This window comes from Cylas formicarius, unplaced genomic scaffold, assembly GCF_029955315.1.
Source record: "Cylas formicarius isolate icCylForm1 unplaced genomic scaffold, icCylForm1.1 PGA_scaffold_58__1_contigs__length_289150, whole genome shotgun sequence".
Lineage (NCBI taxonomy): Eukaryota > Metazoa > Arthropoda > Insecta > Coleoptera > Brentidae > Cylas > Cylas formicarius.
In genome coordinates, this window is record NW_026844339.1 from 1 (window position 1) to 144,179 (window position 144,179).

General features: G+C 32.7%; 2 protein-coding genes and 4 long non-coding RNA genes across 8 annotated transcripts; all 6 read left to right on the forward strand.

The window, feature by feature from the left end:
* Window positions 1-485: 485 nt before the first annotated feature.
* Window positions 486-106,162, forward strand: LOC132701657 (uncharacterized abhydrolase domain-containing protein DDB_G0269086-like). Its single transcript, XM_060669752.1, has 9 exons — window positions 486-801; window positions 52,731-52,943; window positions 73,585-73,806; window positions 74,391-74,506; window positions 80,539-80,669; window positions 86,487-86,654; window positions 102,074-102,296; window positions 103,571-103,736; window positions 105,150-106,162. The coding sequence occupies exons 2-9, from the start codon at window positions 52,734-52,736 to the stop codon at window positions 105,945-105,947; spliced, it is 2,034 nt and encodes a 677-aa protein (XP_060525735.1). The 5' UTR covers window positions 486-801; window positions 52,731-52,733; the 3' UTR covers window positions 105,948-106,162.
* LOC132701660 (uncharacterized) lies at window positions 873-5,982 on the forward strand. Its single transcript, XR_009618805.1, has 4 exons — window positions 873-887; window positions 3,320-3,481; window positions 3,547-3,768; window positions 5,810-5,982. It is a non-coding gene; the product is annotated as an uncharacterized LOC132701660 (long non-coding RNA).
* Window positions 17,827-19,945, forward strand: LOC132701653 (uncharacterized). The gene is made up of 3 exons (XR_009618800.1): window positions 17,827-17,950; window positions 18,006-18,220; window positions 19,785-19,945. It is a non-coding gene; the product is annotated as an uncharacterized LOC132701653 (long non-coding RNA).
* Window positions 23,907-25,948, forward strand: LOC132701652 (uncharacterized). The gene is made up of 3 exons (XR_009618799.1): window positions 23,907-24,064; window positions 25,470-25,677; window positions 25,761-25,948. It is a non-coding gene; the product is annotated as an uncharacterized LOC132701652 (long non-coding RNA).
* On the forward strand, window positions 30,575-35,833 carry LOC132701661 (uncharacterized). Of its 3 annotated transcripts, none has more exons than XR_009618808.1 (5): window positions 30,575-30,696; window positions 32,760-32,944; window positions 33,007-35,211; window positions 35,267-35,448; window positions 35,505-35,833. It is a non-coding gene; the product is annotated as an uncharacterized LOC132701661 (long non-coding RNA). The 3 variants fall into 3 exon arrangements; XR_009618807.1 differs by adding an exon at window positions 30,947-31,004 and having other exon boundaries at window positions 30,583-30,696; window positions 33,007-35,448; XR_009618806.1 differs by having other exon boundaries at window positions 33,007-35,448.
* A 5,570-nt stretch (window positions 106,163-111,732) lies between the features above and the next one.
* LOC132701656 (uncharacterized) lies at window positions 111,733-112,542 on the forward strand. Its single transcript, XM_060669751.1, has one exon. It carries the CDS (start codon window positions 111,733-111,735, stop codon window positions 112,540-112,542), a length of 810 nt encoding a protein of 269 aa, XP_060525734.1.
* The last annotated feature ends 31,637 nt before the right edge of the window (window positions 112,543-144,179 follow it).

The window sequence follows — 144,179 nt, forward strand, 5'->3', positions numbered from 1 at the left end:
AGGTAAGCAATTGCAATAGCGACACACATAGGAAGAATGATAGACTCGGAAAAATCTTTTTTAACCACTCCAAGTTTATTAAAATACTTGTTTACTGGAACAGACGCTACAACATATACACAAAGTATTAGTCCCTTCTTGGGAAGAAGAGACGAGAGGAAAGGGGGTTCCTTTTCACCTTTTTTCACTAACTTCATCGTATGAGACTAGATTACTTCTTCAAGTTACCACGCTTTCGTTTTGTTTTGTGTAAACGTAGAGTTGCTCCAACAATGAAATTGATCCGTTGATCTCCTGATCTACTGGAACACAATAGATGTTGCGAACTGCCCATATTGCACTGCTAACGAATTGACAGGCGATGCAAATAAGTTAAAAGCCACCATCATCTTTAACCGTCCGCTTTCATTTTAAAAATCACCCCCAACGCGCAGCAGAAAATAACCTTCGCCACGCATCAATGTTGTGTTTTATTTCCAGCGGATCTATTATCGGAGCTACCCTATAGGGTCCAGCTATTATACGACTGTTAGTCTGCCTAGCAGCTCCTATTATCCGAAGGCATATCGGTGGTACTACGATTGGCCGAGGACCTACTCCTATTACTGGCCCAGCCGTTATTATTACTGGCCGAGCAGCTATTCTTACAACCCTAGGAGTTGGTATTCCTACTGGCCCTATTATAGGTCATATCTGACCAGTTTTTTAAAGAACTATTACCTGAGCTATTACCCCTCCCTTTATTATCGATCACTGGACTACGATTTCAACGAACTCGAAAACAAAATCGATAACTTAAGCGTAAGTACTACAAGGAAAGCTATATTGTAAAGATGATGATGATGACCAAGGTTGACAGTTTTTTGCGACACGATCAAATTCCGTTGGTATCCTTTTTTATCCCTCCGAATAGTTGTTTACTAATAATTAGATGATAAATTGTTACTTCAATTGTCCTTATTCACCTAGTCGATAGGTTTTGATTTCTATACGAAAACGCTACAAGGTCACCAAAAATAAAATATATTTTTAGTTAACTTAGGCAAATTGTTGAAGAATAAGTAAGGATTTCTGAAAAACAAGTCAGAATGTCTGGGAAACAAGTCCGAATTTCTGACATAAATCTCTCGTAAGGGATATTGCAAATTCACAAAGAATGGGACAAAGTTTTTATAATGTAATAATATAAATTGTTAATTTGAGGTTTTTTGACATGAAATTTACGAATTTGAAATTTACGAATTTGAAATTTATTTGCATATTGATCCTAGAGGGCGCTAGTTTTTCCATATTATTAAGATAAATTGAATCATTTTTTTTTGGATGTCGAGTTATGGTTGAAACATGAAGAAAGAATTATCCATTTTTCATAGAAAGATTGCCGATTCTTTAGGAATTACTCTGATGTTTCGATTGGCAATGTCCCTTAAGATGCAATTAGAGAGAGAAAGAGAGAGAGAACGTGATATCAATGGCTTTTGCAAATTAATTTAGTTGATAAATATATATTGAAGTGTGTCAATGTTGTGTGTGAATGTGAAATGTTGAAATTGTAAATACGCAATTCTTTAATGGACACACATACACAAATGTACCATATATAGAATATAATTTTAAATCACGTCAACAATATCTGACAATTTAGAAAGGCAGGGAATAGCATGCGCGGAATTTTCCAAGCTTGGAAACTTTGGTGTGCATAACTTAATTTTTGGTCTTATTAATAGCGATTTAAGTCGTAGAACTCAATATGTCGCATCAGCCGAAAGTGTGCAGAGTACGGGTATTTCCCAGGGATCACATTTGGGTTCATTGATATTTAGTATTTTTCTGTCTGATATTGGAGAGTGCTTTTTACATACAGATTATGCGGCTTTAGCAGACGATCTAAACTTTTATGGTAATGTTAACACTTTTAGTGCTGAAACATTCCAAGATCATTCTGGTCTTGGGTATCACGTTACATATTAACGTATTATTTAAAGCACATATTGAAAACATTTTAGATACTACGCGCTAATTTATATTAAGAATTACGCAAGATTTTCAATGTTGTTTTAACCTTTTACCACTACGTTTAATTTAATAAATTTAAAATAATATTTTACTTAGTAGTAAGAAAGAGTTAATTGTTAGAGTAATTTTTAACCTCTTTTTTAGTTTTAAAGATAATTTCAGAATTATTCTGCTTAGAATTAGGAATTGTTTTGGTTAATTTGTGCCAACCTTTAAAAGGGCACGGTATGCTTGTTTGGATATCCTTTTGGAAATAACCAAATAAAAATAAAAAAAATTGCAATAGCGACGAGAACAATAAAATATTTCAAGTTACCTCATTTCATCATTTTGTTTCTCTTACTGTACACTGGGAGCAATGGCAATAGCTTTTGACTATTAATTTAGTTGATAAATATACCAGCTGGTTTGCTGCTCAAGTATTAAAATTGGGAATACGCAGTTCTTTTATGGAAATTATTACGATTTAATGCAAATACCATAAATAAGGGATATGAAACCGCTATGAGAAAAATAAAATACTTCAAATGATTTCGCTGATCATTTCACATGTTCTGCTTTACTAACATTTTTGTAATGTTTTTGGAATGGTAAAAGGGAGATATGAATTTGGTAGAACTCCAAATTTTTGAGTTCTAGATTTTCGCTCTCATTAGAAAGTCGGCTAAAACTAATTAAAAATGCAAGTTGAAATATTTTGTTTGCTAAAATATTATGGTTTGTATTGAAAAGAATAAATAAGCTTGGCTTGGAATTTCGTGATAATGTGCAATATTACAATAAATTACAATAAAAGGGATTTAATCATTTACATATTTCAATTATTCTAAATAACTTTTAGTCAGTCCTTCATAAATTTTGAAAATAATATTCCGGGTATATAAGAATAAAACTTTACACAGTGAGTACAAATCCTCTGCCTTTTCTCTTCCTACCCTCCTCTCCTTCTGATTTTATCCTACCCTATAACAGTTGATATTTTCTTTTTTGCATTGGGAAAAAGTTATGTTTAGCTCTCTTATTGAGAGACAATGTTTTTTGTCTATAAATAACGGAAAGAAAAACTATACAATTTTAACTACTTCAAAAGTCTAATTACCGGTTATTTAACGAATTACCTTTTTGAAAATCCCGGTCCCTTGGATAAATTTTATAAACAATAAAAAGCAAATTAGCACGTACTCAATGTTCATTTAGCGTTTAATAACAAAACCTGTGCCAAATATCGTCGGCATACAAAAAAAAAAACATTATGACAAATCCAAAAGGTGTTTGGAAGGTTTACCTTAGCGATGCACAAAAGTTCTATTTAAAGGCGTTAGTCATCGAATGAAAAATGGATAAAAAAATTTTGGAAGCTTTCCAGACCCCGGTCAAAATATTCTATTTCATATTAACTAAGGCAAAAGTCAAGTGGAGATCGCCGGAAAAGGTTGTTCGAAGCATAGGTGTCTGAAAAATTACGGTAAGTGAATGAAATGTTAATAAATAATTTGCCGTTTAAGTTTGCTATATTGGCGTTGCTTTTAGAAGATGCTGACTTATTTGAGGAATCCAATTTCGGGCTACGAATATTCTTTCTGGCCAGATGCGAAATTCTTTTATCACTACAAAATATATCGCCCACTGAGCTTCCATACAGATTGGCCCATAACCTCCAGGGAATGGTATCCGTACTACTGGCCTTCTCCGAGGTCTTATTGGTATTATTTGAGCGACAGTCCATCCGAACAAGCATTCAGGGATATTAGAGTAAGTGACAATTTGAAAATTTTTACAACCACCACATTTTGTAAAATGAAAGCGGTTAATTCAAATCTTACTTTAATACTTCTCTTAACTTAGAAACCACATATATACTGATTCACCCATTAATCTGGAGTAAATACGAGCTTTCTTATTTGAAATAGAACAGTCTGTATATTATTGCATTTTTTTAGTAGATATTTTCTATGTAAATTAATACGAGGTTAGCAAAAATGACGTCAATTGTTTGAATTAGAAACCCGATTTGGTATTAAAAATTAATACGACTTTGTAGAAGGCATTAGGTAACATCTATTTACTTGTCAGTTTGACACAAGTTCTGTATTATTGATTTACAAAACAACAAAAGTAATGCTTTAAAAAAGATCAGATAAAATATCCGTAAACGAGACTTCTCGGTACAACAATTTTTGGATGAACTCTTACATTTACGTGACCAAATTCTTATAAGACATACATGAAATATATCTAGAATTTCTCAGGGAATCAAAAAATGCAATAATCTACAAGGTATATAAAATTAAAAAAAAAAATGATTCAAGTTTAACGGAAACTTTATTTCGTACACCCTGTACATAAGTTGATATTGCTGGGAACTACAAGCAGACTGAAATAGTTTTACCGAATACTTAAAAAAACAAAATAAAGATTAATAACTTCCAGACTTTTCTAGGCTAATAAGTAACATTGATTTTAATTAAGTAATATATTTCTTGAAATAACTTCCTATGTCAAGGATCTCGGGGTAATGTTAGACCATTGTTTAATAAACATATTGAAATAATAGTTGATAAATCGTGTCGAATCTTGGGATTTATGATGTGAGTTTCTAGAAATTTCAATAATCCGAAAAATATGATTCTTTAATAAAACACATTTGTCAAGTCGCACCTAAATGGATTTTATATACATTAGCATATTGAAAACATCCAAAAAAAGCTTTTACGTTACCTTGTGTTGAAATTCAACCCAAATTTAAATTCGTTTCAAAATATTATCTAATAAAGTTGCATGTCCTCAAATATTATGTTGTATAAAGGTATTGGCAAATTCAAGATTTTTAAGAAAGTTAAATTTATTTTATTGAGCCTTTTTTAATACGAATTACACAAATGCAAAACAACTACAATCATTATTTAAGTCACATAGACATATTTCTTCTAAGGCTTAATTCTTCTACAAAACTAGCTATTGATAAGATTCATCTCACAGCATGTTCATAATATTTAATCATACTTTGATTCCTTGTTTTTTTTTCTTTTCTTGTTTGGTTAATTGGTGTATTACATTTTCATGTAAAATAGCATATAGCAATTAGTTAATACAGTGGCCCTACTACGGTTAAAATTGATGCGGCATTGATATTTAGAAAAGGTTAATGATTTTAAGAGCATGCCTCTATAATTCCCTGAGTAAAATTAAATGTTAAATCGCGTGCATGTGCATATTGAATGAATCTTTTGAAAAAAAATTTCATGCTTAATAAGTTCCTGTATTATCAGCATTAGCAGGCCCTCTATATCTTTAGTAGCTAAATAATAATAATAGACTAGAAATCCGAATCGAACTGATCGAGTTATGAAATATAGTTGCATCCCAGTAGGTTTTTTAACGGTAGTAGTAGAAACGTTGAGGTCGCCGACGTTTTATAAGTATTGATGTTTTTAGCAACTTAGAATAAAACTTTCACGTTTCGAGCAAAAAGTAAACCTATATTAAGTGGAGTTTACTCTACTCTACTCTACTCTATTATTATTACCTGCCATCTGCCGATATAAAATACAAATACAATACACTAACGAATACAAATGGCCATAACTGAAAATATGCCACATACAATTGAAATTCTCGGGTGTATTTATGAGAGATACTGTAATTTTTTCCTGCATTCAAATGGAGAATATTTGATTTTAATAGTCGATAATTTCCAGCAAAATCTTGTACACTTTTCTAGTGTCATTTGCTACTTTATTGCCAAACAAGGAAAAACTGCGCTTTTGTATTTATGAATGGACGTCCTTTGCAGCTAAGAAACGACTTGTACTTTGACCGATGATGATAACCCTTCCACCGAAATGTGACTGAAGAAATCTTGTCGATCGTCAGCAGCTGAAGAAAATAATTTTGCCAGTATCTGTAAATATTTGATACCTTATGTGTTAAATGGTTAAATAAATATATTTTGTAAATTTCTTCGTATTTTATATCTTCTTTATAAGAAAATGGTCTAAAAGTCAACTCAACAAAAAGTTATTGCAGTTTTTGTACGTACGACTTGTTCTGTTTTAATTTGAATACATAAAAATGCTAAAAATTAATAAAACCGCTACATATATCAGAACAAATATCATACATTGAAAAAATAAAACGAAAGTGCCAAAAAAACTTTAACTGATGTTAACAATAAATTATCTAATTATTAACTCTATTTATTTTTAATATTTATATATAATATAGTTATTTATAATATTGTTATGCATATAAGTATTAATACATAAAAATAGTTGTGTAAAAATATTTTTTGAGTAATAATCGATTCCGAAAAATATTTAACATGCATTAATTAGTGTTCGACAAAAAATACGATTTCAGGTAAGCGACTCTATAATTTTAAATTCCACAAATCTTCTGGATTCCTCCTCCGTCGGTGATGAATCGAACTTGCTGATGTTTCGCCAATCAACTTAACTCCAGTTAAGCTTTGAAGAAGCCAATATATGCAGAAGGAATTCAGAGGATTTTTAAATAGTAATATAATTTGATACAGTTTTTGCATCGGTTGTTGATAAATGGAATTTGCTGACGTTTCGTTAATCCTCCTGGAATTTTCAGTTACGTTTCCCTGAGTTAAGCTCTGAAGAAACCAACAATATTATTGGCGAAACGCCAGCAAGTTTGGTTCGACAATCGACGCAGGAGGAATCCAGAAGGTTTGTAAATAGTAAATAATAAATCCGATACAGATATAATTTTTAACATTTTAATATTTGGGACAATGTAGGTGCAGAATTTACCTAATTGCTTTTGATAAAGTGTATTAAAAAAAACAATAAAAGTTAATCCGACATTTTAATGGATATTTTAAAACCATATCCGTTCAAGAGAAAACCAAATACCACACTAAGAATCGTGCAATAAAACATTTCAGAAAATAAAATTCCTGTGACTATTTTTGTGATTTTTGCATCTTCTTTTTTCGATATTTTCGAGATCTCTGTGTAACCTCTTATCAGCATTACCGAGTGCTCTGTGGTCGCGAATTTTTGGGCTTAATTTCAAGAAAGTGTGTTTTTATAATTTCGTAATTTGTAATTTTTGCCAAAAGAACATTACGAAACGTTTTTTAATGATTCGCCTATTAATTCGACAACGAATTAAATTGAATTAGTCGGTTGATATACATTAAATCGTAAATTAAATACAAACTGTATCGGTATAGAAAAACATTAGGGAATAGGCGGCAATCGAGATTAATGAACGGGGACTTAATGGAAAATGACCAAAAATAATTAACAAATTGTTGATAGGTTGATACTACAGGATGTCTTAAAATTAGTGGACCAAACTATAAACTTGTAAAATCGGATCGGTGTGTTTTGTTACGCCTTGAATGTGACGCCTAGGGAGGATCGTTTGCGAGAAAAATGGATTTAAAAAACACGCTGTTTAGCATGCCTATCTTATGTATTCATCAAAAATTGAAAAGTAGGCATAGGAACCAGATCAATGGGATTATATTTGTTAATTTTCATTTAATGACTCACTAGTACGCTATTTTTATGAAAGACAAAATAATGGTAATCGGTAAGTTTAGTTCATAATTCCTTATAGAACATTAAAGTTTTCAAACACATTTCCATTATTTTCAATACATAGTCGTGATTCTATTCTAATATTTTGATATTTACTAAGAACCTCAAAGTGACTTATCCACTTTCAAAAATTTTCATTTTCTACCGTGCTCCATCTTCATACGAGTACATATGGGAATATTCTCTAACAATTCGGCAAGATCATTTGTAATAAAACTTAAGTAAGTATTAGCATTTAATCTAATTGTCAAAGTAACTATTAACTTATGTTGAAAGTTGGTTCTTTTCGATTTTATAAGAAAGAAGTCTAAAACTCAACCCACAAAAATGTTATTGCGGTTTCTGTTACCTACACTCCTTAAAAGTTACGTCCCTGAATAAAATTTGACATTTATAATTTTAGAATCAGATTCAGCATGCCAAAACTACTAAAACGCTAAAATTTCTCAACCGGTTTCGAAAATATTAATAAAAAAGTATTTTTATGTATGTTACATTCCTTTTATTGCATGTGGTTCCATTAGGGGCGTTTTTGAATATAAGTTTATGTACATAGAAAACTAGAACTTATTTTGAACATAAAATATGCTGTTATAATTTGGGACACTCTGTATACAAGACATAAATTTCACTTTAAATTTTCCCAATGCTTTTTAGTATTACAAATTTTCACTTTAAATTAACTTTTTGCGTATTATAGCGATCGCCATCCAATCCAATATTTAAGGATCGCATGACTTGGTCGGTTATGTTTAGCCAATATTTATAACGCGTCCCATCTATTTTTCTTCCATTACAAAAGCAAACGTGGGACACGACGTTTTGGCAGATATTCAGCTAGTAAAATTATAACACATTTATACTGCATCCAAATTACGTCCTCAAAAACTTGAGCAACGTTATCGCGGTCGCAGTTTTTTTTTAACGCAAGGTTAGGCATACCGATTGAGATAAAATGCTGCTCTTGAGATATGACAGAACGTACGGAAGCAAGATGAATTACTACAACGAACATAGGTATTATTTCGACAAATTTTTGGGATTGTATTGGCCGTTGAGGGTTAGAGACAGGTATCCTTACTTTTTGCCATACGATTTGTTGGATTTGTGGCCAACCGAACATCATCTGAGAAAAATTAGAGTAAGTAAACTGAATTCTGCGCTTTTATGGCGTTATATTTTACTATGTAAGAAGACCGCTGTGTGCTCCATTGTTTTTTTTCTATAAGAGTTACCAAAAAGATAATTTGAAACGAACTTTTTTGTTTTTAAAGATGACAAGGTGTAGGGTTAACAGCCAAGCGATGCTGTATATTTAATTATTAGTATTAAGTTATTCTGATTACAATTATATACTATGCTTTATATTTTACTCCATTTGTTTTCGAGAAATTGGAAAAAATGTAATGTTATTTTGACGAGTGCTGTGACTGATAATTAACGTCATCCTTATATTAAACATATTGCTAAGCCATATCGATTAAGACTGATTAGTTATTGACACAGTTATCAGTGATATAAGGCATAAGCTTGCAAAGAAGTTTGAAGAAACCGTTAATGTGTGTAATATTAGACATATATGATGGAAAAACTTATTTTGATTGAAGAAAACAAATATATTAGGGTTGTTTGAAGCACAGAAGACAGGCAGTTTAGTAGACTCAGTTTCGAAATATAATTTCACTACACTTAAATTTCGTGAAATTCATCAGCTCAGTGAAGAACAATGCGAACGGAGGACGTAGTTTTGTTTGGAATTTTTTAAAACATATAAAAATATATGTATATATATTTTGCAAGAGCTGTAACAGACAAAATATGAGATACTGCTTTAAAAACAATCCTAGAAAAATATACGAGTCCGATATTTTTAGATCAAAAATTAACTGGCAATCTGCATCTCTGAGATGCAATTTGGCACAATAACTAGAAGATCTACCCCTAAATCTATTAACACAATAATTATGACAGCAAGATGGTCAGACGGGTCAAAAAATTTTCTGAATACGAAATATCCAAGAGCCCGGACTTTACATTCACACGTAAAGCGCCCTGGTGGGTATTAGCGGGTCAACATTTTTGGCATCAAAATATTTCTGAGATACCATAGTGTGTGAATTATTGTGCTTCTGGCTTCGGTGGATAAAATTGACCCACTAAGTCAATGAAAAATATATAGAAAAGGATCAATCAATCAATCAATCTTTTGGCTGCATTTTAATCCTTTTGACCTGTATGTGGTGGACCTGTGTAATCCAGCATTACTCGAAAACCTTTTTGTTTAAGAAATAAAATAAAAATTATCATTACCCATAAAAAAGATACAAATAAATACGTGTTGGTGTGATTCACGTTTCGAATTGGCATTATGCCATTCAAAGAAACAATCTAAACATCGAAATTTTGAACATGTATTGCATCGATATTTAATTTCAGGTGCTTCATTTTTAGCAACCCAGTTGGGATCACATTTTTCTGATAGCAACCAGAGAATATGTTTCCCCAAGAGATGATGTTGTCTATCTTTTGATGATTAACCGTCGGGAAAATGTTTCTTTACCAAACGTAATAAAAAGCACAGAGAATGGTAATTGATTCACAGATTATGTCTGTTTATTTTACCTTTCAACCAACTCCATGGCTAACTTCAAACTAACAAAAAATAAACAACATCACAAGCGCACTAATGCTAGACTGCCAAAAAGAAAATAACGACTAGCAACAGGTCCGAAAGCGAACTAAATTGAATATAAACAGCAACGAAGTATTGGGCAGAGCTTGCCACCATGCCACTGAGGACCTTTATATGTATTTGTGGTCGAGGTGGGTCAAAGTGAGACATTAGGAAAAAAAACGTTATTTTATAAAAAAAAAAGTGCACATTTTTGTAAATCGACTATTTCTAACAACTACTACGTACTTAAGTAAAAAAATTTGAATTGATGATAATATCGTCGAACTTCGGCAAAGCATTATAATGGTAATCAATCAGTTAAGGGATCACTCGAAACTATTATTGAATTGCAAAAATCGGACAATTAAAGTTGAAACAAATGTGTTGAACCAAATGGTGGTCACATACAATAAATAGTAAAAGGATTTAATTTATTCTTATTTTAATTAATATGAAAATAGCTTTAAATAATTTTTAAATAAACATCGTCATTGTTTGTGCTATTTTTGTCAATATATCAAAAATAAGTAGAATAAAATATAAAGTGTGTTAAGTAATTGTAATTAGAATAATGCAGGGTGTTAAATACCTTAGAATTTTTTTTTTTCAGTTAACTTGTTATCAACAATTTTACAGCTAATCAAAATGTTATCGATATAAATCGATAAATACAAGTAAAAAGGTACAAAGAGTTAACAGAATTGTAGTATTTGTAGTATCAACGCTACGCAAACTTAAGCTTAATAATTAAATTTAAAAAAAAAAGCTCGTATGTATGTACTACTTTTCTGGCATTTTTCTTTTAGGTAAAGAATAACTTATACGGTTTGTAATAAGAAGAACCAGTGTAGAGATGGAGTTCTGAAATGAAGTGTTGGTTAAAATAAAAAGGTATTAAAAAAATATTTATATATATATATATATATATATATATATATATATATATATATATATATATATATATATATATATATATATATATATATATATATATATATATATATATATATATATATATATATATATATATGTCGGTCTAGAACGTTCTACGCCGTTTTCCGACACCTAACCTCCACTCTTCTCTATTTAACCATAGCTGGTCTGGTAATTCTCTTTCTATTAGTTCCTTTTCTATTCCCTCCTTCCAACTTTTTCTAGGCCTTCCCCTTTTATTTTTCCCTTGCGGTGTCCACAATAGTATTTGTTTCGGGATTCGGTTTTCGGGCATGCGCTGTACGTGTCCAAACCATATAAGTTGTTTTGTTTTTATGTCGTCTACTATTGTATGTTTTATTCCCATGATCTCTCTTATCTTTTTATTTGTTAATTTTTCTTTTTTTGATCTTCCAGCCGATCTCCTCCAGAAGTCCATTTCGGTTGCTAGTAACATATTTTCTGTTTTGTTCTTTAGCTGCCATACCTCACTTCCGTATGTGATGATACTTTTTATTATTGTATTATATATGGTTTTTTTATTAGTTTTGGATATACTTTGGTCCCACAAGATCCCATTCAGCATGGCTATTGCTTTTCTTCCTTGTATTATTCTTTCTTTTATTCCCTCATCTAGTCTTCCGTCCTGCGTTATTTTTAGTCCTAGATATTTATACTCCTGGCAGTCTTTTATTAGGCTTCCGTCTTCCAATGTTATATTTCCAGATGTTCCTCCTACAGTCATACTTTCAGTTTTTGTGATGTTAACTTCTAATCCCCATTTTCCATACTCTTCTACTAACTTTCGTGCCATATATTCTAGATCATCATGATCTTGTGCTAAGAGTATTTGATCATCCGCAAAGAAAAGGGTATATAATGTTGTTTCATTTAATAGTGGGATTCCCATTCCTCTGCATTTGTTCATCCATTTTTGTAAGGCTTGTTGTAGGTATATTTTGAATAATACAGGAGACAGGCAGCATCCTTGTTTGAGGCCCTTTGTAATTGGTATGGGCTCAGAAAAAGTGTCCTGTATTTTGACTTTAGCTGTTATATCTTTATATAGATTTTTGACCGCTTTTATCGCATTTGAATTAATGTTCGTTTTTTCTAAAGCCTCCCATAGTTTCTCTAGAGGTATGCTGTCATAAGCCTTTTGAAGGTCTATGTAGAGGAGATGTACCTCCTGATCTTTGGCTGTTTTTTTCTCTAAAACCTGTGTTACTGTATACAAATGGTCTACTGTTGATCTCCCAGCTCTAAATCCCGCTTGTTCCTCTATTTCTATCTCCTTATATTCAGCTTCAATTTTCTTTTTCAATATTTTACCATATACTCTACTTAGTGTGCTCGTTACTGCTAGTCCTCTATAGTTTGAGCAACTGTCCCTACTTCCTTTCTTAAAAATAGTTGTGATATAAGAGCCTTTCCAGTCACTTGGTATATCAGCCCCGTCTATGCACATCTGAAACAATTTTGTTAGATGGCGATATAAATTCTCCGTCCCGTATTTTATTAGTTCTCCTGGTATTTCTCCTGGACCAGCGGACTTTCGGTTTTTTAGGTTTTTACATATTTCTTTAACTTCTTTCGTCGTTATTCTTAACGGAGATGCTATTATTGTTACTTGTGATATTTCATTATTTGTTTTAAATTCTGTTCGGTTTTCTGTAAGTAATGTTTTGAAATGTGTTTCCCATTTGTCCATTGTTATTGTTGATATTATGTCCTTCTTTTGGTTTTGCCTTAATTGATTTATTAATCGCCAGCTCTCCGTACTTTTTGTGCCACCTAGATATGTATTTATTTTGGAGCAGTTTCTTTCCCAGGATTTATTTTTCTTCTCAGTTATCTTTCTTCGAACGCGAGCTTGAGCTTTCTTATATTCCGTTTTGTCGCCGTCATTTTTTTTGTTTAGGTATTTCTGATATTTCTCTCTTTTCTCTTTTATGTCGTTTTCTATATCTGGGTCCCACCAATACGGTTTTTTAGTTTTTGTAGTCTCATATGTTCCTAATGCTTCATATGCAGCCGAGTGGATGCACGTTTTGATATATTCATGATATTCTTCAGGAATTTGGAATCTCGTTTCTGTTAACTTCTGATCTAGACGTTTCCTATATAGTTCCCTTGTACCTTCATGGTCGAGCCCATCTAAATTATATCTTTTTGTAGTTGTTTGTATTTTCGGCTTTTCTACTTCGTGTTTGTCTCTTTTTGTGTTATGTACAATTGTGCTTCTGAGTAAGTGATGGTCGCTACCACATGTGACTCCCCTAAGGACCCTGACATCTTGTACGGTCAATTTCGTTTCTTGTCTCATAATTGTGTGATCAATAATTGATTTTAGGTTTCTTGTAGATTGTGTCCACGTGTATTTATGAATGTCCCGATGTTGGTAGAATCCATTCATTATTTTAAGATCATTTTGTTCACATAAAGTTATCAATCGATTTCCGTTATCATTTTTTGTCTCTTCTCCATATGGTCCTACTACTTGGCTGTCTCTATTTTTGCCCACTCTGCAGTTCAAGTCTCCAAGTATAATAATTTCTCTCGTTTTCCCTACTTTTGTTATTTCCTGGTTTAGGTCCTCGAAGAATTGGTCTTTTGTATTCACTAGAGAGTCGTCATTTACTCCATACACACCAAAAATAGTTACTCTGTACCCATATATAGTTAAATTCATCTTCATCATTCGTTCACTGATAGCTTCCCAAGAGTGTATGTACCTCCTCAGCTTTCTTTTTATCAGTATGGATATTCCTTGTTGTGCTCTCCGGTCTTTCGTAACTCCACTATAGAAGTGATCGTAATATCCCATGCTTTCCGATCCTTGTCCCTTTCTCTTCGTCTCTGTAATTACCGCAATATCTAATTTAAGAGTTTTTATTTCTGAGATTACTTCATTCATTTTCCGGGTTAGTCCTTGAACATTCCATGTCCCATAGTTCATTGTCCTTTTTCGTTGCTTAAGTCTTTTTTGGTTTTTCCGTCCGATTCCGAGGCTTTGGTTAGGTTTTTTAGCATTTTACAGGTTTTTAAGGGTGATAGGGAGCTGGCCTATCGCCCCAACCCTCCTCCTTTATCCGGGCTTGGGACCGGCAGTGGTCTCTTTAGAGTTACTCAATCCACCCCTTAGAGACCCCAGGCGGAGTTATGATATGATATTTATGATAACGTATTTTTTTTTAACCTTGCCTTTTTTGTGGGAACACCAAACAATATAACATCATTTAAACCAACAGTTCAAACATAAAAGTGATACTCCACTGCTCTTTTTCAAAATTTGATATGGCGTGAGACACTATCTGGAACATTAAGCATTTGTTGAATGTAGAAGGCACTATTTCAATGTTGAAAATGAAAGGATTTTGAACTTCCATTGACTGTATATTTTATTTTAATTTTATATATTTTTGACAGATGGATCACTGTCCATCTGTCAAAAATGCATGTCCACTTGATAATAGACTGGATAAAGGATAAACATTACGAAAATTGAGTCTTTTGACATATGTGTAACATCGGTTAAAAATAATAATAACTAACCAAAACTAACTTCTCTGAAAATGAAAAATTACATTAATTAATTAATAAATTAATTACATTAATAAAAAAAATACATTAAGAAATAAAAAAAATCTCAAGCTCACTTAGATGAAGTATACTTCTGTGCCTTTCTCAAACTTCTGCATTGATCAATTCAATTATTTATTATATATTTTTAAACAAGCACATACAACAATACAACATACAAAAAATATTAGAAATTAGGAAGTCATAAAAAAGGGCCATGAAACCATAACGACAGTAACACAAATATATTTTAATATTTGTATTATATTTCTTTATGTTTTTAGGAGAAAGAAATTGAATTGAATTTTTTTTTAGGCATACTCAACAACTAACTTTAAGTAATCAGCAAAAATTGCTGATTCTTTAAAATTATCATGATTATGAAGTTGAATACAGAAATTGTTTCTATGTCTTGTGGTGTATTTATGAATAATTCAATGCAATTCAATTCAATTCAATTCAAAATGTCTTTATTGGTACTGGAGGGATACGTTATACAATAAATAAAGACACTAAACTAACCACCCCGAAGAAAACATTATAATAATTATAATTAGAATCATACATAATATAAAAAAACAAAACATAATACAATATTAATATTTTCCAACGAAAAGTAAACAGATAGCTCAAAAGTGGCGCAGCCTAGCTTTAAATAGCTACTCTACTGAACCGCTAAAGAACTTTTTATATAATTAATAAATTTATTGAAATAAAAAAGTGGATGAACAACAAATAAAATATGGAAAATACCTGCAAAATCAGAAGAACAACAAAACTCTACTACACACTATAGAAAATGCAAATAAAGATAAAGAATTTGATAACTCAATATAATCCTTTGCTAATAACATAATTAACAACGCATTATTAGCAAAACTGTATTTGTAACAAATGATCTTTGTACATTTTTTTAAATGGATATAAATTTAAGTTACTGAATTCCTGTGACAAAGAATTATAAACACGAATTGGGTTGAATGTGAAAGATCTACGAAACAAGGCACTCTGATAATGTGGCATCGTTAGTCTGTAACTGTATCTTAATTCACAGAATGGATAGCACTCCTAGGAGTAAGTCGCTCTCTCAGCAAGGTGGGTGAATCGAGGTTATGAATAATTTTCATATGAATGAAATGAATAGCTCTTCTTTGTTCCATTTTAAGCCAATGAAGTTGACGATATGCAACAGATACATGGTCATTTCGAATACCTATCATAAAACGAACACAAGCATTCTGCAACCTTTGAATACGGCACTTACACTCATTATCAATAAAAAACCATTCACTACATCACCGTAGTTAAAATGTGATAGAACAAGTGACTCCCATGATTGTTTCCTTAGTCTAAAATTTAAAATATGCCTGTTACTATATAAGATTTTTAGTGAGAAATATGCCTTTTTTTAAATTTCACGAAATCTTAGATCACAATCTATGATCACCCCCAAATTTTTTGCTGAATCGACAACGGAACGTTTTAATATCTAACATTATATTAATATTTTGTTTAAGTAGCTTATCTTTATTTTTATTTCCAAATATCATTAAATGCGATTTTGATGGGCTTAGCTTTAAATTATGGGCCCGAGAAAGTTCACTAATCCTGTTAAGTTCTTGATTTATAAATACCTCTGCATCCATGCTACTATTAAAATCAAAACAGCAATACAATTGAGTATCGTCGTAACAAGCCTGAACTTTGCAAAAATTTAAAGATTTTAAAATGTCAAAAGTGTAAATAAAAAAAAATAACGTTGTGAGAATGTTCTTAATCATTTTCATTTTAAAAAATGATTTTTTTTATTAATGTTGCCATATGGTCTTCACACCTTAAATTAACATCCATCAGAATCCCAACTTTTTACAGACGTTCACAAGTCCACCTAACATTATTTAAAACTATATTAAAATTATAATTAAGAAGTAGCTTAGTCTTACTACTATTAAGAAGCAGGCTGTGAGCCCAAGGCAACCAAGATATTGTATGTAAATCTGTATTTATATAATGACTTGCATCATCTATGTTTTCTTTATAAAATGGATAATAAATCTGCATGTCATCAGCATATTGATGAGACATGCAATATTTGAGGTGAGACGAAAAGTCTGCCGTATAGACTGACAACGATAACGGTCCCAACACGCTTTCCTGTGGTATTCCTTTCTTGGTAGCAACAAAACTAGAAACTACCAGACTACCCAGACTACTCTCTGGCAACGGCACTTTAAATAACTTTTAAATAAATGCACAGCTGAATGACTCAGTTCAAAATACTAAAGCTTTTTGAGAAGTACACTCTGTTCTGGAATATCGAACGCCTTGTTGAAGTCCAAGAGAACCAAACACGTATTTTCAACTAATCTCAAACTTCCATTTATTTTTATCAACATATTTTAGAATATTAAATACATAGATAGATGTTACAATGAGTGTTTTGTGTTTGTTGAAGGAATAAGAAGTCGGACGATTATCTCAATATCCCCGGACAACAACTTATTAGAATTTCGGAAGATCAATTAATGGAGTTTGCCTTATTATTAAAATTTCGATATGAACGATCTTACTATAGTTAATAACGGTATTATTTATAGTTGATTCACTAGTGAGATGGCATTAACCCAACCCAACAATTATTCTATCGGCGTGGAGTGCCAAGCCATAGATTTTATAATTGAGAAATTATGTTTTCAATAAGATTAATAAATAAAATAAAATTATACAAGAATATAAAATACAATAAATATCTCAAACGACCGGTTCGACAGACGAAAATAATACCATGAAGTCCCCACTACCCATCCGAATTGGAGCGAGTACATTTTGGTTATCACTGAAGATGACCTAACGCCATGCGAAAACGTCGAATGGTTCCCACTCTACTTGCTTCTGATGAGAAGGCCATACATTATGCGAAAATGACTTTTGAGTTTCCTTTTGGTCGATCACTCGCCTACAAGGATATTGCCTCTCCACACGTTTTACGCGGTTCGCCAAAAAAATTCAATAATAAATCGGCAGATTTTCTCTACCTATTCGTGTTATTAGCCATTGAAATTACTTTGGCGCCCTTCCAAACTGGCGACGTTTCGCGAAAAACAATTTTTTAATCATTGTCTGACGAGGTGCTTTGTGGTAAGCACAAGATACTTAAATTGATATCGTAAGTAAAGTGCTATTAAGTGTAAACCCACCTTTGACTCAAATACTTTCTACAGTTGTTACAGGAACAATGTATACCTTGTCTTATGATCCTGTGTTCGGGCACAAATTCTACTCTTACGTACCCCATTCTAAGTACTACACGGATTACAATATCAGAGGACCACTCGATTTTTACGAACCTTCACGTGTCAGTAAGTGGTACCCCCACTATTGGCCTACCCATTTGCTGGATTACGTTCCCACCAAATATTCCTTACGAAAGTTACGTGTAAGTAAGAAACTTTACCGAATTTTTATAGTCCATATTAATTACCAGTACAAGAAGATTACGGTTAAAAAAAATTCTACTTCATTCTGTAAAATACCAATTATACATCGATCTAGCTTGCGGAAAGTGTCAGCATCAGTTTCGTTTCCCACGAATCCCAGCCACTTCGGATATTTCCAAGATATTACCGCACGGGTTTGGAATCAATCGGATGTTTTCGGAAATATTACCGCAAGGCTTGAATTTTGACGTTTGCATTCATTTGTTTTGCAAAAACATTGTACCCAAAACCTAATGTTCGTAGAAAAAGTATAATATACAACACGTTTGGTAAACTTTTTAAACCATTCCATTATTTAGCACTATTAAACTCGTGACTCAAATACCGTTTACCACACTTATTGTATAATATACTATTACCTCATATTTTTACATTTTCTTTTTAAATGTCAGTTTTTCATGAATTCTAACACTGATATTTAGTTATGTTTCATACCTTTTACTATTAATGTACTTACTACTACACTCAAACCTTGGAAGTTTCCTTTAAGATTCCTCGTTTTTTGCTAACATGAGATACCATTTTCTACAGCACTTTTCATCGTACTAGCCAATTAATTATCGTCTGGCATAAATTGTTCAAATTCATCTGTAAATAGATTCTGAATCGAAATTAAGCAAATTTTTGTTCCTTTGTATATTTTCACAATTCAATGCCATAAATTATATTCGTTCCTCTGTTGGATTTGCAATTTCATAGTTTCTTCTTGCTGGACCTCTCGATCTAGTTGGTTGAACTTTTCTATTACTTTTAATCTGACATCTTGTGACCTTCTTTTCCACATTTAAAACAAGGAAAACATTCTGCTTGGAATGTCACTTTTTCGCTGAAATCTTGATTGAAATGATTGACTGTTTCTGTTGTAGTAATAATAGCATTATATTCTTCATTTAATGTTAACAATAACACTTTGTCTTTTTCTTCCGGTTTAGGTTTTATATTCTCTGGTTCTCTTACGATTGTGTCGAAACTCATAAAATGGTCTTTAAAATTTTCGTTTATGTTTATCTTTAGTTTCTTTCAAATACATCTCCTATAACCTTCATATTTTTTTGCTATTTTTAGATCTTTTATCAAATCCAAATGCTGGTTTGTAATAGTAAATATTACCTTTGGATCTTTTGTTCGAAAACTTTGTTATTGAATCTGAGAAGTAAAAACAGGTTCTAGCTCTTACAATGCTTCTTCTATCCTGCTTTTAGTGTAGAAGAATGTGCAGTCTAAATTTCCAATTACAAAAGTTTCCCAATGCTAACTGATGCAAATTCACATTTGGTTGTTTTTACTTATTTGTTGTTACTATTTTATTACTTATCAAAATGTAAACTACAAACTATCATAACCTAAATTGCTCATGGAAATTCTTATTATTTTTTCGGAGAGTGTAAGGGCTTGTTCCTACTAATTTAACATTTCCAACAACTCTGGATTTAATTAATTTAAATGAGCGTCTTCCTCCGTTTTCACAAATTACTGCTGTTTAAATTATTCTCGCGTTTTTAGGTTAGAAATCGTCTGTACCGTTTGGCGTAGCATGATGCAATCGACATTTACCTTGGGGTACCCAGAAACATAGTAATGATAGAACATTCTATATTAAATAATTTAATTTCAGTATTTAGCAATTTTGTTGTATTTTAAAGATATTATTAAACTACCTTAGAAACGATGTTTTTTCTTTAATGAATTATTTTTTTAACTAACCAACTATTTTTTTTTAATGGTTGATAGCCACAGCATGGTTTATTATACAGCGTGCAAGAAAAATTCCTATACAAATTTGAAAAGAAATTGGTCTTATACTTATACAAACAAGGAAAAGTGTTGATAAGTTGTTTATTGCATTTTAATAATTGCCAGGAAATGCCAAATATAATATCATGACAATGATAACGAGCATCTTAAGGATACTGAACAAAAATTTGATATAGTTATGGTATCAGACATTCTCATAAAATCTCTACACTTCATGATTATGTGGAAAACATGAAAAATTTCTCGACAGAAAAAAATTATTTTAATGACTATTCCCAGCAGTTATATATTATAATATTATATTACATAATAATTAATTAATAATCATCAACAACGCTAAATCAATATCATTTTGCATTTGCATTTAATAGAAATGAGTATGAAATTGATTTCTTATTGCTTTACTTTTACTTACAAGTGTAACGTTCCAAACAAGATGATTATATTATAAGTGTGCCACAAAACTTCTAGGTTTCAGTATTTCAGTCATTATGCATTTGCAATTAATAGAAATAACAATGAAATTGAAATTTGACAATAGTTTGATTGAAGTTGATATAGTAAAAAAATAGCCCATCATATCAGACATTTGGAAAAATCTCCACATTCTACGATTAATTTGGAAATATAAGTGATAAATAAATTAAAAAGATCTAGCACGTGTTGAAAATAAGTATTTAAAAGAATTGGCCATTTTCAAAGAAATTGTTTTTTTGAAGTATGGGATAATTTACTTTTTTGGTCGCCACATGAGCTTTGCTATACCAGTTTCGAAGTAAACAATAGCCTACGCCACCACTGTGACGTCAAAAGCTGGTAATAGACTCACGTAAAATGTCGTGGGAAGGCTGATTTCATGGTAATAACGAAATTGGCTCTTGGCGGATTATTAGAAGCGAAATAATATACAGAAGATTTAAAAAATATGGTTAATATTACAGCGCGTAAGAGAGCTCTAAAACTTTTTCAAAATCCGAAAACTTTATTTTGTTAATCGAAAACATGGCACCGGGACGAATATCCAAAAGTAAATATCACGTTTTACAAGTTTGGCACGCAGCTAATTTCGGAACATTGTTATTGGCGTCGGTCGGGTTTTCATTACAAAAGCATAATTTTTGTTTTTCTTTCTGGCAGATGCTCCAACGCAATTCTGTTGTCGGAATTATGACATACGATGGGGACCCGTCGCGACCCGTGCTCAGGGATGGACTAGATATTACTTAAACCTTACTCAGCAATCACTGAGGAAGAGAAATCATCTATCAAGTTCCGTCAAATGCATTAACGTAATCAGAAAAACTATCAAGCAAATTTTAATGAGACTAGAACCACATTCAGTGAAGAATACTTTCGTTAATTATATGGATTAATCGTTGTCGACTTTACTTCATTTGTACTTTTTTTTCAGTTTTTATTTTTGTGTTTTTTTTGGATTAATGACCTGTCATAGAAAAAAGAAATATTATTATAAACAATTACTTTAGTATTGATGACGTGCCTGGTATTTATGACATGAACAATGGAGTTTTTGTATCGCTCGTTCTAAATATAAATTATAAATAATTAAAACGATTGTAATTTTTAAGATGTTTTGGTTATAAAAATCAAATAATAAAGAGACACGCAAAAATTCATAATTTTGTTATTAGTATTATTAATTTGTAATGACAGGCTTAAGACAGAAACAAGATCCGATATTTTTTTAAAACAATGTCAAAGGGATAAGGTTTGTTGTAGATATGTTTTTTTTTTTATTTCAAAATGCAGCAATTATATTACAAAAATAAATAGGAGAAAAAATATATTCTAAGTAAAGGGTGTATGCAACGAAACAGGGGGTAAAATTAGCATGATGCGTAATTTAGCAAGATAATTATAAATTCTAAAGGTTAATAAGAATTCGAAAAACAGCATTTATAAAAAAAAACGTTATTTTGCAAATAAATATTGACTCCCTGTATGGCATAATGAACGTCACACAATAAATTTGTAATTTTTGACTCAACTTATATTCTCCTCTAACTCAGTACAATCTTGAAAATATATTTCTGTGTAATGACCACCAGAGATACACAGCACCTAAAAGATGCAGCTCATACAGTAAAACAATAACTAAATGCAGACTCCACTAATGTGCATCTTTATTTATTTTTTTATTTTTTTTTACTTCTAGTAATAGTTAAATTTCATCTTTATTATTTTTAATTGCTAATCAACAGGCATTTAAATTTAAGTGTGGTTAAATCGGGCAACGCGAAAGAACTTCCTTAAATTATTTGAAAGAAAATCATAAACATTGAACAAATACAAAGGCAATATCAAAATTATGGTTGTTGGCTGCTTCAAAAATCGAAACATGCACACTCTCGTGCCTATAGCTACGTAACTCATTTCTTCCTGGATTAATGTTGTCATCATTATCATCATCTCGAGATTAATTTCTTAATTAAATACAGAAAAATAACAGGCTAAATTCAGGTGACAAATAGTGACGCGCATTGGTATTCCATAGCACACTTATATTTTCGTGACTATAAAACAAAATGCTAAGAAGAGATGGGGTTATGTATGTGTGCAAAAAAATGTCAGATGTAGTATTTTCTTTAAAATGAAATTATTCAGTACCGTAAATAAATGAGGAGCAAGATTTGTACAAGAATAACTTCGACCACGGAGCAGTCGATAGCGACCCTTGAACATTTCCTAAAGCTATGTAGAGTACACAAAAAAATGGCTACTTAAGGTTGAAGTTCAAAATTCAATTCTGAATAAGAAATATTAAGATTGTCCTATACCTAGTCGTTTTTTAGATATAAAGGTTTTTGCCCGGAAGAATAATCGTTTTGATTGAAATTAGTATGGCATAAATATTATGGAACATATAATAAGATAAATCACACACAATTGTTATATTTATTATTTTAACATTTTTTAAATTCTAAAATATTTTCTTCTATATGAAATCTTAGTGTTCTTCTAATTTGTTCTAGTTGTTGACCATTAATCATGGACCCTATTTAACAGCTCTTCGTGGTTATTTGTCGGCGTTTTCCATTGCACACTAAATTCTTAATGTGACGCTATAGAAAACACTAACTACTAAACTACTACATATTACAGTAGAGGTGATCTAGGTGGTCAGTTTCACGGGCCACGGAGTCTAATCCATATATCTTCAAGCATATTATTTAATCCGTCATTAACGCGATTATTGCAATGGGCGGGGCCCCATCGAATTGATGTTAAACCAAACAAAGATTTCTATGCACAAAACGTGTACCAAAAGGTAACCATTTCCTTCATACACTCTGTAAAGTTTTAGGAAATGCTCAAGGATGGCTGTAGACTGATCCGTGGTCGAAGTTATTCCTGTATAAATTTTGCTTCTAACTTGAGTAATTCCATTTTAAACAATGTACTGCGCATGACATTTTTTTATAGAAAATATCAATTATCGTAGAAACTGTCCGTTTTAGATATGGGATTAATGAGATAAGGGTTGTTCAGAATTTTATTTAGAATCTAAAAATGCAATACCATACAGGAGGTTCATTTAAAATAATAAAGCTGATATTGACCACGCCTACATGACTATGGTATGATATATACTCATTCCAAAATTCAGAATATAATAATAATTATCTCCAAAACAAATTAGCAGTTTGTGACAAGATTTGATTTTTGAATTTTGGTGCGGTCAGAACAGAGCGGCGATTCCGCACCTGCATTTGTCAACAAAGTCGGCATCTAAAAATAGGGGCGCTCTTTTCGAAGAGATTTTTGTATACCATGGACACGAAATTCGTCGATTTTACGATTTTTTACAGCAACACGTATATACGCGACAACTTATTTGTGCACGAAGGCGGGAGAAATTTATATTGTTGTTTGCTAATTTTGAAACTGTTGCGTAGCGTCAGCCATGAGCCAGTTTTATTTTTCTGAACGCGAAAACAAGCGAGACTCAACATCATTCGATTTCCAACTATTGTGAAGTAATTTGCTTGGCCTTTTGTTCCGACCAAGTGAGTAGGCTGTGATTTAGCTTTGTTTGGGTTTCATTTGGGAACGGTTTTAAAAGGATCGCGCATGCGCGTTAATGGTGAATCGACTTGAACCGTTCTGTGGCGATTTCAAAAATTTCACAGGCGTAGTTTCGGAAGGTTAAATCGCTGGTTCTCCAATCTCACTTCAAATTTATTAATGACGTCTTAAACTAACTTTTGCTTTTAACTATAGTTACGGGTGACCATTTTCGTTGTCTTCTGATGGGAAACTCCGTTAATATTGAAGATACACAGATGCCATTTGTCCATTACTTTTTTGTGACTTGAAAAATGATCAAATCAGATTTTAAATTATTGGTTTCCCATATTTTCATTAATATGAAAGATCATTTAGTTTACTTTTTTATTGCAGATTTTTAACGGAAATGAAATCAAGCCATGAAATTTTGAATTTAAAGTTTTGTCTTTCCAGGATCGGTATCTTAAACAATTTTATGAATAATTTTTATTTAATTCCTCTTTATTACAGTTCAATTAAAATTTTATTTCTGCAATTGGGTTTTGATTAGTCCTATAAATAACATCTTTCAGATTTTTTGTTATTTGAGGTTTTGTCCATATTATATTTTTCAGTTTTAAGCAAAATAACTTCAAATAATTATTATTTTTATCAATTCAACTGAAAGATAAATAGCATATTTCAAATTCATAAATAGCGTCTTGAAAGTAACTTTTGCTCTTAACTAAAGTTTTGGTTAGTGACTATTTTCGATGTATCCTCCGTTATTATTCAAAATATAAAGTTGCCATTTGGACATCATAATCCATAAATCAAAATGATTATATTTTTGCACGTAACATTCTGACTCTTTAGGTCGCCCTAAAAAAACCAATCTCCATTGCTTCACTAGCGGTGACGGCGAAAAGTTTGCTTTTTCTCAATAGGGACCTTAACTATTTTAAAAATCAAGAAACCCAGAAGAGTCAGTGTCAGTTGTTCTTAAAATAAAAAGCTGATTGCTGTAAAAGGGAAAATATTTTGTTGTTCTCTATTTAATAAAGATAAAATTTAATGAGATTCCCCTTCCGATTCATATGTCAAACATGGCAAGTGCGAGGAAAAATATTTTTAAGTCATTTTATTACGAGTTAAATGTCCTAAAATTTTTGTATTTATCATTTTTTGCCACAATTAATGTTTACATAGCTAGGAGAATATTGAAAATCCGCAGACAGTCAGTTTTTTTTAAAATATGTAGTAACAACTGCAATTCTTAAATTAAGTCACCGTGTATGTTGGAGTGATGATCATGAGGATACAAGAAAATATGCCTAAATCGGTGTTTTTGTGTTTCAATTTTGCAAAAATATTTATAAACCAAAACAAAGCTATAGCCTTCAGCGAAACAAAGGACGGTTTCAGGATGCTGCAGTTGAAGTATTACCGTGACGAGGATGGATATAATTTCCGATACATGCCGGACATTAGATATTATTATGACGACAAAATTCAGCGTCCTCTGAGTTCGTTTTACGATTACCCGTTCCGAACGAGGGTTTGGGTACCTTACGGTAACTTGAGGGTGTTCTGCGACTACATGCCGTCCAATCTTCCCTTTGAGATTCAGAGGGTGAGTTTTTGAAAGTACAGCGGTATCATTAAACGCGATTTTTTTAATCTGACCTGGATTCCGACGAACGCCACTTTTTCCAGACCAGCAACCCGTTATACTTTAAACATTGGGCAACGAAGAGACGGTTGGTGGAATATTGAGTCATCGAGGATGTGACAATTCCACACACAATTGTTTTTACATAATTTTTTTGTTATAAGCATACGACTGTATGAAGTTGATATGTAAATAAAAGTTAGCCAGCCAATTGGGTTTAGTTTAACCAAATTTATTTGCAATGCCGGTTCTATTTATTGTGACCTATCCTACGCATTTCATTGCATATCACATGAAATCCTATTAGGAAAACTCAACAACAACATTAAATAGTTCTTTTCGCAGGTGATAAGAACTTGGCATGCTCAGAAGTGTTACACAAAAAATTTAACAAAATATTTCAAACTTCTTAGATTAACTTTAATATCCCACGAGGTTAATAATCTTGAAAAATAAAATTTTAAAAATCCAACCTTAAAGTTCAATCAATCTATATCTGCACGAAAGTTTCAAAGAACATAAATTTGTTAAAACAGCTACCTAAAACTGAGGACATTGGAGCCTGACTGAAGGGTTTTCACGAATTAATAGTTTTTAAGATTTGGACGTTCACGCACTTTGCTTCATTTTTTTAAAAATAAACTCTCTTAAAACAAAGTTAGTAGTAGCTTTATATGTTGTTCAAGAAATTTTGGATCTTCCGACAGACATGTACGTGTGAGCTAAGTATATGTTTACTACCTATTTTGAATCCTGACTTCTAGTGTCTTATGTGTTTTAATTGAGGTGTATTTGATGTCTTTAGTTTTTGTTGGCTTTTATTTTAAAATTGTATTGTATTTTGACCTTAAGACCTATCTAAAATTTGTATTTGAATTAGGGTCATTTTGGAACATTCAAAATTTTGACAATATTAAGGTAGTTTTTAAACAAGTGTCAGCAAGTACTTTGGGTGACGTCACTAGGTGGCCCGACTCCCAAAACGCGAATCAACGTTGTCCTTTCAACTGCTTTTAATGCTTATAAATTAGGTATGTTCAACTTCAGTTTCTCTAATGTGCCTACGTAAAGAAAACTTTTAATATCGCTAATCAAGTTTGCACCTAACGCGCATTAGAGGAACGCGAACTTGAATTAAACGCCTGTATATACAATTGTAAACCGTTTTAAAAATACCAAGTCGCATTAACTTAAAATGCATTAAATATGTGGATTATCTCCCTTGAATTCAGATTAAACATTCGTGTAAACACAAAATGCGCATTATCTGTCAGTGCTATCAGACAATTGCTAACAAAAACGCATACAACAGTTGGTATAATATTAACATAAAACCACTAACATTGAGATTATAATTGTTCATACTTTGTTATCCAAAACATAGCGGATTTTTTAATTATTTGTTAAAATTTTAACTCTATGAAGGTGCAAAACAATTAATCATCTGTTCAAAGAAAACAAATATTTCAGTGTAAATTTTAAAATTCAATGTCGCAAATCGCATTATAAGTTAATGCGCATTAAGTATTTGTGTAAACTTGGTTACCGTACTTACTCGTGGATCAGATATTCATTCGGTTAATACTCGCCATAGGGGGCTGTTTACTGTTCCCAAACATACTTCAGCCCAGTTTCAGCGCAGTTTCACGTACAATGCTATCAAGGTTTACAACAAACTCCCTCTCTAACTGAGATCAATCACCTCACTAACTTCATTCAAACCAAAACTTAAGCAATACATTTATCATAATAGAGACCGATCATAAAACTAGTAACTATCAAATTGTATATATGTATTTTTTTCTTCGAATTCACACTAGCAGAGTCTACCATTTTGAATGAATGTCTAGATATATATAATTTATATGCTATATTTTATTTTATAAATTCTGTCATATACTCGTTTTAGGGGGCTGCATGAGAGCAACTATGTTGGATGCCACCCCCACAGTTATATATTTTTGTAAAATATCTCCGTCGAAACCGAATAAAGGCCCTTTATTATTATTATTATTATTATTACTTAACAAAAGATTGGAACGATTTTACGTGCAGCATAATCTCGAATTAAAAAGTCGGTGTCATTAAGCATTGTTTTGGGTGCTGAAACAAAAATTTAGGCAACTTTTGTGTATTAATTTTAAAAAAATGGAGTACATTATATTACATTAATACATACATTACATTACATTAATATGTGCGTGCAACTTTTGCACTATATACTATAGCTATAGTAGATCAGTCGATAATAGAACCTGAACCTGAGAAAGCTCTTTTGTAAGTGGATGGGAACTAAGATGAAATAAGAATTAGAGATGCAGTTGTAAATATGTTACAGTGTAGAATTAAACTGACTACGTATCTATAGAAATCGTGTTTTATTTAATTTTGTATTCACTAACTCAATAACCTAATAATAAACCATTTAAGAATTTTAAAAAGTACGCAAGGTTTCTTTCTTTCTCGTAGAACTTCCATTTCACTATTTTTCGCGTATCAAAGCCATAACTTCTTAATATGCTGTCTCAGATTCGAACAAAATTTTTGGTGTTAGGGTTCAGTATTTTACGACTATTTTCCATATTTTTATCAGAAATTTGGGTGTTGAATAGAATCTCTGAAATTTCTTTTGGTGACTTTAACAAGATAGTGGGTAACATGACAATTTTTTTTAGTTGTATTCTTTTAAAAATAGAAGAATTAAAATTTTCCTAGGTACTTACACAAAGTAACCATTACTTTGGATGATCGCCATTATTAAATAGTAATGATCTTGATTGTATTTTTGGATAGAATTAATTTTACGTCTTTCTAGTAAATAAAACAATCCGCAAGTCAGGTTAGAATAGTCTAAAATCTTCAACAAGGCAGAAAACATGTTCCAACGCGAAGGTCTGCTTAATTTAGAATTGATGGTGCCCGGTTTCAAGCAAAAATCGATTGAACGATACTTTTATCAACCGGTTTTATAATTTAAAACAATACAAAAGATTCAGATAAAAAATACTAATTCATAGTAGTTACAACGCTTATTTTACTGAAACACACAATAATAGACACATGGAAAATGTGTTTGGTAAACGACATCTTATTACTAAAGCAGCCATTTTTAACTATCAATAAGCGTTTGTTAAAATTTGCTGAATTGAAGTTTCTATTGTTGCTCGGTATAATTTTTCTAATATTAGAGTGAAACTAACATAGTCTAGGAGTCGAGATCCTTTAAGTTGATCATCTGAATGCTGCATAGGGAATCGATAAGATGATATTATTTTCCAGAATTCAATGCCTGTGTTAGCTCTAAATAGTCACTCTACAGGAATTAACACTTGGGAAAAAAAATTACACCAAAACTACCGCATCTCGGTGGGTAGGGTTGTGTTTACGGATTTTGGTGTTAAACTATTACCATTACTATCACAGATCAAGGTGTTTGGATTACACAAACAACAGATTGCATATTGGTTAGTCAGTAATAAAAAAGAATTTCCAAAAAATACAAATTACGCCTATATTACACAATAAACGTGTTGTATGTTGAATCTGATGATTTTGTATAATTTTCTATCAAAAACATTAAAATTAAACCCCAAAAAATGACCATTACCACAATGAAATGTATTTGTAACTTATGGTTGCTCGCAGCAACCACCACAACAACAACGGCATGTCAAATATGCATCCCCAAAGGTCTCAATTTCAATTTGGTGCCGCTAAGGAATATTTTGTTATAAATTTTCTTAACATATTATTCACAACTCTGGCATCAGTCTAGTTCCAGCTGTTGAAATTATTACGGCTTTTATTTAAGTTATTTTCTGCTGTTCCACCTTTCTTTATTTACACTCATATCAGGAATTGTTCCAAAATTCTTAAATAGAAGAAAATAATTTTGTTGACTTATGGTGAATGTGCTAAATAAATTGATTTCAACATGCAATGATGAGATTTTCAGAATGTTTATAATTTACCCAACAGGATCATTTAGCACCGGTTTTTATAACCCCTTTTAATTGAAAGTGCTATCTATAAAATAAACAAATCGCTTTAATTATTTTTAGTTACGCGCTGACAACTACGTATTCTTATTTAATGAATCATGAATAACGCTGGAAATAGGACCAATAATGGAATTAAATGAGCTAAAATGGTAAATACGGACCAAATCAATAGTTAACATAATATTGTGGTTGCAAAATCTTGGCCCTTGTTTTACTGATTGGTTCAAATTTTGTAGGAGAAAGATAAAGAAGATGCTTATTGAATTAACTTTAATGTAAGGTAATGATGTAATATAGTGATAATGTTGATATTGTCACTGGTTTAAGTAAACTATTCCACGTTGTTCCAACAAACAAAGTTCAGGCACACAATTCGAATTAATTAAGGACACAAAATTCTAAATAAGAAATTAATTTTAAACTACTAATTTTCTTTAAGATTATTCACGATACTTCTCTTCTGAAGTATTTTTCTTGAATTATTGTTATAACTTGTTATGGCACAGTCCTTAGGATTGTTGGTCTTTTGTTAATTTTACTTTTTGAAGCCACTCTGTATGACCAACATACATGATTCTTGTACAAGTTCATTTTCTCACCAAGCAGGACATTTTAGGAAGAGGCATTTTTTTCGTAGAGTTAATAATTAGACATTTTTTTATTTGGTAAGCACTTCCGAACAAGCTGTATACATCTTGTAATGAACTCTGTAGATCGGTTTTTCAATTACTTACTAACCAAAACACAAAGTAAAAATAAAAAGTGAGCGAGTATGTCCGATTAATGACAAAATTATGCGACACACATATCATTACAGGCAAGCAATTTAAAATATTTTCTAAACCGAGTCCGCCATTTTGGCGGACGCCCAATTACTTCGGGCGTTAAGTACATGCTCGCCTCTTTATAAACCGAAAGTTTCCACTTCGCGAGTAAACAGTGAACTCGAAAATTTCGACGTCGTCTTAGAAATCAATCTGTAAGTTTACCTTTTGCATTTATCCGTTCTTTATAAATTTTATAAATGTCTACGTCTATCTAGAACGCGGTGTTATCGTTTCGTTCGTTTCGTTCGTGCGAAAACAAGAAATGTCAAACGCGGGAATGATCGCGACGCACGCTAGAGTATTAACGATATTAAACTGATCGCAAAAAAAAAATCAATACGACTTACTGCTGGTCTGAAATAAATTCTGAATTTTTTTGTATAAATGCTTCATTTATGTTAGATACAGTGGTTTTACATACAAACTGAGTCTTGACTTAAGATGGAGGAGCAACCTGCAGGTATGTATTTTAAAAAATTATATTACATTTATAGAAGCGATCTCTATAATAGTTCTTTTAATTAAATATTGGAAGGATTAATAATCATACAAGGAACATAAAGTATGGTTTTGAGGAAACTTTAGTTAACTGTTCTCCTGAATCAGTTTCTTATTACTCATTGAACATCCACTTTTTTTATGGTGAAAAAACTGGCTGCTACTTTAAGCTAATTTTCCATTAAAATTTGCAAGGCGTGCGAAACTAACATTCCAATATTTTAAGGGCATTCTACATGAAAAAATGAGGAAAATGGTTTCTGAAATGTATAATTTTAAAGTGTGTGTCAAACTTTTAAAAAATATATTAAATATCCCTTGTTGGAATTTGTTGAAATTTGGTATTTTTATTTGTTGTGACAAAAGGATTATTGAGATAACTGGAAGATATTTTGAACAGTTATTGTAGGCGTAATAATAATAATATCCAGGCAATTAAATAAAATCACTTTTAAACATTTTTTTTAACCTAGTACAATTTGTATTAATTAGTTAATTAGTAGCTACTCAACCGGTACCGATCTTATTATTATTATAATATTATGAGATTTTTGGACAACAAGATGATAGGCCTTCCGGACCTAACACCGGGTATGTAAAGCATCAGGCCAAACGGTAATTTTAGTGCCTGAATTAAAAAAGGAGAAAATAAGTCATTTGTGTGAATTTTTTGTTGAAAAAATTCGTGAAATTTTGGCTGCAACACCCTTTGACCCAAATATTCTAATCTAGATAGAGATGCGTTATTCTCTTTTCACTACATATAAAACTACCATATTACAAGGAATCTGGATACCGGTTATGAAAGATATTAATACAAAACTGGTTAAGATTTGTTGCCAATTAGGAACATGCAATAAGAATTTTTTTTCGACAACGAAGCAAGATACGAAAAAACGTCAAGAGCTCAGGTGACATATTACATTTTTTCGCTGCTAAGATAAGCTTCAAAAAAAAAATTAGGCTACGTCGTCTTAGGGTTTTGGTTAGTTTAGAAAAAACTAATATCTTATGTGGACAACGTTAATTCTAGTGCTTTTTTTAACAGTAAACAGTAAAAGAGATGTTTCATTGTACAGGATACAATACAATACAAAAGATACAAAATCAAACGAACTGTATCCTTTAGTGACGAAAATGCTATTCTTAAGAAAACGAGCACAAACTTTACAGGCCTTTAAAAAAAAATTAAATCCGCAAATGTAAACCATTTTTTAACCATACCATAGAGATCGGCAATAAAATTCTAAACGACAACATGAACTTTCACATGCTAATATACAGTATGTATATTAACACGGAAAATCAATCTCAATGTGAATGTCGTTTACTTTTGGTTGTATTGGGTTCAACTTTTAACTGTAATTATTTTTTGTAGCTTGTTTTTTCTTATTATCTCTTTACTTATATCATTATTCAAGATCGGAGATAAATAGCAATAATTATCCGTATTGTTTTATACACATTAATTTTTTTAGTAAAATTTCAGAATACGTGTGATCTTTTTTAGACTCCCAAGCAATAAAATTGCGAAACGTCAATCATGTAAGAAAGTTTTTATAAACCCAGCACAAAATTCATCAATATATTCCATAATATTGAAAGAGAACCTGCTTAAAATTTTTCTTTATTAGTTTAAATTTTTTGTTTATTATTTATTTATTATTATTTTTATTAGTTATTATAATTACAATAATGCCCATAAATAAATTTATAGACAGGATGCTTAAAGTGAAATACGATCCAGTTCATGGTGCGGATTACGAATATCTGTTCGAATATCGATACACCCCCGACTATCGAAAGTTACACCCCATCGAATTCTATTTTAATTGGCCTTGGAAATACAGATACTGGTTTCAAAACCAACCGTATAGAAGGCAATTGTACAAAATTCTCCGCGTGAGTATAAACCTGATGTATACAATACATTATTCGGATCATAATTCGGAATTATTTTTCAGCTTAGGGAGCTGACTTACTTGAGATGAGGAAGGAAAGTTACAAAATTTCGGTGTTAAATATGCGAATATATTTCTTTTTTTAGTTTGCGTATTTTTATTAACTATTTTCCAAGGAACCACATTTACAATTACATTGTTGATGTTGAGCGGTACAAATTTACACTACATAATTTATTTATGATTTAAAAACAAGATAATTCAGGCTCAGCTCGAGATGTTGGAGTTTTGAAGATTGGAAAATTATCCATTTTCTACGTGGAGGCCTTGGTGGTGATAGATAGCACTTGATCCATAATTCTCTGTCTAACATTTTATTCCATATTTCAATTTTATTATTTATAAATCTTTCCTGAATTAGTGGCCCAAACTATAAAAGTATATTCTACGTTCTACGAAAATAGTTTTTTATTAATATTTCCGAAACAGGTTTAGAGAAGGTTTTGAAAATGTAGCGTTTTAGTCACTTTGCCATGCTGAATCTGATTTTAAAATTACAAATATTTTAATGGGGGTCTTAAATTTTGAGGGACACAACAAAAACTGCAATAACTTTTTCGTGGGTTACCTGTTAGACTTTTTTCTTATAAAATGAGCCGTTTTCGAGGAAAATGGATTTAAAAAATATGGTGTTTAATATGCCCATTCGATTTATCAAAAATTAAAAAAAACATTTTGATGGATGAGAATCCACTGGCGAACTTCTAAATGATTTGGAAAGCCTTCGGGTCCAAAATTGGATAATGGTAATGAAGTATTCCTTGCATTCTCATCATTATATCAAGCCAAAAATTCATTTTTTTACTCCTTTCCGGACGCTAGATTAGTGTACAAATAGGTATTTTACAACCTATTTGTACACTGATCTAGCGTCCGGAAAGTGTCACTTTACCACGTCAGTTTCGTGTCCCACGGATTCGAGCCCCTTCGGACATTTCCGGGATTTTACCGCACGGATTTGGGAGCAATCGGATGTTTTCGCAGATTTTTCCGCACGGCTTGAATTTTGACGTTTGTAAATTCTGACGATTATGTCAGTGAAAATATTGTGTTGTTTGGCAAAAATGTACCCAAAAATTAACGGCAGTAGAAAGAGTATAGTATGCGATACGTTTGAGTAATTCGTTTATTAAACAGTAGCTCCGCTGCGCTCCGCTCGTGCCAAATTCATGACTTAAATGCCATTTACCGAACTTGTTGCATAATATACTATTACCTGCGTCATAGAATTGGAAAATAACGTGGAAACTTTTTCGTTTTCGTTTCGATTGGTAATTTATATAAACACGTCCATGTGTCCTGGGGTTCTAAGGTTATTTAAAGATATTTAAGGATTAAATAAAAAATTGCTAATAATTTCAGTAGATTTTCATTGAATGTATAAACAATATTTATTTATTTTTAAAAATTTAAGGTTTTGGATTTATAGAAAATCCTGGAACCTTCACCAACCTCCTTGAAAATATTTTCGAAAGTCAAAACAGAATTCGTTCAACTCTTAAGAAAAATTGAGTTAAATAAACCCTACATTTTTGAAAACAGGAAAAAAGATATTTTTTCTCTGAATTAATATAGATTGTGGTATGAAGAAATATTTTTTTTTAATGTTTTTTTCTTTTTGTTCCTATCGATTTGAAAAAATTAAGAAAGAACTACAAAACTCTTATATATGAAAACTTTTGTATCTCTTGAAATAAGAAAGTTAATAGGAAATGACGGTTATAAGGGAACACACAGTACATATGTTAGAAAATACTTTTCGATATGGTAGTCTGTATGGAAATATTCCTTCGTGCTCCCGCACAGCGACACGCGTATTACCATTGCAATAACAGTAATTAAAATTAAAGACACTGTAAATGAGAAACATTTTAATTTTTAATGAATAAATATGATGGTAACTCTATTTCGCATTATAAAAGTCCTTTCTGCAACAGCACTGTCTGCCCATACTACTATTCTATAAAACAGTGTTGAGTGCACCACGAAGAGAATGTGAGTGTCATCGAGTGATTAATTTCGAAGAATTAATCAGAAATGAAATGTTTGCGGTGGTGTCCTCTGCGAGTTTATAATTGACGAAAATAGTCTCGCCTGGCTTTTGTCCAACGAAGCTTTTCGTTTACTTTTGCAAAAATTTCGACTACATTTATTCACAACGATCGTAGAGTGCGGTGGTGCGACAACAGTGCCTAATAAAATAGGCTAGTGAGTATTTTTGGGAGTAGGCGTCGGAAAACACTCGTTACATTGACGCTTGCAGAGATGTCATTGAGGGCGCGTTACAATCCCGTATATGGACGCGAGTTATACTTGGGAGACACCAGATACGTTCCCGATTATCGGCTTCACAGATCGTACGAATTTTACGATTTTTGGCCGATGAAACTTAAGATTAGATTGTGGAATAGACCGTTCAGACGCTGGCTGACGTCTCCATCGTTAGTGAGTATCTATCGGAAGTGGCGTTCGTTTTAAAACTGGATATAATTTACTTTCAGTTCAGGCAACAGCTTTATTCCAACAAGAGTGATCTGATACTCGAATCGGCAACTTCGCGATTGTCCCGTTCCATCGTTAGATATTAGCATTGCATTTATTTTATTGTATTCGTAAACATTATATTTGATTTAAGTTACTGGGTGTTTTTAATCGGCACGCCCCTGTTGTCAATTTGGCAAAATTAGCTGTATTAAAATCAAACTTGTCACGTAAATAGTGAAATTATGTTATTTGTAATTAACATCTGTGTGTTAATGGTAAAAAATGAAAACAAAAAAAAAACAAAAAAACAGAATAATCAAAAATAAACGAATAGCTAAATGAAAAACTACAAAATTGCAAAATTGCATTTATTTAATCTTGTCGACCTTCACTTGAAAAAGTGCTTGCCTTTTTAACAGGCAATTTTCTTATATTTGAAATCAATGAATCTGTCGAAACTAAAAAAATATGAATTAAATCTTCATTGCATTTTTTTCTTGATATTTTTCTGGTATTGTGTTTTCGACAACGGCTCTATTCTTTATATAAAAGTAACGATTTTATGACATCAGTGAGTACCTAGTTTCTGTATAAAAACAGGAATATTAAACCAAGGATAAAGTCTTACAAACCGTTTTGCAGTGTCCAAGGTCTAAATTGATCAAATCAAGATTAAATAAAGCTTGGAGAATAAAGGAAAAACGACGAATAAGTGTTTCATTGACCTCAGTGATTTCGTTAGCTTTTGAGCAGACCTCAAGAAACCTGCGACAGCAGTTTCTGTCATTATTTTCCGAGGTATCCTCATACCTTTCCTTTACAGAATCAATGAAAAGACCCAGTTCTGATTTAAAAGAAGATATAATTTATTTGTTTCTTTCTTCAAATGCACTTTTTTTTTCATTTGCGTCCTGAACTTGCTATTTTTTTACGTCTTGCCTGTATGACAGATGCAGAAAGCATTCAAAAAATTGTGTGTGCATTTATTGTAGAAAGGCCTAATTGAAATGACTTATTTTGATGCGGTCATCTTAAGATCTCTTCTAAATTTTTCATATCTTTCGGACTAGCTCCACACACTTGAGACGCAGAATTTCCCATTAACAAATTGTAAATTTCCATATCCATCATTGTTTTATGTAAAATTCTAGATGAATTTTGTGGCCAGAAAATGTGAATAGATTTTCTATCTTTACTTCTGTATATTCAATTTCTGATCTAGCAACTTCGGCTGTTGCTTTACCAAATCAAAAAAACGAATTTGCCTATAAAATCATTTGGTGAGTATCTAGATTTTACTTTGGTGTCAGGTGGTCATTTTCACTTTTTTTTTAAGTTTTGGGACTATTCTGTGTTGCTGCTACTGGTTGTTTACTTTAGGGAGTTGCTTAAAAGTAACAATGTTGGATGTTGGCCCCAACTAATATTATTAATATTCTACCTAATGTGTTTTTGTCTAAAAGGCTTTTTATTATTATTATCTAATATTTTTTAACTTCTTTTCGTAGTAGATAGAGACTATATCTTTGTTGTTATTTTAGTAGTTTTCCTGACTAAACCAATAAATAAGGAAAAATTAACAGAGAGCCATGATGAACTAATATTAATATTCATTGAACGACTTTTGAAAGACCTCATTACTATGTGCTTAATATAATAATTTTGAATCGGAAAGGCCAGGTAAAAAAGGAAATTGCTACCAGAATTCTCCCGTACTTAGAATTCAAACTGTTTTCAATTCTTTAGGGGTACTTTAGATGTTGATATCTTTTTCATGTCGTTCAAAAGAAAACTGAAACAATTATTTCTTGTCTCTTAAAACTTAAAAAAGCAATGTTTTTTTTTTAATTTTTTATTCTCTGTTTTTTCCACAAATAATTTTTATACGACCTGACGATCAGATTTTTTGATATACAGAAAATTCTTAGCTTACGCGTGATAATTTGAAAATTCCTTTGGTGGATGATAGACTTCGGAACGCAGGAGAAGATTATTAAGAAATTGTTTAGCAACAAATATTTTTTAATTTTAAACATTAGTTTTAATGTGCTGTTTTCTGAATATTATATTTTATTTAAGTTCTTGGTGTTATTAGTCCGCTCGTCACGGGAAAAAGAAACCACACAGGCATTAGTGAGAACGTTAAAGTTAAACATAAACATAAGTACAACAGAAAATGAAATTGATTTAATTATTTCTTTTATAAATGGTTTTCATAATTTGATCGACATTTTAGTGGATTTATGAATAAACTAATAAAATGAAGAATTAAAGTGGCCCTGGAATAGGATGGACTAATTGTAATAGGTAGCCAACGAAAGATTTTTGTAAAGCCTCATTAACATGGTATATTTATAACAATTTGGAATGGGAAAGCGCGGACAAAAAAAGAAAATTACTCTAAATAAATGTAGAAGTCGCAGGAAAATAGAAAATTTGAAATAATAATAATAATAAAAAATAAATACAAAAAAAAATTATGCAAATTAAAATTATGAAGAAAATTTTTAGCAACATATTAACATTCAACTAGATCCAGTTTTTCTTCCTACCTACGGTTACCTATTTGCAATCAATTTTTTTTAAAGAGGTTTCCTTTTATTAGTGTCCCGACATTGATTTTTATAGATTATTACCAATGGAAAAATATGTTTCGGCAATTTAACAAAACAAAGTTATAGTTAAACGAAACGAGGAATAAAGGAGTTTACAGCGGAAAATTGTTTTTAGGATCGCCTTTGTTCTTCAAATTAAATTCGACAAAATTCGACAAAGAAAATGTCCCGTAGTAGATGGAATCATTATCTCGTTGGAAATTCAAATTGGTTCAATTATACATAGAGGACGGACAACTTCGAATGACCTGTTTTAAGGAAAGGCCGCCAACTAATTACATCCGAAGCAAATTTCTAACCTGCCATAAAATTTTTGAGTGAACTGTTTCCGCTTTCGGAATTAGTACACATTATCGGAATAAGTATTGCCGACTGTATTGCAGTATATTGCTGCACTTATATGGAAAACATATGAAAAAACAATAGCATATAAAAACTATGCCATGAAACAAATAAATACAACCACAAAAAACTAATAATTTTAAGGAACTTGGTGCTGTTATACAGAAATGGCCTACTCCGCCATTTAAGATCTTCATAAGGTATTTCTCTAAGGTACTATCTTGAGCTATCTAGATTTTTCGATTTACACAACCAACTTTACAGCTTTTTTCAACTTATGTAATTCTATCAGTTTGCGGATGACCAACAATTATACTATATCTATCCTTGCTTGACATTGATTTCGCTATTGATAATGGTGATCTTCAATTGATGTGTGAATTTAAATCCCATGTAGTGAAATTGAATAATACCAAGACAGAAATATACATGATCATATCCATGAAACTTAGTAAACCACAAAGATTTAATTTTTCGATTGATAACATCAATTTAAAATTGTCCGATTAAGATGTATAATTGTATAGCTGAGCTGAGTTGTTTCTTTTATTCTGTCATATGTACTGTTTGTTTCTATTTTTTCACTTTCTTCGTATTATAATTATATTTTCTTTTTGAATTTTAAAAGTTTTTGTTGAGATATATCTCTCATTTACTTGTGAATGTTAATTTTTCATTGAATATTGCCTTTGTACTTCCATTAATATATTATTATTATATTATATTATCATTTCCGTGAGTAAAAAAATTAGTCATTTTATTAATTGTTATTATATACATAGTGTTTCAAATCAAATGCGAAAAATTTAAGGGGGCGATTCGTTGTCGAAGACAAAAGATTAAAGGAAATTTAAGAAAAAACTTATTCAATGATAGTTTCAGAATTGTTTTTTAATAAATTATTTTTAAAATATAATTGTTCAAAAGATAATTTATAAATGTTGGTACAAAATACAACACTCTCCTAAATTATTTGAACTTGAATTTAAACTGTAAATTTTATAAAAAAAAATCCTTGAATAATCTAATTCAATATCCCGCACTTGTTTTAAGAAATATCCAAATATGCAGAGACTGGGTTTTTATAATAGTAATATAGTAATATTTGATTGAGAAAACACTCGATATTATTAATAGGGTCGTAGATCGTTGGAATAAATAATCGAGTTATTCAGAAAAACGTAGCTATATTCTTCAATTCTCTCTTTCTCCTATTTTAAATCACCCATCGGACACTAGCCTTGTTGCCGATGTGATCGCAAAATCCTTGAAATACCACATCTACCCGCATTATTTTTTGGTAATAAGATTACATGAAAAAATAATACCATTTTAATAAATATAAAATAAATCACATTACAACCCAATTGCTTAAAAAGCTTCAGATTTACAATATTATGACATAGCAGTTACGACTTATTTCTATGGATGCTATGTAAGGACCTTCATCTAACAAATAGGCCTTAGAGCAGAGGTCTGACTTTGTTTTCTTTCAGAATTTTATTTTCACTTCACATTTGTAGAGATTATTTAACGTCGAACAGCTAATTTGACCATATTAGTATATTTAGAAAATTTAAAAATTTTGCAAATTTTATTTTTCTCGGCACGACCAAAATGACAAAAAAAGGAAGTATATCTGGTAATAGAATGCACAATATTGTTCCAAAAGTAGTCATTATCTTTTAAACAAGTAGACCATTTTGTATTGACTTTTTCGGTCATATTTCCTTGAGGGAAATATAATAAAGTGTATTTGATTTTTACGTAATAATTGTTTAAGAATTGAATAATGAACGAAACTGATTTCCGTTATCACTTAACATGCAACTTGGATCTCCAACATGTATAATAATCTATGGACTATATTTTGGTGATTGATTTTAACAGTAAAAGTCACATATTTTCTTAGTGTTCTCATTTCTAAATTCAGCCTTTATAAAATCGATGAATAAAAAGCGCTATTTTGCATGCCGCACGTATTGGAAAACATCCAACAAATTTCTCGCTAGGCTCATATTTTTGCAAATATTTGTCACAACACCAGCGAACTTTGCACGAACGAACCTGTGTAAAAACATACGACACCATCGTAAGTATTCTGGGATACAATTCGTTTATATTTCCATTTAAAATTTCATTTTTTAGTGATAAGATAATGTTGGATCTACAGTACAAGCCTCTACATGGCGTGATAGATTACGAGTGCTGGCCTAGCTCAAAATATGTACCCATTGACATACCGGACTACAAAATTAACAAACCTTTGGATTATTATGGGAGTTGGCCAGAGTATTGGTACATTTATACGCCGCTCCGAGATTTCAGAACTTATTTGAACAACTTGCTTCGAAGAGATTTGAGAGTATGTTTGAGTTGATTTAATGTACTGAACTAGGTCCATGGTATAGTTTTAGCCTTAAGCCATTATGATAATCGTGTCAGATCTCTCGGTTTCAATTTGAAATTTTCACTTTTCCGGTCTAATCCAACAATTATTCCGGGTTGTGTATGTTGACGTCTTTTTTGTTTTTAAGTTTGGACAGTCTAAACTTATAATTAACTTATCTTATGCAAAATAACTTTCAGCCAATTTTTAAAAAATTTAGTGTGCTGTAGTTCTTGACTGACTGACCGGACAAAGTTGGACAAGGGGATTTTTAATAATTTTAATAATAAACAAAATCATACTGCCATGCAATTTTTTCATAAAGGCTGAACCAAAACATTTTTCTACTCCCGTCTGTAAAATACCTAATTACCCACTGATCTAGCGTACGGGAAGCGTCACTTTACCACGTCAGTATCGTTTCCCAGGAATCCGAGCCATTTCGGACATTTCCGGGATTTTACCGCACGGATTTAGGAGCGATCGGATGTTTTCGGAGATATTTCCCACGCTATGAATTTTGACGTTTGTCAATTCTGACGGTCATGTCAGTGAATGTATTTGTGTTGTCTTGCGAAAATGTACAAAAAAACTAACTGTCGTAGAAAAAGTATAGTATGCCACACGTTCGGCAAACTTTTTAACTCACTCGTTTACTAAAAACTCGCTCCGCTGCGCTCCGCTCGTGTCAAATAAACTCGTGAGTCAAATTCCGTTTACCGCACTTGTTGCATAATATACTATTTTCTACTCCCGTCTATAAAATACCTACTTACACACCGATATAGCATGCGGGAAGCGTCATTTTACCACGTCAGTTTCGTTTCCGACGGTTCCGAGCCACTTCGGACATTTCCGGGATTTTGCCGCACGGGTTTGAGAGCAATCGGATACGTCTTGAATTTTGACGTTTGCCAATTATGACGGTCATATCAGTGTATTCGTGTTATTTTGCGGAAATGTACCTAAAAACTAACTTAAAAAAAGTATAGTTTGCAACATGTTCGGTAAACTGTTTAAGTCACTCGTTTATGAAACACTCGCTCCGTTCGTGTCAAATAAACTCGTGAGTCAAATGCCGTTTACCGCACTTGCTAAATAATATACTATTACATAAAGGTTTATTTTATTACCATCCAAAGTATGCAAAATTGTGGCACATTATTTTGGCCCGATGTCATTAAATAGAAATTAAATAGAATAAGTAACCACCGTAAATATCGCCCTCCCCTTATAATTAAATGAAATATGATTTGAATAATAGCAGTTTAGATTTTTTTTAAATGTTGAAAAAACTGAAAAATTTGAAAAACCATCAAAGTAGATTTAAAAACTATGCATTTCTTGTTGAGGAATTAAGTAGAATAAAATCATTTAATTATTGACATACGATAGGATGGCGCAATATATGTTTTAGTAACGTTATTTATGTCTTATCCTCGCTTAAATTCATACAAAATCCTTATAAAAGTGTGAAATTAGATTTAAAAAATGGAAAATTAAATTGATACTTTTTAAAAATTGAACTGAGGTGGTTTTTACTTGATGAAAATTTATCAGAATAAATAAGAACTAAAAGTTCAGATTTTCACGAAATTATATATTTTTAAATGACAATTGTTTCGACAACACCGGGTCTTTATTAAATGTTGATGTTGATAAAGACACGGTGTTGTCGAAACAATTATCATGTAAAAATATATAATTTCGTGAAAATCTGAATTTTTAGTTACTATTTATTTTGATACTTTTTACTTATCATCTGTCGGACTAAGCCATGTATGACAACTAATATATTGTCATATTTTGGTTATCGATATACAAGTAAAAGCGAGCAACTTAAGTTGGCGATTCATATCGATATATCGGGCTACAAATATGGCGAAAAAGTAATGCTTTTATTTTTAATTTTTAAAACGAAAATAGATGGAACTATAAAATATTACGTAAAAAAAATCTAGTGGATTGCTTTCACTTTATAAGGCGTTTCTTGTTATTGCTTTATCTGACATTGCTAGTTTGAATGGAAAATATGACTAATTTACTTTGAAATTTATTATATAATCATTAAATTGTTCAATATTGGGAGGCTTAATTTACTAATGGTGAAGTACACTAATGCAGAAATGCTAGATGCATTTTATCTACGGGCACGCAAATAGAAATTTAGTATTAATTGTAATACAAACTATCATTTGTTTAAAAAAAAGAATCCCCTCGTAAGTTTTTTGCCGTTGTATAAAAAATGCCGGAGTTTTGTGAAAATATGGCTGTTTGTTTTCAAGATGCACACTATCGGTCCTAAATTAGGCGCTTGAATTTTGCATACCTTTTAATTGTAAAGAAGAAATTGTAAAATTTAAAAACCATACAGTAAGCAAAATACCCCCTTAAAAATGTTCTCCAAAAAGTATAGTCTTTATTTGTAATTGATTATTGTTAAAATATTTGGAAAATTATTGAAATTCACCTTTACCCAGCTTTGAACATCGATCTCTCGATAACTGGACATAGGATCGAACTAAGCCCAAGGGTTTTATTTAGAACCTCAAAGCTACAATATACTAAGCAGCATTTTAAAAATTGACCTAAAGTCATTTTGCATATGAAGGATTCAGGGGTCTCTTGGAAGTAAATTTTCGTTAGCCCAAGAAATTTTCTTTAACGAATAACAAAAAAAGCGACCACAAAATTGCATTTCGTATTAATTAGCTTCGAAAGTTAACTTGGCTTATTATTTTTTAGTTGAGACAACATCAGTACGTCCATACTTACTGGTAAGCAATTGAGTTATTCTGGAACAAGTTTAGACGTAAAGCAATGATATGTGTGTCTTAGAAATTGTATCCTAATTGAAATATATTAGTTTAAATTCCAAATTACTTTGTTTCTTTGCAGTAACTAATTTGTTTATTGTGCGATTTAATACCCATCATGACAATATTTAATTGCTTAGTTTTAGAAATGTAAATGGTAAAATATGAAAGATTTCTTTTCAAATCAAGGTCGTCATGAAGGTCGTGGTCACAGCCCCCAGCTTTCATTTTCGTGAAACTGCTAAAAGCCCTAAACCAAAACGTATCTGGCTGACGATTAAGCCTGTGATTCTTTTATTTCCATGACGGTTACTGTGCTGCCATTGTTATTATTTATTTATTTATTTATTGTTTACGGGAAACATTACTTTCTCCTAAACAAGGGTCTGCACGATACCAGAACAATATATTGTGCTGTTATTAACACCAAATCAATTTTAAGCAATGCATTGGCTTAGTCTCATGGTAAACATCAAAAAATTATTCAATTTAATAAAACCTGTGCTAGAACTGTCAAACTGACTGCTTTTGCAAATCGATGAACCACAGAGATATTTTTGTTCGGTCTACACCGAGTATAGCTATAATTGCTTTTGGACGATGATAGAATATGCAAGAGCATTCGACTTCCGGTCATAGTTTAAAATAATTTGATTAATATTCGCGAAGTTAAATAACCGAATGTTTAAACTGAGTGGGAAACGAATGCGTTTCGATTCGTGTGATAATTTCCCTTCAATTGCAGAAAAGTTTAAATCCATTTAAAGTTGTATGAAAAACTCTCGCATCATTACTTTTTGTTTTAATTAACGTTTCTAAATAGTGTATAGGTATTAATAATAGCAACATAACAATGTTGTTATACGCATGAAGAAAACTACGAGCTTATGGTTAATTTTATATTGTTAAAAGCTGAAATATACAGCGCGTCTCACACTGTCAATGGAACTTTACACGTTTGAAAATACTCAGTGTCGCTGTGGTGCCATTTCTATCGAACAATTCCGAGTATTTTTTTGACAATGTAGGCCTTTTTTAATTTTGGAGCGTACTTGAAATGTTACATGAAAATAATTCGTGTTATATTAGATATTTTTACTAAATAGAAAAAAAAAAAAACAAAAGAAGCTTTTTTTTAAGCTGTCTGTAATGAAAATAGCTATTAATTTTAATTTTTAATTTAGTAGATAATTATTCTACAACATCTCGAAAACTACAAGAGAAAAAAAATGTAAAGTATGGGCTGTATTCAACGAACTGTATTACTGTATGTATATATGTAGGCGTACATTGATAAAATTTTGGTTCGTTGATGATTCCATTACAATGCGTGTTAGAAACGCAGATTTAGATTGAAATCTGTTCAAAATCGAGTAGAAAATTTTACTGTAAAACGTGAAATTTTAAATTTATATTTCCGGGTTTGATGTAAATTTCGGTATAATAAATGGCGCGAAATCTGGTTTTAGTACTTTTAAAGCTTTTAGAGGTGGTTTTGGAGCTAGGTCCTTTAGAAGAATTTTTAGCTACTCTAAATACTAATTTAAGAGCACCACTTCTAAACGTTTGCCTTAAAACTCTGCCTCTAAAAACTAACAAACTTAGTCTTAGATTAAGCTCTAAAACCTCACTTTCTAGCTTGAATGGTAACATTTTATAGTCGATTTCGGTCAGATTTCAATAAAAATCATTTTGTTTTTTTGGAAATTATTGCAACAAAAACCTTTTATGAGTTAGCAGATTTTAACGTAAAACCTCACTCTTCTGCGTCGAACAGTAGGTCCAAGGAGGACTTTCGACAATGTTATGTCAGATCGACAACGAGTAGCAAGGTTTTAAGTCTTCAACATTAAAAAATATATATCTGAAAAACTGCTATATTTATTTAATATAATGAAAAATTACAAACTAAAAATATTTTCACACAAAGGAACAGTAATTGAACCTCTGTTTTCGACTCATTCTGTATATCAGGGATGGAAGTGTAATTACAGCAGGATAAAAAAAACGTGTCTGTTAGAATCATTCAGCAATCATTACTTTTAAAACATTTATTAACTATTTATTACGCGGCGAATATAATTATCAACCAAAACCCGGACAAAACAAAAATGTCGACGACTAACCCACATTTCCGGCTTATTTATAAAATCGCGGAGTGTTTTTACGCATTCCGGGGTGACGTCAGAACGTGAGTCAAAAAGTAAATAATAGAGAAAACGTAGATGTTTTGGGAAAGCCTTAGTCACAGCAGGCAATGCAATAGAGACGGGGCTGGACGACCGGCTTTTGGCAACGTTTCAGCGAATTATCCTGTTGATGCAAACAACCAGGTGAAGTTTTCGGGCAAGGCGTTTGTTTTGCCATTTTCGTGGAAACCAGGTGAAATAATATTCGAGTAAGTACCGTTTCTTTTACCTTTTTTCTAAGGCAAATGGTGGAATGTAATTTATTCTTCTCTATCTTGCGTAAGCGTAACCTTTTTTCAAATATGACTAAGGGTTTGGAGTTCAGGCACTGCTAAGCTTTCCTTATTTACTTATTTATTTTTAAATTTGGGACAGTGAAAACCCAATATGTGTCAAATAATATGTGGACAATTTAACTTTAATTAAATAGTTACATTTACGTATGATATTTAATATTTACTTAAAGCATGATTTTTTTTAATGTCTTACATTTTTTATCAAATACCTTCCTTAAGGGAACTCCTGGAACGAAACACAATCTAATTGAATTAGGCTCCTATCAATTGCAACTACGCTGCTAGTTATCGAAATAAGGAGAAGCCGATTTAAAAAAAAGAATTGAGTATATTTGAGTATTTAACAAGTGCTTAAGTTGATTGAAATATCTTGAACAAATTTCTTAGTACCAACAATTAAAATCATCGTAAGCTATCGTTTCCAATTAGTTTGCCGTCACTGTATATACACTTATTTTTAGCGAAAATGATCGAGACAAGATATGATCCAATCCACGGGTACGATTACACGTATTGGACCGACTCCAAATACTTTAGGAATTACAAATTTTCGCCACCCGTTACCATATTGGACGATTGGTCGTACAGATCGAGGGTCTGGTTTCCATATTATTGGTCAACTCGTCGTCTGTTTCAGCACTATTTGGATTACAAACCCTCGGAAGTGTCGCTCAGAGATGTCCGAGTAAGTTTCAACTTGAATTCAACTATATAGCTTAGATATAAAATAGTGGACCTAATACCGTAAAAATTACGTTTAAATGATTTGCAGAAGGAGTGGCCATACAAACTGAGAAAAAAATTGCTGATTCAACTAGCTGAAATATTTCAGCATCCTCTGTACAAAATGAAAGAATTTAATATAAAACATGCAAAGCGCTGCCTGCCTTCCGGAAAATTTATCCCATATTTTATTCAAAGACACAGCCGGCATCTATGATAAGCACTTACAAATATTTTAGGTAGCTGTTCTGAAGCTACTAAGGATTGGAAATTACGAAGAACGGTTATTGAAAAATGAATTTTGAAAAAGGCAATTCCAACATCGAGGTTTCCATGTTAACATAAAGAAGTTTTGGATGTTCTGCAATTAATATTACCACATGTGTACAGTCAATTATCCCAGAGAATTGAAGTTTTTTTTAAAAATCTCATACGTTTATAATAACAAATTTGTACATATTAAAAATCTCCGGTTGATTCAGTTCGACTTCTTGAATAGATCTCCCAAGTGATGCTTGTAATCTAGCTTAAAATAAACTATTTCATAATTTCCAGATGAGGTGAAACGTCATGCATGAAAGAATTAAGTATAGATATAGTTAACCTCACATTCGCCAATACAGAAATAAATACATTTGCATAAATTGTAAATCAAATTTTTATTTACTTAGATCTCCTTAAATGTTCTAGTAAAACTAGTTAAGTGTGTGAAAATCGCAGTTTAGAAACAAAATGGCTCAACGTGCCGGTTAGAGTAAATCATTCCCTTCTCCACGAAAAAATATTTTTTTCATCGTCACTTCGAAAATTTCTAGTAGTTATGTGGATTCAACCGATACCGCACTCCGTATTTCCATAATTTCCAAAGACAATAATGTTGAATGAATTTAGTGCACCAAATGAATGATGATAATTGCGAATTAAAGCAAAATTTCCGATTCGACTTTTTGACTCTCAATTATCAACAAATCCAAACCATCGACTTCGAAAACACATGTTTCTCTTCAAAGGAAGTTTCGAGAAGATAAATTAAGGTAGTTGGGCCATTAGCGCTCCTGAGAAACTAAAAGAAAAGAATAACCCGGAAAGTGCCCATTTACAACCGGCTTCAACTTTTTCTGTGCCTGGCTGGGAGCGTTTTTGTCGCAAACCGTATTTCGGAACTTATTATCCAGACTTAAATTGTCCAATCAGTTTAGACCTTTTAAGCGAGGATTTCCGGTAAAATACATCTGTTATTTATGATACAATTATAATCATATATCAAATATATATCTTTTCAAATATTATTTTCCGGGTGTCCTGTTTATTATTATTTATCTTATTTGTTCTTCCCTATTCTAAATAGAACACGCCCTATATTAAAGCATTTTTGAATTAAACGACATATTTTGTATGTTATATGTATTATTGCCTGTTATATATAGTATATTGTATATTATATTTTGATATATCAAAGTCAGACTTCACAGCAGTTAAATTCTTTATTTTTGGTTTCCATTCTTGTTGTTTTGTTTATTTGGAGAAAAGTTTGTGTATTTTTAGTAGCGCAGAATTGAAACAGTCTTGAGAGTTTCAATTTTTTAAAAATAAAATTAAATAATCTCAGTACACTTTTTTAGTAGGGATGAAGAAGTCTTCTTAGAATAGCAGAGATTAAAACATGAAAATCAAGATTTTCTTTTGTCATAAGTGTAGCACAGTATAGTAAAGTTATTTTTTTGAAAGTTTATTTAATATTTTGTTATGGTATTTTTTTTTAACTCCTTAATGTATTTTACATTTTTCAACTATTCAAAAATTTCAATTTTAAAATGAAAAAATAAAATTTGCTGAAAAATATCCAGGATAGGAAATAAGAAAAATTTTAGGACTGTTAAGATTAAGCAATTTATTGATTATAATTACTAAAATTACTAATTATAACATTAATTAATTTTTAATAAAACTCTTGGCTTCTTCAGAGCTTGACCAAAACTGGCTTGCATTTTATCTGCATCTGCTTTTGTAATGTTTGAGGGGGGCGGAGCTAAATGAGGGGCATAAACACCGTCTGAGTGATTCCCATATTAGTGACAGGTAGAGACTTCAGTCGCGGTTAAGATTGTCAGGTTGCTTATAGATTTCTATAGACTCTCGGATTTTTCGTTGGTAGAATAAATGATTACAAGCAAGAATAAAATTTTATGTCCGGTTTCATGATTGTGTTCGGCAACTGCTGATGAGTTTATTTGTCTTAGTCTTAATGCACGTATGCATGGAATGCCATAAACTCCTGGCATCTCAAATAGAATTTTGTCTTTGACCGATAGAAGATGTTGAGAGGTTTTTGGATAAGTGGTAAATCTGAAGAAGAGCAGAGGTAAGGTGTGAGTTCAATTACTCGGGCTGAGATAGTTTTACGGCTCTGTAAACAAAAATCATCACCGACGATTTTTGGGCAGGATGGTGATGAGACAATGCATTATGGTGTCGGTCTGTGTGCGTAGTTTTTCTGTAAACACAATGACCCAATGTTAGATCTGATTTTCTATTGATAAGAATATCTAAGAATGGGAGGTTGTTTTTGGTTTCTATTTCATTGGTAAAACGTATGTTAGGGTGTATAGTGTTTAAATGTCTAAGAAAATGTACTACGGATTGTTGACCATGAGGCCAACTAACAAAAGTATCATCCACATAGCGTTTCCATAAATTTACTTTTAGATGGAAACTGTCGAGAGCTTTCTTCTCAATAAACATATTTGCGATGACTAATGATAGTGGAGAACCCATAGCTGTTCTCGGCGTTGACCGTTATAAGTAACACATGTTCCAGACAAGCATTTTTAAATTAAGGTGAGAAGGTTTGGTTCCAGATTCTCGGATTTTAGTATATAAATTCTTCTACCAACGAAAAATCCAAGAGTCTATAGAAATCTATAAGCACCTTACAAACTTAACCGCGACTCAGGTCTCTATATGTCACCAATATGGGAATCAGTTATCCGAGACGGTGTTTATGCCCCTCATTTAGCTCCGCCCCCCTCAAACAATATAAAAGCAGGCAGAGAGCAAAATGCGAGCCAGTTTTAGTCAAGCTCTGAAGAAGCCAACAGGATGATTGGCGAAACGTTAGATAGTTTGACTCAACAAAAACTGACGCAGGAGGAATCCAGAAGTTTTATAAAAAGTATTACAGTAGCCTGTGGAAGTTTCTTTGAAAAATTAATTAATTTTATAAAAAATATCATTTTATCTAACTTCTCTTTAATTTGTTTTATTTTTTTTTTTCATTATTTAGTTTTGCTTTTCAAGTGAACAAATAAATTTAAGAAAATTTTGATTTTTTTTTCGGTTTTCTTGGATATCGAATAAATTTAACAAATTTTTTATTTTCAGCTGCGGAACAATCTTTACTTTTAAAACGGACGTTTAAATTTGAAACAACGGACTTGTCGCCTCGGCGCTTGTATTTTGGTGAAATAAACATATCGATGTAACCTGTCTCGACTACCTGTAAATAGACGTGTCTCAATAAACCAAATCGTTTTCTTCCAATCCCCCCGTTTAATTAATGGAGCCGACGGAATTTTATTCGTCACTGTCAACGTTGGGATCTGTGTATTTATTAAAAACCAATATCAATTAGATGTTTTGAATATATGGTTTAATTTAGCAATTTGCGGTATTTTGTTTTGTCGTTCATTGTATACCAATTCAAATAATAATGTCGTGATGATAAAAAAGAATTTTAACAACTTTCAAATTAAGCAATCAGCTACCAAATCCATTTAATAAAAATCATTTGATGTTTTTCCGATTCACTCTGAAGTCTCGAGTCTTGTTAACAGCTGATGGGTGCTGCTGAAAATATATTATCCATACAGGGTGATTTAGGTTTTATGGCACACTCAGAAATGAGAGATAATTCTTATATTATTTTAAGCAAATAAGTTTATATACACAAAACTGATCTTGATAAGTAGCGGAGGTGGTCAATTTTTTTTTCTTTTTTATTAATTTAAATATCTCAATCACTTTAAAAGAAATCAATTTAAAATTTAGTGTGGTCAACATTTCCTGGATGATCGTCATTTTAAGCATTTTAAAGATTAAAGGACGGCAAGTTTTTCTGGGTAGATTTTTTGTCCCTCTCTCAAACAAATGATTTGCTTAAATTTTGCTATGGTACAAAATTCTTCAAAACTAAAAAAAAAATCCTTCTACCCTCTGATCCCCGCTAATTATTCAAATTTTTGTAATAATGAAAAATATTGTTTTGGAAATCTCCAAAAATGTGGTATACCAGAGTTTTCCTTAAGTTGTATTATTTTTTGCAGTCTTTTGAGTCAGTTCAGTTTAAATTCCAAAATTTTAAATATATAAATCTGAATTTATCTATTATCGAGTCTACAGCTGCTAGTTTTGGTTATTTGACATTTGACATTTATTTACTTCATACTTTCATACTTCAATTTTTTACTAACCCACTATAAAACACACTATATTTTGTCTAATTTATTACAAATGTAATCTCTGTAGCTTACAAAATAGAAATGTTACATTATAATCATCAAACTTAACCACTAAAATTAGGGCCAACTTCAGAGTTAATTAATTTATTTTTTTCACGTCCTTTACTCACTTATGAAATGGAATACGGGATATAATATCAATCTAATAAGTTTGCCAGATTACAAGTGGAGTTTTATAATACCCGACCACATACTGCAAGAATGATACAAAATTCTTTAAATGAGGTGAATATCAAGTTTTCTTTAAACCTGTTTTTTAATTCTGAACATTTAAAAAAATATATCCAAATTATGTTGATCTACATATCTTAAAAAATCGCCAAAAATCTCTTTCGAGCAATTTCGTCAAATCAAACGTCAAAAACAATTGCAATAAATAGAAAGAGGCATAATGTTTTTCTCGGATCAAAATCAAAAACAAAAAACATTTTGCGTTCGAGTTTAAGTTGACGAAAAGACGAAAGATTAGTAGAGGGTGGAGAGTTGATTTTGGAAGAGATTTATGGGGGGATTACGGGTAATTGAAATTTAGCAGTTTCTCTAAAATAATTTCCGCCTGATGCCTTTGATGAAATATTTACACGGGTTTGATTAATTTAAGGGAGCAAAATTGGTAAATTCATAAGGTTATTAGTAAAGGTGGATAGAGAAAGTTTTCAAATATATTTTAAAGTTATTTTCTATTTACGTGGCGTAGTGCGATGCCATTTTGACGTTGCAGTATATGCAAGAAATATTATCAACACTGAAAAAATTCCCACTCCTACCGTGTGACGTTAATACATGGTGTTTTTGAATAGGCGTCCGATATTTCACTTCGTAATTGGGCGAGTTTCTTTCCTAGAATTCTAAAATTAAAGAATTAAGAGTTAAAGTTAAGAATTAAAGAATGTAGATATTAAAATTTTTTTTAAACACCCTGCATATTCCATCTAAAGTGGTATACCTGAGCCCTTCCTGGAACTGTCTGGAAAAGTTCGGTTTACAGTTAAACCAAATTATTATTTATTTCCAGTCGACATACTTAGAATGAGATGATATGCAAGTGACATTTGAAGTAATCAAGATGTTGTCACATTTATTTTAAAGCGGCAACACTGCACATTTGATAATATTTTAGCGTGATAGAGCACTTCCTCTTACATTACTCTGTATAATTTCAAGTACATCGGTTTATCCGTTTTAATAGGCCGTAAAATTTGGGTCACCCGATAGATCGGAAACGATGTCCTTCTTTGTTCAAGCTTCATCTAATTTTTTTCTTAAAAATAATCGAACAATTATCCTGTGCAATATCGAACATGTATTACAAAACACCATGTATATTCAATGTACTGAATTTTGTGAATTTTGCAGAAGATGATTTATATAAGTCCAATCCGAGGTATCGATTATTTATACTATCCCGAAACGACAAGGTACTACCGACCGCTCACCCTGTATTACAACTATTACTGGCCACTCAGAAGCTTGAACTACTATTCGGACGTGTGGCCTTATTATCCGTATTACAGATACCTTTATTACAAATATACATTGCCGTCCGACCGCTACTATCACTTGAAAGGAGTAAGTATACCGCAAGCAGGGAAATAGCATTAATGCGTCATGTTATCATATAACTCTCCATTCATTGATAAGTAGATTTTCTAAACATACCTACCAAACTTTTAGTATTAATTACATTAATTTCCTTTTACTGGTCTGTCGTCACCAAAGATGAAAACGACTTTATCAATTCAACCTTGACCAGTGATGGAAGACATATTGAACAAGTTCGTACTTCTTCTTATAGTGTCGTGCAGATGGCTGCTTGGGCTTCCTCCGTTTAAAACCCCAAATACGTTTGCAACTTGTTAAAGACACATGTATTCCTTTCCAAAGACGAATTTTGCGAAACCACATTGTATTACTAATACATTTTATAAAAGAAGGAAAGGATTACATTACCTAAATTGTATTAATTAATGATTAACAACTACTAAATCTGTTAGTAACTGTTTTATAATGCACTTTTTACATTTGCATTCAAGGTTCTAGTCTTGTATCTGTGAAATATTTGCAGCTCGAAGTTCATTCTATTTTTGAAAAAGAATATCAATGCTGCATATATAAAGCGTATACGGTTAAAATACCTTCGGCCTTGAACACTCCTCTACAACTCTCTCCAAATTGCATTTTTTTGATGGTACGAAGAGTCCTTTTTTGTAATTGACCACTACCTCGCCAAAAAATAATTCCATACCTCATGCGTGACTGAAAGTTTGCAAAATAGATCCTTTTTAAACTTTCCATATTCATATAGCTTGCAACAACTTTAATCCCATAGCAAACTAAATTTAATTTATTTACCAAATAATCAATATGTTTGGAACAATCAAGAAATTCGTTAATTTGTAAACCTTAAGAATTTAGTGCTCTTCACAATATTCACATTTTGTTTACCTCTCCTTATGCCATCTGGTATTTCACCTATACATAATCTAGTTCTAAAACTAAATTTGTTTTTTCTTTGTTTAAACCCAGTCATAAACACTTGCAAAAATTATTTTAGCACTAACTTCGGTAACATTGTTTCCACCTACAAGTAGGTTGGTATCATTCGCATAGCATATGATGCTCTCTTCTGGTTTTGTTACAAAATACAAATCATTCACAAAAATGATAAATAAAATTGGGCCGAAAGGAAACAACTACCAGTTTGGTTTAATTTTACTTGTTGTTTCTATCCCAATAATGATGATTCAAACAATTTTAGCACATTACCTCTTAGACCGTAAAAATTCAATTTTTTGAACAATAAAAATCGTATGCTCTAGAAAGCACGTGCTTAAAGCCATTCTTCCTCCCTTCAAGTGTTTCAAAATTGTTTTTATAAATTGAAATATAGCTGTATTTGTTGATTTATTTTGCTACAACTCATGCTGATCATTGTTGAACAATTTACATCTATTAAAAACAGTCATCTCAAATATTTTAGAAAATTTAGCCAAAATTCTGATCGGTCTGTAATTGGTAATTATTTCTGGGTCTCCCTTTTTTATAGAGCGGTTTTATTAAAGCTGTTTTAAGTTGGTCTGGGAAACGCCATTTTAAAAGGATTCATTAATTAATATGCACAACACTTTACTAACTTATGGAATAGACATTTGTATTAAACTAGTTGCAATCTCGTCTATTCCACTGCTATATTTATTTTATTAGTTTTCGTTTACGTTTTTTAATCTGTTAGTTATCTCTATATGATTTTACGCGACTAGCGTCTCTCATTGTTTTCTTAGGAATGCATCGATTAAACAGCGTACAAAACAAATTCATAAAATAGTTACACTCTTGTTGTAACTACATCCTCCCACTCTTGTTCTTTTAGGCATTTTATAAAGATTTGCTTATTTTCTTCTGAAAAAATTCTTTTAAAATATATGTTGTTTAAAATTCTCTAACGGCAATGTAATTTTCTGGGCAGTATGATCAGAAATAAAAGCGTCAAATACTAAAGCGTTTTTGTATTCACAATTCACAAAAATGTTGTCAATACAGCTTTCAGTATGTACCTTGACCCTGTATTTTCAAAAACCATAGACGAAAGTTTGAACGAAGAAGTTGGTGAAATTAAGTTTAATTTATGTTCATTTTTTTTTGTTTTCCTTATAAATACGAGGTTAGCGCCAAAATTTCCCGGAGTGACATAGATGCAGCTCCAGTATCACGATAAAACTTTGTCTTCTTTTTAATATATATTTTAGTAGGCTGCGAAAAAAAAAATAAAGTCTTGCGTCAAATAGTTTTTTATTGACAGCAACAAGATGTGTCCGAAAAAATGTTGCAAATAACGCAAATTGAGTATAGAGCAATCACAAAGTTTTTGACAAAAGAAGGGTTAGCATCTAAAATTATTAAAGAAAGGCTGAATGGTGTGTACGGCCAAAGTTCTTCTTCGTATTCTGTAGTGAAAGAATGGGCAAAACGTTTTCGAATGGGGCAGGACTCCCTTGAAGATGATTCAAGAACTGGTCGACCAGTTTAGGTCATAACAGAAGATATTGTTGCGATTGTGGAAGAGGTGGTATTGAGTGGTTGACGTTTAAAGGTCAAGGAAATCTCAGAAATTACTAAGCTTTCTGAGACAAGTGTTCGTTGAATCCTGCATGATCATTTAGGTATGCATAAGGTTAGTGCAAGATGAGTTCCTAAAAACCTTTCGGCTATTCAAAAACAACGCCGTGTCGAGTGTGCGCGGTCTTTTTTGGAACTCTGTGGGTCGGAACCGAAGCCTTTGATAGAAACTATTGTGACGGGAGATGAAACTATGGTTCTCTATTATGACCCTCTATTGAAACAAGAATCAATGGAGTGGCGTCGGAAGGATGAAGCACCTCCAAGAAAATTCAGAGTCTGCCAGTCAACAAAAAAGGTGATGGCCACGATCTTTTGGGATTGTGAAGAAATTCTTTTGATAGATTTTGAAGAAACTAATACCACTGTCAATGGTAAATATTACGCAACATTATTACATAAATTGCGAGACTTAATACGTGTAAAACGTCGAGGACAACTGACCAGAGGCGTGCGTCTTTTACACGATAATGCACCTGTCCGTACTGCTGGTGTTGCACAAGCTGCCATTTTAGAGTGTGGGTTACAACAGGTAGATCATCCTCCCTATAGTCCAGATATGGCAACCAGCGACTATTATTTCTTTTGATATTTAAAAAAGGACTTACGTGGATGGCGACTTAACGACGAAGTTGAGTTAAAAGAGGCTGTTTTTTCTCATTTTGCAGACAAACCAAAAGAATATTTTTCTAAAGGGATTTAGTTGTTAATAAAAAGATGTAATAAGTGTATTGAAGATAAGAGGGATTATATTGAAAAATAATAAAAAAGTGTTACTCTACTTTGTTTCTTTCATATTCAGGCCGGGAAACTTTGGCGCTGCCCTCGTATCTAAGAATAGAGGGAAACGTCTATACTTCCTGATGGAGGTCTATAAACTCTTAACCGATCTTACTTGAATGTACCATCTACTGCTGCGCACTCAAAAACTTTTTTGATTGACAACTTACGTAGGTCATTTCTCGGTTTACATCTCACAGACTTATGCACATAAATAGTGCTTCCACCATGCTTTCCATATTCTCGACAATTTTTTTTTATCACTAACGCTTTTAATTATTCCAGAGTTTTCCAGTGTTCTGTTACGCATAACGACCTACACGAATTATTTTCTAACATTATTTTCTAACTCTTGGACATTTTGATGAATCATTTAGTATTCATCTGCAGAGTGTGAACTTTATCACACTCGTTTAACCGGAAACCTGTATTCAATATTAGGGTTGATTGTATAAAGAATCATAATAATTAATATTGTTTCTAAATGCTTTTAATCTTCTTTCATATGCGGAGCAACTTTTGTCTCTGGCAGAGTGATTCAAATCATTCATGCAGTTTGAACATTTCCAAACATTTTCAGTGCAATCCGCCGTTTTGTGTTCTTTTTAACATTTGTGGCAGTGAGTTACAAGACCAAAGTTCCAGCATTTGAGACATTCTGCCAAATTATAGTGTTCTTGTACGTAAACCATCACCATGTCGAAAAGTATTTTCCCGTTTTTCAGAAACCATTTTGAGAATCCATTTGAAGAATACAGCTTTCCTTCAGATTGCGACATTGTGCTATTACTTTTTAAACATTTTTGATCATCGCTAGGGAACATTCCTACTATTCCATTTGGTAAGTGATTAACTGTATCTAAGTTGTAAAATATTTGCTGAATGAAATTTTCGGAGAAATCCAGTTTCGAAGGTCTGATTTCATATTCATTCGGTTCCCCTTGTCTCTTTTTATAATTGTGCTTCATTTCTGGACTTACTTCTGATATCAATCTCTTATTAGAAAATTGTTCTGTACTCACCTGGTTTTATGTGTGTGGGTGTGTGTGGTCTATTTTTCCATGGATCACACTGTGTTTTGGATTAAAAATATTTCGAATTCATTAATAGCACCGGATGATTTAGTTGCATTTTGTATTTGTGGAGACACGTTATCAATCATATTTTCATTTAGCTAGTTTTTGTTCATGTTTATCTAGTGTTTTTTCCGTTCGATATTTATTTATGTGCGTTTTCACCTCTTCGTTTTTTTTGTCTAGGTCTAGAGTCTAGAGATTCACTTTTATTTATGTTTTGGGTGGGTAATGATCCAATAAAAAAATGCCTTGTTTTTGGTTTCCCTTTGAAATTACTTCTTCTGCCATCACTTCTACTGCTCATGACGATGTTTGTGTTTCACCGCGCCAAAAAGTGAAAATTACTTTAAACTATATCACTAGAAAAATTTGAACATATCAAAGCTATTAGAAATACGCTGCACGCTGTACATTTACCGAGTATATTAATTATGGTATACGTATGTAATTCATGAAGTTCCATAAACTTCACTGCACATGGGACCTCTTTATTTCCTTATTCTTTCTTTTTCAAACCTCTGTGCTTTTATTGAGTTATGCAGGCATATATCCGCTGTTTGATTTCAGTGGTTTTAAGCCTTATATCTTTATCGTCAACACCCAACGGCTGAAGGTATATTATTAGATGGTGATGTTACTATCAAAAGACTTTTTCCAGATAACGAAACATACGAAAACGTTAGCCAAGGCAGTTTTGACCTTTTAAAAGTGAACTGGTTAGATCAGATAACTGCTTTTGCATTTTCTGAATAGGCTTATGTGCAGTATCCGTAGCTTCAAAATATGACTTATTGAACTTAGGAAGCGATAGTCTTCACCTTTGAGTAAGGTTTGGCTTTGGTTTGGATATAGAGAAAAGCTTGTTGGAGTTTCCAGAGTCATGGATACCTTTAAACAAGCTTACTAGTTTTTAAATATCTCGTTCGCTTATTAGGTAGAAAGTTTCTGACAACATATTGTCCGGCGCGGAGCCTTATTGACTCTGGAAACCTTTACAGCATAAAGAACTTAGTTCTCCATTATACTTGGCCCCGATGATGATTTGTTATCTAGGAACTGTGGACTGTGGTGTGTCAACTGTATACATTTTTCATGTATCCAGTAAAAAAGTATTCTAGTGTACTGATCTTGGTCTTGATCTCCTGTTAAGATTTATATACTGATGTCTTTGGGTGGTTCTTCCTTAGTGAGCTGAGGGCTGGACAAGTGTAATTAATAAACTCGAAGCATTTGAAATGTGGGTATATCGCAAAATCCTTCAGATCCCATGGAAAAACGAAAAAGTTCAGAGAGGCAATGGAGATTATTGTTGCTGACATTCATTAGTGAATATGCAGAAAAAAAAAGTGCCTGTCGTTGCTTACCATCTGATATTATAATTTGATTAACGTTGAAGGAATTCTTTCCTTGACTACATTGTCTAAGTAATTGGCGGATTTTGATCCCATCGTGTATTTGTGCATCACGTATCGTTAAAAAACAAAATTGGAAGAAAGAAAATAAAAAAAAATACATATAATGCTAATTGCTAATGCTAATCACTAAATTTCGTGTATAACAAACTCCGTTGGTTAACAAAATTTTTGAACAACGGCCGAAAGATTTTCTTCAGCGTAAAATCTTCATGAAGATGTTTCTTCTTGATTTACTTAAAATATATTAGTTATTTATTGGCAAATTATATACATTTGGCGCGTATAATAGCTATACTGATTTATACTTATCTATTCAGATACAACAAAGCCTTGCTGTGTGTGCCATATTTGGTTTAAGTCTCGTGTGGTTTGACCTTTCCTGTAAAACAATTCATTTAGGCGCATAATATACATTAAAAAATGGTGACTGCAGGAAATCACCTATATTTATGGGGGGACCCATCAGGAAGTACTTCATCATCGACACTTTATTTTCAGGTGTGCTCAAAAATATTTATGCTTCCACTTGAAAATTCGTAGCTTATTTGATTAAAGGTCCGAGCCGGTGGCGTTATAAAGTTTATTAGAAGTTCTAAAATTAGGTTACACCATACTTAATACCTCAGTTATCTTACTTTCGACATGTACGATAGTGGAGCCAGAAAAAATGTTTGTCACAGAGTGAAAACAAAAACACATTTTGGGGTGGCTTTCCCCAGTTTAGCTGCCAAACGGATTACATCCTCCTGACCTTGCTACTAATCTTCGAATTTTAAGCACCATATATTATTATTATATTCCTGTAGATAAGCACGGAAATATTGTCGTTTGGTTATTACTGTATGTAAAATGTTATAATGATTGAGCAATCATTTTTGGGCATTTTATTATTGGGAGTAGTTTTATATCTTTTATTTCTCCTTAGTGGCTCTTCAATGGTCTAATTGAATATTTGGGAGAACGTTAGACTTGTCTCAAATTGCAAAAAATTTTAAATGAATTTTTAATGCAGCAGAAAATAGTTTTATATCTTTCCGGCGGTTTGAAGGTGGTTGAGCAATACATCATTTTGACGCTCTGCTAAGTGGCTCTGCAATGATCTGGTTCAATCTGGGACAACGTCAGATTTTTTCGAGATTGCGAAATAATAATTAAATTAATTTATTTTTTGAGGTGATGCGAGGGGAAAAGAGGTTATTTTCTGTATAGCAACATTGGATATGGTTTTTGGGAGTTCCCTGATAATATTTCCGTGCTTCCATGCATTTCTACAGGAATACGTTTTTTAATTACAGTAAGTAACGAACTGGTCCACTGTAATATTTTCAAATCCAAATCCAAATCTTGCTTCAGCCACCTCACCGATCTAGCTTGCGGAAAATGTCATTGTACCATGTCAGTTTCGATTCGCACGGATTCGAGCTACTTCTGACATTTTTGGGATCTTACCGCGCAGGTTTTAGTGGAGCGCCGTAAGGTTTATACCTCGGAATCCAGGGCCAGTCAATAAATCTTTTTATAAACTTTGGCAATGTGTTTTTAATAGCATATAGAAAATGTTAAAAAAAATATTTTGTGCGATCTTAATTTTTTAATAATTATTATAAATAATTATTAATTTTTTGGAGTTTTCCTTAAGTTATATTAGTGTAAAATTAGATTTTAAAAAGAAGAACTATTACAAACTTCATCTTGGGTCTCAAGGGACTGCAGGTATAACGATAAAGGGTGGGGAAGGGAATAGAGGGGGCAAGAGCAGCTGTTGGGTGTTGTTAACGCGGGCCCTAACAGAATAGTACACGTGGCAATTTGCTAGGCTTGATACGTAGTTGTTGTTTATTTGTTTATTATTTATGGTTTTGAAAACAACTGTGAATATTCAATGGTATATTTTATAATAGATCGATCTTAAAAGTTAGAATGTAATGGTAAAATTTAATATATATATTGGAATCCGCATGAAATATCCTAGAAGATAGTGCTTACACAAACAGTTGATTTATTTTTATATATTTTATTTATGCAGAAATAATAATTTAATTAATCGGAAAAATAGTGAAAATTCGGAAAATTCCGATTTTTTCACATTTTTAAGTTTAAAAAAAAAGAAATTTCCAATCCTCATATCTGAAATTTTAATTAATTGTGATATAAAGGTTAGTTATTGATATTAGTAATATTTGTTGTTACAGGCTCGTATCAAAATGGGTAAACCATCGAATAGTGATAATATAAATAATGATTGCCTCTTTTTAAATAATGATTTCCTCTTTTGTGACAAAATTGGATGTAGCTCTGAATTAAGCTCTGAGCTAAGAGATATTATAAAAGTGACTAGAGGAATACCAACACTGAAAGCTGCTTCTGTTGAAAGAGAAATGGACTTTCTCAGTACTTAAATACTTGCGAATTTGTCTACGTGCATTCAGTATGCAGACAAAAATATATTAATAAAGGATGTATTAATGCTTATTTAAAAAAAAAAGAACACCACATCAACATGCTCTCCACCTAAAAGAAAACTGCGAATGGCTACTTCTATTGATTTTTTTTGGAAAAATAAGTGCTTTTTATTTGAAAAAGAAGCAGATGAAATTAAGGAAAGAAGAAAGTCCAAATCCGTAAGACAGCAAATCAGCTACGTAACTACTTCTGAGTTCAAGCAAACTATTTTAAATTTGATAAGCGAAGAGAAAAGCGAATATTGTCGCAATATCCATAAAATAATTGTAGGTGTGTTAGATCTAGTAGCTCAGGACGCTAAGTATCACGCGGATTGTTATATGCGTTTCAAAACTACCGTAAAACAGACCCAGAGGGATAAAAAAATTCATCCAGTCACAATACAAGTAGATGCAGCAATGGAGCAGATTTTCAAATATATTGAAGAAAAAAAAATAATTCTGACAGTTTTCACTGGCAGAATTAAAAAGTATTGTAACAATTGATCATATTCCTGATGATAAAACGATAAAAATGAGGTTAATGAACCATTATGGGGATAATATTGTATTCTCCAGTAAATTTGGATCTAATACAATCATATGTTTTAAAAAACAACAATATGAAATATTGTCCGATAACTGGTACAGCTAGAGGTTAAAAGATGAGGAAGAAGAAGAATATCGTATTTTGAAGGCTGCTGGGTGAAATTTTACGACGACACATTCGGACGCAGGTTTATGATAATAAAATGTATCCGGCTAGTGATAAAATGTTTAACCATGTTCATGAGACAATACCAAAATCTCTATCATTTTTTTTATCAGAAATAATTTCAAATGACAAAAGAGGTAAACCAGAGTTTATAAATCATTATCAAACGAAATGGGCCTCAATAGGTCATGCGATAATATCTGCAGTAAGGCCTGGTTTATTTATATCACCACTGCATGTGGCTTTAGCTGTTACTCTTCATAGAAAATTTGGCTCTAAAAAAATAATAGAAATATGTGACGCTTTAGGCTTTTGCAGATCATACAAATAAGCAATAATTTATGAAGCGTCTGCAACATTCACAAGTCCTGTGAAAATGAAAGCAGGTATTTTTGTACAATTTGTGCACGATAACGCAGATTTTAACGTCAACACACTAGACGGCAAAGATACTTTTCATAATTTGGGTTCGATTGAAATTGTAACTCCGAGCGATCGAATAGAAACCAGGGAACCAATTAAACGTTTAGATAAGATTCCAACAGAGACAACTATTTCTGATCAAGCTCATATACTCCTTCAAATATATCCAGCTTCTGCTGGTGAAGGATTGAAAAAACTTCAAATCAAAATTTCGGAGCAAGAGCCCAATTTAACCCCCACAGTTTTTTCAAAATTGAACGTTCTCTGGATGTATCTAAAATTCAACACCAATAATGACTTCCGGGATGGAACGGATTCATGAATTTGTTAACAAGTACACATGATTTTGATACTTCGTCAATAATATTCTTACCATTCATTTATGCAGCTCCAAGTGATTATAACACTTTGTATACGGCGATGAAAACATCAGTAGACAATGCAAAATCATTAAATAAGAAGACATGTATCGTAACATTTGATCAACCTCTGTATATACTGTTGTCCGATTGGGCTCTTTTCATACGCTAATGTCCTATATGGGATCTATTGGTTATATGATGACTGGAAGTGGAATTAAAGAAGCCCTCTCTACGGTTTATGCCGAAAATTCAATCGATCATATGATGTCTGGACGTGTATATGCTAGAGCGGTACGTGTACATGTACTTCTGTAGCTAACTTTATCTAGATTAATTTTCGATGATCTATTAAAAAATAATTCGGAATTCCAAACTATAATTGCTGATGAGACGAATGCTAATATTTTTGAAATGTTTAATTACACGGAAATAACGGACAATATTGGATTTCAAAGTTTAAATGAAATTTTTGAAAAAAAATTACATGATATAGAGAGTAAAAATCAAACGTCCAGATTATGGATCAGCTTATTTCGAATGGTATCAGTGCTAAAAGATTTTATTGCAGCTGAGCGTATGGGTGATTGGAATCTGCATTTACAAACTATTGAGAGGATGATCCATACTTCCATGCATCAGGACATTTTCCGTATGCAAAGTCCGCGCAACTGTATTTGCAAGACATGCAGGAATTATCTATCCAAATGGACCCAGAAGAGTTTTAAAAATTCACAAAGGGTTATTTCACTGCTAGACGTTTCGATGTATTTTTTTCTGGAATTCCCACGGATCAAACCATAGAACAAACATTAATGAAATCTATGAGTGTTGAAGGCGGACCTTTTAAACGTAGTGTAACGAAAAGTATTTTTCTATAAATGGATAAAAGGTGTTATTTTTACAAAAGATATAATAGAAGGTATAGAGGAAGTTTGTAATATATCTTTTAAAAAAAGTTATCAACACACTGATTCAACCGATGCACGAATCAAAAGGGACGACGTGAAAAAATTGGAAGAATATTTTATTCAACATCCTCCATTCCCTGATGTTGGTGTCATTATGCCTATTGCAACTGGAATAACTGGGCAAGAAAACGTGAATTGCTACGCAGCTTTCGAGCAAGGTCTAAAAATAATGAAGAAAATGAATGGAATAAATTTCAAAGAAGTTAAGTTATCAAGAAAAGACAAGATTATTCCTTTGTTGGCATCCACTAGCAAAATCAAAGTGGATGATGATATTATTCCAATTGATCCGCTATTATTATTTCAGCGTATATGCGTATTAAAAAAATCTGATGAAGAACTAAAAAACTACTTGACTTATGAATTAGCTCCTTATCCTCTTGCTCTCTTTGAAGATGGTGAAATACGAAAAACAACAAAATCTACATTTTATGACATATTCCCAGAAGTGTCAGTGGATGTCAACGATGTACGAAAATTTTCCTACGTCATTGATGGAGGGATGTTATTACATCGTTGCAAGTGGCAATTAGATGAAAATTTCGGTACAATTTGTCAACATTATGTCAGATATCTACATAACAATTATTGAAACAACATTTATGTCGTATTTGATGGTTACAAGAAGAGCTGCACAAAATCAATGGAACGAACGCGTCGCTGTAAAAAAACGCATGTAATGACATAATATTTGATAAAACCATGCCACTAAAAATAGCGTAGGAAAAAATTTTATCGAATGCCAAAAATAAGAGTAGACTTATAGATATGCTACGAGAAACACTCACAGAAAATAAAATATTTTCTTGCCAAGCAGAAACTGATGCCGACAGACTAGTAATTGAAACTGCTGTTAATCTGCAATCTGAAAACATTGCTGTAGTGTCCGAGGATGTAGATGTTTTAGTTTTATTGACTGCGCTCTCACCACCAGACCGAGAAATTTATTTTCGAAAACCATCCAAAGGCAAAATACTGCAAAGAGCGTACTCTTCTAAGAGTTTAGAGAAAATATTACCAAAGTGAAAGAGCATATTCGGTTCTTACATGCATTCACCGGATGTGACACAACGTCAGCTTTTTTCAACGTGGCAAAAACGTGTTTGCAAAAAATTTCGAAAAACGAACGGACTTGCATAATGCTGCGACAGTTTTTAAAAATGAATGCAAAGACATCGATGAAGTTTTTAAAGCTGGTGTTACATGCACTCTTGCTTTATATAATGCCCTCCAAAAAAATAAAAGATCTTAATGCATTGAGATATAACTCTTTTTTGAAAGCAACTGCCAAAAATACCTGCGTTAAACAGCCGTCTTTACCACCTACTGCAGATGCCGCTATTGAACACTTCAAAAGAGTATATTTACAAGTTCAAACATGGTTCGGAAAAGAAATATTACCAGAAGAATGGGGTTGGAGAAATGAACGCGGAATATTGATACCGCAAACAATGACGCAGCGACCAGCTCCAGAATCTTTACTAAAAATTATTTTTTGCTCATGCAAAACAGGATGTGGAGCATCTTGTGGGTGTAGGAAAAGTGAATAAAACTGCACTGCAGCTTGCTTAGAATGCAATGGTGATAGCTGTACTAATCCTTTACCTACAATCTACATCAACGAAATCGACGACGACGACGACAATAATGAACAATAATCGATATAGTTAAGGTTAAATTTTCTTTTGTAAATCGTTTTTTTTTGCGAAAATCTAATAAATTAACATTGAATTTACTCTGCAAACATAATTTATTACATATAAAATTAAGATCTTTACTGTAAACATTTTTTCCTCCTTGCGCCTTTCATTTTTCAGTAAATTGTTTATAAAAATTGTTGTAATCGAGATCGGCCAATTTTTTTTTTAACATTTTTATTTGAGGTTTTAATAATGCAGTCAAACATTTGTTATACAGATTATTTGGCTGGCCCTGGGTTCCGAGATTTGACCATTTTTATGCCTTACGGCGCTCCACTATTTGAGTGCATTCGCATGCTTCGCGGCTTGAATTTTGACGTTTCGGCTTGAATTCTGTTTGAATTCTGACGGGCATGTCTGTGAATGTATTCGCGTTGTTTTGCAAAAATGTACACAAAAACTAACGGTCATGGTATAGTATGCAAGCTCATGACTCGATTGGGTATACCACACTTGTTCCACAATATATTATTCTATTCCAAAGATGATACGACCTCAAAAGCTATTTAAGAAATTACAAAAATGTACAAATTTTGCATTTGAGAAAATGATCGTTGATTATTGCTGTGTTTAAGAAAGGCAGTTCTTCGTCGGTAACTGTCTATTGTTCTTATTCATTATGTGATTTTAAGTTAAGCATTTAATAATAGTAATTTATTTGTATACTTTTTTATAAAACTTCTAGATTCCTCCTGCGTCGGTTTTTGTTGAGTCGAACTAGCTAACGTTTCGCCAATCATCCTGTTGGCTTCTTCAGAGCTTGACTGAAGAAACCAACAGGATAATTGGCGAAACGTTAGCTAGTTCGACTCAACAAAAACCGACACAGGAGAAATCCAGAAGTTTTATAAAAAGTATGACAGCCTGTGGAAGTTTCTTTGAAAAATGTATGTTTATGTTTAGTATATATATTGAAAAAGCGAAAGGGAAGTATATCGTGTTTTATTCAAAAAATCAGAAGTTTGGTTAATTTGGAGGTAAATATGTTTAAAAAATTATCTGCACCACTGCTGTCTCCAGGGAGAAATCTAGAAGAATATTTTCTTACTATATTTGTAGCATTATGTTCAAGAAAATGTTGCTAAAACTGCAGCTCTTTATCTTTAAATATGACGGAGACGTACCCAAACGTACCCAAAAGGGCTACTTATGCTTTTCTGTCTGGTTTGCATTATCATTATAACTGTTGCGAAACTTAATCCCATTTGCGGCGTTAATCAACCGCTAGTTAAATATAATAATATTGGTTTTACACTGACAATTTCTTTATGATTTAATTGCTGAGGTTCGTTCACTGTTGAAATAAACCAAAAAGTAAGGTTATGTGACTTCATATAACTTTTGCACAGGTTTCAATTAAATCCTTTAACGTGAAGGTTACCTTTAAACTTTAGATGGGCCTTAACAATCCAACGGTTGCCTAAGAGTTTTGTATTGTAAATGATGTTCAAGTATAATTTAAATTTGAAAATGTTAAAATCTTACTGTTAAAATGTTAAATGACTTAAAGATCAGCGTCATTTAAGTGTAACCTGTGTAAACGACTCTATATGTGTTATTATTATAAACCGATAAATTCTAACTAACAAAAACAAAATTTAAAGAAAAACAAATTTTGTTAACATTGGTGCAGAAATTCGTCCTTAAAAGTGTAATATATTATTTTACAAAATTTTTATAAGTAAAAAGGAAATTGTGGATTCCATTCATTTCATTCATCTTCTGCACCTCTGCACGAAAATTTGTGTTTTTTTCTATCTAGGCTTTCCAACGACTCAGTATCAAAACTTTTTTAGGCACCCTCAAATGCTATTTAGGGTCATTTTTAAACCATTTTTTTTAACCTGACCTGCCATCTTCTTTCAATGTCATAAATATATATATATATATATATATATATATATATATATATATATATATATATATATATATATATATATATATATATATATATATATATATATATATATATATATATATATATATATATATAATTAGCAACAATGATAGGGCAAGAGCAACCTTTTTTCTAATTCTTATAAGCGAGAGGGGAAATCGTACTAACCTCAGCGAAAATTGAATTTCTGGTGATGATAGATGAGTTGATTTCACGAACGCTGCACGAATGCACTACTTATTCTACTTTACGTATGTAAAATAACAGTCAAAGAAAATATTACTACACAAGAATGATATTTAAAAACTAAAAAAATGTAGTTGCGCATAATTACTTACCGCGTCAGGCAATGATGCTCACCGACTTTGCCATGATGCGCAATATATCTTTATTTTAAGAAATATTTTTTGTTTAACATTAACGTTATAATTTTCAGGAGTTGTCAACCCTTGCACAAGGTGTTCGAAATACCACCTTAACTCAGAAACACCGAACTATAGAAAACATTAAATAACATAGTAAATGCATAGTTTCATCTAGATTTTGTAAATTTTTTATTTTTCAAGTTGTTCCATTTGTTGTTCCATATTATAGATGTATTTAATGTATAATGTACTATACCTGAATCTAAACGTTTTCGACATATCTTGATTTTTATGTCCTAAATAATTAACAATTTTTCCTATAAAAGAGATTTAATTATTCAAGAAGTACGAGGGCCCATTTTCTAATATTGAGTGGATATTTTGGATGTAAATTAATACAGGATGAGCAAAAATGAAGTACAAAAATTAAATTACAAAAATCTAAAATGTCCTTTTTTCAATTGGAAACCCCCTATTTTCATGTTATTCGATTTGGTATTAAAAATTAGCTGACTTTGTATACGGTTGTCTATTCAGCAATAATTGACAATTTAACGTTTTTGTTGTTGTAATGCTACAATAAGGCTTTCAAGTTTTGTTATGAGTTGGCCATGATAATTGACGCTGTCAAAAATAAAATTACGAACGAAATTGAATTTCTAAATCAAAGTTATAAAGTTAGAACTTATAAGGGGTGTTTTTTTTCGATGTATAGAAGTTTAAGTTGCAATAAAACAACGATGGATTATTCGATTGAAGTGAATTTTATTTATCCGAAAGGTAATCTTGTGGCATTACATTTTAAATATGATTTCTGGCATATGACCGCCACGGCTGGCGCGGATGTAGTCCAATCTGGACGTCCAATTTTGGATGACTTTTTCCAACAATCATTCACAAGATCTTGGAGGCCAATTCACAGGTCCAAAACGTGAAATTAGGCGGTCAAGAAGTACGGACGAATGATTCCACCAGCCCATAAAGCGCACCAAACAGTCAGTTTTTCTGGATATAACGGTGTTTCGACATACACTTGAGGATTAGCTTCGCTTTTGACGTAACCATTCAACCAGAAGTGCGCTTCATCGTTAAACAAAATTCGTTTGTGAAAATCGGGAACAACGGCAATCTCGTTTTGGGCCCATTCGACGAGCCTTACTTGATGAATTCATGATGAATTGCCAAACTAAACTGAGAATAAATCACTTGACAGCTAATAAATCGGTCGCCATCTTGAACAGTAATGCCAACTTAAAGTTCTATACATCGAAAACAAGACCCATTATATACAGCTTGCATCGCTTAGATGGGTTCATGTGGAACATCTACACTCAGTTTTTGAATTTGAATGTAAAGGTAATAACTACACATGTTATGTAACCATTTATAATCCTGCTGGAGGACCTTTCAAATATTTTCCCTCTGCTTATGCTTTAAAACACCATGCTCCCTCAAATCATCTTTAATTCGCCAAATACAAAATATCCACTCAATATATTTAAATGCCCCCTTCCCCGAGAAATCCATCCAAAATTAAATAATTAAGATTCCCTTATAGGAAACATTTTAAGTCCTACAAATGTCATTTTTAATATAAAATTCAAAAGTCGTCAAAAACGGGTTGACTTACATATATGCAGTCTCTGCACGGTTCTATCTAAAATAAGAAATCTGATATTTCTAGATAAAACTAAGCAACACTTTTCTGTTTAACTTTTTTTTTCTGTCGTCCGTAGATTCTGAGTTAAGGGGGTAGAACACACAAGCGGTATCATAATTCTCGATTTTTGCCAATTTCACTACACATGCAACATATCTCGTTAGATTTGGAATGTATCACCTGTGGTCATGGTATGAAGCTTAAATAGTCATCGTCTACTTCGTCATCGTCGCTATGCTTCGGACAAATCCTCAAATCCTACTCTAATTAGTTATCAGATGGCTCTTTATTTTTTGTTCGCTTTTAAGATTTTTTCTGTTTTTTGTTTCTTCATCTTGTTTCTGCAGTTTTATTTTTGAGTGCTTTTTCTATTTTAGGTTATTGCTAATTTTTCCTCGACAGGTATGCTTGTACGTATTGTCGAACATTGTTTTTTTCGATTATTCATTTGAACTTTTTTGGTCAGCTTTTGATTCCGTTAGTTATTGCTTGTGTTTAAACTTTTCGACGAAATAAGGATCGTTAAGATTGAACGCTGTTTCCAAAACAAGAACAGACCTAATCCCTTAGGTTGGTTGCACTGTTAAATGACAAAACATTCAAAAATAACATCGAAATACTATGTATAAGTTGGTTAGTTATTTATCAATCTAAAGTCAGTATGCTTCGTACAGCACTTCATGAATTTATTGTCAGTGTAGGGCTAGTAGGAATGTGTTCGAATTTTTCTGCGACCGAGTTCCGTCATTTTGGTATAAAATATTCCCGTATTCTAGCCCCGCATTTACGCATAAGGTGGTATAATTTATTGTGTGGATTTACTTTGTACTCAACTGCATCGTCGGGTTGTATACGTTTGCCGTGAAAGCTCGCTTAAAATAGAGATATACGTCAGGCCTGGGGGAAGGTTGTAATGAAAAGCCGTAGATGTGAGTCATATTTTAAACCGAACTTTGCAAACTAAACCGGAAAATATGCATTAACCGTCAGGGAGGGTAAAAACTTCGGCATCTATCCGGGACGCTGTAGTGCTTTGGCAGATAAACTACCTGTGAGCACTGTAAAAAGATGAAGTGCGGGCCGAGACTGCGGAAAGAAAAGAATTATATTAGCATTTAAGATTTATAATGAATTGAATGAAATGCCAAAGTTTAAGAAAACAATTTAAAAATATTACTTATGCCTACTCGGTATCTGTCTACAATTATACAGGGTGTTAATGAAGTACTTGTGTTAATTTTAAATGATTATTATTTGACTAATATTTAGATAGAATGTCCATATGAAGATGGGTCCGCAGCGGATTGATTCTTCATATACAGGGCTTCCAAAAATCTACTTTATTATTTACCATATTTATAGTCTCGTTTGGACAAGATTTTTAAAGTAATAACTAATGCCTAGCGTTAGGCGCGTCATTAAAGCAGGGCTATAGTCGCTTAGGTAGATTTTCACAATCTATTCAAAAGGTAGTTCTACTTACTTATTATCTAATTAAATAATTATTTTCTCCCCATGCCACTGGTGATGTAAATTTGCGACCGCAGGTAGCACTTCCTGGTATCGCAGCCATTAGGCCAAAACTACTTACGAAATCATTACACTATACAAATTTGCCCGTAGTATTTAAGTACCCTAATAGATCCCCACGATATTATTCCCAACTTTTTCGCGAAGTTAACTTATTTATAGGCAACAATCACCTGGCTGGATATTGCAACACACCGTTGTATCATTTCTGTTCAAAGCGCGGTTTAAAAATAGGTTTGGAAGTAAAAGTGTTTAGGCGATCAGCGAGGCTGTGACGTTTTGCCAAAGCATTTTGTTTTCGATCAGATAGGCGGAGATTCCGTTTTTGAACACGGATGATTTTGGGTGCGTGATTTAAATCGTAACAGTTGAAAGTTTCAGATGACGGTGAGTTTTGGTTTTCAAAAAAATTTGGTTAGTTTTGTAAATAATGGGAAAGTGGGTTTTCATTGTTAGGAAAGAGAATTAGCCATGCTTTGGAAGTTAGAAATAATGTTTCACGTACTGGTGGTGTCAGTGGGGTTTTGATGTGAGTAAATTTGAATAAGGTGGTTTTTGTACATACCGCAATATCAAAAATATTTTTTCCATAAACCTCAATAAATCACAAGGATATATTTTGCGTACTGCATGTAAATTATATGATATGCAAAAGTATTTTAAGTATGTGATCCTCGATGGAACAAAATCTCAACAAATCATTTAAATCCTTTAAATGTTAACAATAATTAACATTTTTCAAAGTATGACAAATTTACACTACCTTATTTTATTTATTACTTACAATGAGTAAAAAATCATTATTTGACTGTAAAACTGTAAAAAAGATCACCACATCTTAAAAGTATTCTGTGGGCGTAGTATTGTACATGTATTGTCATGTAAAATCATTATTTGACTGTAAAACTGTAAAAAAGATCACTACATCTTTAAAGTATTCTGTAGGCGTAGGATTGTACATGTATTGATTGTCAAGGTCCCGACAGTATCAGGTAGGCGGATGGGTAGTTGACCTACGCGTACCTTAGTGTTTAAGGTCACCAAAGAGAAGTACAGCAAAAGAAATCAAATAATACACTATTTTTAATTAGAGAAACAGAATTACTTATCTTGGACAAAATAATGCCTAAAAAGGAAAAGGTAGATTTTATTTCTACGACTACGACATTTAACAGCAATTAAATGATTTCGAATGAAAAACAGGATTATCTATTGACGAAATTTGGGTAAATAAAGGATATGCCGTTGGTAAAGCGTGTCATGTTTCAAAAAACTGCCTAGTTCCGAATTATTTCTGTTGACTGCAACGAGTATAATTCGTCTGACTACTGGGAACATGATGACCAAAACTTACAAAAGATGAAAAATAGTAGATTTTCTTAACTAATATTATTTATTACAAATTTTATTACTCTCTCGCGTTAAAAAATATAGTATAGTATTGATTCGGCTTGGACTTTTCGTGGTTGCAAGACTATTCAATTTTCATGTGAGAATTCACAATTTTATTTAATTATAATAATACTAATATTAATTAATTATGAATATAAAAACCATGGGTACTATTTACAAATCTTTGTAGATTTGTAAATATATAATTATTTTTACAAAATGAACTAAAAATTATCAACATGTGTGAGTTCGCTTCATTAATTTAAATAGCTACAGCGAAAATTTTTACAGGAAAGGGGAAAGGATCTTAAAAGAGAAAAAAGTGGATCATATTTTTTGGTTACATTAATAAAGAAATACAATTAAATCTATCATTGGCCTTCTAATGCTCGATCCCCTAGTTTTGCATCCTGTTTATATTTGCCGTGATTTCACGAGCTGTAAATGTAGTGTTTATTTAAGAATGATCAAAAAATGTTATCATCATTTTACCATAAAAGGAAGTAAAACAGGATTTGTATCTCTATATATATATATATATATATATATATATATATATATATATATATATATATATATATATATATATATATATGTATATATATATATATATATATATATATATATATATATATATATATATATATATATATATATATATATATATATATATATATATATATACATAAATGGTTTATATATTTAGTTTTTTTGTATATATTCTACTTCACATTATACAAAATAGAAAATTCGGAATAAGTAACTTCCTTACGTATAATTGGATGATAGTTTGTAAATATTAAATCAAAAAGTAAAAAACTCTTCTTAAACAAAATTTCGTGACTCAGTAATAATTCCTGGTTTAAGTAGCATTTCCCCCACCCCACAGGATTCAAAGTAAGCTTTTAAGGTAACACAAAAATAATAACACAAAGATAGTCCTTTGTTCGAAAATAATTCCTGGAAAACATTTTAAAATTTCTACAAATGCATTTTCCAGCACGAAAACATTTTAAAGTCTAATATCGAATATCTACTTGACCTTTCGTATTCGTAAAATGCATAGGGAGCTACTGATTAATATTTTAGAAGCAGTCCTTTCATTGAAGCAGTGGCGTTACGTTTCCATTTTCCGAAATAAGTTTTTTGTTATGTATTCTCCCATGAATAACAAACAATTAATAAGAACAATCGTGATGAAAATACAAATCTAAGAGTCTGTCGTATACAATAATTGCTTTCACGGCACAGAACGTCAATAAGAAATATTGAAAACATTTTATTTTCTACTGGAAGAAGAAACTCGGAACTAGGAAAAATATGCACTTTTGAGTAGTTTCCGTTACCTTGGAAACCATTTTTATTTGCAGAGAATAATTTACATGCCATGTCCGACGAGCGGATTGACTTATAGAGTTTTTCCAACTGCGCCATACGTTCGCAACAAAATTTATAAACCTCTAGGTTTGTATTGCGACTATTATGAACCCATAAGATCTCTATACTGGAATAGTTCTTACTGGCCTCTATATAGGTCGGTAAGTTCTTTTGAGGAAGAGTTACCAAGCCACAAAGGTCAGCGTCTTCAACGGGTGAGTGTGCCAAAAATTTCAAATAAATCGCAATATCGCAACAAACACTGCAATAATGTTATCAGGAGTATAACATTTTTTTGAGAAACTCTTCGCTATCTAACACAATGACTTCAACCTTTATATGTGTAGTAAGTTTAACGACACTATTGGGTTTTTATAAATGGATAGAGCCTTTCTGGGTCATTTATTGTTCTGAACAAAATTCGGTGGCTATTTCTCCACGTGGAGAGGTAAATTTTTAATTAAACGATCGCCTAGAACCTCAAACCAAATATTTACTTCAAACCTGTCTACGAAGGCTCCCTATCTCATTAAATTTAAATTGTTCCTAGCAACTTTAATAAAGATGCTATATATAGTCTTTTAAAGTTTGGTAGATATGATTACAATGTTAAAGAACCGCAAGTTCATGATAATCATCTAACAAATCACTGCCATCATTTCGTTTTTGATCGCCTTGGTCTTAAGTCGTATAATAACATTTTCTAAACCTGTTCCCCCCCTTAATTGAAATAATTCGCTCACATAAAAGAATAAAATATGATCTTAGTAAATTGACGTTGTTGTTTCCTGATTTTCAGATATTCGATGACGAAACAAGGCTTATTCGGGCTCAAACCGCGTCGTTATTACGTAGAATTCACGATCCAGTTCCGCGAGTGACGAGATTGAGTTGGCCTCTGTCAACGGTTAGCAGGTAAAGTCAGTGAGCATTTTGGGTGTGGGTCTGGGATGGCTTCTCCAAACCCGACAAAATTTATACGATTAATTAAATCCCTCCTCAATGACATTTTGCGTAGGGGAAATCGAATTCATGAATTTAAACTGACGGCGTATATTCGGATTTTCCAAGGCTTTACGTAGACTAGATCATATGCTTCTTATACCGACATTCTATAGAATGGGTTTTTCTGATTCACTTGTAAATTTCTATGAATGACATGTCTCTAATCGCAGTGAATATGTTAACGACTCCCAATCTTTTCTTTTTAACATTTTTTTAATATATCAGTTCATATCAACTATTTGTTGTATCCGGATGTTGTTAAGTTGGTTGTGGAAAATTGGTTATCAATGCAAACGAATTTGGGGCGAATTAACTTTCAGTGCAAAAATAATAAACCTCAAATGTCATTCAATGAAAGAATAGAACCGATTCATTATAACTGTAGTCTAGGCAGAGAGAATATTGCACGGTCTGATACTTTTAAAGACTTAGGAGGAATAAAAAGTTTAATAATTTAGTAATTTTGCGGCACATTACAAATCTATCGTAATGGATTTGTGTTGTACTGAGCTCCACTGAAGAGTTTAACCAGATCATAGCTGCAAAAACGTTATACAATATTTATACAATTTCTGGTGTAGGTGTTAATTTCACAGAATTAAAAAAGCAGGGGGGATAATTTTCAACTGTTATTCTTGTATGAGCTACTTTACTATAGAAACTTGAATTTAAGATAGCGTGCTTAAATTCTCCAGTTGAGATCGTTTTGTACCTGCTCATACTGACGTTCTGGCGTTCTCTCCTTTGCATGCAATGTGTGATAAGTACAATAATTTAAGTAACCTTGATGTCTTTTAGGATAGCCTCAAATGCTTCAGGAAAAACTAATTTTCTTTTTTGTTTGCTTGTTAACTTTTTTAACTTACTTGGCTTTCGTAACTTTGTAGGATTTGTGTTTAATGTATCCTTACTTCTTTTTTTTCAGCTTTATTGACTTGTAATTAGGTTTTACCTGTTGGGCAGTTTTGTAAAGTAATAACTATATAAACAAATAAATTAAAATTCTTAAAACCGACAGCCAAATGTAAATAACATTAAGTAAAAAAATAGCAAATACATTAACAATAACATTTATAAAAATAAGGTATAGAGTAATAAATTATATTACAGAGACTTAATATTTCAGCAAAGTCAGCAATAAGAACCAATTAATTTCTATTATAGGAAAAGCAACGTGCTTGGTATTTTATTCAAAAAAAGGAAAAAAAAGCAGGAATTATTTTCTTATAACGATAAATAATAACAAGGATTGAAAAAGTACACCAAGATTAAGTGCAATGCAATAATTGTTCGTTAAAAATGAAACTTCTTATTCGGATAACATTTACATAATGGATTATTGGCTTTAAATTATTTTTGGAACTGTGAACCAAGTAATGCACAAAATAATTAAAATAAAAATCGAAGAGATTTTGAGTTACTATTTATAAATCTTTGTTTCTTACCTGCTTATATACTGTTTGAGGGGGTAAGAGCTAAAACTAAAGGAGGGACATGAACATTGTCTGGGTAGTAGAATTGATGACATGACACTTCATTCAAGAGATGGCCATATTTTTCTAGAAGGTGTAAAACAATAAAGGGAATATTAACAATTTTAACTGGTCAGAAAACGGTTGCCTCCCAAATCATTAGTGGCTTAGCTGTAAAAGACTTATGCATCTACCATCAAGATACAACGCAAAAACCTTTTGAACAATGGCCTGTTTTCTACTTAGTATTACTGAGAATCCCGATTTACTATTGGAAAATGCAAGCTGTCACTGTCCTCAACTACAAAATGTTCCATGGTCAAATAATACAAAGCTGGAAATTGAGAACTACATGACAGCAAACGATATATCTTTGAAATTATAAAAAAGTGAGCATTTAGTTTAAAATTTTAAAAGTTTCTTCTTCTGCCATTGAATTCTTGTTTGTTTGTCCTCATATTAGTCAAGTGACGACGAGAGTCTTTCATACTCGCATATGTTTGCTAACCTGAAGTTCTCCATACGTTCTAGTATTCGTTATTCGTGCATTCCCTGTTAATTTTATGACATCTTGGACATTTCTTATGCTCTCATTAGTTTTTCTATCTCCCAGCGTAATTCTGAATGTGTATCATAATACCTTCATTTCTCTTTTTCGTTCCCTGTATTATTCTTCGTGTATCGGTTCGGGTTTCACTGGCGCATGTGAATACTGCTGTTTTAGATATTTTTATTTCGCTTTCCTTGTTTTGCCATATTGTTGATCTCAGGCTTCCAAATATTTTTATCGGTTTGTCTAGCAAGCTTCTTACTTCCTTGCTTAAATTCTTAATCTTGATGGGACCTAAGAAATTGAAACCCATTACTTGCTCTATCATATTTAGATCCAGCTCCCGTGTACATTCAATAGGATCTCTAAATATCACAATAAATTTTGTTTTATTAGCTGAGATTTCCATATTATATATTTTTGATGTTAAAAGTTTGTATAATTATTTGTTAGCAAATGTAATGTTATTATTTTGCCTTCATTCCTATAGAACACATGTGGCACCAACTAAAATTAGAGTAGGCCAAGAAATTCTTGCTCGAGTAAGAACGGCAAAGATAGTTTTTTTCCACTCAATAGGCCACAACCATTTATTTTTGAAAACACTACTCCAATTATGGTTCAAATGATTTAAATTCTGGACTTAAGGGAGTTAATATGAAGAAACAAGAACAAGGAACTCGATTTTGAGAATTAATGCTGCTACTGCTTGTCTGGTCTTCAGTAAATAAAACGTCACTTGACCATTCAGTTAGGGATATCGGATAGCATTGAAACTATATGAAGGATTTTTTGAGAATGCTTATTGCTTGAGATAATTAATAACTCCACTTTAACGACTGTGAACTTTAGCTCTAATTATAATCATTAAGGATATACTGATCTAAAATTAAATTTATAATTGTACAACTTGCTATAGTTTTTAAAAATAAAAATAATTGTAAGGCTTCCAAAAAACGCCTCCCTTTGATATTAAAAAAACCGTTTCATTTGTATACTATTACATCCAGTAAAAATGTCTTCTCGTAAGCGAGTGATTGTGTATCTTCTTTTTTGACGTCGATAAATTGAACGTAAACTTTTAATTTTTTTCGCCCTAAACTTTATAACTTGGACGTCCGATAAAGTTTTAGTTCCTCCTACAGTTCCAGCTTTTGGTTTTACGAGCGTGCACGTGGCACCGATTTACGATGAATAACTGAGAATGAAATAACTTCCGTAATGAAGAATTGGGGACCGAAGTGTTGCATTCTCGCTTGAAATTGCCGGCAGTTAGTAATTTAAACTTTGTAATTTATCTATAGAAATTTGACATCGTTTTAATCCTGAAAATTAAATTTGTAAAGTTTATTATTAGGCCCTTTCCCGATAATATTCGAGAAATCTTTGTTTACAAATTTCAATAGATTCTCGGAATTTTCTTTGCTAGGAGAATTCATTACATGCTAGAACTTTAGTTCGGTCGAATAGGATTTGATGTCGTGTCTGGAGTTTTGTCTTTCAGGGATAGAACATGCTGATAGGTTTTTGAACAAGCGGTAAATCTAGTATTTATATTATATTTATTAAAACCTTTTGATATGTGATCAAAAATGTCTTGAGTGAAGGAAGCATCACAGTGATAAGTGGGGGCTTGCTTACGGACTTGGGAGGTTGTGGTGAAGTGTGTTTTGGAACGGAATGAATCTCTAATGTAAACATTAATTCAGAAAAAAGCAGATGTTAGCTGTTTTAATTCTGAGATCAGAGATAGTTTTACGGCTCTGTAAAGAAGAGAGTTGATAACGGATGATTTTTGGTGTGCTCAGGTTTTCTGTAAACTTAGCAACCCAATGTTAGCTGTGATTTTTATTAATAAGAATATCTAAGAATAGGAGATTCATATTCTTCAATTCATTCTAATTCTATAATTGGGTGTATAGAGCTTAAATAATCAACAAAATCTCGGAGAGACCAAATAAATATCATCAACAAAGTGTTTCTATAATTTTGGTTAGCGATGAAAGTGATGAACAAATTGAAAATTAAATTTAATGGTAAATCAGTGACTTTCAAACGTTTTCTTATGCAAATCTTAAAAGAATTTTACTTTTTAATTTTTTTTTTATATTCCTGGTAATTGCATAACCCATCAATTATATAAGCATCTGAAATTATTCCCGGTTTGCTTTGAGTTCCGCAAAATTACTGTTAGGAAAGTCTAACCGAATTTCCAAATGATTTTTAATTTCTTCTTTTTCTTTATTTTAAACAGCCGCTTGGTAACTACCGGTTCCGCTGATAAAGCTGAAAAAGATTTTCGCTCGTTTAAAACTTCATTTGAAAGTTTTGTTCTCGGCACGGGAATTTACATTTTAAAGGCGCTTAGATCGGAATAGGTGAGAAATTTATTTAACAATTACATAAAACGCCTTGTACAATATTCCAAGTGGCGATACTTAACATAAATTCTCTACCTTAAAGTTAGATAAATCTATATCACATCGTTCGGAATACGGAATAATCAGTAGTTAAGATTTTTCTTATAAACAGGACGCCATCGGACAAGACCCTTATTAGAGTGATTTTTTAAATCAAATCCGACCAAAATTATTTTAAGTACTTTTAGTAAAAAAATATTTTTTTCTAAAAAAATATTTACATGTTAATTTTGTTAAAGCAAATTCCGCAGGTTATTTTAATACTATTCACAGATCTTCTGGATTCCTCCTGCGCCAATTCTTAACCATTTAAACTCTGTACACGCTGACATACATTTTACCGTTGAATTAGAGACTAACAAAGTTCTCATATATTCTTATTAATATAAAATAAGACCTAACATTCGGACATTCGTTTTACAGAAAATCTACGCACATAGACCGAAACTTTAATGCATTGTTACATCACTATCATTTTACCAAATGTCTTGTTTAATTTAAAAGAAATATTTTTAAAAAATTCCACTACAACAACCCCATACTTATCATTGTGGTCCCCTTCATTACATTTAAAACATTACTTGCCACATAGCAAAAATTCTTTAGAAATATAATGTTAAAACTACCACTTGTCCAAAAATATCTCAACATTTTCTAGACAATATTCACTTTTGAGACTCCAGAAGTTTACAGCATATCATGCATATGCAGATTCATTAGAGAAGCGGTACAACTGGAGTAAAAGAACATGAATGAGCCTTAAGAGAGCCTTGCATATAATCAATTCTTTTACCCAAAACTGTAGTAATCGCGACTCAGGTCTTAACCTTTCACCAATATGAGAATCAGCTTTAGCTCCGCCACCCGTAAAATATTATATATGCAGGTACAGAGTAGAATGAAAACTAGTATAAGTAAAGCTCCGAAGAAGTTAATAGGATAATTGGCGAAACGCCAGGGAATTCGATGCAGCAACAACCGACGCAGGACAAATCCAGACGATTAGTAACTAGTTTGTACGAAAATATGGCAAGTCGAGACACATATTCATAGGGCATTTTTTTTTATTTTTACGGAAAATAAATGATCCGATGATTGTTCGGAGTTTAATATTTATGCACAACCATGCCGAATCAATATTCATTACCAAAATAAATAAGAACTAAAAGTTCAGATTTTCACAAAATTATATATTTTGATATCTGTCAAAATTTCGTGAAAATCTGAACTTTTAGTTCTTATTTATTTTGATAAATGGATTTTCATCAAGTAAAAGCCACCTCAGTTCAATATTCATTACCCAGAAGTACGAAAGGCGCCAGTAAAGTTAGAAAAAATGTATTGTGGTAAAAGTAATGTAAATAATTTTAATTCTTTAGCGAAAGATTTTGCTTGCTTTTTTTTTGCAAAAATTCGAAGAAGTGCTATAGTTTACTCTAATTACAATTGGATTTAGAGACGATATGGATTTAGTTAATTAATTTTTCTTTTTTTTTTCAGGCATTACGATGGAGGTTTGCCCTCGCGATTTAGTAGCGATAACTACATTCATAAAATTTTAACAACTTCGCCACTTAACGACAGAGTTCAGTATACTACTTATTATACTGAACCTGTACGTAAATATATTGGTAAGTACACCGAGTGCAATTGGCTTCATGCAAAAGCAGACGCATTATAAATCAAAGGTTCTTTTATTCTGAGGCCAATCCTAAACTCTTATTATTATCTTGTTTCTTTTTTAAGATTTCTTATACTGGTACAATCACCGTTTGGCAACTTGTGTCAATACTGCTAGTTTTTAAGGGAATTTGCAAATTTTCCATCAAAACACAAATTAACTGTTAAGCCAGGCTTAGGAAAACTTTCAGTTCTTTACTTTCTATTTCAAGATTTTTGTGAAAATGTAGAAAAAATATTTTGTGATATAAGAGTGAAAAAATCTAATTGAAGAAAAATTGGTTTTAATTTTATTTCAAACTTATGTGGCGGCAAACAGCCTCTAAAATCCGCCTAGCTAAGAGAAACTACCCGAAAACCAAATGGCTATTAATATCAAAATCAAAATTAGAACTTATGTGTCGTGTATGGTGAAGATTTGATGTATTTCGCGGAATTTGAAATATATACTGCTACTGCTAATCTACCGTGAAATTAAAAAAATCACCCCTGCTCCCTTGAAACGTACATCTATGCCATAACCGTAACTAATTATCCTCAACAAGATATGGAGCAACCCACATACCGAAAATGATCAAGATTGTTCTAGAAACAACTCATTTGTATCCTCATTTGGTTATCCTGTCTGTTTTAATGTCACAAAGTTTTAAAAAGTGGTAAAAATGGTAAATTTAGGACCGATTTTAAGCCAAATAGTAATATGTAAAAAGTGAGAAACGAGTGGAATAAAAACATTTTCATTATACTAATTGATAATTATATCTGATAACCATCTACAACTAAAAATTAAGAATTTTATGGCACAATTGTGTTCAGGATAACCAAAAAACACTCTTTAAAAAAACAACAGACACTAATTTTTGTTTTCGTGACCTATCCTTTAAATTAGTTAACCTTTGTTTTTCAAAATGCCACAACTTTTTTGATGCCTTCAAAGTATTTAGGATATATTCCGTTTATTTTGCCCTGTTGCCAAGCGGTGCTCTGGTTTATCGTTCGCGATGATATAGCGGAAAGCCAATGAAAAATTTTCAAATAAATCTGGCCAAAAGAAACCATCACTTTTTGAATTGCCAAAATGCATTAACGCTTATCGCTTCTACTTCGCTCCAAGTATTTTGGTCCAAATATTTTAGGGGAATATTTATTAATCAAGAATAAGTTTGATTTTGATAATTTTAAAGAGAAAATCGGTATTTAAATAATTCACTTATTCATTTCAGTGGCATCGTAGAGAGTGATTGATATTTATAGGAAAAATTATGGTACGCTACGGATTCTTTAAATATTAAATATTTTTTTTAGATCAAGTAATCAAAAATGAAACTTTTTTGTTCCTACAGTTTTTTTAAAGGTACCTTTGTCTTCAAGATAAAAATAAAAACCTGACCTTCGTGTCCCCGACCTTTCCGAAATATTTAAAAACGTTTTCATAAAACATAGAGCTTCCTATTTGTCCTTTAATTTATAATTTTTTAAAGTAAACCGTTTTGTAATTAATATTAATTCATTTTTTTTAAACGAAACTAGAACAGAAAAGAGTAAAAAGACAAAACAAATTTTGTTACTAAAAACATATGGATACACTGATTTGATCATTCCCACAGGCGCCACTAAAATGAACAGTTTTATTTTACTTATACAGCATAACAACTCCAATGTACGCATACCAAATTTTGACAAACTCTGCTATGAACTTTGACATCCTGTATCTCGTTTATATTGGAATTAATATTGAAATTGGAATTAATATTGAAATATCATGTATCATAAGAAACTCTCAGGCTTCTTATTTTAGTAAGTATACATATAGTAAAGGGAAATGACGCCAGACTCGTAAATTATGGGCCCGAATTGTTATAAGATGGGGTCCTTCTCCCAGGGTTATACTTTTCGCGAAAATTTCTTCCGCCACTTTTCATCGTGTCGTCGCAGTTTTTGACAAAAGTAGGCCAAGGGAGGCACTCACAAACTTCATGTATTATTAAGCAACATATGTAGTTGAATGTGAAATCGTCGGTCTCGCGATGCCGTTTGAATTTCATCGACCGAATTAAACGGAATATTTTAAACGGCAATGGAAAACAGTTCCCGGAACAACCAAAAGAACCCTAATTTCCTTTCGACAAATGATCCGGGAAACGAACAACCGCAAATGAGTATGAGAAAAGTAATAATGCTACTACTAAAGAAGTAGAAAAAGAGAAAAGAACAATATACAAAAACAAATAAACAACATTGTCTAAACAAGCTATATCTGAAACCTTTAACAAATATTTTAGCGAAATAAAGCAATTGACAATCTACAAAATATCTCGGAAGAAAATTCCATGTTATTACATGGAATAACTGTAAATGAAACAAATCAAACAATTAATAAGATCAGAATTTTTAAAAGAACATATATACAATCTTTTAATCCACATAACAAATTTGTGTTTTGAATGGGAAATTTTCTCTGATATTATAAAAGTCGCATCAGTGACACCATTGTACAAGGGTAACTCTTCAAAAACCATAAACCAGTATCTTATTTCAAATATAGTCGAGATCATTGTCAATATCGACAATAGACTAGTCACGTTTTTTATAAAATTCTCTGCTCTTTCTGGCAAACAATATGGCTTTCAAGAGAAAAGATCGACGAAAGAGGATCTTTTGAGACTACTACTATACTTCTACTTTTATATAAAAACCATCCATCTCTTTGCATATTTGTTGATTTCTTGAAAGCCCTTGGTAAAGTTACAACTGTTATTGAAAAAACTAAAATTTCATGGTATTGGAGGTGTTCCTTTACAAGTTAATATCAAGTTTGCTGAATAACAGAAAACAGTTACTTCATGTAAATTGTATATGGAGCAAATATCAAAATTTAAACTGTGGCCTGGAACCACTTTTACTTGTTTTATATATTAACAGTGTTTTGAAATTAAATATCTTTGGAGAATAGTCAGTTACTCAAATGGCATGGCTATATTTTATGCTGCTGCTTCTTCGTTAACCTGGATTTTGGTGGAGACCTTGGTACATCGGTTGAAATAGAATAGCAATGCGTGCTAAAGAAATTATTCAATGTCAAAAGTTAAAATTTTAGATTTTTTGTTGATTTTTTCTCGATAACAGGATTATTTAATTTTTAATTTAATTGTAATGCTGAAAACACTTAGGCGGTGGACAAAAAGTCGAAATATCATTTTTACCTGTGGGTCAGTACCAATTCTAACAAAATATCGTATGCAGTTTTAATGAAAATGATACACCATTTTTTTAATATTACAATTTTTTTAATAAAGGTTTCGTTTCCGAGAAAAAACTAAAGATCCAAAACTGACCATCTTATTGCCTTCTTAGCAAAACGTTTGGTTCTCTTGGAATTTTTGTTACATGCATAACTGTTTTCATATCTAATTTGACCGAATTATAAAAGCAAATATATTCTATATACTACAAATATAAAGTTACTATATGTGAATTGTAGTTATCAATATTTGAAAAATTACTCCCATCAGAAAGCCACAAAAAAAATTCAGCAATTATTTAAGCGTAGATTGGTGTAAGCGAAAATCGATCACGCATCAAGGATCCAAACAACGCTGTTCGGTGGAAACCACAATCTCAACTACATTAGTTTAAAAGGGGCCGATTAATTGGAGTTTGCTTTGCATTTTCTTTTCTCTGCAAATTTGAAAAAGTTTGCTTAGGCCTATCCTTTTCAGATATTGGCAGTTAGCATGGCTATTTTTTTTTTCGTTTTTCCATACGATGATGTAAGAGCAACTGTAGAAAACCCAAATATTTTAATTTTTCAATGTGTCAGCAGTTTCACTACTCTGGTACCCAGGAGATTTTAAATTGAAGTTTTTTCATGGATATTCTAAACAGAATCTAAAATTATGCTCCGTAAAAGAGTGTGAAATACGTAACATCTTAGAGTAATCTTATTAAAGTCAGTTTTAGATGGAGATTTTTGTATATGGTATACATTCTAAAGAGGTCAGCTTTGGCTTTCCCTATTTTATGCTTTATCTCGATGGAGTGATCCCGTTGGTTTTTGAGGTTGATTTTCAGATTCATGTAACTGTTGCTCTTTACTAATTAGCGTCTGCTATTCGTGAGACCAAAGCCTGGAGATTTTGCAAGCTGTCAGCAAAAACGATAGTATCTGTATATCTGATTTATTCAGGCGTTCCCCGTTCAGAACGATGGCTCGTTGAGGTCACCTGAACCACGTCCACAATATGCTCTGTCCACATGTCCCTGTCTTACTCCTCTTTATTAAAATAACAGTTCTGTTACCTGTTGTACTATCGTTTGATTATAATAGATAATATTAGTTATGCGGAGATCTTGGTCGTATATGTATATCTTCCTCAAAAGGTCCATGAATTTGTTGTGCTTATCTCTATCGAAGATCTTCTGCTGGAACACATTTTTGATAAATACTTGTATATATTCTCTTCAGGAAAGCATCTAAAAGATGCCTCATTACAATTTTGGTTCTCTGGTCATCGCATATTTTTGGGTGTAGGATTTCATGTAGATAAATAAAAGTTGATCTGAGCCACCGTTGTGTGATTCTAGCGGTGTTGTAGATATAATTGTAAGTGTATAAATGTAAGGTTTATATTAACTGGTATTATTATTTTAGGAATGATCATATTGGATCGTCATCCCACCGCAGACTTTTTATTCTCCCACTGCAAAACAAAAAAGCGCCATATGTAGAAAAACTAAATAAAAACAGATGTTTTTCAAAAACATGCGAATTATTTTGTATGTTCCACTGTCGTGTTTTAGATATCCCAGGAAAATATCGCAAAATATTTGGTGTGCTTTTTATGCCTTTGAATTCCAAAAATTTAATACATTTTCAAATTAACTTCCGCAGACTTGTAGGTGAACCCTTGCATGTAAATAAAAAAATATTTGTATAACATAACAACTGTAGAAAATGTAACACACAGTAACATCGACGATATGCCAAAATATGCTACGCCACCATTTCCGAGACTGCCTATCAATATCATAGCAAAATTTCAAGATGTCAGCAGGATCGACGCAACTCAGCCAACGTCTGTCTATATTCCTTTGCTGGCTGGGAACAATACCGTTATTTCAGATTTTCATCTTTTTGCTTGACAACAGATGGCACGTGTGGATATATCGGTTAACGTTAAAAGTCACCATGGGAAAAACCGAAAACTAGGTGGTTTATTAGTAAAATCAATGCGAGAGTATTTCCCAGAGGTACACTATACTATATACAACTTAGTGTGTAATAGGCCATAACGGCGTGCACACTCAAGCGGGACTAATTCCAATTTCAAAATAGTTTTCGCTTGTTGCCTTGTAATGTATGACTGTACTAGTAGGGTATGAATTATTAACAAAATATCCAAAGCAAGTCTCAATGAACTTTAGGAAAAATTGTTTTTGGTTTTTATTTTATATAAAATATTATTATGATAAAAATGCATTTTTGCTAAAACTTTTAACTCCTAGCTCAAACATTTTAGCTGTCTACGACATACCTTCATTTCATTTGAAAATCACCCCTTAAGTAAAGGCATTAAATTTAAATAAACAGCAGATGATGAGTTTGGGCGTAACTGGAACTATTTTTGAACTTCTAGAACGTATACTTAAATATCGCCATATTAACGCATGCAGCAGATTAATCCGCTAAACGCTTTTTGGATCTTTCGAATACGATAGCGCTCAGCATTTCGCTGGACTTCGCGGAGTGTGACTAAATTAAACCTTAGGCGCCGGACACCTAGCAGCTGTGTCGTATGCAGGAGAAAGGGCTTATAACCGAAGACCCTATGTTTATCTGTACGAAAATCCCCTACATAGCGACATACAACTTTTGAGTTATTACATCAACAAGTTTAAACAGGAAAAAGCTATTAACCCGCCAGACTCTTCAAAAGGTAATTATATTATTATATTAATCTCTATAGATAATCATGATTTAACCTCGAAGTGAAAATTTGTCAAAATTTTATTTCACGAAAAGAGACATTTTATCAATAAGATAGACAAACAGTAATGTGCTTTTTAAAAATTGTGGATTTTTTTTTTCGTTTGTTAAACTGTATAAATGTGATCGTACTGCAGGCCATTTTTATGAAATCTCAATTGAAAACAACCAAAAATAGTACCTTAATGGATTTATGGACGCTCAGATTGAAGAGTAAAATCTATTGAAAACTTGTCTTTGATTTTTCTTAATCTACAACTTAAATAGTTAATAGGATTTGTTAATTGCAAACAATTTATTAATGATCGAGTTACCCATCATACACAATTTTAAATGGCAAAATTGGGGAAAAAATATCAGCTACGGAGTAAATTGATGTTTTTCGATTGAATGTAAAAAAAAGCAATAAACATAAATATTTTTTATTTTCCTTTTAAATATCAATAGGCATCCTAAATAAGAAATTAGCACCTTATTTGGTAAATTTGAGATAATTAGACATTAATAACCATCTGTAAAGTAAAAATTTTCCCAAAATTATTTTAGCATTTTAGGTTAGGATATACATATTAAGATTTGGTTTTCACTGGGTTTTTGAGCCCTTACTGTCTCACTACATTAATAACTTTGCATTTATTGTTTTTTCATAAAATTATTTTTTTGCGAAAGTGTCAGAAAAATCCACATGGTGGCGGAGTAACCAATCACAATTGTGTAACTTATTGCACTATTGATAGCTTAGGAAAAGCTTCTGTTAACGACTTCAGGTTTATTTAAATGCGTTAATTTTTTTGGGAGACGTGATATTTTTTTAATAAAATATTCACACACCCTCACCACTTTCCTTGAAGAGATAAAGCAATTACCATTAACAAAAAAAAACATTTTTTCATTTTTTTAAAACAGTACGCACTTTAATTATTGTCTTACAAAATTTCACTTCGAAGTTCAGTTTATTTATTAACATTGTCCTTGTAAATATGTAAAAAAATGTGTATTTCAACCGTCTGTCGTATTCGTATCCGGCTAAAGCCAAAGACTTAAAAGACATAATTTACCTGTGGCAAACTCACAGAGGCATTGTTCAATCGAAGCTGACTCCAAAGAAAAAATTAAACAGGCATGACTCTCAATATAGCTTTCAAGGTTCAATTCATGTATCAAGCAGACCTGAGCAGATAACTATTCAGTGGGAGCTGAAAATATGTCATCAATTCAAGTTGACATTAAGAAATTAGGCAACATACAATACTATGCATACAGATTTAGTAGTGGTCATGCAGCAATGAATGAGCACTATCACCAGGTACCTCAAAGCCGAAAGTCACTATTTAGGTGGATTAAAAGGAATTTTCGTAAGAAAATATGTACTTGATTACAGAAAATTATGAAAATCATTAAAAAACGTTTTAAGGCAAGCGGAGACCAATATATGTAATCACAGTATCACAGTTAGCTAAATGTTGAAAACAAGTTTCTTCATTTCGCAGGGGCAGTATTAGCCTCCGCATTGGATAATGTTACAAGGCCTTTCAGATTAAATTACGGCCTTTATAGGTCAGAGCTTGTCAGGTTCCGCTTTGACCTCGATCGGGCCTCGCTTATTTTCGCCTTATTTTTTATGTGGCAATATTTGAAAGGTCCAACTTTCGATATAAATTTAAAACTGAGATCCTTATACATTTTCATTCGTGTGATTAACGAGGAAAGGAAATACATATTTTTTTATATTTTATATAATGTAGATTAAGTACGTGTCAGTTCATTATGCTTCGCTGTTCACGATGTCTAATTTTTCTTCCCATTTGTTGAAATATTTATAGAACTGCTATTTTGAGACGTCAAATATCTGTCAAACCAAAACTTTAAGCATGACGTAGTGTTTTACGTAGAGTACGGTGGTGTACTTATAATCGAACCTCCCCATATATTTTTGTATATTATGATTTCTCCCAGTTATGTTTAAATGAAATCGTAATTGTTTTTTAATTTTAATGCGACGGTACCAAGTTTCGTCAAAACATTTAAAAAAAACATGGTGTCCATCCGTACTTTTTCTAATATCTAATATGCGTAAATATTTTAGGCAAATAACTAGAAGAGTTAATTAAATTACCAATGTTGGTGTCCCAAAATCTTTTCGTAGTAACAAATCATACATAGTAAGGTAGTAACAAAAACGTATTTTTAAGTAAGCCGGGTATTAAATCGATTATTTAAATTTAAAGTATACCAACATAATGGAAAAAAATGAATCCATAGGTAACAAAAGAGGCCAATAGGTATTACCTAAAAACCATATAGCTATTAGATAATATATTACCCCTACTACGCTAAAAATTGATGTGCCTCTAAACAACGATTTATCAAGAACATGTTTTGAGAAAATAACTATCGTAAAAACGCCGCATCTAAACTTATTGATGATGTGTCAGCATCCATGTTGGTCATTGAATTAGGGCATTCAATGGTTAACTGGTTAATATTGGTTAAAAACGAGATTTTAAATTTCGCTCACGCTCATGTTGATTGCTGCTTCTCAAAAAAATTGTCTTAGTTGCTTTATAAGTTCTTGTGTTATCGGCATTAAGCAAGGTTCTATATCTCTAGTAGCTATATGGCTAAAACCGATAAAGCAGTTAGATACAAGGTGTTCAAATAGGGTATCATATAAACATTTCAGAGAGGAAGCATAAAATGCAAAAATATGTAAGGTGTTTGGGATTTAAATTTTAGAAAATGTGTCAAAAATTATTTGATCCAAACTATACGTAAAGCATCTACAAGATTTCTAGACAGTTTCTTTATATCAAAAGTACACAAACGCGACAATTTTATTTGTATCTCTGTTGTCAAAAAGGGACCTTCAAATAAATTACTGATATAAGTTACAAAACTGGACATCCCTGATAGATTTTTAAAAGCTACGCAAAAAATAACATGGGTTCTAGAAATCACCGACCTCGTTTTTCAGTTGATTTATTTTTCATCTCGTCCGGCCATAACATGTCACATCAAAGTCTCCTCCCGTTGCCACTTTCGTTTACAACCTTTTCGCCTCTTTAGACAAATTTAATCGGAAAGCTGCCGAATCAAGGGCGGAATTCAATTTTGTTTGCTTTGAGATGGATCGATTTCATCACACTCGAAAGCGAGTATAAAGGGATTGCAATTTAGGCTACAGTGACTTTATAAAACGAAGCCTTTATCATGTTGGTGTGATGCCAATTTTTTTTTAAAGACTGCCTGAAAAATTGACTGCCCTTTCATTATTCTAGTTCTTTGAAATTCACATTTAATTATATTTTCTACTATGATACAGCATCTCATTGTCAAACCATAAATCCAATTTCAGATTTGTAGCTAAAATGGTTGAAAAGTAGTAATCATTTCCATGATCGCAAAAATTTCTAAAATATATTTTCTCTCAACGAAAGAACTTTGTAAAAGCTACAATATATATGTTGCATAGAATTTTTTATGTAAGACAAAAATATAATAATGGAGGCATGATTTTAAATTAAAACAACCATTACCCCTTATTTTGTTTAAATTTACTTTTGAAATTCAATTTCGTTCAAAATAATTACTATTGTATTCTTTTAAAATTTGGGACCAATAAATTTCTTTTTAATAAAGATCGCCTGAAAGGTTTTTGTTTTCGCCTTGAATTTTTCCTTATCTTGTAACCGCTGCAATTTCATCTCTCTTAATATTTTATGATCTCATTTTCACATTGGAATCTTTGGAATAAAAGAGACAAACTGGTTAATATTTAAGCAGTATTGAAAGATTTAAGCTCAAACCTACTGTCAAAAAGACAAAAATCAAACGCTCTATGACTTATTTGAATTGATTAAATTTTTTTTCTGCTTTTTTCTTAAAATTTTTTAATAAAATGTTTCGTTTCCAAACTACGAATTTGAAATATAGATTTTGATGAGGCTTCATTGGGAGCGCGCCACTGTTCTATACACCTCTTTCTATCTCATTAGCGACCTGTTCGGAAATTAAGTCAGCTCTGCAAGCGCCGCAAAGCAAAAAAATGAAACTTTACAAAGCCTTTTTCGTGCCTGTTGCGGCTTTTATTATTCTTGTAATTGGACTCATTAAAGCAAGTTTTTGAGGCTTATTAGAATATACGCTTATTTCGATTTCGCTTTTATTTTAAATTTGCGAAAATAAAATAAAAAGGCGAGAAGGATGAAAACAAATATGGCGACATGTTCCTTTCCTCGAATATCATCCGACGTTTATTCCATGACTTTGATCTGTATCTAACACGCGTGTATTGATGTGGTTGGTTTTCTTTACTTGCAGCTGACAAAAAGGTAGACGAAGACAAGCCAGAAATAACTGAGATAACCGAATCCGCTGAATAATCCTTGTATTCTTCCCGCTATACGTTTATTTTGCCCCACCCCTTTTCTCTACTATGCGCCTTACACGTCTTTAGAGTAAGTCATTTTTATGTGCACGGATCAATTTTATTTTTAATGTTGTAACGTTTTGTTTTATGCTCCGGCAATTTATACGGTGTGCCTTCAAAAAAAAATATTCGAAAACTGTGTTCTGTGACATCGCAATGTGTTCAATAAAATAATATTTTCCTACGTCTTGTTTTATTTTAATTTAGGATTAAAACGCGCGCACAAAATACAAAACAATCGACAAAGAAAAAACTTTTCGGGTGTTTGGAAAATTTTGTGCCATTGTGATAGTGCTTAACCAGCGCTACCATGATATATGGTTCATCATAGAGTTTTTCTAATACACGATAACAATAGGATACCTCTTTATTGGCTTATGAAGTTTGGAGGAAGCAAAGAAAGATGTCATGTGCTTCTGAAATTACTACACTCAGAGAAAAAATGTTGTAAAATTGAAAAAAGCCCTAACGATTTAATCAAAATTGAATATGATTTTGAGTCATTGGTGCTTCAATGTGATATGATGCTACAATTACCCTTTGCATGATAATTTTTATTACTTATTCTTATTAAAACATAAGTATTGTCTGCATTGAGTTGGAAAGAAACTCATACAAAGTATAATGACACAGATAAAAAATAAGCATCACAAAATATTATTTTAAGTGTTTAACATAACAGTTTAAACATGCTATAGATTTAAAACGAAGAGACCATCATTATAAATTGTAAGGAAAATAATTTTTTCTGTTAACGCTATCCTTGGATTAGAAAGAAGAAAGGAAAGAAAGATACAGATGTTGGTGTGTTTGGATCCGACTTTTGAACTGTTTGTTATTGTGTCATCGCCTATATTATGCCAAAAAGGTAATACAATAAAAATCAATAGGTGAACAAAATAAAACACTTGCTTCAGTTTTCCTCCACAAAAAGAAGTTTTCTCGGAATTCTGCTCTCAAACCAATATCCGAAATAGCGCCTTTTATGGCCTATTTGGAAAGATAAACTGAACTCGTATACTTGTAGATGATTAAATTATTGCATCACTGAAAATATTTTTTAATAAGTAAGCTTTTTTTAAAATGGCCAATAATTGAAATTTGGTATTTAGTTATTTTAAAATGTTCTGCTCGTTGAGAAAATTAATTGTTCGTTAAATGTTCGTTCAGGTATACAGGCTGTTAATAAATGATGAAAATGTGAAAATTTAATGAAATAAAGTTGTATATAAACCAGCAAAACGACTAAATACAAATCTGAAATTTTCATTTTGAAATTTGCATTAGTTTTTATGCTAGTTTGGAAACAAGTTAGTTTTATAAAGTGTTTATTAATTTTGAATAATAAATAATGGTACTTTTCTTCTGAATCACTTTCATATTTTCCTAATATATTAACATATAACGTGGCGGTGACAACGAAATCGCAAAGCTAAATTGTGCACATCTGTTCGATGAATGCTTTTTAACATATTGGAGGAAGTTGGCCAACGATAGTTTTACCATTTTTCCATCGAAAACTAATTTGTGTCTTCTATTAGGAAACAAATAGGTTCACACTTTTTGATACTTTGGACAAATTGCAGGCACGATTTTTGGACTTTTTGAATTCTGTCAATACCTTTTTTTTCTAAACATGGCAAAATTGAAATGATACGAAACGAGTAATCTGCTAATTTTATCTGGTTATCCAAAACATTCCTACGATACTTAGAATTAAGTAGGCCTTTTGGATAAAAAAATATATAATAAATAAGCCAATAAAAGCTGATTTGTAAGCTTTTATCAGTACAGCGATGTATTTTTATTATAGTCGTGTCCACACTTTAGAATTATGCGTAAGAGCACATAATAACGTTAATAGCATTATTACGCTCATGATCTTTCTCGTGTGTCGGACTATACCAAATGGGTAATCAGAATTCAAAAATAAACTAAAAAATAATGACACCAAGATACATGTATGCGCGTTAATTGAAAAAGAAAAAATAAATATAGTGCAACAAATAACATCCTGGAAATGCAGAAAGGCGCCTACATTTTTGTAACTAGCATCTTCAAAATATCCAAAATAACCCCAACTTCGGTAGCATAATAATAACAGGTATTGGTAGACGGAAAATCAATTTTTAACAATTAGAAACAAGAAAGGTTTGGGTTTAACCGTCTACTTTATATTGGGAACAAAGATTTAATTTCACATTTACAATAATAATTTAACAGCAGATAGATATCTAGCAATTATAAATCAAATACTACCAGATTTATTTTATAACGTGCCGCTTGCGAATCTTTGCAATATTTAATTATAGCAGAACGAAGCTCGTACCCACAATGCAGAAATTATAAGTGTGCACTTACTTAAAAACACCACAACACCGTATACTATAGAGCAGCATAAATGCAACCATTCAGACATTTAAATCTGTGGAAAATTTAATGGATAATTATGAATGGTCTAAAAAAATTGGCACTGTGTGCCAATTGTATGTTCGGGAAGGAGGAAACCATTTTAAACAGTTTTTTGGTCATGCCATCATTAAGTTTATCAAGTTTAGAGTAAAAAATGGTTATTAATATACTATTCGTTTTAATTTTCTATGGACAATTTAGCTTTTTTTTATAATAATGCGTTTTTAAGGATCCGTTTGTGCTAGAAGTGCATAATGTCATAAGTCATAATCATTATAAAGAGAAAATAAAGGCGAAATCTTTGACACTAAAAGTACAAACTATGCTATTTAAAAAATACTATGTTGGAACTATATCCCGAAAACATATATCTTATTTTATAGAGTGTGCTAAATATGATATGATGATGATTTTGTATTTCACCCTGTATGTCGGGAACGCAACAAGGCGGCATAATTCTGTTTGGGGTATTTAATGTTTAACGAAAAAGCGGGTGGCGAAAACCGAAAATTTCTCTGCAGCTTACCGAAAAAACCAGAAAAATTATTTAGAAAATTGCAAGTTTGATACTTCACATACTATTTACCATACTTCTGGATTCCTCCTGCGTGGGTTATTGAGCTAAACTTGCTAACGTTTCGTCAATCATCCTGTTAGCTTCTTTAGAGCTTAACTGAAACTTGTTTCAACCGACGCAGGATAAGTCCAGAACTTTTGTGAATAGTATTACAGTAGCCTGTGGAAGTGTCTCTGAAAAAAAAAGATACGTCACATTTTGTGAAAGCTTATATGGTATAAAAGTAATTAACACACTAATCATGGTAGAATTGTAATCTAAGTAAAAGTAAACTAAAACTTTTTGAAAACCTATATACAAATCTTCTGGAATCCTCCTGCGTCGGTTGTTGAAAACGCGAAATGTAGGATGGTTAACAAGTTGGTAAATAGTAATTCAGGGGCCTGTGAAAGTTCCTCTGAAAACAACTTGATGGGATTTACTCATTTATTAGTCATAATAAAAAAACAACAACATTCAGCACCTCTAAATATTAATTATGAGATATTACGAATATTTAAATACATGTGCAATATTTTCATTTACTATTCGAAATTACTAAAAATAAGTGGAGGAATCCCTTGCATGTCCATTACTTATTCTCTAAGTGGTATACTTTTCAATTATTCCTTCTGTATTGGTAATAAAATTTTTACACATTTGAGAGGTAATATTTTCCAATGCCTCTTGCCACATTTTTAAACAAACATCTTGAGCATGCCACCTCTGCCACTATGTCGGTTATAATGGTTTTTTGTACTTCCTTAAATTAGTTCATTCGGGTTAAAAGTACAGTGATATGGAGGTTAGCGTAAAATTGGTTTATTCCTAAAAGATAGGCAGTTGAGCATATAATGCATAAAATTTTGCTATTGTAGGTACCGTACTGCAAAGGTTAAAAGATTTAAACTCTGCGAATTTTGTCGGTTAAATAATTCCGAATTTCAACCTTGGTCCCCGAGCTATTCTTGTGTCTTTATTAAACATCCTGTGAGCCTTGTCGATAACATTGATAAATGGTTCAGTCAAGGTCTTCAATAGTTGACTTTCGAACCATCGAAGAAAGTTTACCTGCTTCATTTCACCATAATAGTCGAATAAATTTTTGTTGCGAGCATGAGGTATGATATATCAAAAAAAGCATTTCATTTGTACCTCTAATACAACTCTTTAGCATGTGAACATGTGAACCTCTGGCTATCAATATTCGTACTTTAAACACTTCCTTTGTTGTTGTCTTTTCCTGAGTGGTTAATAGTACCATTTGCAAAAATACAATTCCCATTCAAGAAGACAAACTGGTATAAAAGCTTTCTGTTTCTGTTGTAGATATGAATCCATCTTGAGCTGCAATACCAGGAAGTTCCATGATTACTCGTCTTGCGGCATCTTTTTGAAATTTAAAACCTATGTCTCTTAACAATAGACTCAATGACATCAAATAATTGTCGTCAGCAAGTTCAATTTACCACTAATCGACGTAGGAAGAATAAAGGGGATTTGCAAATAATATTAGAAGAATGTGGGTGTTTCATAGTACATTATTTTGAACCTGGTAACATTTTGAATATCATCGAATCTCTCAAGGCTCTATAAATATAAAGTAAATTAAAATAAGGTAGTCAGACATATCTGTCAAATTAATTTTCGCAAACGCAAGTGGGAGTACTTGGCAAAATTGAAATGTGCGAGACGCCACGCTCACCCGTTCGAAACTATGTTAGGAATGCGCTCCATCATTTATTTTATTCCAGAATCTATACACTCGGTGGAAAATTTTAAATATTAACGCGAAATGTGTGGGCCGAGTTAACTGACTCACCGGTTTTCCGTTTGAAATATCGAACGCGCAAACATTTATGTATTTATTTTGGTTGGCGGTTCAATATTAATGCAAATTTAGCGTATAATAACACAGCTCCGTGATTTTATATAACCTTTATCGTGTCCAGTTAATTGTGTTTCGTAACTAGTGCACGCAAAAAAATATTTCCAATTGTTTTAACACTGTGTTAATTAATTTATTTATTAATCAATTCATTATTAATAAACGATATCGGTCGGCACACAGGGCTGCACGGTTATTCGCACTACACAGCACGGTATATTGATCCGAAATATAAGTTTTCAAATGGTTTTACTCTTGGGATTCGTGAAGTTCTGGTTATGGTTATAAAATTACTTTCGTACTGTAAAGATTATCCAAAAAGTATCAAAGTGTTTTGGATTCTAGCAATGAAATAAGCGTGTGTTTCAATAAGGTTTTTGATACCTGAATCTCAAGGTTTTTAATACAAAACATGTAATTAAATTACACCAGTGTAATTTAAACTTCAGTGTAACCATAGACCATATTTAATAACAAAATTGTAAAAAAAACGTTTTATACATTATAACCAAAAAATTTAATTAATTTGAATGGGGCACCATATCTTTTAACTTACCAGAGAATGTACTCTTATGTCACCTATAGAACCTGCGAAATTAAATGATTAAACGAACTTATCTATGTGAATTTCGATCATAATTATATGAAAGCGTTGTTCGAATGATTACCCATTAAGTAGTGACCTTTAGCCGGTGACGCCACGAATTCAAAGCATGAAAACATAAAAATAGTGAAGAGGGTCCGCTTCACCGCCGACGGATATCGATATCATAATTCATAACGTTTAAAGCTAATAAAAATGCTGTTGGGTAAGGGTTCCTTAGTTTCCTACCTTTTAAGGCTGCGATGTAATCTTTCGAACGAGGCTTTCATATAATTACGATCGAACTTCACTTTTGTAGGTTCATTTGATCATTTATTATATTTCAGCCTCGTTCTTTAAGATTACACATAAAGTAGATATTTAAAGCAAAAAGCATTTTTATTCGACCTAATACATTGCCCACAACAAGGAACTTATTAAACTTTAACAAAATCTAATCTGATTTCTGACCAAGGGTAACAAATAATATAACGATAGCCTGACAGCCTTAACAAAGCAACTGAATACTTAATCTAATTTCTTAATCTAAATCTAATCTTAAGTTCAACACTTAATAATTAAATAACAACCCTTCATCCAGGCTTCTAGTCTTTTTCTTTTTATTTTTCTTCTGAAATGAGTTTGTTATAAAATTTTGCAAAAACTGCCTAGGACTTAGTTCAGCCAGCGGTATCTAGTGATATGCCTTTCAAAAAAGCTTTTGAAGTGGCAGCATGCCTTACACTATAGGCTGTAAAATGTGAAGTATCTACCTCACTTGAAGCAATTATAAACTTAATTCACCTACTAATAGTCTATGTCCCCACAGCCGTATGCGGTTTCCTAAACGAAACAAATACGTTTTTCACATTACCCCTTAAACGCTTGGTCCGGTCTAAATAGTGTATAAGAGTACTTGTGACACCCAGTTCTGGTTTTCCTCAAAGAACGGTAATACTAGTACGAGTTAAAAGTTACCAAGCCCCTATGTCTCACTAATATCATTTAAGATTTTTTAAAAATATTATTATATATTATTATATTATATATATTATTATTAAAAATATTAACAATCGTTAACGTCTGTGCCCTATGTGCAGTCTCGAAAGCCAAAAAAATCAACACTTCAATCAGTTTCTGTAACGACAAAATATGTCTTGATGAAAGCAGAGAAAGAAATACTGGATATTAATATTGCGCAGTCCATAAAGGTACAACTAAGATTCCCTGCGATTTTTCCAATATTATTTTCTTCAAAACTCTAAGAACTAAAGAAAAAGGTGGAAATGCATAAAAGAAGTACTCTTTCCACAACGAGATTGTAAAGGTTAATGAGGCACGATATCTGTTCCATGATATACACACTTTGCATTTTTTGTTCACTCTTCATGAAAAACAATCAATCTGGGGTTCCGCAAATTGTTTTCCCGAAAGCTCAATCTGCTAAATCCTATTTTGTATTTATTTCCTTATTTCTAGATTGTTCACCTACAACTTAAACTGAAATTTCCTGATTGGGTTAGATGAATTCTGTACATGAAATCCTCTTTTAAAGTCCTCGATATAACCATAAGATGGTCGTAATCACCATCACTAAGGATGAGAGCTACAAATTTCTATTGAATGTCCTACTAACTGCGCAAACTCTCTAATTCTACAACATCGTCTAGCAGAAAACCATCTTAACTTAGCCATTAATTTACTTGCTTTTTCTGAAGATAACTTCAATGTAAATTTTACAGAGTCTTTCACAAATCCTAAAAAGGTACAAGTTGTTTGCGGAATCGGGGCACTCTTTTATAATTTATAAGGAAACCTAAATAAGTAAATATGGGTACCGTTGCATGTATGTATGTGATATGGTATGATGCCCCAAAAAAAGAATGTCGTCTAAATATACAGCTGACACATAACCCTCGCCTCTTAAGTAGTTAAGATTTTAAAATTTTTGTAAACACATATAGGCTGGTACATAAACCAAATGGCAAGCAACAAAACGAAATAATCTACCCTTAAAAACAAACCTTAAAAATTTTCTACTGTTGTTATCGATAGGTATTAGATAATATGCATCCTGAAGATCGACTGATCCTAAAAATCACTCTGCGATAATAATTATGTCTGTCGATAAACCTATTTAACTATTTTAAATTTAATATAAAACTTTTTGAACCATCTAGTTGGGGAAATAAAAAATAAGATTCAATTAACTGACCTTCTTCAAATGTACAAGACTATATAGCCCCGATAATAAACAACCTATTTACTGCTAATGTTATATCCTGATATCCTTGGCTACACCAGTGTTGCTCTTTCGAAACAAAACTTTGTTTCACTTTCCTAGCAAAGGTAATCTTCTATGCAGGATAAAACAAAGGAGACACTTGTTAATGAGGGCCATTTTTAAGAAAACTCTTAGTATTCCCGCTTTCGTAGTTACCTGTGTTTTAAATAGTAACGTCTTCTGACTTCTTGGGTATAACGGTAACCTGGTGTTTCCTGATATCGTTCGTTGAGTTCGACCGCGTGCCTTGATTGACGAACAGATGGGCTCTTCCAGTTTAACTTGCTGGTACTCAGAGTAGATTGCTTCTTGGTGTGGTAGCTCGTTGACATTAACTTCAAACTGAATTTCGATGTCCAACTTGTTTTCCGGATTGCCTTTGCTTCATCAATCTTTTGTGTTAGATTCTCTCCAATCAAATGGGTATCAATTTTATTTGCATCTAAGATCTTTTGAATAGTTTTAGCCAGTCCAGGTAAAATATGTGCTTTACGAGCCAACAATTAAGAGTGATTGACTTCAACCCACACTTTTCCAACATCACATAATTTTTCTAAAATGTCCAGTCTATCTACTCCCTCCACTTTGTTTTCTAGCAGTTCGGGAATTACCAAGCCCAACGAAGTCATTGTTATTGCAAGCAGTGTCTGAGTGTCTGCCACTTAGCGATCACCTCGGGCGAAATCCCCTGAGCTAATCAGGGTGCAAATATAACTGCTTATCTATCGGTTTGTTTGGATCATCACAAACACATCAGACACTGTAACACCACCTATAACCAAGGCTGCCAATGGCAAACAGTCTTCCGGATCAGAGAAATCTGGCTCTCGCCTTTACCGAGAGACAAGACTTTGTACATGTGGTGGTTTCTGTTCTTTAATTAGTCATTGTTTTACTTTTTAAAGTAGACTCCAGACACGAAACCCTTTACTTCTGGGACAAAAGCCTATCTCAGTCGTTGTCAAAAAATGTGCAGTTAACTAATTTTGAAAATCGCTGATCTTCGATAGCTAAAATTCCCGATGAAACAATTATTACAGCTTACATTCTAATTCGTCAATTCGTTTAATTTGTTTTAGAAAATTTTGCGATCTATTCATGGATCGTTTCCCATTTATCTATTTATCACTACGGTATCACAACACTACCAGTACACTTAAAAAAAACACCCTCTCTAACAACAAGACTAGCGTCAACCCCACGAGGCACAGTTATGAATGATGATATCGTTAGGTAGTGAAGAGGGACCGGGCGGGGTATATTTTTTGTTTTCATGCTTTGAATTCGTGGCGTCACTAGCTAGAGGTCATGGTACTACGTGATGTGTAATCTTAAAGAACGAGGCTGAAATATAATTATTCTGATGTTTATTAAGTTAAAGTTTCATAAACAACGAGCTTATGAAATTTGGAAACGGCAGATAATTTAGTCTGTTTTGTCGCACTTTGCTCTAGAGTTATTGGAAACTTTCTGTATTAAACACTAGACGATGTATGTGATTTCACTTAGATGGAGCTGTGCCTCATTATCATTGCAAAGGTTGGCAATTTTTATATGCCAATTTTGAATACAGGTGGATAGGAAAATATGGGTTTCAAAATTGGCCCCCACATCCTCAAACTTAACACCACTACACTTTTTTTTATGAAGAATAATGACCATCATTGCCTAAAATGGTAGTAACTAATAACTGAAAATAGTTTTTTTATTTTTGTTCAATACGGGGAAAAAAAGTTGGATACTTCTCTAACCAGGAAGTGGTAACGTTAATTGCAAATCATGATTATCATGTAGAGTGATGGGATGATCGTGTCTTCGAGAAAGTAGCATCAACTTTGATATTTCAAATAGGCCACTTGGTAGCCTATTAGATTTTCAGTTCCGCTATATATGTTTATTTATTATTGTTTTAATGTAAAAATAAGTCCTCACGCAATAGTTTTATGTAGACGAGTAGAACGTTATATATTTTATTGGATATTGGATTAAAATTATAAATCTTTTCAAATCATATATCATGTTTTATTCGGTATATAGCTATTAAACACGTTTTTTGGATTAATTTCGTTCATAATTTTATAGAATCAGAAATTATGATAATATTTATTTATTTACTTATTTAGTTATGTACTTTCAAAGCAACGGAGAAATTGCAATATCTTCAATTAATAGCTAGCTCAAGATTAACACAAATATTTATCAAACCTTGACAGCAAGTATACAATATAACCAATAACTAATAAAAAATTAACGTACTTAAAATTGAACGTGTAATTATAAAGCAAAGTATTAGACCTATATCGGTTATGTTTTAATACCATGATTTAAGATATAGTGCGTCTCTCATCGAATTATTAGATTAAAAACAACTCAAGCGAACTCCAAAATTCTTCTGGCCGACGAATTATAAAAAATCAACAACGAATGACTTGAATCTTTAAATGACTTGGTGATATGCCTGTTGAACAGTTGACTCTACATGACTTTCAAAGGAGATTTTAGTCCTCAGAGTTTAGAGGGACTTTTATCTGGAAGAACTGTTTCAAGGTTTATTCTACCAGGATTGTAGACGACATTATTACTATTACCAGGGCGAGAAAATCGACATTCGGAACGAACCTTGCAGTATAAATATAATCGATCAAGGTGAGACTACCACAGAGTGAGTTTGAAAATATTTAGATGAGTCTAGAGACTGAGATATGTTGGCGATAAATGAGGCTCAGGTGGGATGATTGTAGAGCTCAACGTAAGAAGTGAACAACTTCAATCTTCAGATGAAAATACCCTTAGACCAGTTAAATTGTTAAGTGTAAATAGTCAACCAAAAAGATTGACGTTTCAGTTTTTTATAGAAAGCAGAAGCCATGCCATGGTTGCCAACTTCTGGGGTCGGCAACATCGCCATCAGGAGTTTCTTTCGGAAGGGTAGTATTTTACATATCGTGTTTAATGTTTTGATGTCCCTGTCTGTCATACAGGCGCTATATGAATCCATATATAGCTGTATCCGATCATTACCAACGTTGTTTGCAGTTGTTTTGTTTCTGGTCTGTCTATGTCTAAGCTTTATCGTCGCATCTGTGTGTGTGATTTTAATCTGTATTGCAATTTAAGCGAACATTATATGTGGCCGTGTTCCATCAGCTTAAGTAAATTTAACGTTCGCTTTAGCGAGCAAACATTTCCTAAACGATCGACTTTCAATTATTTGCAGCTCCACTTTCACCTGCGCGTCCGTCAAGGAAATTCGGAGCTAAAAAGTCGGAACCGGAAGACGAGAAGGCGGCTGAAGAGATGAGGAAACTTCGTGAAGCGAGAGCCGCGAGGCTCGCTTTTATCAACGAAGAGGAAAAGAAAGACCACGTGTCCTCGAAAGACGTCGACGAAGCAGTTAGGGCGAAGAAAGAAAAGGAGGAGGTCAGATTAGCCGAGGAGAGGTGCGTGATTGACTAAGATTTTGAGTTCTAAATTTTTGAAGAAGCACTTACATTATCACACGAGACGAGATCATTTTGTTAAGTTTGGTTCAGGTGACGCTAAGTCCGTGAAAATATATATTAAATTGCATAATTTAAACCAAGTTGGTTGAGGCTCCATTTTTTAGTTGCACACTCCATTTAAAGATTGTTGGGGGAACTTCTGAACCTTCAACTTTTGCCAAAGACACAAAATCCTACAACTGGTCTACAACTGCAAAATATTTCTAAATGTTCATTGGCAATCAAAACTATTGTAGTCTATTTCAGAAAGGTGTAGAGTAAAAGAAACAAGTGCAAGTGAGCTATTTTCACTGTTTGGCATTGATTTAATAGGGCAGGAAAAAGTTTTCATTAAATAAATAAATTTAAATTATAAGCTAATATATTGTTAGTTATCTGATGAACGGGCATTGACGCCCATGACGTTATAATTTACGGATTGATGCACAACAGTTTGTCCCAACATAATTTTTTTGCAAAAACTTAATACATACACAATACACAATGCAAAACTTAGTACATTTCAGATATTGTAATATGATACAAACTCTTTATTTTAAATACATAATGTTACGCTCGCTAACTTAGAGTAACAACCCGCACTCAAGCAAACGGTATTTATTATTATAAAAGTGGGTAGGAACAGTTTGTTGGGATGAAAACAGAATTCAAATGGTTATACTCGGTAAAATCTCTGTATCAACTCCTTGCCGACTGACACTCGCGTCAGAACTGACATAGCAGTCTAGGCCTTCGATGGTACGTCCAAGTGGGCCTACTATGCGTGTTCGTTACAATAAGAGTTTTATTTGAAAAATATATTTTATGAAATCGTACACTTTAGCAAGCGTTACGTACAAAAGTCTAGCCAAACCCTTAACTACTTACTTATTCAAAATTAAGTAAGTTATAGGATTAAACTACACATGCACTTTTTTGTGTAATGTCAGTTTTTGGCGAACAAAATTTGAAACAAATAACAGTAACCTTTTGTTTCGGTTTTTAACTTAAAGTAAGCTTCACAGTGTTCTTTTGTAATCATTTAAAATAAATTTTGAGGTACACCTATATTTTTATTTTGCTTGGGCATTAGCTCAAGAAGCACATTTTGATGGGAATTTCCCATTTTATCACTGTACACTAGTCCGAAGTAGCCTATAATAACTATCTTCAAACCGTAAAAAAAAATTGCGGTACTAAAGTTTAACTTTAATGTTGCCCGAAATTTTCAGAATCATCGCCGAAGAACAAGCGAGACAGGAAGCTCTCTCCAAAGAGGCGGCCAGAAAGGCGGAGTTGGCACGTCAAGAGGAATTAGCGGCCCAAGCGGCGGCGGAAAGGGCGGCGGAATTTGAAAGAAAAGCGGAACTGGCACGTCAGGAGGAGGTCAAAAGACAAGTAGGTCTTGGCGTAGCTATTTTTCACTTGCTTTCGGAATTTTAGACTTTATTATATCCCAAAAAACCTCTAAAATTTGCATCAATGTTAATTTTCTTGCCAACTACTGATTCGATGGAAAATGAAGATGGAAAAAAATTCTGAAAATAGAATAAATGCGAGGATATGATTTTTTCTGTGTAATTGTGTCAAATAAGGGCGCAACAACTCAGTGAAAACTACATCTTAATATCTTTTTCCTAACCTAAAATATGAATGAAATAATTTGACGCTCAAAGTTTTATTTTAGGAAAAATTAGGGATTGTTCTTAATTTATTATTTAATGTGCCAAATTATACTTAAAATCATAATTAAATTTTTTTTTATTATTTTTTTTTAGAATATCTCCGAAGGGCACCTAGCAAAGAGCTGATATTTCACGTTTTGACATGCTTAGCCATTTTGAAATATTTCGTATTACCACTTGTTCAGGCATTAATAATTAGGTTTGTCAACTATCCAAAATTATTCAATTGTTGAAAACTATTCAATTTTATTATTTATTCACTATTTTTGTTTGTAACGATAAATTTAAACTAATTAAAACGTTAGGCCATCAAGCGACTCCGATAAGCATTAAATAACCACATGACAGATGTGTAGCGTTTGGTTAGATAAAAACAAAATTTGCTTTCATCGCAATCAGATTAATAGTACCTTATTCCTCAATCTCAAGCAATTGTATTTTTTTTGTGGAATTTATTAAATGACCATTTTCAAGAAACACAAAATTCAAGAAGTAATGTAGTGTATGAAATTCCATGCTCTAATTGCAACAGTGTGTATATAGGAAAAACAAAAAAAAGACCCATTGTGGCGACACCAAACACACATTTTATTTTCAAAAAGTTAAAATTATACTAACCGAACATAACACCATAAAAAGAGAACTTTGTGAAAGTATAGATAACCGAAAAAGAACAATTAATTCCAAAATCGATTCTAAAAGCCTTAACAATTCAGTGAACAGGAATTCACACAGTATGTCACAAACTGGTTTTTGCTTTAAACACTGTATATCCCTAAAACTTAAAGTTAAATGAAAATATTTTTCATCGTTTCTGAAGCTTTTTATTTATATGTATTTTCAAATATTGATTCACGGATGGAAAAATGTGATGACAATATATTCCGGGATACCATCGGTTCGTTTGTTGAACTTCGGCTGGTATCCTGGATACGTTTCGCCCCTTCACTGTTCCACGTGATTTCAGAGCGCGAGCATTGAAACTGCCAAATGAGATCTTGACGAAACGTCTGCAGGATTCCATTTGTAGTTCCACAAACGAACGTCATCATATATAACGAAATCGAATCAGCAGTTCTGTAGTTAACCTAAATTTTAATATTAGCAATGTTCTATTTATTTATAGGCGGAGATCGAAAGAATAAGGAGGGAAGAACAGGAAAGGGCACGTCTCGAAGAGGAGAAACGATTGGAAGAAGAAGCGAAGGCGGAAGAAGAACGGCAACAACTCTTACGTCTGGAAGAGATAGCGCGACAGGCCGAAGAAGAAAAAGAAGCAGAGTTGGTGCGACAGGCAGAGGAACTCGCCGAGCTTGCCCGACAAGAGGCCGAGCTGGCAGAAGAAGGGAAACGACAAGAGGAAGAAGAAGAACGAAAACGACAAGAAGCGGAACTCGAAGAATTGGCTCGTCAGGAGGCCGAGTTGGCAGAACTGGAAAGGCAAGAAAAAGAGCTAGCCGAGCAAGCCAGAGTCGAAGCTGAATTGGCTGAGCGGGCGAGGCAAGATGCTGAGACTGCCAGAAAAGAAGCCGATTTGGCACAGGAAGAAGCGGAGTTTGCGGAACTAGAAAGGCAACAAGCCGAATTAGATGCCTTGGAGGCTGAAGCGAAAGCCTTGGAGTCCGATTTGGGACCTCCGCCTGTTGAATCCGAAGTCCTTGAAGAAGAAGAACAACCGCCACAAGACGACGAAGCTGAAGCAGCGAGACAGGCTGAATTGGACGAATTGGCTCGGGCCGAAGCTGAATTAGCTGAACTAGAAAAGGCGCAAGCCGAGTTAGATGCACTTGAAGCCGAAGCGAAAGCTTTGGAATCAGATTTTGGGCCACCGGCTGCGACGGAAGATAACGATTATGATGAAGAGGAGCCTCAGGCCATCGCTGAAGATGTACCCGGCGCACAGTCGGATGAAGAATTGGAGTGAATTTTGCCTGCAATCATTTTAAAATAAATCGCTTTAACCTCACAAAAATTGTAAAGTCTTGTATATATGATAATTTATGTGTTACCATATTTAACCCATTTAGCTTTTTGTACAGTGTGAGAAGCATAAGAGTATATTAAAAACAACTCTTTATCTATGTGGATTCTAAATTTTTGTTTACTTTCTGTAATGTTTTGGTACGATTCATTTATTGAAATAAAAAGATAAATTCAATCTTCTACCGGACTGTTAGTTTTATATTCGTCAAAAACCTAAACCGGTGTATTTCTAATGTGGATATACATGGCGTCTCATAACTTATCCGCTATAGAGCAACATAATACTATAAATGAGAATAACTTTCGATTTAGAATATTTTTAGAACGGAGGAAAGTAAATTCAAAAATAAAGTCAGGCCAATATTTTGCAAATATTTTGGTAAAGGAACTAAAACTATGATTTAATGGTATGGCAGAAAATGTTCCCAATGATGCGACATCATTTCGAAATTTTATTTCTTTTACTGATGTTATAGATTAGCAACAAGTGATGATTTATTTCATTTATAGTGTTGTCGCCAAACCAGCTCTAGCGGGTTTACAACAGTGTCTATTTTAAATTTAGAGATAAAAAAAGATAAGTTTATTACTCAAAGTACTTTCATTATTCAAAGTATAGATATCTCAATACTTTGGTAAGCTAGTCGGAGCAAGCACTTCAATGATATGATATTTTTGTCGATGTATATTCTTTGTTCTCGTTTCCCCAGAATAATTAGTAGTTTTTAACGACATTGACGGATTGCAGAATGCGTTTATTATTAATCGACTCCTATTCATTTGCGTGTTCCATTTTCATTTTCAGTAGGTTAATCCAGTTTACGCAAAATATACAGAGTGATTCATAAAGAATAGAAACTCTCTAAACTGAAGATAGTGGCACCATGCCTCATAAAAATGTTTATTGTTTCGGAGCTTTCCAAGTTTAAAGTTTATGGTGAATTCTGAAAATTGGCTGTTATAGGTTTAAAGGATGCTAGTTTCACCATATTATTAAGGAAGTGATTGAAACATGATGACTAACTCTGCCGCTTTTGGCTTATTTTTTGCTTTACTTTTTATTGCTTTTTTCTTACTTGAGAAATATGGGAACTAACAAGAAAACGATATTTGACAATAGAAATGTTGGTAGTAATAATAAAAAAGACCTTAAATGAAACGTAGGAATTGTTCACTATCTACCTCAATATGGTTTAGAATACACTCTCTTAAATTTCTTTAAATATTAAACAAAACTTTTCTATTACTTTCGAGCTTATTCGCGGCTCCTTATATTTTCATCGGTAATTCCTACCTCGTGAGCGTATACCAAAATACCAAAAAATCCACATTATACATACATACCACATATTTTTTCTTAAGGAGCGTGGTACATCATTTACGAGTACTTTTAAATGGTTTTTAAGGAAGTCATCCAGTTAGATTATCCAGAAATTCAAAATTGTGGCACACCAAATGTTCACCTTTAAGTCTTTCTGAAAATGCGTTTAGAACAAGGATTTTCAGAATCAAACAAATAATTATTTTTCCAATTAAAGATTCCACGTCTTGTAAATGTAGCTCCGTCCGTAAAAAAAATTTTATCAAGAAAATTGGGTTTTGGGCTTGCATATTTCATGAAATTTAAGCAAATTGCTAAGTAATACAGCGAAACAAGCGCCCTGTAGCACCACTATCCTAATAAGTTTCAATTGCTAATTGTCATGTTAAAAAACTTGGCAATTTTTATTATTTTACTATACAAACTTCTCCAATCAATATATTTTCATGTCTAGCGACTCCAGTGAAGAAATTGCTCATTTTTTACAAATCAATTACAATATTTAGAAATTCCTAACATATTTTTTGTCCTTTACCACATAAAACTATAACGATCCAGTCAAACTCCGTAATCAAGGTCCCGATAAATAATTATTTATAAAATGTTACACGTGTTTCGCCCACACGGGCACCATCAGACCTATAGAAGCAATTTTTAAAAATGTGGAATAATGTACATAAATTTAGCGATGTGCTCATACCTCAAGTCAAACGCCCGCAGACACAAATTGAAATATGACCGAATCCGTTTTTTACTCTTGTCCTTTTTTGCCAAACTAGGATGTTCGTGAACCCTAATGGAGATCATCCTGCAAGGCTATCAGCTGCAAACTGCATTACAATCCTCACAGTTCAAAGGATATACCCTTGATCTAGAAAAATAATCTATTGACAATTGTCAATATTTCTCAAGAAACCCCACTGAATTTTTGTTATTTAGTTTACCTCTGAATGCCAGTTTCATTTCTAAGAACTAAGTTAAGCAAGACACTGTAACGTAAATTCGTGAATGACACTATTTGTCGAGGAAGTCCATATAATGGGATTCATGGGGTATAATGTTCCTTTATACATTTTAAAAATTCATGTGTTAATACAGCTTTATCTAAATCTTTTTTTTTTATTATAGAAAGAATTAGTAGTGTCCATAAAATCATATGTTTATAGCACGTTCGATAACTGTCCTGTCGACGTTGTCTGATATCTGCATTTCAAATTGACGAATTTCGGTGTTAACATAAAAAACAAACTGCTCAATGAATCAAATTTTCAGCCGTAGATTACCTTATCCCCCGATTAGCAAATTATATATTGTTCATATAAATATATATTTAATATATTTGCTTTATTAAAAAAAGTTAATGGTCATTTTTAACAAAAATTCAAATTAGTGAAACAAAACCATATTTAAGCTATTGGTGGGGTTATAAGGTCCACCTAAGAAAAATCATCTATTTTGGTAAAACTTTATTTAAAAAAATATAAACTGAATTTTGCGAAACAATTTTTTTTAAACAAAAATATCGCTTTACCTTGCCACATTAACCTACTAGGGTAGTTAACTTGGCGCTTAGTTTATCACCTTCAACTAAATTAAAATAACATTAAAAACTAAAGTAAAATCTTTTAATCTTTTAATGAGAATGAATGAGATCTTGCTAACCATCAGTACCGGTTTGTGGTATATCCAGTAACACTAATTCGTTTAAATTGTCAAAATATTTGGTCGTCAGCATACCCACACGTCAAATCAGCGTTGCCAGTTTTAACAAAATTGTTTACTTGTATTTTTCCTATTACTGGGTCATATAATCGGGCGGGTCATAAGTACTCCCACCAGCTCATAAAAAATCACTCAAAATTGAACCAAAAACATTTCATAGGGCCATTATTAAAATGGAGAAAAATGGCTTAAGCTCTGTGATTTTGAAAGGAATTACTAATTCAGGTGCATATAATATTATCCAATCCACAGAGAACTAGTATGCGAAACGACATATTAAATTAATATGCCAGAAATGCAATTAATTATTTTTGTAACGCGCTTGAAGGATGAAAAACTAAGGCTATTTTACAGTAACATTTCATGGGAGCTTTATCGCGGAAATGATAAAACAATTTATTTGCCTTAATTTGTAATATGTGCGCGTTATCAATAACTTTATTTTGAATTTCAAATTAACTCAACACAACCTTTAGCGTTATGTGACACCGAACCTATACTTTAAATTGTTAACGATATGAGTTTTGAAAATATTCGACAAATAGAATAAAAACGTAATTTTAATAAAATTTATCTATGGTCCAAATCATCCATTGAAAATGAGATCGCCACGTTAGTTAAAGGTATGATAAACACCACTTTAGTCACGTGGGTAACGAAGCTTAGCGCAACCTTGGTCAGTTCATATAAATGGGTATTTTTTAGGGTGTTTGAAAGGGACGACTCCTTGTTTATAATGAAGGATAGTTTGTTATATTAACGTTGATGAAAATGAAATGAAATTTTGACCCAACGTTTCATATATATATATATATATATATATATATATATATATATATATATATATATATATATGTTTAGCTTTTGGTTCTTGGGTTATAGGTCTTTGTATTAAAAGCGATTAAAATTTTTTTTGTCCATATATTGACGTTTCGGTCTTCTATGACCTTCTTCAGAAAGGGGTACAGTCTAAAATTATGTTATAGTACAGTTCTTTTTTTTTACATATACACAACGGAATTACAAAGAACCTTACCAAAAAGAGACAAACACAAATCTTAAAATTGAAGAGGTAGCATCATATGGAAGTTTATATGCTACCTCTTCAATTTTAAGATTTGTGTTTGTCTCTTTTTGGTAAGGTTCTTTGTAATTCCGTTGTGTATATGTAAAAAAAAAGAACTGTACTATAACATAATTTTAGACTGTACCCCTGTCTGAAGAAGGTCATAGAAGACCGAAACGTCAATATATGGACAAAAAAAATTTTAATCGCTTTTAATACAAAGACCTATAATCCAAGAACCAAAAGCTAAACATAAATATAGAGAAGGTCTAAGAAAAAACAAACTATATATATATATATATATATATATATATATATATATATATATATATATATATATATATATATATATATATATATATACATATATATATATATATATATATACATATATATATATATATATATATATATATATATATATATATATATATATATATATATATATATATATATATATATATATATATATATATATATATATATATATATATATGATGACACTATATTCCGGGATATCATCCGTTCGCTCGTTGAACTCCGACTGGAATCCTGCAAATCCTGCATCCGACTGGAATCCTGCAGACGTTTCGCCAAAATCTCACTTGGCATCTTCAATGCTCGCGCTCCGAAAACACTTCGAACACACGAAGCGCGAGCATTGAAGATGCCAAGTGAGATTTTGGCGAAACGTCTGCAGGATTTGCAGGATTCCAGTCGGAGTTCAACGAACGAACGGATGATATCCCGGAATATAGTGTCATCACATTTTTCCATCCGTGAATCAATACGTGAGAATATATATATATATATATATATATATATATATATATATATATATATATATATATATATATATATATATATATATATATATATATATATATATATATATATATATATATATATATATATATATATATATATATCCTTAGCAGGCTAAGGATACCTGGACCGAGGTGACTCGGAAGAGGAAAAAGAAAAAAATGCAACAGGACTTGGCAGTAGAATCGAAGGTGGGTCAAAAACCACATGCCAACGACGTTCCGCGGGCAATCAGTCATCGTAAGGTGGATCGTCGAAAACCAAGAACAAACGCCATTCTTGTGCTACCAACCGAGGGTCGAAAGTACGCTGATCTTCTTAAGGAGATCAAAGCCAAGGTCAACCCGACAGATACCGGAGTGGACATAAAGTCAATAGAACAAACGAGGTGCGGGGGCGTTCTGCTAGAAATGACCCGCAAAACTGAAGACAGCACCGCGAGGTCAAAGAGCGGCTTTTTTGCGAGATTGACGAGGCCAATGCGGTCAAAGCACTCGATAAGGCTCGCATATAGGGTAGGGGGGTTAGCTGCCGCGTACGGCTGGTAGCGAAAGTGGTACGCTATGCGAGATGTCTCGGGTATGGGCACGCGATGCATTCCTGCGATGGGCCAGACCGCAGCAAGTGCTGCTTTAAATGCGCAGGAGAAAATCACAAGGCAGCCGACTGCATCGAGCAACCGAAGTGCTTTCTATGTCCGAATGATGCTAAGGACAGCTTGTGTCACATCCCGGGCTCCGGAGCTTGTAAAGCGTTCCGTGCAGCCCTAGCTGAAGCGACAAGGGCACAAAAATGATCAGAGTCCTTCAAGGTAATCTGAGTAGGTGCATACTAGCACAACACCTCCTTCGCCAAAGGATCTTTGACGGTAAAGTCGACATCTGCATCATCTCCGAACAACATTCAAACTTCCAGGACGGGTTATGGTTCGCAGATGAAACTGGGACAGCAGCACTATCGATCGCAAATACAAAAAACATTACCGCAATCAACAGCGGAAGTGGAGCAGGCTTTGTCTGGATTGAAACCCCTACAGCCTACTTCATGAGCGTCTACCTCTCGCCTAACGAGGGAATCAGTGTGTTCCGTCAGAAACTGGCGACCATAGAGGACGCTATCGGCAAGTTCAACGGCGGAGTCATTGTTGCTGGTGATTTCAACGCCAAATCGGCAGAATGGGGCGCAGCGTTCTCTGATACCAGAGGAAATGAAGTCGCTGATGCCGCAGCAAGACTTGACCTCATTGTACTGAATACTGGAAATACCACGACATTCCGGGGACCAGGGTACCAAGAATCCGTGATTGACATTACGTTAGCGACCCCAAGGATTGGGAACACAATTGAGAGCTGGACCGTATCCGAAGAATACAATGGTAGTGACCATCAGTATGTGACCTTCAGTGTTGGACTTGTACCTGGCTCGGCTCCGCAGTGCACCCTATACAAAAGGAAGTGGAACGCTAGCAAGCTTGACGTCGATGCTCTACGCACTTCTTTCATACGGAGCATACCAACTCTCCAGAGAAACCCCAGTCCAAGCACCCGCAAGGAGACGGAAGAAATAGTGACAAGAACCATGAACATTATTCTCGACTCATGAAACGCTTCTATGCCACGACTGAAAGTTCGGGGTACACACAGACCGGCATACTGGTGATCACCGGAGATAGCAGAATTACGAAGAACATGCCATGTGCTACGTCGCTGCGCAACGAGGGCAGCAAAACGTTCACCCGATCAGGAACTGTATGTGAACGAGTACAAGCACGCAAAAAAACCTTGAATGAAACCATCAAAACAAGGAAAGCGACGGTATGGAAAGACTTATGCAATGACCTCAACAATGATATCTGGGGTAAAGCCTACCAAATTGTCACTAAACGACTTGGAAAAGCTGCACTAGAAGCGCCAAAACCGCCCTCCGTGATGTATAGCATCGTGGCGGAGCTGTTTCTCAAACACCCGCCGCGGAGGAAGAGACACTATGTTAAAAGTGGCGAAACGACTCCCTTTACTACCAAGGAACTGCAAGACGCGGCAAAGACCATCAAGATAGGAAAAGCACCCGACCCAGAGGGCATTCCAGCCTTGGTGATCAAGACTGTAGCCCTGGAATACCCGGACATACTCCTGGGCTCCTACAATGCATGTCTTGCAACTCGCACTTTTCCCACGGTTTGGAAGCGGCAGAGATTGGTCCTGTTGGACAAAGGAAAGGTAACCTCAACACCTTCTTCGTTTAGACCACTCTGCATGCTTGACATCGCTGGGAAACTGTTCGAAAAGCTCATTCAAGGCAGACTTCGAAACGACATTGACCGTGCTGGAGGTTTTGCTACCCGCCAATACGGGTTTCGGAAAGGTAGATCGACGATCGACGCGATTCAGAAGGTGATAGAGACTGCAAGAAGAACATGGTCTGGTAGTCTCAAAGCTCGCAAAGTATGTTTGCTTCTAACATTTGACGTTAAAAATGCCTTTAACATCGCGAATTGGGGAGATATCTAGAACATAAATTTGATATAGAGCCAGAGAATCTGGAAATGGTTGACGATTACCTCGACGAAAGGACGCTAATTGTAGAAACGACGGAAGGCCCGTAGGAACACGACGTAACGGCCGGCGTACCTCAGGGCTCAATCATGGGGTCCGATCTATGGAACGCAGACTTTGACGAGCTCCTGAAGATCCTGATGCCGCAACAAGTGGAACTTGCGGACTTTGCGGATGACGTTGCGGAGTGGACAGTGTCGAAGAAGCAGAACTATTAGTTCGGGAGCCCACTGACACCATCGGAGCCTGGCTTGAGAAACACCACCTGACACTTGCCAAGCAGAAAACAGAGATGGTTGTACTGACTCGACAAAAATGGTTCCCAAAATCATTCACCGTAAACATGGGAGGTACAACTTTGACGTCAACGAGAGCTTTACGCTACCTAGGGGTAATGATAGATGAAAAAATATCTTACCGTGAACACCTTGATAGTGCATGCAAGAGAGATAGCAAGACGGTATTCAGCTTATCAGGGATCATGGCCAACACGATGGGATCTCGAACCAAAAAAGTCCTCCTCGAGGTAGTTCACTCAGTACTGCTCTACGGAGCAGAGATATGGGCGGACATCCTAAAGCAGAAAACATGCAGGCGCAAAATAGCAGCAGTGCAACGGAGAGGCGCTCTTAGGGTTGCCTGTGCATACCGCACCGTCTCGGAAGCGGCAATACTGGTCATTGCGGGAGCAACGCCTATCGACCTATTAACGTTTGAGAGAGCCAAGCTCTATGACGCTAAAAGGAAATGCGACAACTTCAAGGAGGCAAAAACAAGGATAAAAGCGGAAACCCAGCAAGAGTGGCAGGACCGATGGACGACGGGGGAGACGAGCAGATGGACGGAGCGTCTGATTCCGAATATCAATGTCTGGCTTTCTCGGGAACACGGGGACACAGACTTCTATCTGACCCAGCTACTGACGGGACATGGACAGTTCAACGCTTATCTTTTTAAGATGGGCTTACACAACACCCTTATGTGTAAGTACTGTCCTGATAAAATTGACGACGCCGAACACCCGTTCTTCGAGTGTGCTCGGTGGAAGTACTATAGAAGTAGCACCGAAGAGATCATAGGCGCCAGGCTCTCTTACTCAAGTTTGGTGATGTCTATGATCGAAGAGGAGGGAAACTGGTCGGCTGTTGCAACCTCCTTGTTTATAATGAAGGATAGTTTGTTATATTAACGTTGGGTCAAAATTTCATTTTTTATCTTAAATACAAAAATAGCTAGAAAAATCAAATATTACGGGAGTATTATAGGTATGTCCCACGTGTGTTTTCTTTTTAACAGGGTTTCATTTTCTAGCAGAGCACTTAATTTTTCTTGTAGAAAACGAAAATAATACTTACCAGTTAATTTTTAAAGTATAAAATCTGGCCCAATGAATTGATAATAAAAATTCCTAACCAAACTTTAACAGCAATTTGATATTGATGTCTACAGTCTACATCTGTTGTGAAAGTTTTGAATTCTATCCATTTAGAAATTAGCTTCGTCCAAAAAAATAATTTTTGAACATATATATATATATCAACACACACACACACACACACACACACACACACACACATGGACGGACGGACTGGATTGATGTAATGCTAACGCGGTTCCAATCCAGTCCTCCCAGTACCATCTGCGTGGTGAGGGGAAGAGGAATGTTTTTTTTTAGTGGGTAAAAATCTCCACACTACCGCCTATCGATATCTGGCGCAAGATGGGCGGCAGAGTTTGCGATGACGGTGTCTTTTGAAAATTTTTTTTCGTATCTATTTACAAAAAAAAAAAAAAAAAAAAACACACACACACACAATAGCTGGCTTTTATTCATTTATCCACAAACCACCTTCTCACTACTTTATTTTAAAGTGAACAGAAAAAGACAACAAAATCCGTCGTTCCTGCGGCGAACCCGGTATTTATACGTTAGCTGGACCGTGGGCGTAGAAAATCTCTAGAAGATTAAGGAATCACGTGCTTCTTAGTCAGCACTACTCAGCAGACAATGTAATACAATACTAATGACTTTGAGGCGAACATATATATATATATATATATATATATATATATATATATATATATATATATATATATATATATAAATCTCACTTGGCATCTTCAATGCTCGCGCTCCGAAAACATTTCGAACACTTGATTAAATGAAATGAAATGATTAAAGAAATAAATAAATAAGATTAAATAAATCGTGTTTTGTATTCAAACTAACTGAGCAATGTCAAATAAAGCAATTATAGGAATACCTATATATTTTCTATTTTTTGTTTATTTAAAAAGGGTAAGTTTTATGACAAAATTAGTGAAGACAAAAATTTCTAAAAAAAAATGTAAAATAAAAACATTTTGTTTTACATTGCAGAAGTTTTTCCTCAACTTTCATGCTTTCATGCTTTAAAAAAATAGGAAGAAAGTGTATTTTTATATACTTTTTCTATCTATTCTTAAGATGAAAACATTTTTTCCACCATATTTGTAGAGCTATACCTCTCTTATGGTTCGTTTTGTTTTCAACTCCCTTAAGATTTTAGCATTTGTTTTGGAACACCCTATAGAGTGGGAAATAGGAGAAAGGTACTTCAAAGGTTTTTATTTTTGCAATTCTACAAATTTTTCAAAGAATCGTAAAACTCACTTTGCAATCATTGCAATTTAAAAACGCAAGAGTGCGAGAGCAGCACGGTCACAAGAGGCTTTGACGTCGATGGAACTTATGCTTTGGTAAGAGAGGTCAGTCAACCGACAGAAGTTAACAGTGCGTTGGAGTAATTTAATTTAATACTAAGAAAATGGGTTCTATATATTAGCATGAGAAAGTTCATTTGAACTTTCTATAAGTAGTTATGGTGCTCTTGAAAAACATAACTTTATTTTCGACTGCAAATGAAGTTAATATCTTACGTATATATATATAGGTTTATTTAGTATGTGTAATATTTTTCCAGAAATATTGATGTTTGTGTGGTAAACATCAACAAAAAATTCAATAATAATTATTAGTATTGCTTAATACATGGAAGATATTGCACTATTCGAGAGTGAAAATAATATGGATAATAATAATAGCAATAAAATGAAAAACAGGATTTGATCGATATTAGATTTTATATATAGCGAAGTCAAAATTCGTCGGTTATAATATCAGATAAAAAGGGGACAGATAGAAAAATAGTATTAAGTATATAATTATTATTATAATATCTTGGAAAAATAAGATAAATAAAGGAAGACCTCAATGAACAAGCATGATGGATACAGATGGATGAACTGAAAACTATATTTTTTAAAGAAACCTCTTCTGTTTTGCCAATTATCATGTTGGCTCGCTCAGGTTTGCATCTGTTCTATATTCTACCTGCTTATAAACTGTTTGAGGATCGGCAGAGCTAAAAGAGGAACTTGAACATTATCTTTGCTGACTAATTCCATAATTGGTGGAAGATAAAAACCTGACTCGCGGCTAAGATTTTTTGGTTATTTAGAGATTTCTATGGGATTCTCTGATTTTTCTTTAGTAGAAGAATTTCAATTTGGTCATAAAGAAAAACTACCATCAGGAGAAAATTCAAGATATTCTTACGGGCGTATAATATCCTCAACTTAAAAAAGATACCAGGTCATCAATGAAACGCAACCTTAAATCTGCTATTAAAGCCATTAAAATCCATGAAAAAATCTGTCACCCTTCCCGACTCTAAAATTTCTGGTTTTTATAGACTCCTTACGATTCACAAACGAAGATTACCCCGTTGATTTATTGCAAAAGCAAAACCATTTACAGGGAAAACTGATAGTTTCGTAGTTAAATCCCTTCACTCTATTGAATAATTAAAAACCATTACATTAAATTCAAATGATATTCTGGTTAGTTTCTACTATAAGTACATCTTTAGGACACTCCCAATTCCTGAAAAATGCTTGTCTGGAACGTAATTTTCTTGTCCCCAGTATTGCACGGATATTTATGGATGCATTTGACAACAATGCCCTCAACACTTTTCATCTAAAACAAAATTTATGTAAGCGTTTGTAATATTTTGTTTAAACTCTATACACCCTAATATTTTGCCATCGAGTTAGAAGCTAAAAACAATCTCCCACTTTTAGATATTCTCAAAACAACCGTGACTCAAGTCTTTACCTTTCACCAACATGGAAATCAGTCATCCGAGACAATATTCATATCGCCCCTTTAGCTCCATCTTCTCAATGCAAATTAGTTTCAGTTAACTTCTAAAGAAGCCAACAATGTTTGGCGAAACGTCAGCTAGTTCCATTCATCAACAACTGACGCAAGAAGAATCGACAAAACTTTGTGAATAGTATTGCAGTAAGTTGTGGAAGTTTCTTTTAAGAATTAACATTCTAATCTTCCATTTGGAGCGCAATAACATTATAACATAAAGACAACATCGAGTCTTACTTCGACAGTTTTCGCGCTTTGACTAGATAAAGGCTCATAATGTTTTAGTGCTGACGCTGTAACCAATGAGGGAGTGTTTACCGAATTTGAGCAATAAGAACTTTTGTTTCCAGTTCTCTTGTTACTTTTGAAAAATCGATGAAATTGATTCTTTTTGAAAGTATACGCGCTCCGCGCTAAACTCAGTATATGTCCGTTCTCAGTTCTCTGTTCCTGTTTTATTTTTCGGTATATATTATTAACACTATTAATGATCATTATATCATAATGAGGCGAAATTTTATTTTTTTGTGAAGACCTCGTCATTTTCGAAAAAACATTCATAAACGCCATCACAACGTGTACTATCGATTGTAGTGACGTCGACGAATTTGTTCTAAACGATCTCCGATTGACCTTAATAAAGATACTTCGCATCAGTGGCATGTCCAAGAGCACGTACATGCTGAGTAAGAATACGAAAAAAAATCCAACGGCGACGGTTCGAATCTGGCCAAGTGCAAGTTCAAGTATGCACGTCAGTAGCCAATAATTATCGGCGAATGACGTCAGCAGAAGAGACCATTAGTCGTGTGTAATGTGGGAATTTGGTTCCTCGTTAACCGGCACTGTTTTAGTAAATAGATAAAAATTTTAAGATATTCCTTATAATTTAAGGCTTTTGTCATGACTATATGGCAGGAAATATTTATTATTCTAACCTACACTTTGCGCCATCCACACATTTAAGTCCTTTTTGCCTTAAAGTTGTTTGTTAAATGTGGCAAGGTCATTGGTTAAAAACGAGATTTTAAATCTCGTGCATGCACATGTTGAATGGAAATTTGGAAAAAAATCTTCATAGTTGCTTCGTAAGTTTCTGCATTATCAGCATAGGCAACTATGTATTTACAATAGTTCTTGTTAGACGGTGGTAGATTTGCGGTCACTACTCGGGGAAGGGAGAGAGATCGTGATAATGAGAAATGGAGGTGGATAAAATGGGATAATAAAAAAGCGAACGAACAATTTATTTCATTATTTATTATCCTTTTTGTAGTTGTTTATTATCTTAAAGCTTCTCGTTTCAGTGGCGTGTAGTATCTCTTAAACTAAAGCTAATTTTGAGAGTTGTTGAAGAATTTGCGCAACATTTATCGTAAAAACATTGGAAAATGGTTTTTTATGCTTTAATTCCGAATTTTGTTTAAAATATGCCACTTATTCTATTTGAAATGGGAAACGAGAAATACATCTTTTATATTCCAATAAAAATAATATGTTACCGGAACCAAATAGTTTTATGGAATGTTAATACTGTAAGTACGAATCTGTGTAAAATATCCATTAGATGCACTACTTAGGCATTATGTCAAACTTAAAGGTTAAATTGTGACACCTACTCAAAACTTAACCTCACACATTTAACTTCCGGGAAGTGTTAAAGTAAAGAAATAAGTTAAATACAAGAAATTAATTAAAGCATGTCTCTACCCAAAGACGGAACGACAAAAATTATTCATATGGGACCCCTTAAAATTCATAATAAAAAAATGGCAAACTAACTAAAACACGCCCCATGTAAACGTCAAACACTGCCACTTATTTAATCAAATTCAATTTGTTTCAAATTTAATTTGTCTTTTTTAAAAAGGCCAACAAGTATCAACTACAAATAACAACAAAACCATGTTTTACTGAGAGTTTAATTAGAAACTTTTAAATGGAAATTCTGGAGCTTGATTTTCATTAAAAAAGAGTGCGCATTTTTAAAAACCTTAATTGACAACTGGCCAAAACTACTGCTTCCAATATTATAGACACTCAGTCCAAGGCTTAATTGTTCAAAACTCCATTAAAAAGATCAAGTACTTTTCGAAAGAATGCCCCATATAAAAAATTTAATTTTCGTTCGATAACTAATTAACTATTAATTTTAAAAATAATGTATTTCTGCCGTTAAATTCTGGTCTATAAAATTTTAAAAACGCGAAAATACTGTTTATCCCTTTGGTTCCGGAATTATATATCTAAAAACAAATTGAAAGCAACAATTTATTCTTTGCTTTTATAAGTTACGCATTTACACTCATTAACACTCATTATTTGGTGCTTTTTAATATCTAGTGAATACTAGTGAACGCCAAATATGGATTGCCACTCTAATAGACATAAAGAATACTTAGTTTGAAATATTTCAACAAAACATCTGCATCCAAATTAACCTGAAATTTCCAATTGAGAGCGTTCAAACTGAAAAGCTGTATTAAAGCTCTTGCAAAAAGCACCCTTCATTAAGTTTTTAATTAATTTTAATTGGGCCGAGAAGCACAGGTAATTTGATTAACAGAGAGAATATTATCTACCTAAACAAAAACACTAGCAAACTGAATGATTCTGCTACCGTTTTTGAACCGGGATTAAATTAATAAACTTCGGGACAAAAGCGGCATTAGTTTTGGTTAGTTAGGAAAGAAACGATACCTAGGAAGCTATTTTAAAACGTTACAGCTTTGCTAGCATTGTTGTAACAAAGAAAAACTAAAATTTAAAAAATTCATTTTTTAAAAATTAAAACAGAAAGTCGCCATTAGGGTTTACGACGCAACATATATCCTAAGTTATAAACTTTTTACCCAAAGATATGACTGACAAACAAATATAAAGGCATTTGTAAATGGTATTAAACGGACGGGAAAAAAATTAATGATGTTTAAATTCAAAAATATTATCATAATATAAAAAAAAGGCTAGATCGAAAATTGTTTCTTCTTCATCTTTTGCCAAACGCTGAACAATTTATTATGTTGAGGGTTCTTTCCTCGGTCATTCGCCCGATGTCGAAACTGTTCACTCACTCACTCAACTCTTTCACGAGTGTTGTTTTTTTCCGGGCCCTCGTCTATCTTCTATCTTGCTGATTAGTATAAGGTTCAGAACTGAATATCGAGGTCCCCTAATGACATGACCCAAATACGACACCTTTCGTTATTTCAATTCATTCAACAAGTTTCCCCTCAGTTCCAGACATTCGCAGAACCTATCCATTTGTGACGCGATCAGTCCATGGTATACGTTTATGTGTCATATTGCAGGATGCATATACCTTTTCAACTTACTTACTTTAGTTGCTGAACTTCGCAATTGCGGTTCACGGTATACCGAGTCTGATTTTCACTTCGTCGTCATTGTTACAGTTGCTTCACAAGGCGCATCCGAGGTTTTTGAAAGTATCCACGATTTCGATAAGTTGATCATGTACAAGAAAGTTCTCTTGAACATGATGTGGTGTGCAACAATCTAATTTAATTTTGCTGTTATTTATAACTAGGCCATATTGATTTTCTACTTGGTTTACGGAGTTAACCAAAACTTGTCGGTCCTCTAAGTTCGCAGGCATTATCGCTGTGTCGTCTGCATACCTCAAGTTATTGAATGGTTTACTTTTATTCCTTGGTTCATGTTTGCCATCGATACTTGGGAAACATGTTCAATGAGTTACGCGATTACGATCGCTTACCTTGCCTGGAGTGACATAGCAAAAAAACGATTTCATAAAAATTTAATAAATCCAACAATAGATAGTCAAATAATGGCAAAAAAACCCAGTGGAAATCCAACTAAATATTTTTATTCCAGATTAGACGGTGAATAAAATAACTGATTAAAAAAAGTTGAATTTTGGGGAAATTTTAATAATGTTTAATGTTTAATTATCCCGGATGTAACAACACAACAACAAAACGCTAATTTATTAATGAGAATGGTAAATGATATATAAAATCGAAATAAAATGTTATCCTCTATATTTATTAATGTTTTGCAATACATTTAAGAGTAGGAAGGTGGTCGCTGTGTCCAGACAGGTCGGTGCATTTGAACTACTCCAGGCGCCAACTTCAGGTCGGTCGATAAGTATTTATTCTGTTTTACCGGCCAGGCCAGACGGCCAAAGAAGTAAAGAAGTAGGTGCATTTGAACTTCTCCAGGCGATAACTTCAAGCAGGTTGTTAATTATTTAATTATTAATTAATAAATAAATTTCAAGATGTCAACGCATAGGAGGAAATTATATTTTGGTTGCTACGTGAGACTTCTCAACTGCAAGCCTCAAACGTTGGTTAAAAATTATTGGATATCACCTAATAAATAACCTTTTCTTGGGAGTTGGGAATTGCACCGCCGCATGGGCGTTCCTATTTCACATAACCTCATTCTAGCGGCCACTGGATCACAAGGAGCGATCACCATAAGGCTGTCCTATAAAACATAACTTCCAATCTGTACTTGATTACCCAACCGAAATAGCTTTTTTTTTCACGTAATTTGCCCTTTCTTTCTTCTTTAGTTAATAAATAAATTTTGATGAACTATTTTGTATTGTGGAACATGTTACCTTAAATTTTGTAACCCGGGGTTCCGAAAAGACTTTGGGTTCGACACGGAAAACGGCATTCCGCTAATTCTAATCTCTTATAGTTGCAAACTCATGTTTCACTCAAGCACGATGCAAGGGACGATGTTAAGTGGATTAATCTATATAAAGAAAAACGGTAAATAATATCATAACATGTGGATGAAACTGCTCATCTATATAGCCGAATTGGTTTGTTACAAAGAACACGTTAACAAATCTACATTACTTTAAAAACAAAGTTCTGCGAATGTTACCCTCACGGGTACAAACTGTACTTTTTACTCTTGCGCACAAAGACAGGGGGAAATAAACACGAAAAATGTTGGATTTATTTTTTCGGAACTGGAAGCTGGCTGGCACCACCAATAATATCTGCAAAACAAAAACATGGTTAAAATTTTCATTAATAAAGTAGGATATTAGAAACCATATACATTTTTTTAATTTACTCAGACATCTACCATGCGTTAACTTCATACATATTTCCGCATTCTTCTTTTTAAGGTGCCCCGAAATATTTGGATATTTATCTGGGAAAAATTCATAATTCGAAAATATTATGTGTATGTGGCCATGGTAAAAATATGGACGTTAAGGTTTTCTTTGCTATTTTAATTTTATTTTTGTTATTTAATATTTACAAAATTAATTTATCCATCTTACTGATGATTTTCGTTTTCTTTGCTATTTTATATTTTTTAATTATTTCATATTTTCAGAATTAATTTATCTATCTTATTGATGATTTTAAGATATCGCAGTTAATCTTACTATTTCATCAAGTTCTTTAATTTATTGCTGACCCTTGAGGATAGTGTACATACTTTTTTTCTTTAGTAACTTATCTGTATCTACCCTCTAATCTCTGATCAACCCATGAAGCAACTCGAAAGGCATCTTTACTAAAAAGTCGTATACTTAAAAGCTGCTGCTACTACTACATGAAAGTGTGTTTCTGTGGCAATCTGGACAATGCAATCTGGATGCCCATACAAAATACTGTAACATCCTTATCTGCTAACGATCTAGGAGACGCTATTGGAACCCCGTTCAATGAAAAACTTCTACAGCCCAAATAGCCTCTCTGAACCACAATTAAGCGCATCATTCTTTCACTGTCTTGCAGCCTTCAGACTAATATTCCGTACTAACTACGTATGCCATACACGAATCGTTGTCTTTTCTAATTTTTTATGCGCTACATTAATAACGAACAGTATATGAACTTTTCTGTCTGTGTATTTTGTCAGCCACATTAAAAAATAATTTACCAATTTACTTAAATACTTGATTCTGTAAAAAGGTATGCGAACCTAGCGGATATTTTCCATACTTTTCACAAATGGTGACAACAATTAATGCAACTATTGTTTTTAATAATAATTCATCTTTCGCTATGACACGAAAACATCGATTTTTTAGTTCTAACATTTATCACAGTGCCTCCCTTTAGTCTACGTCGGTTCTTTAGCTAAATCCCCACCTTTTGAAAAACCAACCTCTAAACATAGTTAATTTTCTATAATATAAATTTGTACGTTTTCCGCAATGTGTATGAATATTATATTATTTAGTACATGTCCTAATCAACATTTTAAAAATATAATTCTAATGATATATGTTTACGAGATATCGAAACTTTCCCCAGTTTCATAAATGATCGCACACTACTAAACTTCCAAACAACACAGCACAAACTACCAAACTACGCCCCCTGGACAAAATCGGGTTAGTCAGTGTCATTAATTCTACCTGCGATAACGAATAGCGTATTGTTAAGTAAGGTTTAATACGCAGAAAATTTAAGTAACAAATAATTGAAATAAAACTCACTAACATCATAAATAATTTAAAAAAAATCAGAACAGTTGCAACTTACTGGAGTAACCAATTTGGCACTAAAAATGGAGCAGTGACACAACGATTTTCTAGTTCTGAATTTGATCAGAGTATATGACCATAGTTTACGCCCACTATAAAAGCCATCCAGTCTAAGCAATCAGAGTTATTCAACCCCCATTTTGTGTATTATGTTCAAAACAGACACCCTCTGGGCCTACGAATTCAGGTACAACCTACTACTTTCAATACTATTAAAAGAAAAAAAGTTGATGGCATTTCTATAATACGTGCAAAGTTTATGTGAAACTGACTGGACCCATATGTTCCTAAAAATATTTCCATAGCATTCCGTAAGAGGTTACCTCCAAGTTTTCTCATTTAGTCAGTCAAACCTTCAAACGGGAAATTCCAATCCAACATATGTGTGTGTGTCTTCTTTACCCCACATGCCGACTTAAAAAGATACTGGTCTACGTCTCAATATTCCTGTAAAAAAAAGAGAGGTTCTATATTTCCATATCAAGTAATATGAGAAACTTATATTTTATGCCAATACTTATTTCATCACCTCCAAAGGGGAGTAGGTTCTCCTAAAGTATGGTAGGTACATCTCCTTCATTTTTTTTAATGAAAAAAAAAGTGACATAATTACTCGACGTAACTCGATCCGATTCGTTAACTCGTCTCAAGATGGGGGTTTAAAGATGCTGAGGCCCTTAAATTGATTCACTAATCCCAGTACATACATACACCCCTTATTTCCAAAATAAAAAATTGTTAATTGTTAACACACAAAAAAACTATTTTCTCATCAATTACATTTCTGGGATCGTTCTCAGAATTTGTCCAACGTAGACTCCCAAGAGGATAGGTCCGCAATTTCGAAAAATTTTCATGTCGCGCCGCTATGCATTTGTACACGCAGCAGGGCCGGATTAACAGCAATTATATTCTTGTCAGCCAACACACAGCCGCCGATTGAATTCTCGGATTCTACTTTACTAGTTGCCATGGTCTGTCAAATATTTTATTTAAAATATTGTCTATTTTTGTACAAGTAAAATACCTTTTCTAAAATAATTCCGCCTTTATCAAATTAAACAAGGGCACGTTTGTCCGCTTCAAAAAGCGCGGCCTATGTATCTTCCAAAATGATCCACATCGTTAACTTTTAGAGGTTCGACGAATACAATGTTCATTCAACCAGGCCTTCCGCGAGGGCAGTTTCGAAAATTTTTGATTCCTCGTTATGCAAATCTAAACGGAGCAGGCTCGGATTGTCAGCAAATACACAACTCGCCGATTCAATTCTGAGATATTGCTTCACGAGTTACCATGATCTGTCAAATATTTTAATTTAAAAAAAAATCTATTATTTAGCAACAATATACCTTTTTAAAAATAATTTCGCCTTTTTCAAGTTCAACAGGACACGTGTGTTCGCTTCGAAAAGTTTCGTAGTCTGTAGCTCTGTCGAATTCTCCAAAATTCGTTAAACCTTCAGATATTTTCAAAATTTGTCCAACGCAGACTTCCAAGCACGTAGTTTCGAAAACTTTCAGGCATCCCCGCCATGCATTTGTACATGAAGCAGGGTCGGACTATCAGCAAACAGCACATCCGTCATTTTTCTTCTCGGATTCTGCTTGACGAATTACATCGACCTGTCAAATATTTAGAGTAAAACAAAAGTTATCTATTATTTTTACCAAAAATGAAGTACCTTTTTTAAAAAATAGTTCGTCCTTTTCGAGTTCGGAAGGTTTCGTAGTTTATATCGTCTGTCAATTGTCCAAAATCGTTAAACCTTCAGAAATTTTCAAAACTCGCCACAACGCAGTCTTCCACTTTCAGGCCTTCCCGCTATGCAATTGTACACGAAGCAGGGTCTTATTGTCAGCAAACAGCACACCCGTCACTTTTCTTCTCGGTTTCTGCTTGACGAATTACATCGATCTGTCAAAAATTTAATATAAAAAATATCTATTTTACCAAAAATACGTGCTTTTCTAAGATAAATTAGCTCTTTTCAACTTTTCAACTGTAGGATGTTTATTATTATATTTTCCATTGTCTATAAATGAATAAACAACAGAAGCTTCCGAATACAAAAATTTCAACATAGGTTTTCTTGAAACTTAAAAGATCTAACCCCTAAAACCACATTTTTAATACCCTGGCGGACGTATGACAATCCCCAGAAATTACCAAATTTAAATTGTTACTATTGAAATATTTCTATTCCGAACTCCACTCAATAAATGCAAAAAAAAACTAGCGAATATTATTTATTATCTCCGGTGGGTGGATGATTAAGAAACGTTTAAATAAATCTACCTTTCTGTTTGTCTTTTTCTATATAGTTAACTCATTCTCTCTATCTGTTACTTTCCACAACCCAAATATACACTTTGTTCTCAACAAATTTTGTAAAATTTTATCTTCTTAACTTCTTCGCGTTGTTCATATGGCTGAATTTTTTGGGAGATATATAGTGCGTTAATTCTATTAAAATTCTGTTTCCTTTTTGCCTACTTCAAAAATGTAAGCGAGCATTTCGCTTGTTTTATTAAACAAAAATGGATACTAAACAAGATCTGGATCTCCGACCTCAGCCTCCTTTGTTCACTCCCCTCATTTTATTTTAATTTTTAATTAACTTTTTTTTTAATTAAGTATAGAAACCTCGTCGAGCATATACATAATACTAGGTCAAAATGTTTCGCGGTTACTCATTAAAGTCGCAATTTCGAAAGCTTCTTACCTATCCTTTTCCAGTCTTTTTTCTTTTATTTATCCGTATATGAAGTACACAATGAACACAAAACTTAAACTCATTGGCGATATTGCATTAAGCAACAAACGTGCATAACAGAAACAAACCCTTAACACAAACGTTTCTTTAAACTTCGACTGACACGTGAAACAACCCGCATTCCTACAAAAGGCAGGTATACCAACCAGGTCAAATTTAAGCTACTCTCCAGTGTCGTTGTGGGTTCGGGCATAGTAAATAACGAATACAACAAAGCGGTAATTTTTAATAATTTAATTTGCATTTTATTTAATTTAGGTTGTTAAGCAGAAAATGTGAAATTTATAGAATTAATCAATAAACTACGAGTACTTTTCCTCTTAATTACTACTTTGAACAAAAGAAAACGTTAGATTACATTAAAACTTCTTCGGTTTTCATAATACCTAGCATTTATTTAGAAGCTAATGGTCTGTGGCCATTAACCAGACGTTTCTGTATGCTATCAGATACTCTTGAACCTAATTACAGTTTCAACATAAAATTCTTGTAGCCTGTTCGCTGCAAATTTTCGCTTGGGTAAATATTATTCATTAGTGTCAAAATAATATGTTTTTCTCTTATTACAAAATTAATTCGAAACCCCTAAATGATAAACTTCACCGAAATTTTTATTTTCTCCTTTGCCGATTTTTTAAAAATTATTAAATAATTATTAATCAGAATTAGCTCGTCACAAATAAGGATGGCGCGTTAGCAGTGTTTTCTTGGCGAAGGAAGTCCAAAAGCTGATTTGATATTATGTATATAAATCTTAACAAACACAAAAATAGAGCTATATTGCCACCGAAAATCTGAATTTATGTTTAAAAATGTAACTTCCCTTATTTAAACTATTCCCTGCGATGGCGCCTATATTTTATAGTTTTTTTTTGTATTCTATATTTTTTGCTTGCAAATGTGTGTCCATTTTCGGGTACTGAATTTTTTTTTCTCAAATTATTACAAATTACTCAAAACTGAGTTAAAAGCAGACGAGGAGAAAAAGGAAGAACCCTTATTTCTCCGACACTGACCTTCGATTTTTATAAAAATTGACGCCTTGACCCTGTCCGTGAATATTTTGCAAAGGATTTTTAAAATTGAACTTCCAATGACGCATCTACTGTCACAGTTTTGGGTCCTATTTTGCTATGGTGAGACAGAATTATTCTTGTATATTGTCGGGACAAAAGAAGCATCTTCTTCATCCAAATGGAGTTTTTTTCGTAACTAATACAACAGCTCCCGGGCATCATCTCGCCTTAAATGTTTCTATTGAACTAATTTTAGTTACAAAAAATTAGATAAACGTCAAAATTGGCTTAAAAAGATAATCAAGATTTGATTAAACAAGAATATGCACGAAAAAAAAAAGAGATAAACTCTGGCACTGGAAACAAGGAAATATTGCTAAAACGGCAACCAAAAATCACGAAAAAGAAATGTCCAATTGCTCAACATTGAACCAGGTAAATTATCCCCACCCCCTTTAACCTACATGCAACAAAAAAAAATCTAACCCGGCATTTCAATATGTAATGGTAAAAACCCATGGTTTATTGCTCTTTCGAAGAGGCATTCCATTTTATTTTCATTGTAAATATTTCAAAACTGAACCGTCAATTATACGAAACCGAATACAAATTAAAAAGCTAAGGACAAATCCCTCGTAGTTTTCCAAATAAATATCTAATTAGTTACTTACCCGTTATTTGCTTATGGTAAAAATCCCCCAAAAAAGAAAAGGCACTAGCAAACAAAACTGTGTCTCTCTGTAACCGGCACCCCAAAATCACAATCCGAAAATCACAAGCAGCATAACACTGAGCGTTTGAAAATAAACTTATACTTGCATCTACTACCGTCCCCACTTTTTAAAAATATTTCCTTATTTCGAACATCCACAAATAAATAAGGATAAACGGGGGCGATATCCGGCATACATGCATTTTTGAGGCATTTATTTGATAGGCGTAAGGTATGCCGACATCTGCAGAAAAAGTGTGACAAATCGGAATCGCGCAATTGGTCTCATGAGTACGTCGATAACCACCCACGAATCATGGGGTATATTGTAAATGCAAATTAAATTATTAAAAATTACCGTTTTGTTGTATTCGTTATTTGCTATGCCCGAACCTACGACGACACTGAAGGGTAGCTTAAATTTTACCTGTTTTGGTATACCTGTCTTTCGTAGGAATGCGGGTTGTTTCACGTGTCAGTCGAAGTTTAAAGAAGCGTTAGTGTTAAGAGTTTGTTTCTGTTATCCACGTTTGTTGCTTAATGTAATATCGCCAACGAGTTTAAGGTTTATGTTCATTGTGGATTTCATATGCGGCTAAATAAAAAAAAAGATTGGAAAACCATAGGTAAGAAGCTTTCGAAATTGCGACTTTAATGAGTAACCGCGAAACATTTTGACCTAGTATTATGTATATTCTCGACGAGGTTTCTATACTTAATTTTAAAAAAATAGATAATTAAAAATTAAAATAAAATGAGGGGAGTGAGCAAAGGAGGCCGAGGTCGGAAATGCAGATCTTGTTTAGTATCCATTTTTGTTTAATAAAACAACCAAAATGCTCGCTTACGTTTTTGAAGTAAGCTAAAAGGAAACAGAATTTTAATAGAAATAACGCACGATATATCTCCCAAAAAATTCAGCCATATGAACAACGCGAAGAATTTATGCAGGTAAAATTTTACAAGATTTTGAGAACAAAGTGTATATTCGGGTTGAGGAAAGTAACAGATAAAGAAAATGAGTAAATTATATAGAAAAAGAGAAACAGAAAGGTAGATTTATTTAAGCGTTTCTTAATCATCCACCCACTGGAGATAATAAATAACATTCGCTAGTTTTTTTTTGCATGTATTGAGTGGACTTCGGAATAGAAATATATCAATAGTAACAATTTAAATATGGTAATTTCTGGGGATTGTCATACGTCCGCCAGCGTATTAAAAATATGGTTTTAGGGGTTAGAACTTTTAAGTTTCAACAAAAAAACCTTTGTCGAAATTTTTGTATTCGGAAGCTTAGGATGTTCATTAATATATTAATATATTTTCTATTGTCTACAAATTAATAAACAACAGTATTAATTTGTAGACAATGGAAAATATAATAATAAACATCCTACGGTTGAAGATACGTGTCCGCTTAAACTAGAAAAGAGCTAATTTTTCTTAGAACGGCAAGTATTTTTGGTAAAATAGATATTTTTTATATTAAATATTTGACAGATCGATGTAATTCGTAAAGCAGAATCCGAGAAGAAAAGTGACGGGTGTGCTGTTTGCTGACAATCACATCCTGCTTTTTTTTTTTCGGAACGCTACGTTGGGCAAATTTTGAACATGTCTTAAGGTTTAACGAATTTTTGACACATCGGCAGGGTCATAGACTACAAAACTTTTCGAACTCGAAAAGGCGCTACTATTTTGAATAGGTACTTAATATTTGCGTAAAAGTAATAGATACGTTTGTTTTACATTAAATAATTGACAGATCGATGTAATTGGTCAAGCAGTATCTGAGAAGAAAAGTGAAGGGGGTGTTGTTTGCTGACAATCCGACCCTTGTACAATTGCATAGCGGGAAGACCTGAAAGTTGTCGACCCTGCGTGCGTGCGTGGAAGGCTACCTTGGGCAAATTTTGAAAATCTCTGAAGGTTTAACGAATTTTGGAGAATTCGACAGGGCTATAGACTACGAAACCGAACACGAAGCGAACACACGTGTCCTGTTGAACTTGAAAAAGACGAAATTATTTTTAACAAGGTATATTGTTGCAAAATAATAGATTTTTTTAAATTAAAATATTTGACAGATCATGGGAACTCGTAAAGCAACATCTCAGAATTCAATCGGCGAGTTGTGTATTTGCTGACAATCCAAGCCTACTCCGTTTAGATATGCATAACGAGGAATCAAAAATTTTCGAAACTGCCCTCGCGGAAAGCATGGTTGAATGAACATTGTATTCGTCGAACCTCTAAAGGTTAACGATTTGGATCATTTTGGAAGATATATAGGCCGCGCTTTTCGAAGCAGACAGATGTGCCCTTGTTCAACTTGATAAAGGCAGAATTATTTTAGAAAAGGTATATTATTTGTACAAAAATAGACAATTTTTTTAAGTAAAATATTTGACAGACCATGGCAACTAGTAAAGCAGATTCCGAGAATTCAATCGGCGGCTGTGTAGAATATAATTGCTGTTATTCCGGCCCTGCTTCGTGTACAAATGCATAGCGGCGAGACCTGAATTTTTTTCGAAAGTTCGCACCTATCCTCTTGGGAATCTACGTTGGACAAATTCTGAAAACGACCCCAGAAATATAATTGGTGAGAAAGCAGTTTTTTTTGTGTGTTAACAGTAGCAATTTTTTATTTTGGAAATAAAGGGTTTCAGTATGTACAGGAATTGGTGAATCAATTTAATGGCCTCAGCATCTTTAAACCCCCATCTTGAGACGCGTTAACGATCCGGATCGAGTTAAGTCGAGTAATTATGTTACTTTTTTTCATAAGGAAATTGAAGTAGATGTACCTACCATACTTTAGGAGCCCCTACTCCCATTTAGAGGTTATGAAATGAGAGCCAAAATCTTGTAATTATGACGTGGAAAATGAAAAATAAGTTTTGACATAAAATGTATGTTTCTCATATTACTTGATACGATAAGTACAAGACTTGTCTCGTTTTTTTTAAGGAGGTTTAAAGCGGTGCGAGGTGAGCTTTCATATATGAAACACACCAGTGGATGGGGACACGAGATACGGAAATTTTAAGAGTGGTCATCGCCAAGTTGATTCCAAAACCGCATATATAAGGAATCACGAACCATTCTGGCAAAATTTTGAAGACATATTTATGGAAACATAGAACCTCTTTTTTTTTACAGGAATATTGAGACGTAGACCAGTATCTTTTTAAGTCGCCATGTGGGGTAAAGAAGACGCCGAAGCTCCAGTCGGATACCATCGGCAACGTAGGCGACTGATATATTTCCACCACAACATATGTTTCCACTGAAAAGTATTTTCTTGATTTGATTGGAGTTTCCTATTTGGTGGTGTCACTGACTAAATGAGAAAACTTGGAGGTAACCTCTTACGGAATGCTATGGAAATATGTTTAGGAATATATATATTCTGTCTTCCAGTCAGTTTCACATAAACTTTGCACGTATTATAGAAATGCCACTTACCTTTTTGTGTTAATAGTATTGAAAGTAGTTGGTGGTAGCTGAATTCGTAGGCCAATGTTAGTAACATGGGTGGACTTTCGAATATCGCCTCCCAGAGGGTGTCTGTTGTGAACATAATACACGAAATGCGCGTTCAATAACTCTCATTGCTCAGACTGGATGGCTTTTAGAGTGGGCGTAAACTATGGTCATATACTCTGATCAAATTCAGAACTAGAAAATCGTGTTATTTCATTTCATTAAAAATAATAGTAAAATTTATTGTAGACACCTAGTAGAGTCTCGAAAATTTCCATTTTTAGTGCCAAATTGGTTACTCCAGTAAGTTCCAACTGTTCTGATTTTTTTTTAAATTATTTATGATGTTAGTGAGTTTCATTTCAATTATTTGTTACTTAAATTTTCTGCGTATTAAACCTTACTTAACAATACGCTATTCGTTATCGCAGGTAGAATTAATGACACTGACTAACCTGATTTTGTCCAGGGGGCGTAGTTTGGTAGTTTGTGCTGTGTTGTTTGGTAGTTTAGTAGTGTGCGATCATTTATAAAACTGGGGAAAGTTTCGATATCTCGTAAACACATATCATTAGAATTATATTTTTAAAATGTTGATTAGGTTATGTACTAAATAATATAATATTCATACACATTGCGGAAAACGTACAAATTTATATTATAGAAAATTAACTATTTTTAGAGGTTGGTTTTTCAAAAGGTGGGGATTTAGCTAAAGAACCGATGTAGACTAAAGTGCGGCACTGTGATAAATGTTTGAACTAAAAAATCGATGTTTTCGTGTCATAGCGAAAGATGAATTATTATTAAAAACAATAGTTGCATTAATTGTTGTCACCTTTTGTGAAAAGTATGGAAAATATCCGCTAGGTTCGCATACCTTTTTACAGAATCAAGTATTTAAGTAAATTGGTAAATTATTTTTTAATGTGGCTGACAAAATACACAGACAGAAAAGTTCAGATACTGTTCGTTATTAATGTAGCGCATAAAAAATTAGAAAAGACAACGATTCGTGTATGGCATACGTAGTTAGTACGGAATATTAGTCTGAAGGCTGCAAGACAGTGAAAGAGTGATGCGCTTAATTGTGGTTCAGAGAGGCTATTTGGGCTGTAGAAGTTCTTCATTGAACGGGGTTCCAATAGCGTCTCCTAGAGCGTTAGCAGAGAAGGGTATTACAGTATTTAGTATGGGCATCCAGATTGCATTGTTGTTCAGATTGCCACAGAAACACACTTTCATGTAGTAGTAGCAGCAGCTTTTAAGTATACGACTCTTTAGTTAACATGCATTTCGAGTTGCTTCATGGGTTGATCGGAGATTAGAGGGTAGATACAGATAAGTTCCGAAAGAAAAAGGTATGTACACTATCCTCAAGGATCAGCAATAGATAAAAGAACTTGATGAAGTAGTAAGGTTAACTGCGATATCTGAAAATCATCAATAAGATAGATAAATTAATTTTGAAAATATTAAATAATAAAAAAAATAAAATAGCAAAGAAAATCGAAATCATCAATAAGATAGATAAATTAATTTTGTAAATATTAAATAATAAAAATAAAATTCAAATAGCAAAGAAAACCTTAATGTCCATATTTTTAACCACGGCCACATACACATACTATTTTCGAAATATGAACTTTTCCCAGATAAATAGTCAAATATTTCAGGGTACCTTAAAATAAAAGAATGCGGAAATATGTATGAAGTTCACGCACGGTAGATGGCTTAGTAAATTAAAAAAATGTATATGGTTTCTAATATACTACTTTATTAATGAAAATTTTAACCATGTTTTTGTTTTCCAGATATTATTGGTGGTGCCAGCCAGCTTCCAGTTCCGTAAATATAAATCCAACACTTTTCGTGTTTATTTCCCCGTGTCCTTGTGCGCAATAGTAAAAAGTACAGTCGGTACCCGCGAGAGTAACAGACTTTATGTTTTTAAAATAATTTAGATTTGTTAACGTTTATTAGCGTGTTCTTTGTAACAAACCAACTCCGCTATTTAGAAGAGCAGTTTCATCCCCATGTTATGATATTATTTACCGTTTCTTTTTTTTATATAGATTAGCCACTTAACATCGTCCCTTGCATCGTGCTTGACTGAAACATGAGTTTGCAACTATAAGAGATTAGAATTAGCGGAATGTCGTTCTCTGTGTCATGTTCCACAATTTATTTTGTGGGTACAATACAAAATGGTTCATCAATAAAGGAAAGAGCAAATAAAAAAAATGCAGAAAATATGTTTGCATTATTCCTCTACGTTTAGAGGGGTGCGCAATTTGTCTTCTAAAATTTACATATTAAAACAAAAAAATCTAGTGTACTTTTAAATTTAACATAAAGTTCAGGTTACATAAAAAAAAGCTATTTCGGTCGGGTAGTCAAGTACAGATTGAAGTTATGTTTTGTAGGACGGCCTTATGGTGATCGCTCCTTGTGATCCAGTGGCCGCTAGAATGAGGTTATGTGAAATTGAAACGCCCATGCGGCGGTTCAATTCCCAACACTGTCCCTTAGGGATGCTAATGTAATAAAAAGGTTATTTATTAGGTGATATCCAATAATTCTTAACCAACGTTTGAGGCTTGCGGGTGAGAAGTTTCACGTAGCAACTAAAATATAATTTCCTCCTATGCGTTGACATCTTAAAATGTCTTTATTAATTATTAATTAAAAAATTAACGGCCTGCCTGAAGTTAACGCCTGGAGAAGTTCAAATGCACCTGCTTCTTTACTTCTTTGGCCGTTTGGCCTGGCCGATAAAACAAAATAAATACTTATCCTCCGACCTGAAGTTGGCGCCTGGAGTAGTTCAAATGCACCGACCTGTCTGGACACAGCGACCCCCATACTATTTTTAAGGGCACCAAATTACGCCGTAGCTGACATTCTTACATTTTAACTTGCTTAGCAGTGTCCCTTACTCTTACGTTCACTAACCAAAACTAATCAATTGTTGAGTAGTAAAATATATTTTTTTCTTCGTTTCTAACACCCTGCTTTCTTCTAGGCACTGGATAATGATAAGTTTAAATATGACAATTTTAATCCAATAAATATTTGACAAATTTAAATTAACGAAAACGGAAGGCAATTAGAGACTTTTCACAAGCATCAAATAACGGCGTAGCGTTTGGTCAGATAAAACAAAATTTGTTTCCAAAGCAATCTTGATAATCATAAATTAATTATTTCTGTCAAAGCAGATGTTTTATTCATTTTTTATATTTGTTGCTTTTTGAGTCAAATGTAAAACAAGTAATAAACGTAAACAATAACATTTTATTTCATATTTTATATATATATTTTATATATTTTAAATATCATTTGGGACATTGTTAAAAATAAATTTGACTTTAATTCGTTAAATTCGAGATAATAATACATTAATAATAATTCGCAAAATCCAAGTATTTTTGGGCATAGAATTATTTTATTCACATTTTAGGTTTGAGTAAAGACATCGAGATATGGTTTTCACTGGGTTGTTGGGCCGTGATTTATCTACTAATGATATGTAAAAACTAATACCGTTGAATTTATTCTTTTTTTAGAAAATTTATCTTGCGATTATGACAGCAGAATCCATCTGGCGGCAGAGCAAGCAATCACAATCGCGTCACTATCGATAGCCTAAGAAAAACCGTTTTTAACGATTCCAAGTTGATTACAATATATCGACATTTACCTACTTAAGAACATATGCGAAATCCCTCACCATATTAACTATGGTTAACATTAGAAATTATTGTAGAAACCGAGTTTCAAAATAACAGGTATGACTATTTGTTTCTTACTGGGACATGCGGAAGAAACAAATAGCTACTAGAGACATAGAGGCGCTGCCTAATGCGGATAACAGAAACTTACCATGCAACTATGAAATTTTTTTAAGGTGCATTCAACATGTGCATACGCGAGATTTAAAAATCTTGATTTTAACTGGTGAATAAGTATTTGTGAACATTATTTTCTCGAAATATGCCTAGATCTCTCGTTAAGTGTTCTGGGAAAATTCGTTAAGTGTGGAAACCGTTGTTTAGAAGAAAATGGCAGAAAGTGCAGCTTAATGTGTGAAATGTAGAGGCATGCGCGAAAAATCATTACCCTCTCTACGAAAATATCAAAATCGCTTGCGGCGCATCAACTTTATCTAATAGATATATGGGTACAATCCTAAACCCCAATGAAGAAAGAAGAAAATATTTATCGAGTACGATTAGTGGCGAACTGAAGTGGCTTTTACTTGATGAAAATCCATTTATAAAAATAAATAAGAACTAAAAGTTCAGATTTTCACGAAATTATGTATTTTGACATGACAATTGTTTCGACAAAACCGGGTTTTATCAAATGTGCAGGGGACAGCGGACTTATCATTCAACTAGGTGACGACAGTAGCGATAGTAACGATTTTTTATGTGACTGATATTTTATTATTATATTTAATATTTTGAATATTATTAGTGATACTATGTAGAAGTGTAATGAAATAAAACGTAATAAATTGTTACTTTGTGCTATTTTTTTTAATGTACATGTTTCAACAATTGCTCGGCGAAAAAGATTGAAAAAATACTTAATTCCCCGCTTGTTAGTGTAGGTAGATAAATTCCTAGGACGGTCCTAGAATGGTTACGGGTAAGGGTCTGATGTTCGATAAGGGGCTGCGGTTTTGGAGTAATAAACAGTAGGTAAAGTTAATCAAGAGGTCGGTATACCTGCTCAAACGTCGATTCATTCAATTAATCAAGCATAAATAAACGAATTACGGAAAAATGGAAACCGTAACAACAGTACAGCTCTCGTGTCCCTCACATCGACTACATGTGACGTTAAATTGATCTTGAATTTTTACCGATTACCGAGTAGGTGGAGAGGGGTCGATCTCAATGCGAGCGAACCGAACGTCAATCTCACAAAGCAACGAACGCTGTCTCATTCGTGTAGGTCCGTGTTGTAGGTTAGTTCATTCGGTCCGATAGTCACAGTCGCGTCCTAATTAAACTTCGAGTTGAGTACATAAAGTTCGGTTAAAGTGAACCCAAACTCGTCAAAGATGCGATCCCTGGAAAACAACGGAAACAACGTCCTGGAAGCCGAAAACAGAGTACCGTCCTTGAGGTAAATATAAGATGACTTCGTTTACTTCTGAGCGCCGATCTTTTAACAGGTAGAAATTTGTATCGTTGGCATGCTTGATTTAAACAATCGGTTTGAAAAAGGAAAAACGGATCGGGTAGTTTTGGTTCCTCTCGCGGCTTTTGCTCGTTTGTGAAGATTTGACCGTTTGTTTATGTCACTATAACGAGATTGTTTAGTATATTTTCTATATCGTTTGGCCGGTTTTAGATTCGAGACCGTAAATATGTTTTGCATGGTTACTTCGTGGATTCGACAGCGTTTGTGGGACACATTTCGCGATATTGTTTATATCGCTGGAAAGAGCACCTTTGAAATCGTAAATAATTATCATTTAATCGCCCTTTTTGTCCTATTAGTTAAAACTAGTGATATTCAATTTTTTTTTACATATTTGTTAGGGTTAAGTTCTATTTAAATTGACAAATCGACTCTATTAAGTTAAAGAAATGTATTTTCTCATAACTTTTACAAAACATAATATTCTATTACAATGAACTCATAAACAATAAAGTAATAAAATATTAGCTCATAACAAAATAATATTTAGAAATGAATATAAAAAAATAGAAAAATTTGGAATTTCTCATAACATTGCTATTGTAACTATTGTAAAAACAAAATAGCAAAAAAAAACATTTTCTATAGAAAATTTTTTTTTCTTAAACACTACAACCCTTTTTTACGCGCACACTATAAATTGTACATTACAAACTCCCACATGTGGCAAATAAGCACGTGGCTACTAATGCATAATATCTTCTTCTGTCTGCTAAGCGAGGACATGTTAAGCAGCTTACTCTCTTCTCTAACTCATTATTACCAAGTTCTAGATGAACATCTGTTTTCAAAATGGTTGCTATATTTTGTCTGACTTGCCTTGAAATTTGGGCAATACTTACTCTTCTTTCCATGTGATCCTCAACAAGTTGTAGTGTCAAACACTTGATAAAATCAAATCTGGATTTGTGGAGATTTTCAGGTAGACATGCATATATTAAAAAGCGTTTGCAGATGAAATGTCTAAAATTGTGTAAAAAATCGCGGCCATCGTCGGCTTCTACAATGGGTGGAATATATAATATTCATATTTACACATTCATACACCGTATATCTTTCATTCATGCCTCTTTTTGTATTAGTACAAAATTCAATAATTTTCGTTTTTTTTTTGTTTCGTTATTCACTGCATTATTGTAGTGTTTGTAGGTCTAGTTTTAGATGGCAAGAACGATATAGGGAGCTCTCTCTGATGTTTTTAGTTGAAACATACCTATACAATACAAACACACTTCCAATATAAAAATATAGACATTTGAGAAATAATTAGAAATTAGAATATTTGGGCCCTTGCTGAAGAAGACATTTTAGAACACTTGTTTGCTAGCCAAATTTAACTTTTTTTTAAATAATCCATTTATCTTATGTGTATTGCAATGGCACGCACATTGATAGGAAATCAATGATTTATTAATCGTTTATTAGTCCTTCCGCGTCAAATAATATAGTTAAGACGAGCTATACACCCATAGGGAGTAATAAACATATATTTCAATTGCATGTGATATTTTCTTGCTTAGTTTTTTACACTGAGTGCTGTGACAAACAAAAAAACAAGACAAACGAAAGTTCCTCGCAGATCGATATCGATTATCCATCCATGGCCTGGTTAATTGTTTTTTGAAAATCGATTAGCGGGTTACAAAATTTGCGACCAAGATAATGACAATTGTTTTTAATATGATCATGATTATGTCAACACTAGGATTGCTATTTTTATTTCTTGTGAGACATGATGCGGTGAGTGTTGTTCGATGTTCAAGATTAGAATTTTTATTGATGTTTAATTTATCGAAGCTAATTTGATTGAATTTGTTTTCTAGATTCTGATTTTAGATTCAACACGCAATTTCACAAATTGTGCTAATTGTATCTTCAAGATTCGGGGTTTGCTGAAACACCTGTGAAGTGTACGAGAAAACTTAACGGTTACGGCACTAAGATCATTAATCACAATTCTCGATTAAGTATAACAAAGAAGTGTAAATCAAGTAACGATCTCTAAGGTCTAGAAAATTTGGTAGGGAAAAGCCCATTACGTAATACCCATTATTTGAAAAAAAAGCAATTGTGTAAAACGCATCGGACATGTATGTGGGTTCAATGGATATGATCCTTCGAGGAATCTTTCAGTGTAGTTACGCCTAATTAGTTTTTTTGCGGGCGACTTTTGCGTATTTAGAATGGGTAATTCCGAAAAAAAAAAGTTCGGTGTCGTTGGTATTGGTATTTGCTGCGTGTCTTTGCGGTGCCGGTGTTTTTCGGTATTATTCAACAGAAACTTCCTACGCTAAGAACTTTATTCATTATTAAATGTCATATTAAATATTTTACTAAAACTTAAAATTACTTGAATATTTAAGTCGTCACCACCAAAGCCCGCATCCTAGGGGGATATTTTTTGTTAATTAGTTAATCAATTTAATGGACTCTACATCCTGAGTCCTAGAACTAATGTATGATCGAAGAACTTTGTAAAGACAATCATCCACATCGCAATTTTCAAGTTTTACTAACATTGTAGAATGATGTACTACTTACATTGAACATACAGCGAGAAATTAGTAGCGACGGATCTACCTCCAAAAAAAGTCAAATTGCATTTCACCAACAACGTACCCACGTTTAAAAAATAGCTCCTCTGTTATAATTGCGTCAAGCATTTTGCAGGAATGATTAATTTATTGTTTGTTTAATAGTAATAATATTTCTTTATTGCAAAATCATTACATATTGTAATTAACAGATTAATGGTTTAATACGGTAGTCGCAAATTACTCAGTAACAGTTAAACAGTTAACAGTTAAGTCCGTATAATTTACAAACTAAGAAGAAAATCAATAAAGAAGAAAATAATCCCATGTCAAGCATATTATTTATTTTTTACGTCAGTATATTTCTAGAGAGTGTTCTAAAACAAATGGGAGAAACTTAAGGGGGTGATTCCTGGTTTAAAAGAAAGGATGTTATATAAACGTTGAATCAGTATTATTATTACAAAACACAATTCTTATATATTCATCCTTTGCCATGGTGATCTGTCAAAAAAACACGATTTTACTTGGTTTAAAAATTACAGGTGCAATTTTCTTATAAATCGCGGTATCTCTCTTTTAGTTTAGTTTCTTCAAATAGATACTCAGGACATCTTTTACTGATTATTTTATGGAAATAAAATAAAAACATAAATAGGCTTAGGATTGGCAAAGGCCGTTTTTACGCAGTTAGTTGATGACATAATCCTTAAACCTTAAATCAACATCAAGCAACAGTTTCGAGCTTTTGTTTTCTGTCTGTGAGGTATGGCTTCAGATCGAAACCAAGTATCGTATATACCAACCAATCAAAGTAACTTATGACTTAACCTCTCAAAAACCTTTGAATAACCTAGCAGAATCAGAGCCGTTTAAGTCAGGTGCCCTTCTCAACTGCAATAAAATCGACTAAACATTATATGGTTTTAAAATGTTAGAACTGTATTAACTTTTATCACCTTTGACTTTAAGTTTTGACACGTTAAGGCAAATGTCTAAGAACCTTCAGAGATTGATTTATTTGTTATTGTTGATGCAAACCAAAACTATTAATGTCAGATGTCATGTCGTATGATATAACTTTGGTTGTGAGAAGGTATATATACAATTTTGTTTAAATTTTTCGTTTCTGCATTCATTTTCGAATGAATTTCATAGAAATTTTCAAATTGAAATTATTTTGAGAGCAACCTGACAATTTATAATAATTTGTTTATCTTATATCAATAGAAATCAATAGAATTCTCTCTCTATTTTTGATTTGTTGTTTATTGCTACAAAACTGGCCAATTTTAAGGAATATGTATATATATATATATATATATATATATATATATATATATATATATATATATATATATATATATATATATATATATATATATATATATATATATATATATATATATATATATATATATATATATATATTCCTTAAAATTGGCCAGTTTTGTAGCAATAAACAACAAATCAAAAATAGAGAGAGAATTCTATTGATATAAGATAAGCAAATTATTATATATATATATATATATATATATATATATATATATATATATATATATATATATATGTATGATAAAAAAAAGTTATTGATAGATATTTTTACGTATCGTCTATTGGTGTAGTCCACAAATGTTTTAGACAACTCATTTTCGACATAGAGCCCAAACATAGTATTTTTTATGAAACGAACTATATTTTTAGTAACAAAAAAATCGCCTTATTTTCTCTTTAAATTGATATATCATTCTGACGTAAACTAACCATTAAAAACACAATATTATAAAACACACACAAACAAAATATAAGTATTAACAACAAAATATTAACCTTATAAACTAAATATAGTACCTAAAAAGATTACATTCGGAGCTGCAGAACGGGACTTACATTTTTGTTACTAAAAAACCCAAAATGAACTCACTCAACATCAATGGAAGATTAACAAGCAAAATAGTAAAAAATTTGCAGTGTCTTTTTTAAAAAACGTGTTTTTGTGTGTTATTCGCAAATGAGATTTTCAATTGTTTTTCTGAATTTGCCATCATCATATATTCAATAATAAAAAAATTAACAGCACACCTGGAGTCAATCAAGAATCATAAAAATATTCAAGAAAACATATACATGCGTCGCATCATAGTAATTTGAAGCTTGTTTCATAGAAGTAAAAATCTACAGGGCACAGATAATTTTAAATTTTATGTCAAAACTCGGAAACTGCGCATTTGACGTTTTCGTATCCAGAGTAAAAATTTGCCTAGTAAGAAATTTAACTTACATCTAAATTTAAAAAGTTACGTAGCATTAATTTTTACCTAAGAATGCCGGCTAGCTACGAAACGGTTGTAGATAGCCAGTCAAGTTTTTCGTATCTAATATTATCTCTTTAAATAAAATGTGTTAGAATAAAACAACTTTTGGTCCACCCAGTTCATACTCGGTAAGGGTTGTAATGGATATTTTTTATTATCCGTAAGAAAAATCGTTCCACTTAAATCATTTACGTCGATACATTAATTTAACCGAAACCGAGATAACACAATAACGCAAAACCAACATGTGAAGTGCCCACCTAAATAAATAACGTTTAAATCATTCGACCACGAGTGGTTTTGCCAATAGGCATTCACGTAAATCCATTTACAGACGTCAAACCGTTTTACGTCAAGTACCTACCCCCCTTTCCGGTCGGTGCGTATGGAACACGGTCCAACTTTTTTTGTTCGTGGCCTTCGGGATATCCTATAATTAATCTTTACAGATAAAAAGAATATCTTGACCTAAAGCAAGACGCCTTTGAACAACGGCGGCAATGAATATAGCCCAAATGAATATTATTATAGTAAACAGTTGTTCTTATATTTGTTGTCAATTGTACTTAATGCTAAATATTTTCGTAGCTAAGTAACAACTTTCTTATTTGAAATTTAACACCTTGTACCTAGATACATATCTGTCGAACATTAATTTCTGAAACTCACCACAAGCTAAAATGGTGACATTTGTGTAATGCTCTATTGTTTTTATTCGTGTTTCATCGTCATAGTACTTTTTCAATTAAAAAACGATTTATTGGTAATATTTCGAAATTTATATCTTTAGGTAACATACAAAGTTAGTCCTGCCTTAGTTCTGAGAAATACGATAAAATTGTTAAAGTTGATTGTTTGACATAATGATATGTTCATTTAAATTTTTAACTTTCGTCACACATTATTTATTTTTTTTAGATACCCCCAAAGACCACTATCGAAATCGACGCCAAATATATATAAGGCTTTCAGTAGGAAAAATCGATACATACAAAGCTGGAATGCTAAAATTCAATATCTGCTGGTTTTTGAACATTTTTTTGCATTTTTGAATTTTGCATGTTAAAAAGCTCCAGGTATGGAACTTTATCGTTCCAGCTATGTGGCAGTCTTGGAGATATTGAAGCATTCCGCCACTATTTAATGAAAAATCCGTATCCCCGTAGTTCAATAATTAACAGAAAGAAAATTGTGAAATTATGAGAATTTACTAAATTCGACATGCCGAATTCATTGCAATATAAAAGTGGTAAATACAATTTCGAAAACGGTTGCTCCTAGCGGGTTTTTTGTCACAACAATATTATATACCAAAAATATAATACGAGATCATACAAAAAGTTATAGTTTTATAGAAAAAAAAAGTACAAGTAGCGCCCCCTACGAGTAAGAGCTAAATTACGAACAAATCAGGTACCAATTTTTTAACTGAAATCAATTATTTAAGAAATTATGAGGTAAAGATAAAAATAAATATAAAATGTAGCAATAAAAAATACCACACAATTCTGTTTTAAAAATAGCTGAGAAATCATCCTTTTCATTACTGAACCTCTAGTTCCACAAATAAATAATCACTCAATAGAAATTTTACATTTTAATTAAAAATTTACAAATGGCGGATTTTTTTTATTAGTTCTTCTCAACGATACTTTTTGATATGTTTCCAACTGCGATTATAGTAATTCTAGTAACAGATGCAAACATGCATGGTTATATTCCTGACCTTTATTTTAATTCTGCCTTGCATGCATCGTTTCCCATCGAGAGATATATATTACAACATTTACATAATTTGTTGAGGTATTTGTATATAAAACCAGACGAAAACGGACAAGATTACTAATTCTAAAATACAATAATATAATATATAACAATAATATATATAACAATATATAACA

Coding starts and splice junctions, on each gene's coding strand:
- LOC132701657 (XM_060669752.1), top strand. CDS start 52,734: ATGATTTATATAAGTCCAATCCGAGGTATCGATTATTTATACTATCCC. Junction 73,807..74,390: donor AAGGTCAGCGTCTTCAACGG/GTGAGTGTGCCA, acceptor CCTGATTTTCAG/ATATTCGATGACGAAACAAG. Junction 102,297..103,570: donor GTCAGATTAGCCGAGGAGAG/GTGCGTGATTGA, acceptor CGAAATTTTCAG/AATCATCGCCGAAGAACAAG.
- LOC132701656 (XM_060669751.1), top strand. CDS start 111,733: ATGATCAGAGTCCTTCAAGGTAATCTGAGTAGGTGCATACTAGCACAA.